Raw genomic sequence first — 123,967 nt, forward strand, 5'->3', positions numbered from 1 at the left:
GCCGTGTTCGGGGAGATAGAGACCCCGCTCCAAAGAGAGCTTTCCTCCCGCTCTATCATAGAGGCATAACCTCCCAGGCAGCTAGAGTGCCATTCCTGTCATAGAGACAGTCTTCCGGTGCTTAGCGAGGCCCCTCCAACCCAGGAAGTCCTCCCGGATCAGAGACAGATACCTCCAGGACGGCTAGAATGGCATTCCTCTCATAGAGACTTCCTTCGGGGAGCCAGAGAGTCACCTACGATGCCAGGATTCCTGCCACATCGTGGAGGCACGCCTGCAAAACATCGAGAGTGGCGGTCAGGTCACAGAGACGCTGTTCTGGTGGGTAGAGAATCCCCTCGGATCCCAGAAGTCATCAGGCATCATAGACACATACCTCCGGCACAGCCAGAGTGGCGTTACGGTCAGAGAGACTGTTTTCCCTTGGCTAGAGAGTCCCCTCTGATCCCAGAGCTCCTCCCGGATCTTTGAGACATATTTCTGGGACAGCTAGAGTGGCGTTCCGCTCACAGACATGGTACTCCCGCGGTTAGAGAGTCACCTCCATTCCCAAAGTTCTGCTGCATCACGGGGATGTACCTGGGGAATGGCTAGAGTGGCAACCCAATCGTAGAAACGGTGTTCCATCAGTGAGAGAGTCCCGTCCTATCCCAGACGTCCTCCTTGATCATGGAGACAAATCCTGGGATGGCTACAGGTGTGTCATGGACAAAGAGACTATTGTTGCGGTGACTACAGAGTCAAAAGAGGCCGCAAAGGGGTGGGAGGCCGCAAAGGGGTGGGAGGCTGGAGGGGAGGTAGAGGCCAGGAAAAAGTGGAGGCCGAAAAGGGGTGGGAGGCTGCAAAGGGGTGGGAGGCTGGAGGGGAGGTAGAGGCCAGGAAAAAGTGGAGGCCGAAAAGGGGTGGGAGGCCGCAAAGGGGTGGGAGGCCGGAGGGGAGGTAGAGGCCAGGAAAAAGTGGAGGCCGAAAAGGGGTGGGAGGCCACAAAGGGGTGGGAGGCTGGAGGGGAGGTAGAGGCCAGGAAAAAGTGGAGGCCGAAAAGGGATGGGAGGCCGGAGGGCAGCTAGAGGCCAGAAAGAAGTGGAGGTTGATCACGTGTCGTAGCCCAGAAAGATGTGCGAGGCCAGAGGGGAAGGAGAGGCTAGAGAAACGTGGAGGCTGAAAATCAGTGAGAGACTGGAGGGCAACTAAGGACAGAAATAAGCGGAGCCTGAAAAGGGATGGAAGGCTGGAGTGTCTCCCGCATCATAGAGAAGCTGCATCCGGGACGGCTCGGGTGGCATTCCGCTCGTGGAAATGGTGTTCTGGCACCTACAGAGTCCCTTCCGCTCCCGCAAGTCCTCTGGGATAAGAGAGACATACCTCGCACAGGGCTAGAGTGGCATTCCAGTCATAGAGATGGTGTTGCAGCGCCTGGAGACTCCACTCTGCTCTCAGACGGCCTCCCGATCACGGAGATATACCTCCGGCATGGATAGACTGGCATTCTCATCAGAGAGATGCTGTTGCGGCAGATGGAGACTCCACTGCGATCCCGGAAATCCTCCCAGATCAGAGAAACATACGTCTGGGATGGCCAGACAGGCCTTCCTATTGTTGAAAACAGTGTTCCCACAGCCAGAGAGTCCCCTCCCATCCCAGAAGTCCAAGCAGATCATACACACAGACCTCCCAGACAGCCAGCGTGGCATTCCAGCGGTAGAGATGGTGTTAAAGCACCTAGAGACTCCGTTCCAAACACGCAGGTCCTCCCGCATCACAAAGACATCCATCCAGGAGGGCTAGAGTGCCATTCCGGCATACAGGGAGGGTATTGCCATGGCTAGAGAGTCGTCTCTGATCCCAGAAATCCTCCTGCGTCACGGAGACATACCTGCTGAATGGCTTGAGTGGCATTCTGGTCATAGAGCGGGTTGTCCGGCAACTAGCTGGTCACGTCCCATCCCAGAAATCCACCTCGATCATGGAGACATACATCCAGGACGGCTAGAGTGGCGTTCTGGACCATAAAGGCAGCTTTCGCACCGCTAGAGAGTCACATGTGATCCCAGACGTCCTCCCGGATCCTGGAGGCATACCTCTGGCAGGGCTAGAGGGGCATTCCCGTCATAGAGGCCGTTTTCCCACGGTTAGTTAGTCGCCCGCTATCCCCGAAGTCCTCCCGCATCATGGAGATATACATCCAGGATGGCCACAGTGGCATTCCGGCCATCGAGACGGTGTTCCAGCAGCTATAGAGTCCCCTCCAGTCCTGGAAGGCCTCCCATGTCCTGGAGACATACCTCCAGGACGGCTAGGCGGGCGTTCCAGTCATACAGGCCGTGTTCGGGGAGATAGAGACCCCGCTCCAAAGAGAGCTTTCCTCCCGCTCTATCATGGAGGCATAACCTCCCAGGCAGCTAGAGTGCCATTCCTGTCATAGAGACAGTCTTCCGGTGCTTAGCGAGGCCCCTCCAACCCAGGAAGTCCTCCCGGATCAGAGACAGATACCTCCAGGACGGCTAGAATGGCATTCCTCTCATAGAGACTTCCTTCGGGGAGCCAGAGAGTCACCTACGATGCCAGGATTCCTGCCACATCGTGGAGGCACGCCTGCAAAACATCGAGAGTGGCGGTCAGGTCACAGAGACGCTGTTCTGGTGGGTAGAGAATCCCCTCGGATCCCAGAAGTCATCAGGCATCATAGACACATACCTCCGGCACAGCCAGAGTGGCGTTACGGTCAGAGAGACTGTTTTCCCTTGGCTAGAGAGTCCCCTCTGATCCCAGAGCTCCTCCCGGATCTTTGAGACATATTTCTGGGACAGCTAGAGTGGCGTTCCGCTCACAGACATGGTACTCCCGCGGTTAGAGAGTCACCTCCATTCCCAAAGTTCTGCCGCATCACGGGGATGTACCTGGGGAATGGCTAGAGTGGCAACCCAATCGTAGAAACGGTGTTCCATCAGTGAGAGAGTCCCGTCCTATCCCAGACGTCCTCCTTGATCATGGAGACAAATCCTGGGATGGCTACAGGTCTGTCCTGGACAAAGAGACTATTGTTGCGGTGACTACAGAGTCAAAAGAGGCCGCAAAGGGGTGGGAGGCCGCAAAGGGGTGGGAGGCTGGAGGGGAGGTAGAGGCCAGGAAAAAGTGGAGGCCGAAAAGGGGTGGGAGGCTGCAAAGGGGTGGGAGGCTGGAGGGGAGGTAGAGGCCAGGAAAAAGTGGAGGCCGAAAAGGGGTGGGAGGCCGCAAAGGGGTGGGAGGCCGGAGGGGAGGTAGAGGCCAGGAAAAAGTGGAGGCCGAAAAGGGGTGGGAGGCCACAAAGGGGTGGGAGGCTGGAGGGGAGGTAGAGGCCAGGAAAAAGTGGAGGCCGAAAAGGGGTGGGAGGCCGGAGGGCAGCTAGAGGCCAGAAAGAAGTGGAGGTTGATCACGTGTCGTAGGCCAGAAAGATGTGCGAGGCCAGAGGGGAAGGAGAGGCTAGAGAAACGTGGAGGCTGAAAATCAGTGAGAGACTGGAGGGCAACTAAGGACAGAAATAAGCGGAGCCTGAAAAGGGATGGAAGGCTGGAGTGTCTCCCGCATCATAGAGAAGCTGCATCCGGGACGGCTCGGGTGGCATTCCGCTCGTGGAAATGGTGTTCTGGCACCTACAGAGTCCCTTCCGCTCCCGCAAGTCCTCTGGGATAAGAGAGACATACCTCGCACAGGGCTAGAGTGGCATTCCAGTCATAGAGATGGTGTTGCAGCGCCTGGAGACTCCACTCTGCTCTCAGACGGCCTCCCGATCACGGAGATATACCTCCGGCATGGATAGACTGGCATTCTCATCAGAGAGATGCTGTTGCGGCAGATGGAGACTCCACTGCGATCCCGGAAATCCTCCCAGATCAGAGAAACATACGTCTGGGATGGCCAGACAGGCCTTCCTATTGTTGAAAACAGTGTTCCCACAGCCAGAGAGTCCCCTCCCATCCCAGAAGTCCAAGCAGATCATACACACAGACCTCCCAGACAGCCAGCGTGGCATTCCAGCGGTAGAGATGGTGTCAAAGCACCTAGAGACTCCGTTCCAAACACGCAGGTCCTCCCGCATCACAAAGACATCCATCCAGGAGGGCTAGAGTGCCATTCCGGCATACAGGGAGGGTATTGCCATGGCTAGAGAGTCGTCTCTGATCCCAGAAATCCTCCTGCGTCACGGAGACATACCTGCTGAATGGCTTGAGTGGCATTCTGGTCATAGAGCGGGTTGTCCGGCAACTAGCTGGTCACGTCCCATCCCAGAAATCCACCTCGATCATGGAGACATACATCCAGGACGGCTAGAGTGGCGTTCTGGACCATAAAGGCAGCTTTCGCACCGCTAGAGAGTCACATGTGACCCAGACGTCCTCCCGGATCCTGGAGGCATACCTCTGGCAGGGCTAGAGGGGCATTCCTGTCATAGAGGCCGTTTTCCCACGGTTAGTTAGTCGCCCGCTATCCCCGAAGTCCTCCCGCATCATGGAGATATACATCCAGGATGGCCACAGTGGCATTCCGGCCATCGAGACGGTGTTCCAGCAGCTATAGAGTCCCCTCCAGTCCTGGAAGGCCTCCCATGTCCTGGAGACATACCTCCAGGACGGCTAGGCGGGCGTTCCGGTCATACAGGCCGTGTTCGGGGAGATAGAGACCCCGCTCCAAAGAGAGCTTTCCTCCCGCTCTATCATGGAGGCATAACCTCCCAGGCAGCTAGAGTGCCATTCCTGTCATAGAGACAGTCTTCCGGTGCTTAGCGAGGCCCCTCCAACCCAGGAAGTCCTCCCGGATCAGAGACAGATACCTCCAGGACGGCTAGAATGGCATTCCTCTCATAGAGACTTCCTTCGGGGAGCCAGAGAGTCACCTACGATGCCAGGATTCCTGCCACATCGTGGAGGCACGCCTGCAAAACATCGAGAGTGGCGGTCAGGTCACAGAGACGCTGTTCTGGTGGGTAGAGAATCCCCTCGGATCCCAGAAGTCATCAGGCATCATAGACACATACCTCCGGCACAGCCAGAGTGGCGTTACGGTCAGAGAGACTGTTTTCCCTTGGCTAGAGAGTCCCCTCTGATCCCAGAGCTCCTCCCGGATCTTTGAGACATATTTCTGGGACAGCTAGAGTGGCGTTCCGCTCACAGACATGGTACTCCCGCGGTTAGAGAGGCACCTCCATTCCCAAAGTTCTGCCGCATCACGGGGATGTACCTGGGGAATGGCTAGAGTGGCAACCCAATCGTAGAAACGGTGTTCCATCAGTGAGAGAGTCCCGTCCTATCCCAGACGTCCTCCTTGATCATGGAGACAAATCCTGGGATGGCTACAGGTGTGTCATGGACAAAGAGACTGTTGTTGCGGTGACTACAGAGTCAAAAGAGGCCGCAAAGGGGTGGGAGGCCGGAGGGGAGGTAGAGGCCAGGAAAAAGTGGAGGCCGAAAAGGGGTGGGAGGCCACAAAGGGGTGGGAGGCTGGAGGGGAGGTAGAGGCCAGGAAAAAGTGGAGGCCGAAAAGGGGTGGGAGGCCGGAGGGCAGCTAGAGGCCAGAAAGAAGTGGAGGTTGATGGCGTGTCGTAGGCCAGAAAGATGTGCGAGGCCAGAGGGGAAGGAGAGGCTAGAGAAACGTGGAGGCTGAAAATCAGTGAGAGACTGGAGGGCAACTAAGGACAGAAATAAGCGGAGCCTGAAAAGGGATGGAAGGCTGGAGTGTCTCCCGCATCATAGAGAAGCTGCATCCGGGACGGCTCGGGTGGCATTCCGCTCGTGGAAATGGTGTTCTGGCACCTACAGAGTCCCTTCCGCTCCCGCAAGTCCTCTGGGATAAGAGAGACATACCTCGCACAGGGCTAGAGTGGCATTCCAGTCATAGAGATGGTGTTGCAGCGCCTGGAGACTCCACTCTGCTCTCAGACGGCCTCCCGATCACGGAGATATACCTCCGGCATGGATAGACTGGCATTCTCATCAGAGAGATGCTGTTGCGGCAGATGGAGACTCCACTGCGATCCCGGAAATCCTCCCAGATCAGAGAAACATACGTCTGGGATGGCCAGACAGGCCTTCCTATTGTTGAAAACAGTGTTCCCACAGCCAGAGAGTCCCCTCCCATCCCAGAAGTCCAAGCAGATCATACACACAGACCTCCCAGACAGCCAGCGTGGCATTCCAGCGGTAGAGATGGTGTTAAAGCACCTAGAGACTCCGTTCCAAACACGCAGGTCCTCCCGCATCACAAAGACATCCATCCAGGAGGGCTAGAGTGCCATTCCGGCATACAGGGAGGGTATTGCCATGGCTAGAGAGTCGTCTCTGATCCCAGAAATCCTCCTGCGTCACGGAGACATACCTGCTGAATGGCTTGAGTGGCATTGTGGTCATAGAGCGGGTTGTCCGGCAACTAGCTGGTCACGTCCCATCCCAGAAATCCACCTCGATCATGGAGACATACATCCAGGACGGCTAGAGTGGCGTTCTGGACCATAAAGGCAGCTTTCGCACCGCTAGAGAGTCACATGTGATCCCAGACGTCCTCCCGGATCCTGGAGGCATACCTCTGGCAGGGCTAGAGGGGCATTCCCGTCATAGAGGCCGTTTTCCCACGGTTAGTTAGTCGCCCGCTATCCCCGAAGTCCTCCCGCATCATGGAGATATACATCCAGGATGGCCACAGTGGCATTCCGGCCATCGAGACGGTGTTCCAGCAGCTATAGAGTCCCCTCCAGTCCTGGAAGGCCTCCCATGTCCTGGAGACATACCTCCAGGACGGCTAGGCGGGCGTTCCAGTCATACAGGCCGTGTTCGGGGAGATAGAGACCCCGCTCCAAAGAGAGCTTTCCTCCCGCTCTATCATGGAGGCATAACCTCCCAGGCAGCTAGAGTGCCATTCCTGTCATAGAGACAGTCTTCCGGTGCTTAGCGAGGCCCCTCCAACCCAGGAAGTCCTCCCGGATCAGAGACAGATACCTCCAGGACGGCTAGAATGGCATTCCTCTCATAGAGACTTCCTTCGGGGAGCCAGAGAGTCACCTACGATGCCAGGATTCCTGCCACATCGTGGAGGCACGCCTGCAAAACATCGAGAGTGGCGGTCAGGTCACAGAGACGCTGTTCTGGTGGGTAGAGAATCCCCTCGGATCCCAGAAGTCATCAGGCATCATAGACACATACCTCCGGCACAGCCAGAGTGGCGTTACGGTCAGAGAGACTGTTTTCCCTTGGCTAGAGAGTCCCCTCTGATCCCAGAGCTCCTCCCGGATCTTTGAGACATATTTCTGGGACAGCTAGAGTGGCGTTCCGCTCACAGACATGGTACTCCCGCGGTTAGAGAGGCACCTCCATTCCCAAAGTTCTGCCGCATCACGGGGATGTACCTGGGGAATGGCTAGAGTGGCAACCCAATCGTAGAAACGGTGTTCCATCAGTGAGAGAGTCCCGTCCTATCCCAGACGTCCTCCTTGATCATGGAGACAAATCCTGGGATGGCTACAGGTGTGTCATGGACAAAGAGACTATTGTTGCGGTGACTACAGAGTCAAAAGAGGCCGCAAAGGGGTGGGAGGCCGCAAAGGGGTGGGAGGCTGGAGGGGAGGTAGAGGCCAGGAAAAAGTGGAGGCCGAAAAGGGGTGGGAGGCTGCAAAGGGGTGGGAGGCTGGAGGGGAGGTAGAGGCCAGGAAAAAGTGGAGGCCGAAAAGGGGTGGGAGGCCGCAAAGGGGTGGGAGGCCGGAGGGGAGGTAGAGGCCAGGAAAAAGTGGAGGCCGAAAAGGGGTGGGAGGCCACAAAGGGGTGGGAGGCTGGAGGGGAGGTAGAGGCCAGGAAAAAGTGGAGGCCGAAAAGGGGTGGGAGGCCGGAGGGCAGCTAGAGGCCAGAAAGAAGTGGAGGTTGATCACGTGTCGTAGCCCAGAAAGATGTGCGAGGCCAGAGGGGAAGGAGAGGCTAGAGAAACGTGGAGGCTGAAAATCAGTGAGAGACTGGAGGGCAACTAAGGACAGAAATAAGCGGAGCCTGAAAAGGGATGGAAGGCTGGAGTGTCTCCCGCATCATAGAGAAGCTGCATCCGGGACGGCTCGGGTGGCATTCCGCTCGTGGAAATGGTGTTCTGGCACCTACAGAGTCCCTTCCGCTCCCGCAAGTCCTCTGGGATAAGAGAGACATACCTCGCACAGGGCTAGAGTGGCATTCCAGTCATAGAGATGCTGTTGCAGCGCCTGGAGACTCCGCTCTGCTCTCAGATGGCCTCCCGATCACGGAGATATACCTCCGGCAGGGATAGACTGGCATTCTCATCAGAGAGATGCTGTTGCGGCAGATGGAGACTCCACTGCGATCCCGGAAATCCTCCCAGATCAGAGAAACATACGTCTGGGATGGCCAGACAGGCCTTCCTATTGTTGAAAACAGTGTTCCCACAGCCAGAGAGTCCCCTCCCATCCCAGAAGTCCAAGCAGATCATACACACAGACCTCCCAGACAGCCAGCGTGGCATTCCAGCGGTAGAGATGGTGTCAAAGCACCTAGAGACTCCGTTCCAAACACGCAGGTCCTCCCGCATCACAAAGACATCCATCCAGGAGGGCTAGAGTGCCATTCCGGCATACAGGGAGGGTATTGCCATGGCTAGAGAGTCGTCTCTGATCCCAGAAATCCTCCTGCGTCACGGAGACATACCTGCTGAATGGCTTGAGTGGCATTCTGGTCATAGAGCGGGTTGTCCGGCAACTAGCTGGTCACGTCCCATCCCAGAAATCCACCTCGATCATGGAGACATACATCCAGGACGGCTAGAGTGGCGTTCTGGACCATAAAGGCAGCTTTCGCACCGCTAGAGAGTCACATGTGATCCCAGACGTCCTCCCGGATCCTGGAGGCATACCTCTGGCAGGGCTAGAGGGGCATTCCCGTCATAGAGGCCGTTTTCCCACGGTTAGTTAGTCGCCCGCTATCCCCGAAGTCCTCCCGCATCATGGAGATATACATCCAGGATGGCCACAGTGGCATTCCGGCCATCGAGACGGTGTTCCAGCAGCTATAGAGTCCCCTCCAGTCCTGGAAGGCCTCCCATGTCCTGGAGACATACCTCCAGGACGGCTAGGCGGGCGTTCCAGTCATACAGGCCGTGTTCGGGGAGATAGAGACCCCGCTCCAAAGAGAGCTTTCCTCCCGCTCTATCATGGAGGCATAACCTCCCAGGCAGCTAGAGTGCCATTCCTGTCATAGAGACAGTCTTCCGGTGCTTAGCGAGGCCCCTCCAACCCAGGAAGTCCTCCCGGATCAGAGACAGATACCTCCAGGACGGCTAGAATGGCATTCCTCTCATAGAGACTTCCTTCGGGGAGCCAGAGAGTCACCTACGATGCCAGGATTCCTGCCACATCGTGGAGGCACGCCTGCAAAACATCGAGAGTGGCGGTCAGGTCACAGAGACGCTGTTCTGGTGGGTAGAGAATCCCCTCGGATCCCAGAAGTCATCAGGCATCATAGACACATACCTCCGGCACAGCCAGAGTGGCGTTACGGTCAGAGAGACTGTTTTCCCTTGGCTAGAGAGTCCCCTCTGATCCCAGAGCTCCTCCCGGATCTTTGAGACATATTTCTGGGACAGCTAGAGTGGCGTTCCGCTCACAGACATGGTACTCCCGCGGTTAGAGAGGCACCTCCATTCCCAAAGTTCTGCCGCATCACGGGGATGTACCTGGGGAATGGCTAGAGTGGCAACCCAATTGTAGAAACGGTGTTCCATCAGTGAGAGAGTCCCGTCCTATCCCAGACGTCCTCCTTGATCATGGAGACAAATCCTGGGATGGCTACAGGTGTGTCATGGACAAAGAGACTGTTGTTGCGGTGACTACAGAGTCAAAAGAGGCCGCAAAGGGGTGGGAGGCCGCAAAGGGGTGGGAGGCTGGAGGGGACGTAGAGGCCAGGAAAAAGTGGAGGTCGAAAAGGGGTGGGAGGCTGGAGGGGAGGTAGAGGCCAGGAAAAAGTGGAGGCCGAAAAGGGGTGGGAGGCCGCAAAGGGGTGGGAGGCCGGAGGGGAGGTAGAGGCCAGGAAAAAGTGGAGGCCGAAAAGGGGTGAGAGGCCACAAAGGGGTGGGAGGCTGGAGGGGAGGTAGAGGCCAGGAAAAAGTGGAGGCCGAAAAGGGATGGGAGGCCGGAGGGCAGCTAGAGGCCAGAAAGAAGTGGAGGTTGATGGCGTGTCGTAGGCCAGAAAGATGTGCGAGGCCAGAGGGGAAGGAGAGGCTAGAGAAACGTGGAGGCTGAAAATCAGTGAGAGACTGGAGGGCAACTAAGGACAGAAGTAAGCGGAGCCTGAAAAGGGATGGAAGGCTGGAGTGTCTCCCGCATCATAGAGAAGCTGCATCCGGGACGGCTCGGGTGGCATTCCGCTCGTGGAAATGGTGTTCTGGCACCTACAGAGTCCCTTCCGCTCCCGCAAGTCCTCTGGGATAAGAGAGACATACCTCGCACAGGGCTAGAGTGGCATTCCAGTCATAGAGATGCTGTTGCAGCGCCTGGAGACTCCGCTCTGCTCTCAGATGGCCTCCCGATCACGGAGATATACCTCCGGCAGGGATAGACTGGCATTCTCATCAGAGAGATGCTGTTGCGGCAGATGGAGACTCCACTGCGATCCCGGAAATCCTCCCAGATCAGAGAAACATACGTCTGGGATGGCCAGACAGGCCTTCCTATTGTTGAAAACAGTGTTCCCACAGCCAGAGAGTCCCCTCCCATCCCAGAAGTCCAAGCAGATCATACACACAGGCCTCCCAGACAGCCAGCGTGGCATTCCAGCGGTAGAGATGGTGTTAAAGCACCTAGAGACTCCGTTCCAAACACGCAGGTCCTCCCGCATCACAAAGACATCCATCCAGGAGGGCTAGAGTGCCATTCCGGCATACAGGGAGGGTATTGCCATGGCTAGAGAGTCGTCTCCGATCCCAGAAATCCTCCTGCGTCACGGAGACATACCTGCTGAATGGCTTGAGTGGCATTGTGGTCATAGAGCGGGTTGTCCGGCAACTAGCTGGTCACGTCCCATCCCAGAAATCCACCTCGATCATGGAGACATACATCCAGGACGGCTAGAGTGGCGTTCTGGACCATAGAGGCAGCTTTCGCACCGCTAGAGAGTCACATTTCATCCCAGACGTCCTCCCGGATCCTGGAGGCATACCTCTGGCAGGGCTAGAGGGGCATTCCCGTCATAGAGGCGGTTTTCCCACGGTTACTTAGTCGCCCGCTATCCCCGAAGTCCTCCCGCATCATGGAGATATACATCCAGGATGGCCACAGTGGCATTCCAGCCATCGAGACGGTGTTCCAGCAGCTATAGAGTCCCCTCCAGTCCTGGAAGGCCTCCCATGTCCTGGAGACATACCTCCAGGACGGCTAGGCGGGCGTCCCGGTCATACAGGCCGTGTTCGGGGAGATAGAGACCCCGCTCCAAAGAGAGCTTTCCTCCCGCTCTATCATGGAGGCATAACCTCCCAGGCAGCTAGAGTGCCATTCCTGTCATAGAGACAGTCTTCCGGTGCTTAGCGAGGCCCCTCCAACCCAGGAAGTCCTCCCGGATCAGAGACAGATACCTCCAGGACGGCTAGAATGGCATTCCTCTCATAGAGACTTCCTTCGGGGAGCCAGAGAGTCACCTACGATGCCAGGATTCCTGCCACATCGTGGAGGCACGCCTGCAAAACATCGAGAGTGGCGGTCAGGTCACAGAGACACTGTTCTGGTGGGTAGAGAATCCCCTCGGATCCCAGAAGTCATCAGGCATCATAGACACATACCTCCGGCACAGCCAGAGTGGCGTTACGGTCAGAGAGACTGTTTTCCCTTGGCTAGAGAGTCCCCTCTGATGCCAGAGCTCCTCCCGGATCTTTGAGACATATTTCTGGGACAGCTAGAGTGGCGTTCCGCTCATGGACATCGTACTCCCGCGGTTAGAGAGTCACCTCCATTCCCAAAGTTCTCCCGCATCACGGGGATGTACCTGGGGAATGGCTGGAGTGCCATCCCAATCGTAGAAACAGTATTCCATCAGTGAGGGAGTCCCATCCTATCCCAGACGTCCTCCTTGATCATGGAGACATACCCCTGGGATGGCGAGAGGTGTGTCCTGGACAAAGAGACTCTTCTTGCGGTGACGACAGAGTCAAAAGAGGCCGGAAAAAAGTGGGAGGCAGCAAAGGGGTGGGAGGCTGGAGGGGAGGTAGAGGCCAGGAAAATTGGAGGGTGAAAAGTGGTGGGAGGCCGCAAAGGGGTGGGACGCTGGAGGGGAGGTAGAGGCCAGGAAAAAGTGGAGGCCGCAAAGGGGTGGGAGGCCGCAAAGGGGTGGGAGGCTGGAGGGGGGGTAGAGGCCAGGAAAAAGTGGAGGCCGCAAAGGGGTGGGAGGCCGCAAAGGGGTGGGAGGCCGGGGGGGAGGTAGAGGCCAGGAAAAAGTGGAGGCCGCAAAGGGGTGGGAGGCCGCAAAGGGGTGGGAGGCTGGAGGGGAGGTAGAGGCCAGGAAAAAGTGGAGGCCGCAAAGGGGTGGGAGGCCGCAAAGGGGTAGGAGGCCGGAGGGGAGGTAGAGGCCAGGAAAAAGTGGAGGCCGCAAAGGGGTGGGCGGCCGCAAAGGTGTGGGAGGCCGGAGGGCAGCTAGAGGCCAGAAATAAGTGGAGGTTGATCACGTGTCGTAGGCCAGAAAGATGTGTGAGGCCAGAGGGTAAGGAGAGGCTAGAGAAACGTGGAGGCTGAAAATTAGTGAGAGACTTGAGGGCAACTAAGGACAGAAGTAAGCGGAGCCTGAAAAGGGATGGAAGGCTGGAGTGTCTCCCGCATCATAGAGAAGCTGCATCCGGGACGGCTAGGGTGGCATTCCGCTCGTGCAAATGGTGTTCTGGCACCTACAGAGTCCCTTCCGCTCCCGCAGGTGCTCTGAGATTAGAGAGGCATACCTCCCACAGGGCTAGAGTGGCGTTCCAGTCACAGAGATGGTGTTGCAGCGCCTGGAGACTCCCCTCTGGTCTCAGACGGCCTCCCGATCACGGAGATATACCTCCGGCACGGATAGACTGGCATTCTGATCAGAGAGATGCTGTTCCGGCAGATGGAGACTCCACTGCGATCCCGGAAATCCTCCCAGATCAGAGAAACATACGTCTGGGATGGCCAGACAGGCCTTCCTATCATTGTAAACAGTGTTCCCACAGCCAGAGAGTCCCCTCCCATCCCAGAAGTCCAAGCAGATCATACACACAGACCTCCCAGACAGCCAGCGTGGCATTCCAGCGGTAGAGATGGTGTCAAAGCACCGAGACACTCCGTTGCAAACAGGGAAGTCCTCCCGCATCACAAAGACATCCATCCAGGAGGGCTAGAGTGCCCTTCCGGCATACAGGGAGGGTATTGCCATGGCTAGAGAGTCGTCTCCGATCCCAGAAATCCTCCTGCATCATGGAGACATACCTGCTGAATGGCTTGAGTGGCATTCTGGTCATAGAGCGGGTTGTCCGGCAACAAGACCGTCACGTCCCATCCCAGAAATCCACCTCGATCATGGAGACATATGTCCAGGACAGCTAGAGTGGCATTCTGGACCATAGAGGCAGCTTTCGCACCGCTAGAGAGTCACATTTCATCCCAGACGTCCTCCCGGATCCTGGAGGCATACCTCTGGCAGGGCTAGAGGGGCATTCCCGTCACAGAGGCGGTTTTCCCACGGTTACTTAGTCGCCCGCTATCCCCGAAGTCCTCCCGCATCATGGAGATACACATCCAGGATGGCCACAGTGGCATTCCGGCCATCGAGACGGTGTTCCAGCAGCTATAGAGTCCCCTCCAGTCCTGGAAGACCTCCCATGTCCTGGAGACATACCTCCAGGACGGCTAGGCGGGCTTTCCGGTCATACAGCCCGTGTTCAGGGAGATAAAGACCCCGCCTCAAAGAGAGCTTTCCTTCCGCATCATAGAGGCATAACCTCCCAGGCAGCTAGAGTGCCATTCCTGTCACAGAGACATTCTTCGGTGGTTAGCGAGGAAGTCCTCCCGGATTGTAGATAGCTAGGGTCTGGCGGTCAGAAGATATCGCGCTGCACGGAAAGTTAGGGCCCCTCTCCTGAAAGCCAATAGCGTTTAGTTTATGATGCAAGCAGACGGAAGTGAGGTTATAAACCTAAGCTATATAACGCCGTTTCACACACCAATAAACGCCATTTGCCGTCCACCACATTGGTATCAGCGAGCTGATGGCCCGAGCGGCCTGGGGTTGGTCGCCATGCCGTTCCTGAACCAGGTCGCCACGCCTGTGAAGGCAACAAGTGGTGCTGAAACCCGGGAATCGTCGCCTGGACGGGTGAACGGCGGCCGGAGCGGCAGGACCAGCCTGGCGGGGAGGACGCTCCCAGACCAACAAGGAGGATGGAAGCCCTTGTGAAGGTCGTATCACAATTACATAAGCAGTGGGTTATTGATTGTAAACCCAAAGATTTTACTCTCGCAGTTGCGAGACTTTTGCAAATTGGGGCCATTGCCCAGCCGGTGGATATTCTCCACCCTGAAGTGTGGGATAAATGCACTAAAGCGTTAGCCGAAGAGACGATGTCCTCGGGTCGTGGGAAAAACCTTAAGTCGTGGGGGAAAGTCGTACAGGCCCTGCAGAAGGCCATACAAGAACAGGACACCTGGAGGGCGGCAAAGAACTGTTTGTTGGTCACCCCGAAATTTGGAGTCGGGGCAGCCACGCAGACTTTGCACCCCCCAGACGATGATGATTCTACTGAGCCTAAAGATCTGCAAGAGGGCGACACGTCCCCTCAATTCCCGAACCCCAATCCGCTTACGGACGGACAGAAATGAGCTAAATTCTTCTGGGGTAAGCTAGCCGAGGAGGCCAGGGGCGCTGCCGAGAAATCAGAGTCTGAGGAAGTCTGGGCTACACCACCGCCCTATACGCCCCAAGATGGCGCCGAGCAAGAAGGCAAAGGGCGGGGCGAGGATGCCCTTAGCGGGAACAGGGAGGAAGCGTTAGCGTTAACAAGCGCACACAAACGTGAAGGGGAGGAGAACGTGAAAAAGAAAGGTGATGAGAGTGACCGGGAAGGGAGGAGAACGAGAAAAAGAGAGGTGATGAGGGTGACCGGGAAGGTGAGGAGAGCGCGAGCGAAGGGCGGAAAGCCAATCAGAGCGGCCATCCGAAAAAATGCGTTGATAAGACAAACACCCCGCCGAGCAGAGGGCGGGACGAATCGAGAGGATGAGAACGGCCCGCCCGCAAGGGAAGCGGGCGGGGCCGGAGCCAAGAGGGCGGGAACGGCCCGCCCACAAGGGAAGCAGGCGGGGCGAGCCAAGAGGGCGAGAACGGCCCGCCCACAAGGGAAGCGGGCGGGGCCGGAGCCCAACAAAAAGGTACTGCAAACCAAAAAAAAAAAAAAAAAAAAAAAGAGCTGGGAGAATGGGAACAAGGGTGGAGGTTAGTCCTTACAGGGCGAGGGTATGCCGCAGTTAAAAAAGATGGAAAAGTTAAGTGGTGTCCGCTTAAGTCTATTAAACTGGACCTTCAGAATAAAGCTAATGAAAACTGTGAGTTTTTGTCCACAGGACCGGATTATCGGTCGTCCTTGTAACCCGTACACCCCAGTGGCGAGAGAGGACGACAAGCCGACAAGGATCCTGTCGGCACCTGGGAGCTCCACACTGGTGGAGTCCAAACAGCAGCGACCTAACCCCCAAAGGGGGAGGCTACGATGTCTTTGTGTGATCTTGATTTTAGGGCTCGTCACTATAGGGCAAGCAGTATCAGAACACCATCCCCATCGGACATTTAAATGGTCCCTCCTTCGATTCGATGATCAGCAAGTTATCGCAACCCGCTGCTTTAAGAATGTTCTTGTTCAAAATTTCCTTTAACTATCCCCAGTTATACCCCATTGCTCCCAGCTACCCCCCAGTCACCTCTTGATGTGCCTTGTGTTTTCTATTCAAGTTCGTAATATGTATAGATTTTTTAAGATTATTATAAGGCATAGAGTAAGAGTAGGATGCATTTAGTATGTTTCCTATCCATGATTACGATATATATATTCTTTAAGATTGCTATATTTTAACCAATTTAATTAAATTTATAAATTAAATAGTAATTTAATTACTGTTAATATTAATTAATATAATTAATAATTAATTTCTTATTATAAATTAATAAATTAATTTAAATACGCATAGGGAGGGGGGAAATGTAGATAGCTATGGTCTGGCGGTCGGAAGATATCGCGCTGTACGGAAAGTTAGGGCCCCTCTCCTGAAAGCCAATAGCGTTTAGTTTATGATGCAAGCAGACGGAAGTGAGGTTATAAACCTAAGCTATATAACGCCGTGTCACACACCAATAAATGCCATTTGCCGTCCACCACATTGGTATCAGCGAGCTGATGGCCCGAGCGGCCTGGGGTTGGTCGCCATGCCGTTCCTGAACCAGGTCGCCACACCAGCGAAGGCAACACCGGATCAGAGACAGATACCTCCAGGACGGCTAGAACGGCATTCCTCTCACAGAGACTTCCTTCGGGGAGCTAGAGAGTCACCTACGATGCCAGGATTCCTGCCACATTGTGGAGGCACGCCTGCAAAACATCGAGAGTGGCGGTCAGGTCACAGAGACGCTGTTCTGGTGGGTAGAGAATCCCCTCGGATCCCAGAAGTCATCAGGCATCATAGACACATACCTCCGGCACAGCCAGAGTGGCGTTACGGTCAGAGAGACTGTTTTCCCTTGGCTAGAGAGTCCCCTCTGATCCCAGAGCTCCTCCCGGATCTTTGAGACATATTTCTGGGACAGCTAGAGTGGCGTTCCGCTCATAGACATGGTACTCCCGCAGTTAGAGAGTCACCTCCATTCCCAAAGTTCTGCCGGATCACGGGGTTGTACCTGGGGAATGGCTAGAGTGGCAACCCAATCGTAGAAACGGTGTTCCATCAGTGAGAGAGTCCCGTCCTATCCCAGACGTCCTCCTTGATCATGGAGACATACCCCTGGGATGGCTACAGGTCTGTCCTGGACAAAGAGACTGTTGTTGCGGTGACTACAGAGTCAAAAGAGGCCGAAAAGGGGTGGGAGGCTGGAGGGGAGGTAGAGGCCAGGAAAAAGTGGAGGCCGCAAAGGGGTGGGAGGCCGCAAAGGGGTGGGAGGCTGGAGGGGAGGTAGAGGCCAGGAAAAAGTGGAGGCCGCAAAGGGGTGGGAGGCCGCAAAGGGGTGGGAGGCTGGAGGGGAGGTAGAGGCCAGGAAAATGTGGAGGACAAAAAGTGGTGGGAGGCCGCAAAGGGGTGGGAGGCTGGAGGGGAGGTAGAGGCCAGGAAAATGTGGAGGCCAAAAAACAGTGGGACACCACAAAGGTGTGGGAGGCTGGAGAGGAGGTAGAACCCAGAGGAAATTGGAGGCTGCAAAGGGGTGGGAGCCTGGAGGGCAGGTAGAGGCCAGAAGAGATTCGAGGTCTAAAAGGACGTGGAAGGACGCAAAGTTGTGGGAGGCTGTATGGGAGTTAGAGGCCAGAAAAAAATGGATACCGAAAAGGTGGGAGTCTGGACGTGAGGTAGAGGCCGGAAGAAATTGGAGGCTGAGAAGGGATGGGAGGCCGCAAGTGTGTGGGAGCCTGGAGGGGAGGTAGAGGCCAGAAAAATGTGGAGGACAAAAAGGATGGGAGGCCGCAAATTTGTGGGAGGCTGGAGGGCGGGTAGAGGCCAGAAAAAAGTGGAGACCAAAAAGGGGTGGGAGGCTTGAGAGGACGTATAGACCAGAAAAAATTGGAGGACTAAAAAGGCATGGAAGGCCGCAAATGTTTCGGAGGCTGGAGGGGAGGTAGAGGCTAGAAAATATTGGAAGCCGAAAAAGGCAGGAGACAGCAAAGGAGTGGGAGGCTGGAGGGGATGTAGAGGCCAAAAAGACATGGGAGACTGGAATGTCTCCCGCACCATAGAGAAACTACATCTGGGATGACTAGAGTGGCATTCCAGTTGTGCAACTGCTGTTCTGGAATCTTCCGAGTCCACTCCACTCCTGCGAGTCCTTCGGGATTAGAGAGCCATACGTCCCACATGACTACAGTGGCAACCCAATCATAAAGATGGTGTTTCGGCACCTGGAGAGACCCCTCTGATCCTACCCAGCCTCCAGATCATGGAGCTATACCTCCGGGACGGCTAGACTGCCATTCTGATCATAGAGATGCTGCTCCGGCAGATAGAGATGCCACTCTGATCCCGGATCACATTTCATCCCAGACGTCCTCCCGGATCCTGGAGGCATACCTCTGGGAGGGCTAGAGGGGCATTCCCGTCATAGAGACGGTTTTCCCACGGTTACTTAGTCACCTGCTATCTCCCGCATCATGGCGATATACATCCAGGATGGCCACAGTGGCATTCCGGCCATCGAGACGATGTTCCAGCAGCTATAGAGTCCCCTCCAGTCCCGGAAGTCCTCCCAGACCATAGAGACATACATCCAGGATGGCCAGACAGGCCTCCCCATCATTGTAACAGTGTTCCCACAGCTAAAGAGTTGCTTCTGATCCCAGAAGTCCAAGAAGATCATACAGATATACCTCCCAGACAGCCAGAGTGGCATTCCAGTTGCATAGAATATGTCCCAGTACCTAGAAACTCCACTCCAAACCCAGAAGTTCTCCCAGATCATGGAGACATACATCCAGGAGGGCTAGAGTGGCATTCCGGGCACAGGGATGGTATTCCCATGGCCAGAGAGTCGCCTCCGATCCCAGAAATCCTCCTGCATCATGGAGACATACCTGCTGAATGGCTTGAGTGGCATTCTGGTCATAGAGCTGGAGGTCCCGCAACTAGACCATCACGTCCGATCCCAGAAAGCCTCCTGGACCACGGAGACATACCTCCCGGATGGCTAGGCTAGTATTCTGGACCTTAGAGACAATTTTTCCCATGGTTAGAGAGTTGAAAACGATCCCAGAAGTCCTCCTGGATCCTGGAGGCATACCACCATTGCAGCTAGAGTGGCATTCCTGTCACAGAGACGGTTTTCCCGCAGTTAGTTACTTGCCTCCGATACCAGAAGTCCTCTCGCATCATGGAGATATACATCCAAGACGGCCAGAGTGGCATTCCAGCCACGGGGATGAAAAAAAAGCTGTAGAGTTCCCTCCAGTCCTGGAAGTCCTCCCACGTCATGGAGACATACCTCCTGGATGGCTAGATGTGCGTTGCGGTCACACAGGCCCTGTTTGGGCAGATAGAGACTCCCCTCCAAAGACAGCTTTCCTCCTGGATCATAGAAACATAACTCTCAGGCAGCTAGAGTGGCATGCCTGTCATAGAGGTAGTGTTCCAGGGGCTAGAGCAGCCCCTCCAATCCAGGAAGTCCTCCCAAATGATAGAGAAATACCTCCAGGATGGCTAGAATGGCATTCCAGTAGCAGAGACTTTGTTCTGGGAGCTAGAGAGTCACCTATGATCCCAGAATTCCTGCCACATCATGGATACACACCTGCAAAACCTCTCGAGTGGCGTTCAGGTCACAGAGACAGTGTTCTGGCACCTACAGAATCAGAAGGCGCCTCTCTGATCACGGAAGTCATCAGGGATCATAGACACATACCTCCAGGACAGCTAGAGTGGCATTCTGGTCAGAGAGACTGTTTTCCTTGGCTAGAGATTACCCTCTGATCCCAGAGCTCCTCACAGATCTTTGAGACATACTTCTGTGACAGCTAGAGTGCCATTCCTGTCCTAGACACAGTATTCCCGCAGTTAGAGAGTCACCTCCAATCTCGAAGTTCTCCCGGACCATGGAGACATACCTGGGGAATGGCTAGAGTGGCGTCCCAAGCATAGAAATGGTGTTCCAGCTGTTAGAGAGTCCCCTCCTATCCCAGATGTACTCCTCGGTCACAGAGGAATACCACTGGGACGGCTAGAGGGGGGTCCTGGACAAAGAGACGTTATTCCAATGACTACAGAGTTGACAGAGGCCAAAAAGCAGTGGGAGGCAGCAAAGGTGTGGGAGGCTGGAGGGGAGGTAGAGGCCAGAAAAAAGTGGAGGCCGAAAAGGGGTGGGAGGCCGCAAAGGGGTGGGAGGCTGGAGGGGAGGTAGAGGCCAGAAAAAAGTGGAGGCCTAAAAATGGGTGGGAGGCTGCAAAGGTGTGGGAGGCTGGCGAGGAGGCAGAGGCCAGAAAAAAGTGGAGGCTGAAAACAGCAGTTACAGAATCCCCTCCTATCCCATATGTCCTCCTTAATCATGGAGACATACCTCCAGGACAGCTAGGCTGTACTTCCTGTCATAGAGATAGTGTTCCCACAGCTAGAGAGCTGTCTCCAATTCTAGGAGTTCACCAAGATCATGGAGACCTACCTGCTAAATGGCTTGAGTGGCATTCCAGTCATAGAGGTGGTTTTCCCGCAACTAGAGGCTTACCTCCAATCCCAGAAATCATCCTGGTGTATGCAGACATACCTCTGGGACAGCTAGAGTAGCGTTCTGGACCATAGAGACAGTTTTCCCATGGTTGGAGAGTTGCCTTTGATCCCAGAAGTCCTCCCAGATCATGGAGACATAGCTCTGGGACCGCAGGGTGGCATTCCGGTCACAGAAACGGTTTTCCCATGGTAGATATTCACCTCCGAGCCCTGAAGTCTTTGTGCATCATGGATATATACATCCAGGACAGCTAGAGTGGCATTCTGGTCATAGAGACAGTGTTCCAGTGGTTAGAGAGTCCACGCCAATCCAGGAAGTCCTCTCTGATCACAGAGAAGTACCAAAAAGGAGTGGTAGGCTGTAATGCATGTAGAGGCCATATAAAAAGTGGAGACCCAAAAGGCGTGGGAAGCTGAAAAGTTGTGCAAGACCAGAGGACCATTAGAGAACAGAAAAAAGTGGATGCCAAAAAGGCATCAGAGACTGAACAAGGCATGTAGGCTGGAGGGTGAATAGAGGCCAGAAAAAAAGGGTAGGAGGCCAAAAACAATTGGGAGGATGGAGAGTGAGTAGAGGGCAGAATAGAGTGGAGGCTGAACAGGCATGGGAGGCCGAAGGGTGTGTAGACATTAGAGAAAAGTGGAGGCTGAAGAGGCATGTGAGGCCAAAGAGGCTTGCGAGGCCGAAGGGTGAGTAGAGGCTAGAAAATAGTAGAGGACAAAGAGAGTTGAGTAGAGGACAGAAGAAATTGGAGGATGAAAAAGGGCTGCGACACTGGAGAGTGAGCAGAGGCTAGAATAAAAGTGGATGCTGAAAAAGGGTGGGAAGCTGTAGGGTGTATAGAGTCTAGAACAAAGTGGAGGCCAAAGAGGGATGGGAGGCCAAAGAGGGCGAGTAGAGCCCAGAAGAAAGTGGAGGCCAAAGAGGGGTGAGTAGAGGCTAGAAGAAACTGTAGGCCAAAAAAAGGGGTGCAACACTGGAAAGTGAGTAGAGTCTAGAACAAAGTGGAGGCTAAAGAGGGGTGGGAGCCCAAAGAGGGTGAATAGGGGCCAGAAGAAAGTGGAGGCTGAAAAGGAGTGGGAGACTGGAGTGCCTCTCGGATCATAGAGAAGTACCTCCAGGTCAGCTAGACTGGCATTCTGGTCATAGAGACAATGCTCTGGCATTTAGAGAGTCCTGTCTGCGGGAGAAGGATGGACTTCACAACTCAACTTTTACAACCAGTAATTATATTCACAGGTTCTTCAGACCATAATTTAAAGGCTTCAATTACTGCCTGTAGTTCTACCTTTTGAACGGATCCTGGCACGACAAGTACCCATTCTTTCCATTCTGCGTGCTCTCGCCATAGTATTGCTGCCTTGCCTGTCTTCCCACCACCATCCGTAAATACTGTAGCACCTTGAACTGGATATTGACTACACTTTTATTTTTCTTCTACTTCATGGTTTTTAAAAAAGGTAAACATTTTGTGTGATGGATAATTAATCTGAATGTCACCTTCAAATCCTGCTAATGCAGTTTGGAAGGGAACAGAGTGCTGCAAAGCCCAAGTTAAATATTCTTGTTGTAATGGTATTAAAATCATTTTCGGGTCCTTTGCCGATATATCAATAATTCTGTTGCGCCCTTTCATAATCAAATTTGCAAAACACTCTACTTTCGTGGTGATGGTTTTTCTGTGCTGCTGAGGCAAAAAGACCCACTCTAAAATTCTCAATGGGTCTGCTTTTGATTCTAGCTTTGTTATCCACTGTATTATAAGCGCATAGGGATGTCGCTCGTGATTGATTACTGCCAAAGTGATCCCTATCGAGGGGTCTATCCTAGAACTAAATGCTTGAGTTACCTTTTCAGAAATGTTTGCTACTGCTTCCTGGGCTTCCTTGGTCAATTGTCGAGGAGAGTTTAACCTGCTATCCCCTCTCAAGAGCTGAACCAAAGGCTCCATATCTTGGTTTGTGATCCCACAAATAGGTCGAATCCAGTTAACGTCTCCTACCAATTTTTGTACATCATTTAATGTTTTAATCTGAATTCTTAATTCAACCTTTTGGGGAGGTCACCGACGTTTCAGTGATCATCCACTCCAAGTACCTCCAAGGCGCTTCAGCTTGTATCTTTTCCGGCGCCACTTGCAGCCCACTTTGCCTCAAAAGCTCAACGAGCTCCCCGATCATTTCTTCCGGATTTAATTGATCACCGGCCAACAATATGTCATCCATATAATGATAGATGAAATATTGAGGCCACCTTTTTCTGATTGGCTGTAAAGCCCAATTTACATAAATTTGACACATCGTGGGCGAATTTTTCATGCCTTGTGGCAATACTGTCCAATGATATCTTTGCACGGGTTGCGCCTTGTTTGTACTTGGGACTGAGAATGCAAAATGTTTGGCATCGTCTTTATGCAGAGGGATTGTAAAAAAGCAATCTTTGAGATCTATAATCAAAAGCTTCCAATACTTCGGTATAATACAGGGAGATGGTAGCCCTGGTTGCAAGGCTCCCATGTCCACTATAACCTTATTGACTTCTCGCAAGTCATGTAATAATCTCCATTTTCCACTTTTCTTTGGAATCACAAAAACAGGTGTGTTCCAAGGACTAGTGGTTGGCACAATATGGCCTTTTTCTAGCTGTTCTTTTACCAAAGCTTCCAGGTGGGTGACCTTTTCTGCAGTCAGCGGCCATTGATTTACCCACACTGGATCATCAGTTTTCCATTCCAGTTTGAGCACAGGTCACGTTTCAATGGCCACTACCGAAAACCCTGCCGATTGCTAGAGAGTGATACATTCATTTGATTCAGTACATCCCGCCCAAGCAAACTTAATGGTAATGCGGCTACATAGGGTCATACTGAACACACTAGCCCATCTGGATTTTCACAGGTTAGGGTTGTTACACTCTGTTGTGTTGCAGAAAACCCACCGACCCTTACAAGTCCATAAGCTGGAGACTGAGCCAGCCAGCCTGGCGGCCACTCTCGCTGACTGATTATGGTCACATCAGCTCCTGTATCCACTAACATATCCATGGTCCATTGTCACGGTCGCACGGTGGGGTCAGGATGCCTAAACTTCATTTTCAAAGTCGGTTTTCTTCTGCTGATATCTAATGCTAGAAAGATTTGTGGTCTTCCTGTTGAGCCAAACCCTCCATTCCCCCTCACTGATTGCGCTGCCTGAGGTACAGAAGCAGTAAAAGGCACCAATTGTGCAATACATGTGCCTGCAGGAACCGCAACAGGAGGAGATGGAGTCCACAACATTACTTTGATGGTTCCCGTATAATAAGCGTCAATGACTCCAGGGAGAACAAAAAGTCCCTGCGTTGTTGCTGAAGATCGTCCTAATAACAAAGCACTCAATCCATATCCTAATGGTCCATTCGCATTAGTTGGGACATCATAAACTGATGTGTCCCATAAAGTAACTTCTACTGTTGTTACCACGTCCACTCCGGCGCTCCCTCTGGTTTGGGCGCTAAGGCTTGCCAAGCAGCTGGTGGTGCTTCCCCATTTGTGTCATCGCGCGGGGTGCCTTCGCGCTCGGTCGCCTGTTTCCCAATTTCATACCATCCCGATGATACTTTGAACAGCATTCTGAGGCTTGATGACCAAATTTTTGACATCGACTACATGGTGCTCCTGCTGGGCCTATTCCTTGCTGAAAGGGTCCTTGTTGGAAGGATTTATGACCTGTCTCAATCCGGCTAGGTCCTTTCCTTGTGGCCTTGCACTGAGCTCTAAAATAGCCTGGTTTTCCACAATGAAAACATTTTTTCTCCCCTTTTTCCCCTTTTCCTTTTCCCTCTCCTTAATTGCTGCTGCAAAGGCACTTGCGAGTGTTTCTGCCTGATGTGTGGCAGAGCCTACTCTGTTGCAGGCCTCTACCATTTGTACTAACGTTGCTTCTTTTGGCAAAGTTAACAAAATTCTTTTACAATCTACATTAGCATTTTCTACCACTAAATTCAACAACACTGCTAGTTTTGTGTCTTCATTGGTATACACTTTATTCAAAGCGTCTCTCAGACAATTAACAAAAGACATATATGGTTCATCTCTCCCTTGTCTAATTTGAGTGCAAGATGGTTGCCTCTTTCCCTCCTCAGGGACTGTTTGCAACGCATTCAACGCTAGTCGCCCAACTAATTGCAAGGCTTCTAAAGGCAGCCGAGCTTGCAATCTAACATCCACAAATGGTCCCTGGCCTGTCATTTGTTCCATAGTAATGTTCTGAAGCGGATCACCGTCTTGACGTTCCAGGTTTTTCAAGGCTTCTTGCCTACAGAGTTTATACCATCTGCCTGCCCACAATAACCTTTGGGTTGGTGTCAACAACATATCTATCATCTGCCGACAATCCCATGGTGTAAGAACCATTCCCATGAATATGTTATCTAATAGAGCTTGCGTGAAAGGTGATTGCAAGCCATAATTTTGTACTGCACTTCCTTAATCAAGTCCCAATTAAATGGGTCCCAGCGATTGGGCCCGTGAGGCTGTACACTAACGGGGGATGCCATTGGTAACTCTGTTTCCTCGTCTTTCATCACTCCTAAAAATACGTCTTTCCACCGCTCTCTAGGGTCGCCTTTCATTCTAGGCTCTTGCCTCCCTATAGTCTCTACAACAGGCTCTTCTCCTTCATCGCTGCTATCAGGCAACGGGGGCCGTAAAGGTGGCAGGGGCTCGGCTGAGGCCTTCAAAACTACAGCTTTTGATCGGTTAAGTCTGGGTGGTTTCGGGGTGGTGAAGCCCGCCCCATCAATCTTTCACATGAGCACACAGGGGAATATTGAGTACATTGTTCTGGGCAACTTTGTCCCGTCTTGCCCTCACATATATCATTGTAGACCTGTTTCTCTGACTTATCTGATGCAGCCAGTTCACCCTCAGGAGGTGCAGTCGGAGTCGCTGAAGGTCCTGGACCCTCTGACTCGGTTAAGAAGGGATTGGTTGAAGGCGGTTTAACAGCCTCCTCCATACCAGCTGCAGCTTTTCTCTCTGCCTTCAAGGTTTTTAATGTGATTAATATCAATTCCCATGCCGTCACTAACTCTGCGGCGGTTTTATCTCCATTCTCAATATGCTCCCATAACATTTTTCCTATCTCCTCCCACGTCTCTGCCTTAAATGCCACAGACGGATTGGCGGGGTACCCTTTCTTTCAGCACCAAATTAGGAGTCTTCTAAGTGTATATTCATCATATTTCAGTCCTCTCTTAGAGAGCATATGCAGCAGGAGTCTGACTAGCGCCCCTTCTTCATGCGATGTGTTCTTCCCCATGCCGCCCCGGTTGCTCACCTCACCTCGCTGGGTGCTTCTCCGTTGCAACGTATTCCTTTTTCTTTTTCCTTGCGTCAGTCCCGCTGACTGCAATTCTTCCAACCGGGCTTCTCCCGCGGCGTCCTCTGCGCTCGACCGGTGTTCAACGATGAGATCCCAGAGATTGTATCACGTCACGGTCACCAGTTGCGGGAGAAGGATGGACTTCACAACTCTATGAGAGTTATATTCCGAAGCCGTTTATTGTCTTCTCTGACTCCAATATATATCATAATTTTCGCTTAGTCACTGCGCACACACTCATGATTGGTTACAACTTGTTACACACACTATTGCAATTGGCTATATACAAAATATCACGCGCTGTCTACGCGCCTCTCACAGTCAGGATTCGCTGCTTGCAGGTGTTCCTGTTTTCCTCACTTCTTCTTAGTTGTTTACCACAGCTCCTTCTCCTCAAGGCCAAGCCATGCAGATATCCAGCTGTTTACCAGCTTCTCAGTGCCACAGCTCCTTCTCCTTAAGGTCGAGCCATGCAGGGTGATCCCAACACCTGTCCAATCCCAGAAGTCTTCCCAGATTATGGAGACATACCATGGGAGGGCTAGAATGGTGTTCCGGTCATAGAGAGGGTGTTCCCACAGCTAGAAAGTCTTCTCTAATCCCAGAAGTCTTCTCGGATCCTGAAGAACTACTTCTGGGACAGCTAGAGTGGTGTTCCAATCATAGAGATGATGTGCCAGCACTTAGAGAGTCCCCTCCAATCCCAAAAGTTCTCCCGGATCATGGAGACATAACTGACGAATGGCTAGAGTGGTGTTCCAGTCATAAAGATGGTGTTGCAGCCGTTAGAGACTCCCCTCCAGTCCTAGAAGTCCTCCTTGATCTTGGAGACTTACCTCCGGGACAGTTATTGTGGTGTTCTGGTCATACAGACAGTGTTCTGATGGCTAGAGCCGAAAGAGACTGAAAAGTGGTCGGAGGCTGAAAACGTGTGGGAGGCTGGATGTGGAGTGAAGGCTAAAAAGGAGTGGGAGGGTAAAAAGGTGTGAGAAGCTGGAACAGAAGTAGAAGCCAAAAAAAGTGGGTGCCAAAAAGGACTGGGACACCGCAGGGCAAGTGGAGGCAAGAAAAAAATTTGAGACCCAAAATGGGAGGGAGAGGCCAGAAAAAAGGGGAGGCTGAAGGGGAGCTAGAGGGCAGAAAAAAAGAGAGGCCAAAATGGGCTGGAGGCCACAAAAGGTGTGGGAGGCCAAAAATGTATGGAAGGCCAGAGGGCAAGGAGAGGCTAGAAAAAAGTGGAGGCTGAAAAACAGTGAAGGCTGGAGGGCAATTTAGGCTGGAAAAAAGTAGAGACCAAAGAGTTGTGGGAGGAAACACTAAAAGACAACTTTAAAAGTGACAGGGTATATGGAAGAAAGTGAGGCACTAAAATTTAGCCAAAGGGAACTGAATAAAAGGAATTCTTGAAAGAGAAACTGAAGAGCGATGAGCTACAAGATATATAAAGATGAAATTAAAAAAAAAAAAAAATCAATAAAGGGAGCCAGATAGAGGGAAATGTAGAAGGAATTTTAAAAAGCAACTGAGTACAAGAAACTTAGACAAGAATTAAAATATAGGGACAGGGAGATGGACAGAGGACAACATAGAAAGAAAATTAAAATACTGATGGGGTATTGGACTATTAAATTACTGGAATTAAATATTAAAACACTGGAATATTAAAAAAACAAGGACACAGAGACGGATAGAAGGAACCATAATAAGAAAATTTTAAAAGCAATGGGGTACAAGAAACACAGGAAATAATTAAAAAATAGGGACAAGGAGATGGATGAAAGGAAACACCGGAGAACATTTTTTAAGCAACAGGGTACAAGACAGAGCAAAGAATTAAAAAACAGAGACAGGGTGCCACAGAGAGGGAAACATAGAAAAAAAATTAATAGGTGAAATGGTACAGGGCAGAGTCGGCAGAAGAGCAACAAGTTGCGGGGAGCCAGGCAGGTAGGTGGGCCAGAGAGGGACAGGCAGGGAGGCAGGCAGAGGTCTGGGGCAGGGCAGCAGAGGCGGATCGGAAGGCACATGAGAGAACGCATAACTCACCACAGGTCCTGGTGCTGGCAGGAGACCTTCACCACCCCGATGTTTCTCCCTCTGCCTCTGCTCCTTCCTCCTCTGCAGTGCCGCATGCCCGACCCTCACCTGCTCAGCAGTGCACAGTGAACGCCTCAACGCTCCTCATCCGCAAGGCTTCCTCGATCCATAGCAACTCACGCACATAGCCAACGGAGGCACTCAGCTCCCAGCATCACATGCTGGTGGTCTGCTCTGTCAAGGACATCTCAGAGAGATCCCTCCTTGATGCAGGGACTGCCTGTTAGTTGCTGGAGGCACCTACCTACAGTACACCCCTGGATTCCCTCCTCAGCCAGTTCCCCTTCACGGACTTCTGCAGGCAGCCATGCCCAGGCAGCCCCTTTACAGCCAGAGCCCCAGCAGCAGCAGGGCCAGCCCCCTCTCAGCCTCACCAGCCACACCTGGAGCCCGTCAGGAACAGGGTCCATGGCCAAAGCCCCACAGCACAGGGCCCCTTTCCCTGAACCTGTCCAGAGCCACGAGCTCTGCCCCCAGCCGGGGGGGCACAGAGGAGGCGGGAAAAGGTTATTCATTAATGCACCTCAGGAATCCAGGCAGCGAGTCGGCTGCGAGGCTCAGTGCCCAAAGGCAGCAGGGCAGAGGGAGACAAAGGGAAGAGACAACAGGAGGAAGGACAGAGGGACACAGAGAAGAGGTGTGGGACAGGGAGCCAGAAAACAGGATGCTGCAAACAAGAGAGGGACAGGGAGCAGGACAAGAGTGTAGAGAGAGGAGTGTGGAGAGATTGAGAAAAAAAAGAAAAAAGGACAGAGAGATGGTAGAATAAATAAGAGAGGGAGCAAGAGAGAAAGGCAGAAGGGACCAGCAAGACAACAAGATAGAGACAAGACAAGGGCTGGGGAGAGTGATAGGGCAAAAGAAACATAGGCAAGAAATGAAAAATAGGAACAAGGAGTGGGATAGAGGCAGACATAGGAAGAAAAATGTCAAAAAGCAACAGGGTGCAAGAAACATAGGCAATAACTAACAAATAGGGACAGGGAGATAGAGAGATGTAAGGGGGAAAAAAAAGTGATGCGGTACAGCACAGAGAGAAAGGAATTAAGACTTAGAGACAGGGAGATGGATTGAGGGAGACGTAGAAAATTTTAAAAGCAACAGGATACAAGAATCATAGACAACAATTAAAAAACAGGTACCTGGAGCTGCATAGAGGGAGACGTAGGGAGGAAATGCAACAGGGTACAAGAAACACAGACAAGAAATTAAAATTAGGTCAGGGAGACAGAAAGAGGGAAAGGCAGGAAGAAAAAGTAGAAAGTGACTGGGTTCAAGAAACATATGCAAGAATTTAAAAAATAGGGATGGACAGGTAGAAAGTTTCCAAAGCAGTGGGGTACCAGTAACAGGCATGAACTAAAAAGTAGGGAAGGGACAGGGAGCCTGAAAGAAGCGGGGATGACCTTGGCTGGCTGCCAGGTGCCCCCCAAGCTTCTCTATCGCTCCCCCTCCTCAACAAGAAAGGGGAGAAAATACAACAAAAAAGCTTGTGGGTTTAGATAAGGATAAAGAGATCGCTCATCAGTTACTGTCACAGGCAAAACAGACTCGACTTGGGGAAAGTAATTTAATTCATTGTCAATCAAAATTAGAGTGGTGTAATGAGAAATAAGAACAAATCTAAAAAAAACCCCAAACAACAAACCTCCCCCCACCCCTCTCTTTTTCACTGGGCTCATCTTCATTCCTGACTTCTCTACCTCCTCCACCTGAGCAGCACAGGGGGACAGGGAGCAGGGGCTGCAGTCAGTTCATCGCATGTTGTCTCTGCCACTCCTTCCTCCTCATGCTCTGCTTCTGCTCCAGCATGGGGTCCCTCCCATGGGGCCACAGGTCCTGCCAGAAAACTGTTCTGGAGTGTGCTCCTCTCCATGGGGCCACAGGTACTGCCAGCAGCCTGCTCCAGCACAGTTCTCCACGGGGTCACAGCCTCCTTCAGGCACATCCACCTACTCCAGCGTGGGGTCCTCCATTGTGGGCATCTGCTCCACTGTGGACCTCCATGGGATGCAAAGGGACAACCTACATCAGCGTGGTCTTCACCATGGGCTGCAGGGCAATCTCTGCTCCGATGCCTGAAGCACCTCCTCCTCCTTCATCTTCACTGACCTCAGTGTCCGCAGGGCCATTTCACAGTCACATTTTCTCTATCACAGTTTCTGCATGGCGTTTTTTAGCCCTTCTTAAAAACAGCATCCCAGAGGCACCACGAGCATTGCTGATGGGTTCAGCTTGACCAGCAGCAGATACGCCTTGGAGCAGGAACTGGCTGTGCCCAACATGGGGGCAACTCCTGGTGTCTTCTCACACAACCCACCCCTGCAGCCCCTGCCTCCACCCCCAGCTAACAAAACCCTTCCATGTAAACCCAATACAAAAGCAATCGGCTGCAGGGCAAGTAGGGGTAATGAAAAATAGGGAAAGAGCCCCAGGGAGAGACAGAGGGGAAAAAAACAATAGTGATGGGCTACAGGGCACAGAGGAGGAAGGGCGAGGGAACCAGACCGGAAAAGATGGAGAAAAACAACCAACAGTGATGGGCCACAGGGTGGAGGAACTTAGAAAAGGGGAGAGCGAGGTGGACAGACTGAGAAATACCAAAAAGCCTTGATGAGCTAAAGGGGAGAGGGAGAGGAATTAAAGGATAGGGACAGGGAGCCAGACAGAGAACAATGAAGAGGAAAAGGGGCTATGGGACAGAGAGGGAAGACATTACAACACAGGGACGGGGACCTGGAACGAGAGAATCTAAGAAAGAAAAAGTATCTCTAGAATACAGGGCAGAGAAAGAGGAATTAAAAAATAGGGACATGGAGCCAGACGGGGAGGGGGAGGGGGATGAAAAGATGAAAATAATGTTGGTAACATTATTGATGTTTTCAGTTGCTAAGCAGTTAAGGACAGCCCAGCTTCTCATGCTGGCCGGCCAGCGAGGAGGCAGGGAGTGCGTGGGAAGCTGGGAGGGGACACAGCCAGGACAGCTGACCCAAACTGGCCAAAGGGATATTGCATACCATATGACATCATGCTCGGTATATAAACTGGGGAGAAGAAGGAGGAAGTGGGACACGTTCGGAGTTATGGCATCTTGTCTTCCTGTCGTGGTTTAGCCCCAGCCAGCAAGTGACCGTCACACGCGATGGAGCCCCGCTTCCCTGGAGATGGCTGAACACCTGCCTGATGATGGGAAGCGGTGAATGAATTCCTCGTTTTGCTTTGCTTGCATGTGCGGCTTTTGCTTTATCTATTAAACTGTCTTTATCTCAACCCATGAGGTTACTCACTTTCACCCTTCTGATTCTCTCCCCCATCCCGCCAGGGGGGAGCGAGCGAGCGGCTGCATGGGGCTTAGTTGCTGGCTGGGGTTAAACCATGACAAGGATTAAAAGAAAAAAAAAAAAAAAAAAAAAAGAGGGACAGGGAACAAGACAGAAGCATAGAGAGAAAATGAAAACTGAGAGGTAGAATGACAGAGAAAGAGGGGGACTTGGAAAACAAGAGAGGGGGAGATGCAGAGCAGCAGAAAATATGACAGCGATAAGAGAAAGGGCAGGAGGGAGAGGCAGGGAGGGACTGGGATGCAGTAAAGGGGCAAGATGGCCCCAAGGGTCCAAGACTCACCGCAGCTCCCACTCTCGGAGCCGCTGGGAGGATTTGACAGTTTGGGCTCATCTTCGTCTGTCTCTCCCCCTCCCTTCCTCTTCTGTAGCTCTGGGTACTTGACTGTCATCCACCCAAAAGGATAGATTGGCATCTTACAGCTCTCACAGCATGAGGCTTCCCAGATGCACACGCATCAGGCTGCGTACGCCACACAGCCGTACTGTGCTTTTTGTTAGCATACAGACCCTGCCGTACATGTTGGCGATCAGACGTGCCAAGGACTGCACTAAGAGGGATCCTTCCTCACCCGGAGAGGCAGGCTGCAGCTACAGGCAGCTGCTGGATGGGTCCTCTTTATTTTGTTCTTTGGCTGCATTACCTTTCTCTGGCCTCTCCAGCTTCAGCCGCAGCAGCTCCAGACCACAGCCAGTATGTGTCCAGATGGCCCTTTCCGACTACACCACTAGGAGACCGAGGCCAAAGGCGACCCACACAAACCTGAGCCAGACGCACTCAACATCCCCGGAGAGGAGCCGACAACCAAGTCCTCACTGCTGCCTCTGGGAAAGGGAAAGAACAAGCAACTGTTATCCACAGTGATGACTGCAGCTCTCCTCAGGCAGGAACCCCTCCTTCTGCAGGAGCTACTGGAGACGCCGCTCTTTCCCCAAGCTGATGCTAACGGCACCTGCATTTATGGTGCAATAAAGCATATTCAAGGGCCAGCTTGCTGCCATGAGGACGCGGTTTGTGTCCCAATGGCTATGGGACAGGCTTCAAGGGAGGTGCCGGAGCTGGGGGCAGCTGCATGGGCCGAGCAGGGCTGGAGGGGTTTTGGTGAGTTGGGGAGGCAGACGGTGCCTTTTCCAGGGGGGTGGGAAGGCCTCCATGTGCCCAGAGGGTGGGGGCAGCTGCTTCCTGCCCCTCTTCGTGCTCCCTCTCCACGAGCTCTCAGCAAATCCCTCGGAGCTGCCCTGATGGGGCCCAACTCCAACTGATGGCCAGCCCGTCAGTGGGAAACGTCCTGGCAGCTCGAGGACACTCTCGGGCAGGTGTGCCCCAGCATCATCATCCCTGGGGCTGCAGCCCTTTTACACAGAGGGGCCGCCAGCCTCACTGCTCCCTGCCCCGGGGGGCTCCTCCAGCCCCAGCCCACAGCTGCTCCTCCAGCCCCAGCCCACAACTGTGGCCACAGCCCCTCACACCCACTACATAACCAGCTCCCCTGGATGCTGTGACAGCCACTCACCAAGCACACAGGACTGCAAACGCAGCCACAAGCACAAAGGAGACGGCAAGCGTTTATTCATTAATGTGTCTAAGTCCCGGGAGCGAGTCTGCTCTGAGGCTCAGTGCCCGTACGCTCACCCTTCCCCTGGGATGACTTGGCAGTCGTTACCGGAGCAGCAGATACAGAGAACAAAAATACAGCGATGGGGCGCAGGACAGAGGAACAGAAAGAGAAAACTAAGATGAAGAAGGACTGAGGGACAAAGAAAGAAAGGTAGAAAGAAAAGGACAGCGAGATGGAGAAATCAACGTCAAAGGGATGAGAAGCCCTGCAGGGACACGGCAGAACAAAAACAGAGTCAGGGAGCAGGACAGAGGGAAAGAGAGACACATTTAGTAAGAGGAATAAGGAATATGTGAGGGAGGAAGAGCAAAGGATGCGGAACAAGGCAGAGGGACTGAGGGGAAAAAAAAGAGAGACAAGCAGATCAGGTCAAAGAGACAGAGAAAGAAAAACTGGTGATGGCCTGCAGGATGAGAAAAAAAGGCCAGGCAGCAGGATAGAGGGGGATAATGGGACAGCGAGGCCAGCAGGGAGATATAGCGAGAAACGATAGGACAGGCAGCGTATGGAGATACAGAGACAAAAAGTTAGGGGAGAGGATAGAGGACAGAGAGGATATGAGGAAAGGGACAGGAACCGCAGCAGAGACGGAGAAAGAAAAAAATGCAGTGATGGGTAGCAGGCCAGAGGGATGAGGAAAGACAAGACAAAGGACAGACGGATATAGAAGACGGGTGAGGCACAGGCAGCCAGAAAGTGGGACACTGCAAAAGAGAACAGGGAGCAGGATGCTGAGACAGAGAGCAAACGAAACCAAAAGAGATAATGACAGAGAAGCAGAGCACGAGAAAAAACAGCGACAGAAAGGTGAAGCAATAAATAATAGGGAAGGGGAGCAGCACAGAGGATCACAGAGAATAAGAGCGGAACAAGAAGGGGGACAGGGACAGTGACATACAGAATGAAAAAAACCCCAGCTACAGTGAGCAAGACAAATGGATACAGAGAGAGAAAGAAAAAGAAGGAAGGAGAGAGAGAGGAAGGCAGGGACATGGAGCGGCACGTATAGGTTCAGAGAGGAAAAGAACACCAGGGAGCAGGCCAGAGAATAGTGGAGGAAAAAAAGAGATTGATGCAGACCAGGACAAAGAGATGGAAAAGGGAAAAACAGCAATGGGCTGCAGGACAGAGACACAGACGATGAAAAAAAGGAGGGAGAAGGAGCAGGGAAAAAGCACAGAAAGAAAAAGAAGTGGGAACAGTAGAAGGAGAGAAAGGGTGAGAGGAAGAGGGAGCAGGACAGAAGAATAGAGATGAGAGGAGCAATATAGGAAGAAAAAAAAGTCACAGCAGCATGAGAAAGAGAGGGAGCCATGAGAGAGACAGGGAGGGCCCGGGATGCACAAGAGGTGAGCCAGGGCCCTGAGGGCCTGGGACTCACTGCAGACATTGCTCTCGGTGCTGGCAGGAGAATTTGACAGGTCAGACGCTCGTTTCTCCTTCTCTCCTCTTTTCCTCCTCTGTAGCTCCTGTTGCTTGGCTGTCCTCCATCTAAGAGGATACATGGGCATCTCACAGCTGCTACAAAATGAGACTTCCTAGACACACCATTGCGGCTGTACCATCCTTTGGGTTACGCATACAGACCTTGCGGTGCACACTGGCTGTCTGGCCTGCTGCACACTACAAAGAGGGATCCCTCCTCACCCAGAGAGGCAGTATCTCTCTTCCCTGTAGTGGGAGGCAGCTGCCGGCTGGATAGCCTTCAGTTTCTTCTTCTTCTTCGTCACTGTTCTCTGGCCTCTCCGGCTTTGGCCACGGCAGCTCCTGTCCACAGCCGGTAAGCGCTCTGCCTGTCCCTTTTGGCAGCCATGCCATGAGGAGAGCGAGGCAGGGAAGAGACAACCCATGCAAGCCTGAGGCAGCTGCAGTCAATGTTATCCCCAGGGGGAGGAACGGACACCCGCATCCTCACCATGACACCTGGGAGAGGGAAAGAATACCATAGTTTGCCCCTGGCCGAATTATCTCCTTCTGCAGGGGCTTCTGGAGACGCCACTCTGTCCCTGTGCTGCTGCTAACGGCTCCAGCTTTAAGGGAGAATCCAGTGCACCTGAGGCCCAGCTTGCCGCCTCTCCGACAGGGCTCGGGGGCAGCCTAGGGCTACAGGGCGGCCTTCAGGGGAGGGGCTGGCACTGGGGGCAGCTGCACGGGCCGAACAGGGACAAGAGAGGCTCGGGGGTGGCTCTGGCAGGCCCCCAGCGTCTGTGCCTGGGGGATGTCTGCCTCCTTCCCCCCTTCCCTTCTATCGGCTCTGGGGTCAGTAACTCCCTGGGGCTCCCCTGACCTGCTCACCTCCAGCAGGCCGGCAGCCGGTCACAGCGGGTGATTTGAAGCTTCCCGTCCAGCCACCCCCGGGCTGCCTGCGGGCAGGAGACAGCCCTGCGCCCACCAAAGGGGCTCGCTCGCCTCACTGGGGGCCCTGGCCCCCACCCGCCACCGGGAACAGTGCCCAGTAAGTCGCCATGCTGCTTCAGCCCTGAGGCAGCAGCAGCGACCTGGCAGCAGCAGCGCTGCACTGCCGCATTTTGCACGCCGAGAACCCACCGACACTGCGCACATGGCGCGACAACGGCGCTTCCTTACCGGGAAGCGGCAAGGAGCGCGCAGGCATGGCAGAACGGCATCGCTGTTACCGGCGGACGGCAGCGTGGGTCACGTAGGCACCACCGCGCATGCGCGGCTGCCGAGCTGCAGGACCGAACATCTGTCGCTAAGCGGCAGCAGAGAGCGCGGCGAAGAGCACAAGTGTGCATGTGCAGCTTCGCAGCTGTAGTACCTACTCTTGGTCGCCGGGCGGCAGCACCGAGGGCGGCGAGGAGCGTCACCACGCATGCGCGGCTGCCGAGCTGTAGTGCCGATATTGGTCGCCGGGCTGCAGCAGGGAGCGCAGCACGGCGCGGCCCTGCGCATGCGCGCCTCCCGGGCTGCAGTACAGATTTTTGGTCGCCGGGAGGCAGCAGCGAGCGGTCAGAGCCCCTCGCTGCGCATGCGCAGCTCTCTGGCTGCAGTGCCGAACTTTGGTCGCTGGGAGGCAGCAGCGAGGGCGAAAAGACGCATCCGCGGCTCTCGGCTGTAGTACCGCATCTCGACCGCCAGGCGGCAGCATCAGTCTTTCCTGAGCATTAGCGGGCTGAGCCGTGACTAGAATCTCAACCCCGTTCATACTACCCCAACGCGGCAGCTACCGATAGCCTGAAGGCGAGAAAGATTGAAAGATGCGCGGGCTGCTATGTTTAGCGGGAAAAAAACCATGCGCATCAGATCTGCAGCTGATCAATACTTGGGCTCCGTTGTGCTGTTGGCACTTTTCCTCACCTCTGTGCTGTCTCCTAACCCTGCATACTCACAAGGTCTCCAGTGCAGGGCTTGTCACTTATCTAAGAGACATCACACAATGTTGCTTATCCCCATGCCCTCTGGCATACAAAGTAATTAGACACGAAACAGGGAAAGCAAAGAGGCATGTTGGTATATTAGATGATCGCAGAGCCCTGGAGGTTCCATCTTTGCTCTGTACAGGAGCATGCTCCACAGTCCCTGCCGCTTCTGCCAGCCAGCATCGCAGTTGTGCTTCACTGCCTCCAACATGCAATACTTAGTAGGCCAGACAGGCTGTTCTGCCACTGTGTTAGGCAAGCAGCTCCACTCCTTTGGCTGCCTAATCAGCCTCCTTAAAACAGCCACTGGAACACTAAGTTTCTTTAGAGGGGTCTGAATTATTAGTATCTCTGGACCTGCAAGCCATTTTCAGCTAGCAACACAGCTGAAATACAGTGCCAGTAGAAATCTGTCATCTTGCTTGCTGTCAAAAGGCTTTCATAACTTGAACCGCCACTGCTTTGCCATCAAGACTGCAAGGCAAGAAATACACCTCTACTTGAACAAGCAAGATGCCTGCCCAACAGCTGTGCATAGCAATATGCGGCTGCCTGTGACAGGCGCCTTTTTCTGCTACAACCAGAGCACAGTTCCCTTGCAGACCATACCTCAGCTTTCCTCGCAGCAGGTCCCCAGAGAACAGCACCTTAGTCCACCTGGAGTGTGCAGTAGCCAGTCGCTGCCCCAGCCCCTTGCAAGCAGCTCCCCATAGCAGAACCGCTGCTGCCCAAAAAGAGAAAGGACGGACTTGGTAAAGCTCTCCAGGCTGCCAGTGTCCTGCGTGGAGTTGCACAGGGCAAAACTAACAACCCAAGAAGGGAGGCACAGGGTGTAGCAATTTCTGCAACAACCAGATTTTCCAGCCTAGCTCGACAGAGGAAGAGGCAAGAGAAAGGGGCCTGCTGGGTCCCTTGAGAGGTGGAATCGCTGTACATACTGCTGTGGCCATTTTGCTCTTAGTCTTTGGGAGAGTTACTTTCCAGAGGTTGGGATACAGGTATGCTAGCATGGCATGAGTAAAAGGCAAACTTATGGAGCAAAAGGATAAAGCAGCAACATAGAACAAGGACAGCCTATGAAGCTGGTAGGAGTAACACGGAGAGCCTAAAGCATTAGCCAGGCAGGGCCGGCAACTAACCTCCTGTTGTGGTTTAACACCCAGCCAACAACTCAGCACCACACAACTGCTCACTCATTACCCGCCACCCCCCAGTGGGATTCAGAAAGACAATCAGAAGGGTAAAAGTGAGAAAAACTCGTGGGTTGAGACAAAACACAGTTCAACCACCCCCAACAAACACCACCCCCACAACAACTTGTAAGGAAGGGGGGGGGGGGGGGGGGGGGGGAGGAAACAAGACAGACAAGTGATACAAATGAAAACAATTGCTCACCACTAACTGACAAATACCCAGCCAGTCCCCGAGCAGTGGCACTCCCCTCAACCTCCCCTCATCGTGTCATGTTCCCCCCCTGCCCCAGTTTTATTACTGAACATGACAGCACATGCTCTGGAATATCCCTTTAGTCAGTTGAGGTCAGCTATACCAACTTTCTCTGCTCCCCCAACCCACTCACTGGCAGGGCTGGGTGAGAAGCAGAACAGCCCTTGACACTGTATAAGCACTGCTCAACAATAACTAACACATCCCTGTGTGATCAACAGTTTTCAGCACAAATCCAAATACAGGAGGCAGACTGGGGTGGGAGTGGGGTGCAGGGAAAGGTGGGGAGTGTCAGAGTTTGGGTGGGGGGCAATGGACAGGTGAGAGGGTGCAGCCAGCACCCAGAGGGTCTGCAGGCAGAGGGATTATGGAGGGGGCGCTGTAGAATAAGGGCGGGGGGGGTGGGGGTGGGAAAGAACATGTGGATAGAAATGTGCATAAGGGAACATGCATGGGGATGACGTACATCAGGGAGCCCACCAGGAATAATCCACAGCAGGTAACTCAGAGATAATGTACAACAGATAATCCACTCTAGATAACTGACCCATGCTAGATAACCTATGCCAGATAACCCCTAGTGTTTCACCCAAATTTTTCCCCAAATTTGGGGTGGGGTGTCTTGCTTTTCTATGACATAAAAATTGTGGGTTTTCGTTTTTCCAAAACTCAACTTTGTTTTTTTTTCCAGCTCTTTTCCACAGCCTAAAAACTGTTGCTTTTTGCTTTTAGTTTTGTCCATGAAAATGTTTTTTTTATTGCTTTCCAGCTGCATAAATCCAGGTGGATTTGCCTTTCTCCCGAGCCCCAGATTGGGCTTCCTCGCCCACCCCACTCCACCTTGCAGACTCAGAAATCAAGGGCTCTGCTAGAAAAAAAACCAGCATGAAAGGGGAGAAGTCAAGGGCTGATTTGTGCTCATCCTACTAGGATGGGGCTAGAGCATTCTGGGAGGGTTGGAGGTCACAGGGAGGTCCCCAGGGCAGGGTGCATGCAGTGATGTGGAGAGGTCCGCACCTCCACCCCAGTTGTGTCATGTCATCCGTTATGTTTCATCGCACTATGGCCATCCCCGCACGCACGAGAAAGGCCAGGACTGACTCACAGGGGAGGTGGGAGAACTCTGGAGCCACGGTGGTTTCCCATGCTGCCGCAGCACTGTGCCTAGGGCCCAGCTGCGTGTTCGTGGCTGCTGCCTGCAGTCAGGAGTTCTCACAACACCCATGGGGACAAATTACTTGAGTTACAAAGGCAAATTTCAACAGGAAAGAAAGAAGACACACTTCATACTTGTCGCTACTCCCATGGTAGATCCAGTAGTGTAATGGAGTAAGCAAAGCTAAGCCACCAATAAATTATAAAATACATATAATTAAGCACTGAGATTCAATCTTTAAATAGAGCTTTTCCTTTTAAAAAACCCTCCACAGTTCCACACTGTTGCTCAGCTAAAATTAGTAGATTCCCATTTTTAAGATTATTTTCAAAGAATCAATTTGTTTGGGGTTTTTTTGGTTTGGGTTTTGTTTTTTTTCCAATTTTTGCCAAAAACCTGTTTTTTCAATAGGTGTAGGCAACATGGGAATTACTGTAAATCACATAGTAAGGATGCTTTCCCCACAGGTAACTACACTGGCCTGCAACACCTCATTACTTTGTCCCCAAATCCCAGTTGGGTTATAGTTGAAATCTACTTGGCAGAAAAAAAAGTATTAAAAGTATTCATTTTTTTAGAAAAAAGCGTAGGGGATGATTAAACCCTGTGGCTCAAGAGGTTGCAGAGTACAGATGCATTTTCCTAACAATCATTTATAACGTTCCACTATTAACAATTCTACAAATGTTGATTTGTTCATGCCCAAATCAAAGGATTTCATTTTTAAGTCCTTCTACAATACAGCAAATTCAGAGGCAGGAAAAAAAACGAACCAAAGCAAAAACACAACCCAATCAAATACAAAAAACCCCAAGACAAGACCTTTATCCCATTTCAGACCTCTTTGTCAGATTCCAGTGGAAATCTCCCGCTCTATTTCAGATGACCGTAAGGATCTTTCTTGGGTTTGGCAAGTAATTTTTGTTACTGGGTTGGACAATGCATACATCAACATTAAAATATGTTTAAATAAAGTCAGACACTAAGAAACAGAAATAAGTATTTGCTTCCAAGAGGACTGCAGAAAAGTCTTCCTCAAGGATGTAGCCATTTCAAATACTGTAAGTGTCTTTCACGAGAAAAAAAGATCTAAGCTAAAATAACTAATTCAGCGTAGATCAGAGATAAAGCAGTTCAATTAAGCTCAGTAATCTGAACAAACAACGCAAGTGACCTATCAGTGACTTGAAATTTGCTCTTAAAAGATACACCCTTTTTTTAAAAAATAAAAACGTTAACAAAAAAAACTGTGGGGAGAGCTGAAGCAACTGACGAATTTAAAGGTCAGATTTTTTTTTTTTTAAAGAGTCTCTGCATTTTTATTGGATATAGCAGAACAGCCAGCACTACCACAAATAGTAAAAGAAATGGGAACTTCGAGTATAGCGAGAAAAAATTAACTTTTTAAAAGCTAACCTATTTAAGATAGTCGTCTTCCTTTGACAAGTCTGCAAGTAGAGCCTAACATTTATTGCATCAGATACAGATATATAAAACATTGCTCTAAACCGGGGTAGGGGGTGTATTTTTACATTAAAAACGCTTTGCAAGCAACATTAAAAGTTAACATGTCTCAAGAAATTTTTTAAGTTTCCATCCCCTTCCCCAAAAGGCTTCTTTTCATCTGTAAGCAGTAGTAAATACATTCCATGGTCCCTCTATTTAAGGGGACATCTGTAAATTATTACAGTGTGATAAACAGAAACAAATCAAGAAAAATGAGACACTAAAGCTGTTCTATGTGGCTATAGCACATAATCACAAATAGTTTAGCAACCATTTATGATGTTTACTGATTCCCAAGCTCGCAAACAAATGGGTAACTTGGATCTTGACCATTTTTTATTTTGGTCATTTTTGTTAGAGAATAATTGGAGTCTGAAAACAATCTGCAACCCTTTTTTGCTTTCAGGAAGAGGCAAACCAACCACTGTACAGTGCTGGCTTTCTCTTTGCACAGGCAACAAGAATTTAAGCCTCATGAAGCACATAATTAGGCAAATAAAGCATCAAGATGCCCTAAGTATACTCTAGTATTAGTTTAATCCCCAGCGCCATGTGAAAATACATTCTAAATTAACTGCTTTTCAGGGGACCTTCAAAGTTGAAGATAAAGATCATAAATAAACAAGAAACCAACTCCCTGCAGACTCAATCAGGGTTGTCAATTCACAAGAGGTTCTTAGTCCTCCTTCATGATACATTTGATATATTTTAGCACAGCATGGGCATATACTGATACATAGCTACATCATTTAAAGCTGTATGTGCAGGTTTCTATTCATTTCCCCTTTCACAGACTTGCTGGCAGAGATCAGTTACTTTCCATAAAATTTCTTATTCAGGAGAAAGATCAGAAGGTTGACGTTCACTTTTGCTCTGTCGAACAACTTCATGACCGCGACACCTTCATACTGCAGCTGCAAAAGATCCTACCAAAGAGAATACCTTTGTGAACTCAGAATCCTCAAGAGCATATATAGAATGTACAAGATCCTGCGGTACAGTAGATTTCTGAGTAATATTTATCATGAAGTACATGGCATAAGATAGAAAAATAACAGACTCAAAGATCTGCTCATACTGCATGACAAAGTTGCTCTAAGGCATTTAAAATCTTAGGTTTTAATCTGTGTTTACTAAAAAAAAAAAAAATTACAAAAGAGGACAGGAACAGAAGACCATCCTAAGAAAGTTAAACTTCAGATCTAGCTATCTCCAGGCTTTTCATTTGCACAGTAGCCATAAAGTTGTTGTAACATTTAGAAAGGGTCTCCCATGTGCCTTATTATGTACCCATGAAACATTACAACATTCCACAGCATCACTTTCTGAAATTCTTAATTGCCACAGGTATCAGTGAGGTGGTTTAGAGCACTGAAATCCAGGGCAAAGAAAGAAATGGCATCTCTGTTAGAACTAGGTACATGATGCCAAGTCAGTCTCTGCGGCGCTTATGTAGGAAGTATTTCTAGTTACACTTTGCTCTTGCCAGCAACGCACCTGACAGAGCAATAAGACTCCCTGCACTGATTTAATCTCAGCAATGAATTTCTTCCAGCAAGCCCAGTCTTGAACAATACATACTGGAGAAGGCATTCAGGTAGTGCTACTGCAGGGAAACGTGTGCATTCCAAAACCCGTATCTGCCTCCTGCAGCTGCCAGCCTAGGTGAGGCTAGAGTAAACAATCATAAAGCTATTTCTGCTGCTTTCAGTAAAAATTTTTGGCAATGGCAATGCAAGTGTTTTTAACTAATGCCACTGTTAAAGCTATACTTGGATGACCAATGGCAGCTCCCTCATTGCTGCCCTCTCAGAACACCTGCTTTTTCTGCAAAGCAGTGCTACAACCGCATAGTGGAATAGCAACACATGTGCCTGAGGAGCGAGTGACCTTGGGTAGCCAGCCCCATGAACCAAGAAGTTCTCGACCAGCTCCAATGGATTAGGACCAGAATGAACTGGGGGAGTCCTCAGTGCATACGAATGGCATGCGCAAGGCAGCGGTCCGTCCCAGCAGCCAGAGGTTGCATGGACTTACTGCAATGCAAGGTGCTCCTGCACACAGTCTGTTTCAAGACCCCTGAGGCACCCACAATTAACAAGCCTAACAACACTCAAGTTGGGTCAGGAGTGGGCAGAGACAGAAGCGGAAGAAGGGGACAGAGACACCAGGCATAACACTACTGCTGTGGGAGGAAGAACAGGGAACTGTTTGGGAAAAGGTCAGTCAGTATGCCTGTTCCTTCCAGTAATCTGGCCCAAGTAACGGTTGAGCACTCCCAAGAACCATATGGCTAAAGAAACCAGTAAGTGTAGGGTGGCAGAAAGAATACCGATACATGATGATCGGCTGAAGCTGCCACGCCCAAGCCCAGCTGACCACTACCACAGACTCCCAATCTCTCCACTGTAGCAGGAACTTGTTGAAAATGCATGCGTTCGTTTTGTGTGTGTGTACATGTAAGTGTAACTAAGAACACAGACTGACATCAGGCTTTCATTAGTAAAGAAACAAAAGTAGTCTGAACCCCTCATTTGCATTGCATCTGTTTTGGCTGCAACAAATGGGTTGTTTTTGAGAGCATTCTCCAGACTGTTCAGGCAGAAAACATGTCATTATTATTTTGACGCAGTCTGGCAAGTGCAACTTACGCCAGGACAGTTCTTACCTGATAATGTAACATAAATGTTTCCATCTGTACCCCCATGAATTTTGCTTTTACCTCGAAATCTCCTACTTCTTCTGTTGGACCGATTTCAAATATCACGTTTTTAAACCTATGAAATTTGAAAAATAAGAAAACCACAGTTCATTACTGGACATGTAATTCCTACTGAAACAGGGAGAGAATATGTAAGATGAAATCTGAAGATAAATTTCTAAGAATTCTATTTTTAACACCTTATTTTATATCCCCATTTGGAATGAGACCATAAAAGCCGTCCAGACTCAATACAACAATGAATGGAAGCCTAGCAGATTTTATGTCTAGTAGATCACACGTTCACACAAGCATAGTAGGAAACGGAGTAATTTAGCCCGTGCAATCTAAACAGTCTACTTTAGTGCTGCACATCCACACCTCATTTAGTGCACAAAATACAAAATATGATTCAGGGTTGAAAAAAAATTCTAGTAACAGACAGCTTCTTTATATTCCACAGAAGATACATCAAGTTCTCAAGGCTAGCAAACTGCAGCTGGACAAACTGAAGACAGCATTAAGTTGATTTTTCAACAGTGAGAACTATTAACCACAACAGCAATTCAACAGAGGAGGTATGCTTCCATGACTGTGGGAGTGACAGGGAAAGGGCGAGAAGGAAGAGAATGTCATGTTTTTTAAAACCTGTTACACTTCTCAATCAAAGACCTGCTTTGCTTCAACCAGGAAGAAAAAAAAAAAGAAAAAAAAGAAGAGAGAGAGAAAAGCAATCACTGTGCAAGGTTTCTTGGCCCTGGGGATTCCAGCCTAGATCACCAAAACAATTTCTTCAGCTTTAATAGCTAAGTCTACCAACACCACTAAATTTCAAGAACGAAAGTGCAAGACAATCTGTCACAATCTCAAACAGATCTCAGAGCTTCTATTCCTCAATTGCCAGCACCTAGACCTGGTTCAAAGAAAGAGACAAGAACTCAACATACCTGTTTTCCTCCAAGAAGGTTACTTAGCTCTAAAGAGCTTTAAAAAGATACTCACTGGTTACCTTGGAGGTCCTCAATCTCTAAAAGCACTCCCTTCTCATGAAGTCGAGCTGCTGTATATTTTAGAGAAATCTTTTTACTGTTTTTGCCTTTCATCTCACGAGGTTTCTTAGAGACTCTGGGGAAAAAAAACAAAAACAAAAACAAAAAACCACCAACCAAACAAGATCAGTCAAACAAGTAACAAGATTTCGGACAGCAAGCATTTAATCCTATTTGGATGAGGGGATAGAACCAGTATAGCTAATAATAGAATCACAGAATCATTGGGTTGGAAGGGACATTTAAGCATCATCTAGTCCAACCCCTTTGCAATGAGCAGAGACATCTTCAACTACATCAGGTTGCTCAGAGCCCCGTCCAACCTGACTCTGAGTGTTTCCAGGGATGGGGCATTTACCACCTCCCTGGACAACCTGTGCCAGTGTTTCACCACCCTCACTGTGAAAAATTTCTTCCTTACATCCAGTCTAAATCTGCCCTCTTTTAGTTCAAAACCATTACCCCTTGTCCTAATCACTACAGGCCCTGATAAAGTCTGTCCCCATCTTTCTTATAGGCCCCCTTGGAAGTACTGGAAGGCTGCAGTAAAAGGTCTCCCTAGAGCCTTCTCTTCTCCAGGCCAAACCACCCCAACTCTCAGCCTGTCCTCCGAGGAGAGGTGTTCCAGCCCTCTGATCGTTTTTGTGGCCCTCCTCTGGACCTGCTCCAACAGGTCCATGCCTTTCCTGTACTCAGGGCTCCACAGCTGGACACAGTGCTCCAGGTGGGGTCTCACCAGAGCGGAGTAGAGGGGCAGAATCCCCTCCCTCGATCTGCTGGTCACGCTGCTTTTGATGCAGCCCAGGATACGGTGGGCCTTCTGGGCTGCGACCGCACATTGCCGGCCCATGTCCAGCTTTTCATCCACCAGTACCCCTAAATCCTTCTTGGCAGGGGCTGCTCTCCATCTCTTCATCCCCAAGCCTGTGCTGATACCGGGGCTTGCCTCAACCCAGGTGCAGGACCCGGCACTTGGCCTTGTTGAACCTCATGAGGTTCACAGATGCCCATTCATCAAGCTTGTCCAGGTCCCTCTGGATGGCATCCCGTCCCTCAGGCATGTCAACCGCACCACTCAGCTTGGTGTCGTCTGCAACCTTGCTGAGGGTGCACTTGATCCCACTGTCTATGTCGCTGATGAAGATATTAAAGAGTACTGGTCCCAGTACAGACCCGCGAGGGACACCACTGGTCATTGATCTCCATCTGGACATTGAGCTGTTGACCACTACTCTCTGGGTGCAACCATCCAACCAATTCCTCATCTACTGAACAGTACACCCATCAAAACGCAGCTGACAGATGATGTATTTCTACTAGTGAGCTTATGTACAAAGCACTTGTAGCTCAGATCAGATCTTTGATTTTCCACTATTTACCAATAACTCTTACGCTGCAGGAGAAGAAAAAAACAAAACAAAACGAAACCTAAAACGTATCAACATGGTACTTCATAGAAAGCAGTACCATATGCCATTAGACAAAAGGGGATCTACTGACAACTGCCACGGAGAAAGTACAGATTACTCAGCAACTTTTTGGCCTCAGTTTTCATTGGCAGTTGCTCTTCCTGCATCTCACTGGGGAGGAACAGACTTTCTTTTGTCCAGGAAAATCTGAATTGCCTTGCACTACAACAATTGACTCCATTCAGGATAAAGAGAGAACAGTTGGTCATCAGTAATTTCCTGGTAGGTAACTATGTTATTTTTCATTCTCTGCTCCTAGAAAGGATAACAGGACAGACTGACTGAGCAGCACATGCATTATCTGGGCAACAACGTGCTTCATTCCCACAGGACTCTCTATACTCCTCTCTCCCAGAGGGACCAAAATTCTTTCAAGTATGTCTTTTTCACCCCATTTCGGGCACTGTCCTTTCCCTGTATTTTCCTCACCATTGCTGAGACCCTCTCCCTAGAACTATCACTACAGTAAAGAGCTTGGATGAGGAGCTTTGAGCAGATGGCATTATGATTCTTCTTAGGAACAACCTACACATGTTTTCTGTGAGAAGGACTTCTAGGGCCACAGCATGGCTCAGAGATACTTACTTGCCCTTGCTGGCCAGGTTATCCAAGCAGGTTTTGATGTAGCTTTTGTAATAATCCACTTGTTCCCCATAAAAAGTAGCTTTGGAGTTCAAGGCACTGTACGTCTGCTGCAGCTTCACCAGCTCCGCCTTTCTTCTCTGGCGGTATCTACGCTGATTTCGGATATCCTATGCCGCAGAGAAAGACAGGCACAGACTTAACAGTCATTCGAGCTCTCCAGTTCCTCAGGTCCATAGCCCAGAGTATTTGAAACACACCATTTGATTTTGCTTAGTCTTGCTTCATGCTACAAGCTGGATCCCTCAGTTGCGCTTGCCTCAGTTTAAGTATCACCACTTCTTCTGTGTTGACTATTATTGGAACTAACCAACTCTACACAGCAGTTCATTTGAACCTTTTGTTGCTTTCTCAAACTTCAATGCCGTCCTAGTTGCAATGACTAGACTGGGCACCGAACGTACATGATCTAAAGTAAGGCAGCAATTTTTGTCACCACTGGGTAGGAAAGGTATCTTACAAATCAAGCATCATAACCATAGCAGTGCAGAGACTTCCTTATCTTTCTTAGTCAGCCATCTTTAAGCATACATTACCTTAACATCTGAACAAAAAAGATCACATATTCAAGTCTACTTCTATTTTCAGTTTTGATACATATTGACAGTACAATTAATTCTAACTGGATCACTAAAGGCGACTACTTATTCACTTTACATACATAACATTTCCCAAATAGTGGGGTTTTTTTGTTAATGTGTGATCTAAAATACATTGTCATTGTAGCAATGTACAACAGTATGAGATCACTTTTGCAAGTTTTTGTAATAATCAGCTCCCCCCTTTATCGTTTATGTATTCTTGCATGGGTACATTGAAATAAAAATAATGGTTAGCATATCTTTAAGTTACAGGCAAAACTTCCTCATGTGAATAAGTTTGTAGAGGTGCTACTTAAATTAGTGAAAAGGAGCAGAAATAGAGATCACATCAGGACTTCCTCTCCAAGCTATAACACTTTTCCTTGAAGTGCCTGAGATTCTGGCAACAGAGTCATTTGAGAAAACACGAATGCCATATAAAGGACTTCCCAAATGTCAAGAAGTGGAAATGCTGCAGCAAAAGGTAGGCTTCGTGTCTGTAAATTAGCTACTACAAAACTTGTTCCTCCTGAAAACAGTTTCACAATGCTGCAAACTGTGGGAAAACTCTGCTATGATTACTAGGAAACCACTGATTGGCATACCTTTGCAATGTCATTGATTAGTTCCTGGTATTTGTTTCTTGCATTCACTGTCCCCAGTTCTGTCAACTTCTTCAGGCCTGTCTTGATTTTATCTTTTTTTTCTTGAAGATTCAAGTTGCCATCTTCCTTTACAGACACAGATTTTTTCATCTTATCGGGAGTTTTAGCATCACGAATGGCCCGTTTCTGCATAGCTCTTTGATGCTCCGCTTCCTGGAAAAAGAAAACAAAAAATTGCAAGTTCATAAGCAGATCAATTTTCAGGTGACAAAGAACCAGAAAGAAATTGTCTGACCTCCGGCATAACATAGGACAAAGAGTTTTGCTTGGTCATTCCCGTACTGACTCCAATGAATCCATGTTTGAGGAACACATTCCATGTATAGGAACCAGCAGAAGTCTACCTGCTGTTTAAAAACTGTCTTCTAGATAAACAGTTTCTAGGAACTACCAGAGGAGTAAGATTCACATATACAGTTTATTTCCATTATATTCCCTCCTTATTATTGTTACACACTGCTCCAACATCAGCGGAAACAGCTTCACTGCAACACATAAATGCGGATTCCCAAGTATACCCACACATATATCCAGATAGATGACAATCTCCTACCCTAAAAAGAATGCAAGTAAACAACTTCGTACTTGCTCTGAGGTAGCTGGAGTTTCCAAGATTTCAGTCAGTGTCTCCCCTGGTTGGAAGCGGATTACATCAACAATTAAACGTTTTGTGCTGCAAAGAAATCAAGGAGAATAGGAGGAAAAAAAACAGATTTCAAACTGTAAGACCTTCAATACTCTTCTATTCTGCAGTAATACCGATGTTACTGATTTACCTACAGTCAGCTTATCACTGGATGTGCACTTAGGTAGTCATAGGCTAGACTACACCAGAACCCTAAGAAGCACTCGTGCATCACATACACACCTTCCTCACCATCCACAACTCAGGTGACTACCAGCACGTCTGGTCAATCTTTACTTTTTAAATCAGTGTCACCTTCTTCTGGTGGGTAGGGACATACTGATGTATAAATTAATTGGGCTCCTCAAAATAAAGTTATTTTTGGAGACAAGATTTTCTTCTGGAAGATCACTGGTCTGTCTAGGCCAATTGTCAGCTGTCCCAAAGAATTCTCAGTTAAACTACCTAGCATCTGAGCAGGAATGAATCAGAGCAGGTAAATATGCATCTGAATGTTAGGTAGCTGCTCTATACATCTCAGCAACAGGGACTTGCTCAAAACTGGCCAAGAGTCAATATTAGTACTAAACCCTCTAGAATAAAGAGTCAGGCAGTAATGAAAGTCAGGCAGCCTCTTAAGGGCACAGGAGCAGGTGGTCCCCATGTGCCATAAGACAAGCTGGCGGGAGAGACGACCAGCCTGGCTGAACAGGGAGATACTGCTGGGACTCAGGGAAAAGAGGAGAGTTTATCACCTTTGGAAGAAGGGGAAGGAAACTCAAGTAGAGTACAAGGATCTCGTTAGGTCACGCAGAGAGAAAATTAGAAAGGCAATGAACATGAGCCGGCAGTGTGCCCAGGGGGCCAAGGCGGCCAACAGCATCCTGGCCTGCATCAGAAATAGTGTGGCCAGCAGGAGTAGGGAAGTGACTGTGCCCCTGTACTCGGAACTGGTGAGGCCGCACCTCGAATCCTGTGTTCAGTGTTGGGCCCCTCACTACAAGAAGGACGCTGAGGTGCTCGAACGTGTCCAGAGAAGGGCAACGAAGGTGGTGAGAGGTCTGGAGCACAAGTCTAATGAGGAGCGGCTGAGGGAACTGGGGTTGTTCTGTCTGGAGAAGAGAAGGCTGAGGGGAGACCTTATCGCTCTCTACAACTACCTGAAAGGGGGGTGTGGAGAGGTAAGTGTTGGTCTCTTCCAGGTAACCAGCGATAGGATGAGAGGAAATGGCCTCAAGTTGCACCAGGGAAGGTTTAGATTAGATATTAGGAACTATTTCTTTACGGAGAGAGTGGTCAAGCAGTGGAACAGGCTGCCCAGGGAGGTGGTGGAGTCAGCACCACTGGAGGTGTTCAAAAAACGTGTGGACGTGGCACTTCAGGATATGGTTTAGTGGGCATGGTGGTGTTGGGTTAACAGTTGGACTTGATGATCTTAAAGGTCTTTTCCCACCTTAATGATTCTGTGATTCTGAAATCCCTGACAGTCCACTGCTCTCTTTCCATTAGTCTAGTAACACCTCTACTTCTAAAAAAGGCCATTAGTCTTCACCTAATAAGAGTAAGAGTCACACTTAGGGGACAGTGAATGCAGAGAGAAGGGGACCACATCATAAACCCCAAAAGGAGAGCAGCAACAGCAAAAATATCCTAAGCAGGTATTTCCCACAGACAGGTGAAAGCAACAGGGAAAGTATCATAAGTTACCATCATCTCCTGCTTTGCTAACAGGATACGAACATAATCTGCTCAAAGGTTGTGTAAAGAAGCTAATTCTGCAGGAACTAGCAAACTTAGAGCGTTATTCACTTACACTAGACATTTAGTTACCCTTAAATTTTTCATGGGTCACACATATTCTGTTGAAAACATTTACACAGGATATTATATAGGCAACACAAATATTGATTCATCTGAATTTTACATTAACAGAATTCAGACTTAAAACTCAATTGCGATGAACACTATGGATTATTTAAAATGATCTTCACAAATTATTCACCTGCAGGCAAATCCAACTGCTGCTGTCACACTCACTCACATCTCAAAAGTTTTCTTTTCTGGTATTTTTTCCCTCCAGAACCACCCAAGATAGACTTCTAAAGAATGACAAATTCAACAGTGACAAAGAACTAGCAGGAACAAATTCAACAGCCACAGCATTAAAAGGACATGGCTACAAGCTCAGTGTATTTGGAGTAACAGTCCCACGATTGTTTAAATTATACTTCGATTCTCTCATTTTCACATACAGAATAATTGTGAAAATTCAGGTTCCTCATTGTCTTGAGAAACATACGAGGTAGTTACCCCTCACTTACTTCAACAAAATTGTCCTTGCATCCATCTCTGCGTTCTCATCACCGGGAACGTCAAATTTATTAGTGAGTGTGAGAGAAACCTCAGTCTTTGCTAGCATTTCTCTGTTGGGGTCGTTAACATTGCCAGATCCTTCCCCTGCCAAGCAGAAAGAGTTTATAGATTAGATCATATTCTTTATGCTCTTGACTGCTAGAGCTTTGTAATTTTTCTCTATGTAACAAACCACAGAAAAATGACACTGTTTCCTATACTGTCAAAAGGACACTTCAAAAGCCAAAAACAGCTTTTAAAAACATCATCTTGAATATGTTACAGACTTTTTCTTCACAGAACTGGCAGAATGCACTGGCCAAAAAGGCAACACAAAATCACTAGTTTGTATGCCTTAAAGATGTATGTATATTCCACATGGTATCTCAGCATCTCGCCCTCTAAGCTGACCTGCCAAAAATACTTCATAAATAAAAATATGACCATGCCTCTGTGCCTGTGGCCTCATTAGAATGAATTTTCCAAGCTAAGAGTGAAACCCTTGTTGGCAACTGAGCTCGTAATCTATTAAACAAAGTAAGCTATGCTAACAAAAGGAAATTTTCTTGCTCTAATTGTGTTCAAACTTTCATCAGAACAGTTGTAAGGATGCTTCCTCTGCTGCCCCCGTTTTTTAATTCTGACATATTAACCACATCGATACAATGCACACAGGATAAATAAAGTGGGGAAGGAGGGTAAGTTCTAGTTAAACTCAAGGTCTAGGTTCGCTCAGATAACACTTCTTAGGTTCTGTTCTTTGCCAGTGCTCAGAAGAAAGTGTGCTAGCAATCATTCCTTTAAAATGTTCCAACCTTTCTCATCAAGTGAGTTCAAGCTAGGCATTTTGCAGTCAACTGCAACAAGTTCGCGGCCCCCCAAGATATCATGCTTAAAATAGCTGCAACATAGAAACCAAGGAAGGGAGAGGGGCTTGTGCAACTTTCCAGTGTTTGTTTATATCCTGCAACAGTGGATCGTGGCTCACGTTTTCAGAAAACTTTCACAGATCAGTAAAGGCAGTTCCTTCCTTCCCCAGCCAGAAGAAAGAGGATGAAATTCTTAATGTATAGAAAAAAAACTCTAAAAGAGGGAAAAAAGTTATTTGTCCGTATGCCAAAGATGCCCGTAGGGACACACGTCATTTAATACACTTATTACCACACTCTGAAAGGAATGCATACAGATCTCCAGAACAGAGGACAGATCTTTGCAAACGAGCTGGGACAAGGACACACACACACATATATAGATATGGCTCCAGCGTAATGGAACGACGAAAACATGTCAAAATATCTGTCTTCTAGAAACTTCTGGAGTGGGTTGAGGTGAGAGAGTTGGGGAGAAAAGAAAGAACCCCTGTTTTTTTCAAGGTAACAAATTCTGCAGAGAGAATACACGGGAACAAATCTGCTGCTCCTGCTTAGAGCATGTCCTGCCAAACAACCTGTGATGATTTCTTACATAGTTTCTTTACTGCACTTCAAATCATTTAAGGCAATATCATGTATTTCTTCAATACAATAAACTAGATCACCTATTAAGGACTCAATTGTAGGAACCTCTCCGAGATCGTCCAGCAGCTCATGAATTGGATCATTGTGCTCAGGAGCAATTGCATCTTGATGGTCTAAGAGCAACTAGATGAACAGAAAGAACACTTATGTTGTTAATCATACATCCTTTTCTAGACAGTAAAATTACACTACTTTGAGCTGGTATCTTTTAGGAAAAGATCTTGTTTCACTGAACTCCAAAGCAGCAATATCAACAAAGCTGTGCCATTATCACATACTCAAATACTTCTAAAAGACACTTAGAGAAGAGACAAGCAAATTACTTAATTCCATAAACTGGCAAGCTCTTGCGCGCTATAATCAAAAGACAACTTTCTGCCTTGTATTTGGTAACTTTGCATTTCAGCCAGAAGCAGCATTTTCTTTGTAAGCACTGCTTACAAGGAGCAACTGTGATTGATGTATACTTACAGTGTGCGTATTGATGATTTCACCAATAGAAATATAAATAACTGGTTTAGTGAGAGTCACCAAGTCAGAATATTCATCAATATTAAACTTATCTTGCAATTCAGGAACCTCACAGGCAGCCTGAAAAAAACGTCTTCAGAAAAAAGGAAAAAAGAAGAATCAGTATGACTCTCAGAGTCATGTGATATATCAAGAGCATTAACTTCCCATGACAACCCCAAGCGTAGCTGCTCTTCTTTAAACTATGGTACATTACGGCATACTACAGTTTGTCAGCTCTAGTTTAACACATCAGAGGTAACCTAGTAAATTAAATTATTGATATGGCCCATATTGACATTGGCTCATTTTCAGCATTAACAAGACTGATCTATGGCTCCGGTGACCTTGTTCACACACCATCCTGCCTCCACTGCAGTAACACCCCTTGCTCCCAGCAATCTCTCATTTTCTTTCTTCCAAAACGCAAGAGGTGTAAGATGAAGATTCTTGAACAAAAGCTTACTTCAACTATATGAACACCTAAATGCCAACTCGCTTTACTCCTGAGCACCACTGGCTTTTCATGTGGAGCCAGAGTTCATATGGGACAGAAGAATCTATATCCATTGTAGTTGTCCACATCTAAAGTATCACAATAAACATGTGCAAAAGCAACCTTTATTCTGGAAATTCGTAAGTCAAAATACTTGACTTCACAACCTCATTAACATACAACGTATCATTCCTAAGTTCCAGGTACGCATTTTATCTGCCATTGTCACTGATGCTTATGGCAGTCTGGAGTGCAATCTCTTATTTTCAACAGACTGTATATTTGACAGAGATAAAATTTATCATATTTAAAATTTATTATTATCTCTTTTTACTTGCAATGTTACTCTCCACCAGACTTCTCGACTTAATTAGCTACGGTCTTCTACCTGAATTTCTGGTATGACTGCGATAGGTATTCATTAATGATGCTTAGGTGTGCATTGTCTCCCATGAACATCTTATTGGATGCAGCATGCTGCAACATCTTTGCTATGGAACCGAGGTTTCTGCGTTGATCCGTGGTCAGCTGACCTCCAGCTGAAAGATCAATGATGTCAAACGCATCTGGTGCAACAATGGCTGGATTCATGTAGCGATAATAGAGTATGTTGCCAACAATCTGGGAAAAGTTGAGTAGAGAAGAAATGCATCAAGAAAAACGGTAGAGGACCGAACTGAATTTTATGGAAACTACTCTGACCGTGCTTTGACAAGTGATTTTCTTAAGCAAGAGGCCCCTTCCAAAATAAAGGTTCTGCTGTGCTGCTGTATACCAACACATCCTATCCCAAAGAATCCCACAATGTAAAAAAAAAAAAATATTTAAAAAATTTTAAAAAATCAAATAATCATTTAAGATGCAATAGGATGGTCAACACAAAGCGAGAAGACTGAGCACTACTAGTCACAGGACAATACAGCAGCAGATATTCCTACACGTAAAGATTTAAAACTTTAACTTATAAAAATGTACAGACAGGAGATATTACAAGCTAACAACAGACTACTCATATGAGCATGAGACAATCTGTCAGGAGAATTAAACATAATTGAGTTAGTGTAACAGAATGATCATGGTATAGAGGAACCCAGTAATGCAGTCTCAATATGGAACAAGAGATAATTATTAGTGAAGCATGCAGAATTGGCCGCTATCTCCGACAAAGCAAAAATGGTGAGGAAGCATGGCACACCAAGTAGCTAAAGCAAGGAAACTGCTGTCCACTCCTTCTCCAAAGCCCTTTTCTCTTTCAGAATAATTCTTCAATAAGCCAGCAACATTTTCAGGCACAGACCCCCAGTTAAAAGTTAGCAAGAATAACTGAGAAACCATTTTAAACCAGAGGTAATAAAATCAGAAGTACAGAAGACGAATGGCATTTGACACTTAAAAAGAATCCAATTTACCTAGTCAAATGTGAGCAGCAATAAACTTCGAGGAATCAAAAATAAAGATGTTGCATTATCCATATGCTCACAAATATACTCGTAACCTGTATTTGATATTTTGCCAAAAGTAATTCCAGCAATGAAAAGGAATTAACCCAACATGTGATAGTTCTCACACTGCACGCTCTAGTATTTTCTGGTGGTTCACAGAAATTTGCACTGAATGTTGGCTTTGCCTGCTTGCCACGCAACTTAAATGCACAGAAGACATCGGGGTCTGAACAAACAGCTGAAAACAGAGAGAAAAAACCTAGCCATTGCTGAGCAGCCCCAGAAATGATTAACCTCTTTCAGTGAGGTCATGTTTTTGACAACTGTTTCATGCAATCCCCTGCTGTACTCTCACAGATTATGTCATGGGATGACAACGGTCAAAGCTGTTTACTACCAATAATTAAAAAAACCACATCTGTGAAAGAAACTGTATTAATAACTTCCAAACTTGCTGGAGAACAAGAACAGTATATTATATGGGTAGCTTTGTTTGCTAAAAAAATCTACTAGTAGTCGTTGCATGCAACTATAGTTTAGACTTTCATGTGGACAGTTACATTGTTTCCACAAGGATTAACGAAAAACAGTGTTTTCCACCTAAATTTACAGATGGAAGAAATCAATTCACCTGCATAGAAAGAATCGATGTCTCAGAATGGGAAAGCACAGAACTAGAAGAGAGAAGAAAACAGCATTCAGATTGGTAATTATTTTGTAATGAAGCAGAGGCAGAGAAGTTTAAAGAGACATTGTCAAGTATTCCAAGATCCAAACTTTGCTTTATTAACAAGCAAATTATTCATGGACATAAAGGCCTTCACAATTACCAAAAGCCATAAAAACAAAGAAATTTCAATGAAAGCCCAAAAGCTATACTCATCTAAAAATGCCTACTATTCGGATCCGTTTAGTTCTCCAAACTTACTGAAATGCAAAATAAAAAGCTGACTATAGACATCATGGAAAGTGACTCTCTATATGTTGCTGTCAAAATATCCTAGAGTGTTACAGATAGAGGAATTAGGAATATCAGAATTTTGCATACAGACTTTTTAACTTGACACTGTCTCTTTAAGAAAGGAGCAGCTGCCTGTGATCATACCAGCAAAACCAAAGCTGACTTTCTAGGAAGAAGAGTACCTCACGTCAAGCAACCTAAAGGACCAAACGTCCAAGACATTAAAAGCAAAGCAGAAGCAACAGAATACCTCCTTCTGAACAATGTATTACATCACGGGTGACGTATATGAAGCTAACAATCAAAAGCCCAATGTGAAACATTTTCTATCTGTAGAAGTAAATAAATAAGCTTTATATATGTTTACAGGTACTCCTTGCCACACATACACCCAACAAAGGAGAAGAATAAGAAGTCCTTGCCACAGCCAATTTGGCTAACAATTATTCACAAAGGTGTTCAGAACCTCACCTTCAGAAGCTCATCCTCGCCAGCATCAGGAAATTTCTCATGTAGGGAGTCTTTCAGTACCTTGGCAATGAAACGCATTCCATAACTTCAAGAGAAAGAAAAGGGCAAATAAGACTGCTGCAGGCATGAACCCACCAAAAACTTCTCAGGGATAACACTGTGGTACACCAGACTCACGGGATTTTGTCCACTGAACTAACAATGGCAGACAGGAACTTGTCTGTCACTGTCCTCATGTTTCGGATTGAGGCATCCAGGCGCGTCCTCACCTCTTCATGATTTAGGGCTTGTTCAGGTGTAACATCGTACGGCAGTTTGCTATTTGAAAAAGTCAAACATGTGAAGGTGAATAGTCCTCTGGCTAGCATATTTCAAGAATTTAGCTCAACACGAAAACAAGCTTATATTCACTTGGCTGCCAAGAGCTATGCATTGTCTTCAATTCAACTTTTAGGCACTGGAAGAGCTGAAGACTTCTTGCTTTCATTTCCTCTACTCTCCCTTACAATGATCGCTATGAGAAAAGGCCCAGCTAACTCAAAACTGTATCTTTTTTACAGCATGAACGCTAGGCAAAAAAGTGCCACCTGTGACACATAGTGGTACTTCAGGCTGCAAATAAACTGGTGAAAAAACAAGCTACGCATTTGAACATTAAGATGATAGAAGTTTGGGCACAGGCCAGAACCTAGAACAGTATCCATAAAAATCAAAATAACATGCTATTGGCGGGAAGCAGCGCCAAATGAGTAGTTACGTTTTCTCCATGAGCTGAAATTACTGCACAGTATTCCAGTGAAAACAGACAGATGAAGCAGATAATTCGTAAAAGCGTCTCCTAAATCTCAGGTAAGGAAAAGGACCTGAATGCCCATCTTCGCCTGCATTTTTAACACGCCCAGAATTTTGAACAAGGCGTATGGCAAGATACATGACTGCAGATTACTTTGAATGGGGAAACTCACTAATCTGCCTGTTGCTTTTGTTTTCTTTTTATCTTTTTTTAAAAGTATGTTAAAAAAATAAACACACACCAAACACCACAATAGAAACATCAAGTTCTAGCAAATCACATGCACTGGAAGAAAAAGAAACCAGAATGACACAAAACCATCTAGCACAATCCAATTGTCATCAGTGGCTAATATTAATTAGAAAGATTTTAGGACTGAAAGAACTGCTATGTCATGCTTCTCCTCCAGCAAAAGAGGTTTTGTTGGCTTGCAAGTAGTACCTAAGTTTGCGCAGGCTACATACGACATGAACAGAACCAATTCCCAAATACTTTTTTTCTTACTGTGATTTCTTATAGGTTAGAGGGCATCTTATAGTTAATTATCAAGTCAACATAGGCAAACACCAAAGAGCCTTTCTTCTTCCATCTCCTAATGAGATTTCCTTTCAATACCCTCAGCACCACTGCCAGAACATGACCTGTAGAACTCTCAGATAAAAGCAGTCTTGAGGAGATGGAAAAACCGGTAGCAGCTGGACAGATGCATGCAGTGAAGCCAAGGATGGTTTAGAATGATTAACCTAACAGTGCCAAGCAGCTGAGCAACGTTTAGAAAAAAAACACAGTAGCAACAGTTCCCATACCTGGCCTCACCAGTTTGAGACTCCATCTGGTTAACCCAAGACTTGTAAATATCCACCGGATCAGTTTTGATATTGAGTGATTTGTCATCAATGATTTCCTTCACAACCGGTGCCAGGATCTGCCTCAGGGCATTCTGACCCCGGGCACCACGGTTGAAACTTACCACCATTTTAATAACAGTAGGATTCCCAGTCACAATTTCATGTATTTGGTCAACTTTTGACCTGAAGAAGAAAGAATGTACATGAAATATGAAGTATGCACAATTCTGTCAGCTTTATCTACATTTCTCAGCATAAAACAAACTGTTAAAGAGCATCACCCTCACAAAACAGATGATGGATATATACAATTAGAGTTGTGGTGAATAGAGTTCACCAGTTCCTCAACAAATCCAGTTGGCGGCCGGTCACAAGCGCTGTTCCCCAGGGGTCAGTTTTGGGGCTGGTCTTGTTTAGTATCTTTATCGATGATCTGGATGAGGGGATCGAGTGCTCCCTCAGTAAGTTTGCAGATGACGCCAAGTTGGGCGGGAGTGTTGGTCTGCTCGAGGGCAGGAAGGCTCTGCAGAGGGATCTGGACAGGCTGGATCACTGGGCTGGGGTCAACTGTATGAGGTTTAACAAGGCCAAGGGCTGAGTCCTGCACTTCAGTCACAACAACCCCATGCAACGCTACAGGCTTGGGGAGGAGTGGCTGGAGAGCTGCCCAGCAGAAAAAGGCCTGGGGGTGCTTGTTGACAGCCGGCTGAACATGAGCCAGCAGTGTGCCCAGGGGGTCAAGGCAGCCAACAGCATCCTGGCCTGCATCAGAAATAGTGTGGCCAGCAGGAGTAGGGAAGCGATTGTGCCCCTGTACTCAGCACTGGTGAGGCCGCACCTCGAATCCTGTGTTCAGTGTTGGGCCCCTCACTACAAGAAGGACGCTGAGGTGCTCGAACATGTCCAGAGAAGGGCAACGAAGCTGGTAAGGGGTCTGGAGCACAAGTCTTATGAGGGGCAGCTGAGGGAACTGGAGTTGTTTAGTCTGGAGAAGAGGCTGAGGGGAGCCCTCATCGCTCTCTACAACTGCCTGAAAGGGGGTGGTGGTGAGGTGGGTGTTGGTCTCTTCTCCCAAGTAACTAGCAACAGAACTAGAGGAAACGGCCTCAAGTTGTGCTAGGAGAGGTTTAGATCGGCTATTAGGAACAATTTCTTTTTGGAGAGAGTGGTCAAGCAGTGGAACAGGCTGCCCAGGATGGTGGTGGAGTCGCCATCACTGGAGGTGTTCAAAAAAGCTGGGGACGTGGCACTTCAGGACATGGTTTAGTGGGCATGGTGGTGTTGGGTTAATGGTTGGACTTGATGATCTTAAAGGTCCTTTCCAACCTTAATGATTCTGTGAAAAATATTGATACAGCAATAAACTACAACAGCGTATAAGAACAATACTGGAACACTTCTCAAGACAGATGAGGCAAGAAACTCATGACCTCTGGGAATTCCAACTGCCAGCAGTCACCTCAATGACAATTAATGCAAATCCAACTGTACATTCTACTTGAGAGCACAATCCAAAAATACAAAGGAAACAGAGCATGTTTTACACAGAGAAGAGAAAGAACAGTAGGTTTCTTCTGGTACTTAAAATAAGGAAACAAGCAATCAACAACAAAAGCCACTCCTAGTATACTGCTATGTGAAATACAGCAGCGGAGAATGAAGCGTCTACCTTTCCCTGCAGTACTATTCCAAGCATGAATTTAAGGCAAAAAAGTCCGGTTTAGATGGTGTTATTTGTTTCAGGGCATATACCATCTTTATGCTTAAAAAGCATTCCAAAGAATGCCTAAGAAGTAGTTCCTTGAAATCTTTATTGCACATTCTGCTTCACAGCAAGTTGTGCAGCTCTGCACTGGAAAGAACTAAGGTCATGTAACACAGAGCTCCTAAGGCCCAACTGATCAAACAAAACATGCCTGAGGACAGCCAGAGTCCCTAAGACTGACAGTAAATAGAAATGCCAAACAATAAAGCCTCTCTCCTTCAGCCTCCTCATCAGCTTTTGGAAATACAGAGCACTTAGCGCTAGGTCTCTCTCCCCCTGGCTTGTAAAGCCTGGGTTTGCAGTTTCGTGGAGGTGTTTATTACCAGACACTGGAGAATTGAGATTAGACTGAATTTTAGGATGACTTTGCATTACATTAAAAGCAGCTGCTGTGTTGAGCACCAAAATCTTGACTGAAGTAAAAAGCCTTCATTCTCAATGGACAAACTCTATTCTTCTGTTATAGACTACATTAAGAACACACATGAAATTGGAAGAGGACAAAGGGACAGTTTAGCATTATCTGCATATTAGCATGAGACATAACGTGAAAACCGCCTCAATTTGAGAAATTGCCAAAATTGATTCAACATCAAGAATGTGCCGTATGCTACCACGTACTTGATCTCTTCCTGCAATGCTGTTTGGAAAAGCCGCAACAACAGGTATTCCTCTCTTTGATTGGATGCATAGTTATACAGCGTGAAGATGACAGAATCCATGAACTTTGTGGATTTGTTCTGAGGCATCTGAAAAATCAGCTTGGCCAAGTAGGTTGGGTTAGTCTACAACAACAAGAAAAATCACATAGTGTGCATGTCCACACAAGCTAGTGTCACCAAGAACTATGGTGGCCCTAAAGCTACAGTGCATAAGCAAAGACTGTGTCAAGACATACAAGCTTCTATGACAAGATGTTACCAAGCAGCATTAGAAGCTGCTTACCTGAAGTAAGTAGAAGAGATGCTGATAGGCTTCCAGTTTTTCTCTCTTCTCTTTGCTCAAAGCTTTCAAACCTCCCCTTTGTTTGTTCAGCATCATCATGTCAGACAGCTGCTCCTTATTCTTCTTGGTAAGTTTTTTGCTATGAGAAACAACATCCTGGAAAGAAAGAATAGGGACAGATTCCACTCTAAGTATTTTACAACAGGCAATACTGGAAAACAGTTGCATCTGAGAGACCACTTCTCTTGTACATGGACAGGCAAGGTATGCCCGGGGCTATTGAAGTGAAGCATTATTTGCTATGGCAACAATTTCTCTGACTGGAAGTCCATGTTTTGTTTTGTCCCTCACTGCTGAAATTGTCTAAAATCAGAGAAGGGTTGGTCACTCTTGGCAGCAATTACTATCAGAGCTGGTAGCATCCTTAAGATGCTTGAAAATGTTCTCCTTTTTAAATTGGGCTTAAAACCTAAATATCCTGTTTCATACTCAGCTAGCTCACTACCTCTACATACTCCAACAGTAACAGCCCCTCCCACTGCAGGTACCAGCCCAAAAGCTGCAGCTTTCTTCCGAGATTAATTTCACTACAACAGCTGAGATTTTACACTGGGAGGAGGCTAGTGTCATGGCATCCAGGACCAAATAAAAAGCTGACCAGAACTTCAGCTTGAAGAAAAGGCAACGCCGTACCAGCAAGAGCTTTTTTTTGTGAAATTGATTACATCAGCCATGTGATACAGGGGCCTCCTTTAACCAACAAATACCAAGTGGCACTGAGCCTGCCTCCAAAATCATCTCCCTCACTGCAAGCTTGCGTCATGTCACTTGTTCAACCGCAAAGGAGCAACAAAAGAGAGTTCTCAAAGCCTTCAAACACACAATCTGTTGCATTCATTAGGTCAAGATAGCCGGGTGTTTGTCTTTTTTAGCTTCAGGTCTTGTTTCTTCTCCTCCTAGTTTTCTTTCTAGGGATACATATTACATTAGTGGAATGGAGTAAGAACATACCTGGAGTAAAGTCTGCAGGTCTGGGACAACATTTTCTTCTGGGCCTGGGCACCTGACATCCAAAGCCAGGAGCTCTCCATGCTACCACTGGGCCCAGGTCAATCTGTAGTTGGTCTCCCATCATTTCTTACCTGCAGTGTAATTTTGTTCTTCACTAGCAGTCCAATTTTGATGTCCATGAGATTGAGGTCATTTTCCAGTTGCTGATTGGATCGGATCAAGGTTACAACTTCCTCACGCAGTTTCATTAGCTCAAGCTCCTCCTGAAAATCTTGGTCACTCTGATCGAGCAAGTGGACGAATTTCCGAACCACAGCCATAGGTGGGTTTTCAGCGTTAACTTAAAACAGACAAGAAAAAACAGGGGACAGGAAACAGAAGTAAATATATGCCTTATCTATGTTTAAACAGCACATCAAGGAACAGCCATAATAAAATTAGCATCACCATATCTAAACAGCTTCTGACATTTTTAATTTCTTGAGCAAATCATGAGAGAAGCAAACAGTAAAGAACAAAGTCAGTATCAGCCCAGGGCAGTCCACACCGCCAAAGTTAACTGCAAAGCTACGGTTCCATTTTTCAGTAGCTAAAGCAACAACTGGAATCAAGTTTTTCTTCAGCCTCAAGAACTACCTACTCTCCACACTGCCCTACGAACGTCATCCCAATCGCTCTTCAAAAGTGTCCTGATGTTATAGATCACACTAGCAACATCTCTTGCAAATAAGAGATAAGAGGCACATCAGTTTTATCCTCTTGGCAACACTTACTGAGGGTTTTGTAGTCTTCTCGCGCTTTGTTTGCTCGGATAAAGGCTTGAATTTTTATAACATCATTTATCTAGAATACAAAAAAAAAAAAGCACTTGACTTCATTCTGGAAAGAGTACAAAAGTGAGGTACTGAATTCATTTAACAAGATAGCCTCTTACATGGTTTCTGAAATACTGCAGACGATCTCTGTAACGTCTTCTGGCTTGATACATCCTGGTCATTGACTGAATCTATAGAAGGGTAACCAAAATGCTCAGATAAAAGCCTTTCCTGCAAAGTTCACTACCCAAAAGCTTTACTAAAAAAGTCAGTAGGGAGCCTTCACTACCTTCACTACTTGGTCCTTTTGTGCTCGCAGGTAATCCAAACGGATTTGATATGCCTTCCTCTGCTTGTAGCCACGCCACTGTGACTGAAAACAGAAAACAAGCATACTGACTTTCGTTTTCTAATTAAAGAGCAGTAATTACAAATCCGAGCTTCTTTCTGCTCCTCAGCTTCCAACTTGCCTTTTGGCTAAGTAAAAAGTGAGGGAGACATGCTTATCTTATCAAGGGATATACAGTGTGAAGCATTAACTATTTCACCAACTGTAATTACGAGAGACTTGAAATTACCCCATGAAGAGGCTGAGCCTTCTGAACCACCGTCAGAGACCAAGGAGATGGCTAAACAGTCAAGCTGACAAACTCTTCTACATGACAATCATGTGTTAGATGCTGCTGCTGGCAACAACAGTGATGGAACATTATAAGCCTTCAGAGCACACTCTATGCTACCGATACTTGGAACAGAAGTTAGGCAAGGGGTTGGACTACACTTAAAGGGAGAGAGTGTTATTTTAATGAGCTGGGAGTGCTTTTGGTGTGGTTTTGTTGGGGTTTTGGGGGGGTTTCTTTGTTTTTTTTAAATATACACACACAGCACATGCTACTTAGGCAGAAAAAAACCACACACATACTGCTCAAATAATAAAGCGGTAATAGGGTGCAAAGCATCCATTTCATTTGCACACATTTCAGTTACAACACCAGAGAAAGATTTTTTCATTGTTCTCCTGTAAATGTGCCCAATCTCATGCTGAATTATCCCACCATCTCTTTCAGGTCCTCAATGCTCTAAATACCTGGACAAATCTGACAAGAATCATCATCTCACTCAGAAATACTGAAAACCTTGTTGTTTCTCTTTAATTCATGAGGAATCACAGTCGTAATTCATCACATTATAATACCACCATAAAGACATACGACACACTTCATAATGCCCTATTCCCAAAACACTGAATCGGATAAAAAAAATGATAGGTAAAGCTTCCTCAAGTAAGTTCTTCTCTCTGCAATTCTGACTGAGAAGACTTTATTGATTATATATGACATAGAAAAGCAAATAATACACCAGAACTATTTGGGAGAAGGAAATGCCTTTAGATAATTTGCAAAACAAGGTGAAGACAATTGTGTGCTGTAATTGCTTGAATTGAACAAGAACTGTCAATAAGCTTGCGTACAGAAAACAGTTGCAGAGTACAAGTTTCAAATGTAATTGCAGGATACCATTACCTGAATGCAAGTGATTGCTGGGACTTGCTTCTTCAAAAAATTCATTCTTGAGTTGAATTCCTGGCGAACAAGATATCCTCGACAGCAAGCCTGAAGTTTCGTAATCAAGTTCTCATTTGCCAGCCACAACTGCTCTCGGTTGTATGCCGCAGTGACTCCAGATATGGTGCTCTGGATTAATGTTGTGGTAGGAAGAAGAGCCAGAAAAGGAGAATGGATATACAAGAAACAGGATGTTACATCAGCTTTCTGTATTGTGCTTGTAAGAAACTCCTAAGTTGCCTTTCAATAAACAGCAATACCATGGTCCTGTACCCTTTTACCAACAGACCAAATTTTTCTGAAATGGGACAAGGAGTTTTGATACATACAATCTGATGATATCCAGTGAAATAAATTAGTTACTAAGCTTGTCAACGTGACCATGGCATTGAGGCATTCTTAGAGATGCATTAAGGATGGGAATAGTAGGACTGTCAACTTTTCAGAAAAAGAGCAGGTGTTATCTACCCTACCTGTATCTCCTCGCGTGACAGCTGTGTGTCATTTTGCATAAATTCTGCTGGTTCATCCCATCCTCCCTGTTTGGTCCGCAGGTTATGATAATAATGATAGCCTCCTCTCACCCAGTGTTTCACCCATTCACTGCCATTGCCCCCTAAGAGCAGAAACTGCAGTGTAAGTCTCAAAAACAGACAAGTGTTTTACCTTTCCCGCATAAAAATGTTACAACCAGGAAATCCACATATACAGATGCTCCTTCCTCCAAGCAAGAGAAGGAATGTTTCTGAGTCCCTAATGACCTCATATGAGAACTACCTAAACAACACATTCTCCCAGTGCAGAACATTCTACTATTCACTTTTTTTTTTTAAAAAAAAAAAAAAAAAAAACAAACTTAGTTCACAAAGCATCCACAATTGTCACCTGTAACACAAGTCGTCTCCCCAGGGGCTTTTTTACCTCTGGTTCTGATTCCACATGCAATAATCTTGAATTTATTTCAATAATAGTTAGCTACTTGAGGTTCACCTGCTGCCATTTTTCTTCTCTTGACTTCTGACAGCTCTCGCTGGTACGTCTCAGCACATTCTGGAGTGACTCCGTATAGCCCAACATCCAGTGAACGCAAGACAACCAGGGTCTGGCCAACATCACCATGGTCTACTGCATCATTAATGGCCAAAATTCCTAAGGAGACTTTGATAACACAAGGAAGCAGGTTATCTCGGCATTCAGGGGCTCAGTGACTGATGAGCAAACAGAATGACAGAATAGAGCAAGGAAACAGGAACACACACAGTTGAGGGGGGTGTATATACACAAATATTTAAGCATCTATAAATACAAAATATAAAGAAAAACAATCAGACAACTTTCAGTATAGAAGCCTCTTCAGTACGGAGTGTCCAAACATACACAATACTGTACCTGACAGCACATAATTTGTGTGCCCCAAGTCCCAGTATGGTGATCATTTACCACCAATATTTCTCAACACCACACAATGATCTAGCTCTACTCTGACATCCGTTTTAATTAAGGCAGTTTTTTCTGGCAGAGCCAGTCACAACTCAAAAAGGGCCTTTTCAACAACTAATACCATCCCTCCCTAGTGAAAAAAAGTGTGTAGTAGTTTGTAAACGAGTCAAAAACCTGACTGGGGAAGGACAGGGGGCAGAGGAAGAATAACCCCTGTCTTCCAGGGCTACTCCAAAACTGCAACTCAAATATAGACATATTCACAAGAGCACAGGAATCACACTGACACAGCAGACATGAAATAGAGCAGTTTTCAGCACTAGGTAAGACTGCAAAAACATCTGTTCATACATGGAAAGGTAAGGGTATCTGAAGATCTTATTGAGGCTTAAGGGCACATACTTTAATCCTGCTTTTGACCAAATGTTCCTTGGCATGACATTCAAGCTGCTGTCTTGCCAAAGTGCTCTGTGGGTGCAAAAACAGTGAAAAAATTGCACTGCTATTGCTGGGAACAAACAGCAAGATGAACAGGTAAAGTTCTACCCTACTCTCTCCACCCTTTTGTTTCTGGTTGGTTGGTTTTCCTTTTTGTTTGTTTGTTTGTTGCCGGGGGGGTGTTCGGTTTTTGGGGGTTTTTTAGGCTGTTGACAAGGGAATTCACTGACCAAATAATGTTATTAAAAGCAACTGAACTAGGCTAGGTCATGGAGTTCGACTCAATTGTGTCTTTCATCAGAAAGCTTTTTGTGAACCTGTTGATTTTTCTATCTTCTAAAACATCTACGAACAAATAACACAAACGGACAAGGCACAAATATAAAAGCAAGCTCATTTCTGTACCAACAGAGCAAGGACAAGAGGAATCAACTGTGCCAGAAACTCTACATATCTGATACACAGATTTATTAAGAACTCATGTCAGTGGGCAATCTAGTCCAATCCCGTTCTCAAAGCTGGACTAACTTCAGGGCCATGTCTGACCAAGTTTGTAAAAAATCTCAAAGGACAGAGATTCCACAGTGTCTTTGGACAACCTGTTTCAGAAGGCACCAGAGAGATTCCAGACTCAGATTAAACTTTTCATTTTCCAGTACCGTTGCCTATTCAAAGCAAAAAATCAGAAGAGTCTGTGCATCTTTTGATAACTTTAAGTATCATCCCAAAATCAAATGAGAAGTTCTGGAAGTGGAAAGCAAAACACTTTATCAGCACACTAGAGGTGAAGAAATGGAATCAATAAAAAAATAAGGCAACTATAAACATAGAAAACAATCAGTTTAATACCGTACAAATCAAACAAAACAAGCAGATGGGTACAAATGTTGAATGTAACCGAAAATTAAGAGATTCAGAGTAAATGCAAATAGAGCAATATCATATTTTTAAAACGTATGAAAACAAGCTCTCTGAAGCATGCAGTCACCCAGCAAACAAACAGCATATACAGAGAACAGGACATCAGAATATATCAGAAGACTTTAAAAACCCTCCTGTTTTGTTAAAGAGAAAGCTTCTGCCAGGAACAAACAACCAACAGCAACAAAAAAACCCACGAAAACACAAAACAAAACAAAAAAAAAAAACCAAGTTAAGCAAAGAGTACTAATTACTTCATTGTTTCTGGAGACAGAAAAGACATCATTATAAAGACTGGGATGTATTGATGGGTGGGCCAGTCCACCTGTAAACTGCACTAGGGAGCAAATGTGGATATTACTAATGTGTATTATTGTATTTGCAAAAGATGTGAGGTAGTCTAGAAATACTTAATAGAACCAAGACAAGACCACAGTACACCACACAAACAAAAAGGTAACGCGCACCAGAAAACACCACTTAAATTGTGCACGTGAACATTCTCATACCTAGTGAACCACCCTCAGACACACACAATTAGTTGCAAAAGATAAACAATTTGATAGAGATTTGCCCAATGAAGTAATATGGTCACATGCAAAACTGGAAAAATGGCACATCCCCCCAAAAGATAAGAAGTTTAATATTTGAAGAATCTGACATTCACTCTTCAAAGAAAAATTACTACACCAGAAGCACATAAGTGCATTTGATTTCCTTTGTCACATTTACATGACATTTCTAGCTCCCAACCTTTCCTGAAGTAACCAGTATTTGGCTGATAATGGGGATTAATTGCAATATAGTGTGACAATACTTACATCTCTCAGACTCCTCTGTGTCCTTGTTAGCCCTATGAATCCCATCCTGAATTTCATCTAGCCAAAGTACAGCTGTTTCATCCTGTGTCTCCTTGAAGAGTATAGGATGAGAAAGAAAATATACACAGCGTGAGGAGAAAAAATATCACTATTTTTGCAATGTAAAATAACCCGTACCCAACAACAGCCAATATAGTAGGTTTCTGTATCAGAGGGAATAAGCAGCATTTCAGTCTTTCTAATTGACTCCAACACAAGGACATCATGTGCATTTGTGACTAGCAGAGACTACTACAGCTACTACTGGACTCAATACTTCCTCCCCGTCAAAAACTCTTTTCAGGAAACAGAACGAAGAAGAAATTTTGTCAATGGGAATCACTCTGGTAAGCAAAGAGAATTCAAGGCCAATGACTATGTACCAGTTAGTCCTAAGGCTGTACTTGCTAAGAAGAACACAAGTTAGTCCTTCAGCAGAACATGGCTAGAAAGAGTTCTTAGAACAAAAAACCTGCTGATGAACATCTGTGTGCAGGAGCTAAAAACTCTCGGGTAACTAATGCCACATCAGGCTGTTCTTGTTCCCGTCCACAGAAGTTCACAAGGCTGTACAAACTAGCAAACCAAAAAGTGTTGTATGTTATTTTGGCTGGGTGTACATGCACAACAGTCAAACCCACGTTTTAAATCTTCGTTTTAACAGACGGCTCGTCAAGGAGCAGTGATCAGCGAGTATCCTGTATTTTGGCTGAAAATTGAAGAAATCCAATCAACTAATGTTCCGCGCAGAAATTTGAGAAGAGGAAAGAGACAGGTGTTTAGCAAGTCCTAAAATATACATAAAGAACAATGATCCAGCAGTTGCCAAGCATAGCTACTCCCCACCCACCGTTGCTTCCTGTAGGTAACTACAGAAAGAAATGCTAAGGTGCAACTGCCACCCCTCTGACAACTCTTGTACAAACAGAAAACAGGAAACATTGACTTCTGGTATGGAATAATAATCGCACTACACAGAAGAGCCACTATTTACAGTGTTCAAGAGCTTTAAGGCCAAACTAAAAATGAACATTTCCTATATGCCCTCCACATTTTTCCCCCACTGTTCTGGCGGGTGTGAAACCGACATGCTTAATGATATTTCATTCGAGACACTAACATGTCTTTCACAGGCAGACTTCACCTGAAAGTGCAGGCAGTCCCAAGAGAGTACCAGCAACAGTGAAATTCCCGTCCAGTGAGTGAATGGGGGAGAATAGTCCAAGAAACAACTTCCTCTACTGGAATCTCTACCAGCAGAAGTCAACCCAAAGACTACCAAAACCACCCTGTGCTTTTCTACCAATTTACTGTTGCAGGCCTTCTGGAAGGTACACACAGTGTAACATACTACAGGGTCTGCTGTTTTTCCCTCTCTCCACTCATCACATGAGAAACATGCATCATACAGCGCTCCCCATTCACATAAGCAACTGAACAATGTTTTGTGGTTGAACGACAATCCCTCTCAGCCCAAGTACAGACATCACTAGTTAATAAGAAACAGTTGACTTCAGATGGTGACTATTTTCCCCACAATGTTGCTTTACAACATTATCTTTCACCTATTGAAATTACTGCCACGCTGCTGGAACAAGCCCTAAGCTGAACATATGCCTAAATAAGGTAATTTCACGCCAACTGAGAAGTTACCAGCACAGTCTGGCACAAGCTTAAGTGCACACTAAAAAGAGTTCATTATTTCATTCTGACTCAGTGGGAGGAAATGCTTCAGCACAAAACGGGTTCCTGAAGAACATTAACCCTTTCACAGCCCTTGGGGAAGCTGCTTAATGATTTTCATCAGAAATGTGTACAGTTTTCAGCTTACTGCCATCACGCCAATTTACCTTCAGTTAGGGGGAAAAAAAAAAAAAAAAAATCAAGTGTTCAACACAATCTAGATCTTAGTCTCCAGGCAAAATTCTGCACTGGTATTAAGAGTAATGAGCTCCACAGCAGGGGAGGAAAAAAAAAAAAAACAACCAAAAACCACGCTCAAGCCACTGAAAGCAAAGATATCTGCTACTTCTTTGTAAATAGATGAGGAAAAAAAATCAGCATCCCCTTCACACTACTCAAAAATCAGTTGCATACACACTCGTGCACTCTCATCCTCTTTCCTAAACTTGTAAGATGAGACTTGCTCTTCCTCTCCCCATCTTCATCTTCACATTTAGTCAGTTAGCAAAAGCAGCAACTACGTATAAGTAGGTAGAAGTCCTTGGCTAATAAGACAGACAATTACTGCTCAAAAAATCATTAGCAATAAAAGTGCCACCAGACAAACAGCAGACATAAGTATACATTTTGCTAGTAGCATATATTTTGCTTCATTTCTTTTCTAATTTATCACTTGATAGATTTTTCCACTTTCAGAAACTTTCTTTTTGCCATATATAACTATGCCTATGACTACATTTAACAAAGAATACCAAAAAGAAATACTCAAGCTTGCAGGAAACTTGCATTCAGAAGCTCAGAACTCCTAGAATGAACATGGTCTCCTTGCAAAAACAGATGAGGCATATTATTTCTCAGCAAATAAGATACATATTTCATTCTGGACCCTGGACTCGCTGTAGCAAGCCGTCACGTGCAGTTAATATCCTTATACCCATCTCTAGTTCACAAGGATTCATACGGTCCGGCTGCAAATCTCTTTCTCTAATATAGAAAGATCCAAACTGACTGGGTAAGATCAGTTGATGGTGTGCAGAATGCGCAGCTCTCCACCACTTCCAGTTTTGATTCCTGGCTTTTAGGACCAGTAATAAGCCCATTACACAGATGTAAAGTTTGTTTGAGAGGTGCATTTAATTGCCACTCACCTGTGCTTTTTCTCTCTTGGCTCGAAGTAGTGTATCCTGGTAATGCTGTGCCACCTTTGGGGCTACACCCTCCAATTTTGCTGCAGGAATCTGTAAGGCTTGAATAGTCTTTTTGGTGTCCCCTTCATCCAGAGCTTCATTGATAAGACCAATTGCCAAAATCCCTAGGGAGGAAGGCATAGGTGGAAAAATACATAGTTCCATTTTAGGTCAACAATAAATCATAAGCATTGTTTCAGAAAAGTGCGGTTAGTCCTTCCTAAACCAGGTATCAGCTGAGAACTACAACATTTTTAACAGAAATCATTATTTACTAGTAAAGAAAGCAAGACTATTTCTCCACCTTAAAGAAGTCATAATGCCTGGGCACTGCAATTTAAAAATAAATTTTAAAAAAACCTGGTCATCTCAGGGAGACCACATGCAGGGACAGAATTGAGTCCTCAGGCATCTAGCTCATAGCCACTTAGAAGAGAATTATCAAACCCCAGATGGCCAGAGTTCATAGGCTGCAGTTTTCCAAGGTTCTGGCTTGTCTAGAAAGAAATCTTCACATGAAGCTACAGATTCGCACGGAATACCATTTAAAAATACAGTAACTTCGTGTTTTAGAAAACTCATATTAAACATATGTAGTATTAGCTGTATTACCAGAGATGTGGATGCTATTCAAGTACACTAAATTTACCATTCACCTAAAAAAACCCAAACAAAAATAAATATAATAGAAACATAGAATAGTTTGGGTTGGAAAGGACCTTTAAAACTCAACCTGCAATGAGCAAGGACATCTTCACCTAGATCAGGTTGCTCAGAGCCCCGTCCAACCTGACCTTGAATGTTTCCAGGGATGGGGCATGTACCACCTCTCTGGGCAACACCTGTGCCAGTGTTTCACCATCCTCAATGTGAAAAATGCCTCCCTCATATCTAGTCTAAATCTACCCTCTGTCAAACTCAGGCAAATCTGAGAGGAGAGGTTTTTTTAAAATAACCTAGTTCCTACAAGTTCTGTGGAAACAGGCAACTCGGGAGAAGACAAAGATCCGATTCCTGCCTGCTCTCTGAGTCTTACAGTTAGTTAAACACAAACAGATTCTACATTATACATGCCTCACCTACGGTAACCATCTCCCGCAAATCACAAAATAACTTAGGTTGAGGTGGACCCTAGAGGTTATCTGATTCAATTCCCTGCTTAAAGAAGGATCAGTTCAAATCATGGTTTCATCAGTGCAGAACAAAGAGATCTTTTAGACAAAAGAAATTAAAGGAGCTCAGTGTGGGGATTTCCAACTTTGGTTAATGTATCCGAAGTTTGTGGCTTTTTCTTCTATGCAGGAAAGAGAATCGCAAAACAAAAGTTTATGTGAAAAACTGAACATCTTAGGGAAGAGGTGGTATTTGGATGGAGTAGAGACTAGAGAAAAATATATGTGGGTTGAGGACACTGCAAGAACCAGGATCACTAACACAGTGGCATGGTTTCTGTCAAAAAGCAGATATGAGAACTGCTTGACTCAGGAAAGGGCACAGAATGTAAGTAGTAATTCTCTCTGATTAGTTTGCTAATATGGGCATGACGACTACTCCATTGAATAGCAATATGTTACAGCGCCTCACAAGAGAACATTTTTTAATTTGAAACTATTTACAGGAGCGGTGGGAATAAAAAAAAAAAAATGCTCATATGCCTGGAGGACCTTTCAGACTAATTGAACTTACTGATAGACAGGACATAAAAAGTATCCTTGCATAAGGGCACATATGAAGCAGACCAAAGAATTAAGAAATTCCGCATTAGAACATCATCACAGGATTTTCTGCACCTTTTTTTTACAGGATAAGGATTGTGAGAAACAGGATGTTGGGACTACGTGAACTTCTAGACTTCTGTTATGACCTCTTACATAGAAAAGATACTATGAAACTAGCACCTTGGTGTGTGCACGCACTGGTGCGGGTCTGTGTTTGTGTGGTTTCAACAAATCTGCTCACATGACCCAAACAGGAAACCCCATGTCTATTTGGAGATCCAGGAAATAAGTTAATCAAGATAGCAGGCTTTTACAGTAAAATTTAACCCTCTCTAGAGTATAAAGTCTTTTCAAGGTGAAACACAACTCACCAACCATGCAACAAGAAGTAGCAGAAGATACCTGTTTGTCTCAAGTGTACGATATAAACTTTATCATCACCTCTACGTTTGTGACAAATCTCTCCGCTCTTACGATGCAAGGCTTTGAACTAAGTATTACAAAGATGGCCTGAAAGTAAATGTCATGCTACTTGCGTATGCAGGAGGTTTTTGGTACTGGTCATAACCAAAAATTATGGTCCCTTAATGAAACTGAAAAAAATTAATAGAAAAATAAACCACCTGATACAGAACCTCACAAGGATCTACCTAAGAACAAGTTTGCTTAATTGTGCTATTTTCAAGGACTCCTCTATCTCCACTCTGGATTTTAAGTCAACTAATACTGTCTTACAACTCCAATTTTCTGTTTTCCTTAAATTTTCATCATTATGCTCAATCCCAGTCTTTTATCGCTGCTAAAAGACACTTATTAACATAAACACTACTAAAAAATAGAAATGAAAAAAATGCAGAACTAGAAGTAGCATAGAAGTCAGGGCAAAACCCATTCACCTTTCTCATCTTGCATCAGGAATTTCTTCCTTCATAAGTATTTAAGTTTTGGTACTCGCACTTGCTGCATACACTTACAACGTCTATGTGTTTTTGCATATTTTCCAGTCGGGAATTTCGCCCCTCCTCTCCCCCCCCCCCCCTCCCCCCCACTTTACCAATATTTCCTATTACAAGGCAACAGGTGTGCCGGCATATTCTTTTTCTACTGGTCAGACAGTCAGTTATCAGTCATTTCAGATTTTATAGATAACGGTTTTAACAACTAGTGATCATACAGTGTCAAAACAGAAAATAAAAGCTTCTAATTTCCTGACGGAATGAACTGTAAACAAAGCAATTAACATCTTAAAGATCAGCACTTTCCATTTCAACTCTAATTTGAGATTTGGGTCTCAGTATCTGGAACTTGGAATTTGAATGGCATCAAACTGATAATTAAATGTTCTTTGAAAAAAAGAAAAATCTGTATCAGGTGTTTTAAGCAAAAACATTTGAAACAGAGAGCATTTCAGAATAAACTTTTTGGGGCATCTCTGTTGATTTATCACTGAATCAAAGCAACCATAAAAGCCTACTTTGATGCAATATTTGCACTACCGATCTTCAAAGCACGTGTAATTTGTAAGTAGTGCTAATACAGCCAGGAGTTAAAGGACTGAGAATAAGACCTGGAAATAAACTCATCTCTCTCTTGTTCATTCAAGCTCCTCATCCACTGCAGAAATGCATCTGACAGATCATTACATCTGAGAATCATCAACACAAAGAGAGCTAGCTTATCTTGCATTTGCAGGTGAGATTACCCACAGATGAAGTGTGGAGGGGAATCCTGGACTGAATCTGTGGAACTTCCAGAAAAACACTGGGAAAGTAAAAAGGCCAAAGCACATTCAAAAGAAGCACTAAAAGAGAGAAGAGGAAAACTTGAACAGGGGAGATTGCAGCCAGAGAACACAAAAAGAAGCTTCTACTTAATGCAGCAAATTAGGAAGGAGGATGGAGTATTCCGAGACTGGGCTACAATTAACTCCAAGATTTTGGCAACACTAGTTTTCATTAAATTTGAGGTATTGAAGCAAAATTAGGGAAGATTCTACAGTAATCCTCACAGCAGACAATGCATTTCATTAACCAAAAAGTGTTGAAATTTGCATTGGAAGTATTAATAAACTGTTTGGAAACACTGATTATAATACCACAAACACTCCCAACTGACTGATCTCTTCATCAACAGTCCTGCTATCAAGCCTTTTATATTACAGACCACCAAGTCTTGCTCACAAGATCTTCCTAGATATCTAATGTATGACACAACTACAAGTCAATCAATAACTTCTGTGTATTGACATGCACCTAATTTTAGCACTCCTTATGAGCTAGGATCAGTCTAGCATGAGTCGAGCAGAAAAACTTACTTTCATGTTCTTCATGCACAACTATGTTTACACGATCAACACATGACTGGATATCATTCCACGTGATAAATTCAGTTCCTTCTGCACGTGTTTGAGCTTTCAGCTTCATCAAATCATCAATATATCTGTCAAAGAACAAACACCAAAACCAACAAACATCACATCGCAACAAGCTGGCCAGAAAACACACAACACAGCACAAGAATTGTACATGAAGTGGAAGAGGTAACATGAGGATTGAAACGAGAACAAATATGAAAAGGGGGAAGAAAAGAAAGAGGAAAGGCTGTGTGCAGGATGGGCAGCCCAAGTGTGAAATAATCAACAAAAAACACTGAATGAAGGACCAGGGCAAAGAACACAGTGGGTGAGCTGGCACAGCATTAGTGACAACCTAATGGTACCGCAACATGGCTTTAACACGAAATCCATGAGAAAGCATTGAGAGACAGCACAGAAATCAGACCACTAAGAAACAGTAATCACAACAAGAAGACTTAAGAGCCAACAGAGGTTAAATCAATACTGTAATAAATAATGCAGAAAGAATGTAAAGTGTAAGAAGTGAAAAAAATTTTCAGTCACAGCATATAAGCAACATCAAGGAGAGACATGATTCCTTGAAATATCCACCTCTGAGAGTTCTCATCCTCAATGTTTGTAAGCCCTGTGACAGGACTGCTGAGTTGCTTCCACACTGTATTCACATCCCCTGAATCCAACGCCCTATTAATCAGGGCCACAGAAGAGAGCATCTCTACAGCAACAGATAATTCTGGATGGGTGAGGTTACCCTGCATACAAAGAGGACAACAAATTAATTCCACTCACTCTTTACAAACGCTTGGTGCACATAGAAAACAGAATAGAGTAGTTGTCAGAATAGACAAAATATAACACAGCAAAGGGACAATCTTTATGACAAAGAAGTAGAAAGATTAGTATCATAAAGCTAGAACTCCAAGTAAGAGATTAAAGTAGAATCTTACAGGGCCAATTAGTTCAAGATTTAGTGATTAAATTTCACATCAGAACAGACTGAACACCAAAGCACTTCCGTGAAGACTCAAGGTAGGTTTCTTCCAGAGAATACATTTAACAAAACAGACAAGGTAGACCCCGTGATCCACACAGACTTCCAGAAATAAGAGAGCTTACTTCAGGGCTCTGTTGCTGCAAGGTGGCCAGCTCCCTTTGGTAAAGATCTGCAGCAAATACATAAACCTCTGGTAACTGGGCCTCCGGATTCATCATTTCTGCTACAGTCTTCTCAGCATCACCCATTCGAATTGCGGAATTAATTTTGGCTACTGCTGCCAGCCCTAGAAGTTCAAAGAGGCAGCATAAAGAATGACGAAGTTGAGTCCCCGGTAATAAGGGCACTTTTATTCTACTCAATAGTCAAGATACCTAACAAGAAAAAGAATAGTTCCCTTAGCTGTGGGAAATGAGCAAAGCTTTCTGATTCATACTTCCCCAGTTAGTCTGCCATTACTGCAGACAACTAAAATATGCAATTCTTTAAAATAAAGCTCATGTTTAAAAACAGTTCACCTTTTTGCCTGGTTATCAAATGATTGTTTCACTATTTCAGCCTTCTGATAGCAAGAAACCTCATAATTGCAAATTTTTGGATAGATGAGTAGCGACAACTTTTTCTTCCTGTCCATGTCTATCCTGCGTCTATCCTGCTCAAGGCAGTAACAAGCACTCTATAGTGGGTACACATTGGCCAACTTTAAAATAGTGCAAGTAGGTAAACAAGTGACCAGCCCCATGCCGAAGGTAGCTTCCTGGTTATTAAGCATTCACTATTCTCTTCTTCTATTCTAAACCCTCTCTCCCCAGATCTCTAGTAGTCTCCTTTCTACCTAATACAAATTGAACTAATTTCCTGCACAGCCAGAACTGAACCTTCTTCTCCAGAAAGAGAGCTCTGCATGGTGTCAGAAGCATCAATCAAAAAAAAAAAAAAAAAAGAAAAAGAAAAATGGGCCATCGTGATCTTTTTTGATCAGGTAGCATTTTATTTGCTACCTGATATTTAGAAACAGTTAAAGGTTCTGTAGCTCAAACCAAGGAAGATTTATGTCAATGGTCAGCAGCTTTCACACCTCATTGAGCAATTCAGATTTCCTTCACAGATCCATAGCACAAAAACCTCATACAAGCACTCTAGAAAGAGAGGTTATTTAAGGTGGATGCAAAAGTTCCCTGCTTCTTAACATTTCAAATTATATGCTGTTCTCTCCAGCAGTATTGTAAGAGCTAGATAAAAGACACTACAAATAATCAGGGAAACTGTCTCTTTAGTGTTCTTCACAGCCATGAAGCACTTAAAGGAACATTCATAACCGTCTGAGAGACCTCACATATCCCCGCATAGAACCAAATACTGTGCTGTCTCATCCTTTTGATCACATCTACAGTTGCCTTGCTGCAATAATTTCTGCTGATCCTTACTTTGCTGATACTGTTGTGCTGCCCTGTTAGCAGCATCCACTCCCAGCTGCAACTCTTCCTTCTGCAGAGGACCTGTAAGGCCAGCCTGAGAAGAAAAAGAAACCAGGAAGGTGAAATGATATCAACTTATTCACTTCAAATGGTTCAATTAAAAAAAAAAAAACCCACAGTTTTTCCTTAAAACACTCTGCAGAAGCTATGTAGCATTAAAGAATGCCACATACACGAGGAAGACAGAAATTACTCACCAGATTCTCAGTTCACATGCTGAAAGACCACATGTGTACAACCTGATCCCTCTTACAGTATTAGAAGTGCAGTTCCATGAACACAGCAATTAAAGGCAAGACACAGCTTCCAAAATTATAAAACATTTAAGACAAAGGGGACAATTTTGTGGGAAAAGACTCCCTGCACGAGCTGCATGCTGGAGTGAAATTAGTACTTGTTGTACTTGCCATGAAGCAACACGTTAATTAATGTTCCATTTTACCTCTGAGCAACGAAAGAGCAGAACATCCAAACTGGGCAACGTGCAGTCTTGGCTTATATATACATGTTTCTTGGATTATATGGTACCACTTGAATACCAACAGAAAATGAGACTGAGTGACTGGGGAGCAGGAGGGCTTGAATAACTTGGGTAGTAGCCATACAGGTCACGGCCCTTCATATAGTTCACACAGTAAAGATGATAATTCTCCAAAAGCACCAACAGACCACATTTATGTAACAAGACCTTTCAATTACATTCTGGAATAACATGCGATCTGACTTTGCAGTTTAGAAAACAGCTGACCTTGGTTTTTGTGGCTGCTAAAAAAATTGGTAAAAATCTTCCCATTCCTGTTTCATCCCTTAGGACATCTTTGGGCAACTATGGAGAGTTTCTACCACACCAAAGCTTCATAAGACTTTTTTAAAAGCCCCCCTTTTCCAATTTTATCTTAATTGTAGGTACCAAGAAACATAGTTTGTGAAGATCTTTCTTCAGAGGAAAGTGACAAATCTTCAAATACCAACAGCTGCGGGGCTAAGTCTGTGCTATAGAAGTCCTCATACCCCCACAGAAAGCTATAACAGCAATACACACCCCCTTCAGCTCCATCATTCATGCAGAATCCCAGGCAAGGAACATTCATAAAGTATAGCAGTATACTGACTGGTAGAAAGAGTATCCCAAAACAGCACATTCACCGTAAAGAATTATTCTCTAAGGAACATCATTTAGCTATTGACCGAACAACTCCTGCATCACACAGAAAAAAACAAACCACAAAATAAAACTGTAAAAGTAAACAATCAAGAGTGGCTCTGAATTATTGCTGCATGCCTTTCAGATTGAGGGATCCTTCTGAAGACAAAAAAGGGGCACTGCACCAGAAAAAGCTGTAACAGTCTACAAAAGAAAGGTATTATAAACCTATATATATATATATACACACACACATATATATCTCTCTCTCAACATATTCTGATGCAGATAGATTTATAAAATCACAGAATAATTAAGGTTGGAAAAGACTTTTAAGATCATCAAGTCCAACCGTTAACCCAACACCACCACGTCCACTAAACCATGTCCCCACGTCTACACATTTTTAGAACACCTCCAGTGATGGTGACTCCACCACCTCCCTGGGCAGCCTGTTCCAATGCTTGACCACTCTCTCCATAAAGAAACTGTTCCTAGTATCTAGTCTAAACCTCCCCTGGTGCAACTTGAGGCCGTTTCCTCTCATTCTGTCACTAGTTACTTGGGAGAAGAGACCAACACTCACCTCACCACCACCCCCTTTCAGGTAGTTGTAGAGAGCGATAAGGTCTCCCCTCAGCCTCCTCTTCACCAGACGGAACAACCCCGGTTCCCTCACCTCCTAAGGCTTGTGCTCCAGACCCCTCACCAGCTTTGCTGCCCTTCTCTGGACACGTTCGAGCATCTCAGCGTCCTTCTTGTAGTGAGGGGCCCAACACTGAACACAGGATTCGAGGTGCGGCCTCACCAGTGCTGAGTACAGGGGCACAATCACTTCCCTACTCCTGCTGGCCACACTATTTCTGATGCAGGCCAGGATGCTGTTGGCCACCTTGGCCACCTGGGCACACTGCTGGCTCATGCACAGCTGGCTGTCAACCAGCACCCCCAGGCCCTTTTCTGCTGGGCAGCTCTCCAGCCACTCCTCCCCAAGGAGGGGGATGTTGTGACTGAAGTGCAGGACCCAGCCCTTGGCCTTGTTAAACCTCATACAGCTGACCCCAGCCCATCGATCCAGCCTGTCCAGATCCCTCTGCAGAGCCTTCCTGCCCTCCAGCAGACCAACACTCCCGCCCAACCTGGCATCATCTGCCAACTTACTGAGGGAGCACTCGACCCCCTCATCCAGATCATCAATAAAGCCATTAAACAAGACTGGCCCCGGTACTGAGCCCTAAGGAACACCACTTGTGACCGGCTACCAACTGGATTTAAGGCCATTCACCACAACTCTCTGGGCTCGGCCATCCAGCCAGTTTTTTTTACCCAGCAAAGAGTACTCCCATCTAAGCCACGAGCAGCCAGTCTCTCCAGGAAAATGCTATGGGAGACAGTGTCAAAGGCTGTACTGAAGTCCAGGTAGACAACATCCACAGCCTTTCCCTCATCCACTAGGCGGGTCACCTGGTCATAGAAGGAGATCAGGTTGGTCAAGCAGGACCTGCCTTTCATGAACCCGTGCTGGCTGGGCCTGATCCCTTGGTTGTCCTGCACTTACCCCGTGAGCACCCTCAAGATGAACCTCTCCATAATCTTCCATGGTACTGAGGTCAGACTGACAGGCCTGTAGCTCCCCACATGCTCCTTCTGGCCCTTCTTGTAGATGGGCATCACATTGGCAAGCCTCCAGTCTTCTGGGACCTCCGCTGTTAACCAGGACTGCTGATAAATGATGCAGAGTGGCTTGGCAAGCTCTTCTGCCAGTTCCCTCGGTACTCTTGGGTGGATCCCATCAGGTCCCATAGACTTGTGAGTGTCCAGGTGGTATAGCAGGTTGTTCGTTAACTGATTCCTCCTGGATTAAGGAGGGTTTATTCTGCTCTCCCTCCCTGTCTTCCAGCTCAGAGGGCTGAATACCATGAGGATAAGTGGTCTGAAAAGCAGGTCCTAATGGACTGCCTCTGCATAGGGCTCAGAGTGGGAGAACACCAGGTCACATGACACAGGTACAGTCAGACAGCCATGCAGCTCCCATTGCAACTGCATTCAGTCCTGGTCCGTATTAAATTATACAGCAGCTGAGGAGCTGAATGAGCTATGCTAAAAGTCTGATAACAAAAGGATAGGGACCCTGTTTGAAACCTGCCTCCTAGTCAGGTACTACAGTTGAGTCCCGGAGACTTTATAGGTGGAGAGATTCTTCAGCCCCAGCAGGGCGTAAGTTCTAAGCAAGACTGCTTAAAATTACAGATTCACGGAAGAGTTGATGGTAGAAGGAATCTCTGGAAATCGTCTAGTCCAAACCCCTGCTCTAGAGCAGGTTGCCCAGGACCTCTGCAGAAAAGGACCTGAGGGTCCTGGTGGACACCAAGTTGAACATGAGGAGGCAAAGTGCCCTGGCAGCAGAGAGGGCTAATGGTAGCATAGGCTGCATTAGAAGAAGTGTTGCCAGCAGGTTGAGTGAGGTAATCCTTCCCTTCTATTCAGCACTGGTGAGGCCACACCTGCAGCACTGTGTCCAGTTCTGGGCTCCCCAGCACAACAGAGACATGGATATACTGGAGAGAGTTGAAGGAAGGGTCGCTAAGGTTATTCATCGACTAGACCATTTCTCCTATGCAGAAAGGCTGAGAGAGATGGGACCTTTCAGCCTAGAGAAAAGAAGGCCCCAGGAGCATTTCAGCAATGTCTGCAGCTATCTGAAGGAAGGGTGCAAAGAAAATGAAGCTAGGTTCTTTTCAGCGGTGCCCCGTGACAGGACAAGAGGCAAATGGCACAAACTGAACCACAGGAGGGTCCCTCTGAACATCAGGAAACACTTTATTTAGTGGGGGTGACGGAGGAGCAGCACAAGCTGCCCAGAGAAGTTGTGGAGTCAAAAGCAACCTGAACATGATCCTAGGCAACCAGCTCTAGGAGGCCTTGCTTTGAGTAAGTGGGTTGGACAAGATGAGCTAACTTGAGAGATCCCTTCTTGTCTCAACCATTCTGTGATTCTAACTGTGTTCACTTCAGCTCTGAGTATATCCACGGATAGAGACTCCACAAGCTCTCTGGTCAACTTGCTCCACTGTTCGATCACCCTCAGTAAAAACAGGTTTTTTTCTTAAACTTACACAGAATTTCCTAAATTTCAACTTGCACCAACTGTTGTGCACCACTAAGAAGCATCTATCTCTGTCTTCTTTACTCCCTCCCGTCAGTTATTTGAGAGCCGCCTTTTCCCCAAGGCTCACTAATCCCAGCTTTTTCAGCCTCTCCTAATGTCAGATGCTCTGAGTCCTTAATCAGTTTCTCAGCCCTCACCAGAATTGCTGCAGTATGTCCATGTATCTTGTCCTGCAGAGCCTCAGAACTGGGTGCAGTATTCCAGCTGTGGTCTTCACCAGCATTGAGTAAAGGGGGAGGGATCACCTCCTTCACCCTGCTGACAACACTCTTCCTAATGCATCCCAGGACACTGCCAGCTTCCTCTGCCACAAGGGTATATTCCTGACTCTTGGTCAAGTCATTGACCACCAGGACTCCATATCCTTCTTTGCAAAGCTGCTTTCCGGCCAATCTATCCCCAGTCTGTACTTGTGATTGAGGTTATTCCTCCCCCAGATATACACCTTAGCATTTGTCTCTGTTGAACTTCATGAGATTTGTAATGGCCCATTTCTCCAGCCTGTTGAGGTCTCCCTGAATAGCAGCACAACCATCTGGTGTATTGACTGCTCCTCTCTGTTTTGTGTCATCTGCAAACTTACAACAGGTACACTCTGTCCCATTTTACAGGTCATTTGTGAGGATGTTAAATAGCATTGATCCTAGTACCAATCCTTGGTGTACACACCACTAGTGACTGGCCTCCAGCTGGACATCATGCTGCTGATCACAACCCTTCGAGCCTGGCAGTTCAGCTAGTTTTCAGTCTGCCTCGCTGTCCACTTACTTAGCCTATGCCTCAGCAGTTTGTCTGAGGATATTATGGGATACACTGTCAAAAGCCTTGCTTTCCTCTCATCCACCAAGCCAGTCATCTCATTGTAGAAGGCCGTTATGATCCACCAAGCATGATCTCCCATTCAGAAATCAACACTGACCACTCCTAACCACTTTCCTAGCCTTCACGTATTTCATAATTGTTTCCAGGATTATTTGCTCCATCATCCTCCCAGAGACTGAGGTGAGACTGACAGACCTACAAATCCCTAGATTCTCCTTCTTGCTCTTCTTCAAGATAGGACTGACATTCACACTCTAGTCCTCCAGAAACCTCCCCCAATCTCTCTCAACTTTTAGAGATTGCCCAGAGTGGCCTCACAATCACTCAGGCCAGCTCCCTCAGCATTTACGAATGCAGCCCACCAGCACCCTTGTCCCAGTGATTTAAATGGTCCCTAACTTGATCTTCCTCTACTGAGGGGTGAGTCTTCCTTGTTCTATATTTCCCCACTGGTCTCGGACACCTGAGGTTCCCAAGGGAAAAAATCTTACCAGTAAAGTAGGAGGCAAGGAAGGTATTCAGTACCACAGCCTTTGTGTTCCCTGTCATCTGCTCCCCTGCCCAATTCAGCAGTAGTCCCAAAGTTTCCCTAGTCTTCCCTCTGCTGCAGATATATCTATGTAGAAGTCGTTCTTGTTGCCTTTCATGTTCCCTGTCTGATTCAGGTCCACTTGGGCTTAGGCTTTCTTAACCCCACCCTACATGCTCAGACAGCATCTCTATACTCCTGAGTCACCTGACCCTGCTTCCATTCACCTCTTGTATGCTTTCTTTTTCTGTTTGAGCTTTGTGGGAAGTTCTTTGGTTCATCCATGAAGGCCTCCCTGCCACTTTAGCCTGACTTTCTGCTCATCAGGATAGGCCGCTCTCAAGCTTGGAGGAAGTGATCCTTGAAAAGTCAGTGAGTTCTCCTGGACATCTCTTTCAGGACTGTAGCCTGCGGAATTCTTCCAAACAGATCTGTGAACAGGTCTTCAGGCTCTCCTGATGGCTACAGCTATGATCCCACTTTTTACCTAGTTCCCTCCTCCCAGGATCCTCAACTCTATCATCACACCTTCTCATAGTCACTGCACCCAAGGCTGCCTCTGACCTTCCCATGTCCAAACACTTCTTGTCTGTATTAGGTCCAGCAACGGACCTTCCCTCCTCAACTCCTCAGTTATGTATGCCAAGAAATTATCACCGGCACACTCCAGAATGCCCTGGATTGTTTGTGCCCTACTGTGTTGCCCTTACAGCAGATCAGGCAGTTTGAGTCCCCCAGGAGGACTGAGGCCTGTGAACACAGAGCATCTTCCACTTGTCTGAAGGCAGCCTGATCTACTTCTGCCTGATCAGGCAGTCTGCAGCAGATACCCACCACTGTCGTACACATTGGTCTGCCTGCTAATCCTAACCCATAAGCTCTCAACTGGCTCATCATACATCTCAAGGCAGAGCACCACACATTCCAGCTGCCCTCTCACAAAAAGGGCTACCTCCTCTCATCGCCACCCTGGCCTGTCCTTCCTAACAGGCCTGTATCCAATCCACAGCAGCACTCCAGTTCTGGTACCTATCCCACCACATCTGTGATCCCAGTGATATCACAGCTCTGCCATTCCACACAGACCTCTAATTCCTCCTGTTCATTGCCCACCCTGCATGCATTAGTGTACAACAACTTCAGAGAGGCAGCCGGTCATGTTGACTTTCCAGAAAAAGGGTAAGAGATTCCCGTATAACACTGCTCTCATCACTTCTGTACATATGCTAGAGGTAGATCCCCTTCAGCCCTGTCTTGTTAATTTCAGGGTGTCTCTCATCCACATTGCTCTACACCCTTTGCTTGCCAACCCAGCCGACCACTTCTTCATTTGGAGACATGATCATCCTGCCCTGTTGATTCGTATGAAAAATTAGGTCAGATACCTCTAGCAAATTGGGAACAAACATGCTATAGGGTTTGATCACCACCTCTCCTTCTCTAGCATACTGCATAAGAAAGGTCAGCCCAGAAGCTTGACGTTTGCCAACTTAGCAGAAATCTAAAAGGGCAGTTTTGTGAGCAAAGAAGTGTGAACGGCATTCTGAGGCTTGCTTCAGGTTTGTCAGCACTGAGAATATAATCTGATTTGTTCTCACGTCTTTAACTGCTGTCATTAAATATGCTGAACTCATCTAAGCAATGGCTTACAACAGTGAATTTCGTATGATTACTTGGTGCCTGACACAGAGTGTTTGTTTCGCACCTGCCAGCTCCGGCAATTTAAGACTTACGCTATCAATGAGGTCTGCTCCAGTACCTGATGAGTTAACAGTGGTAAAATTTAAAAGCCTTATGATAATGTGTAGCTACCCTCTCCAAAAATAAATTCAAACCTGACATTTATTCAGGATCTTAATTTAAACTGCCAGGCCTTACTACAGATCAGTCTCTCTCATGTTTGTCATCTACTACTTCTACTCCAAACTGTGGTTCAAAGGCCCTAAGAACAAATAGGCTTCTTCAGTCTCTTACTGTAATTATGTGGTCTGAACTGTTCCAGGTCTTTCTACACTCCCTACAGTGCAAAAGCCACCTCATCTCCTCCTCCTCGACAGGTCTTCCATCAGGTGCTGTTGGATCACGTCACCGAATTTTCTACCCATGACATACAAGCACCTATGCATCCACCACAGTGCCCAAGATCTAGTTTGTTCTAACTGTGTAGCTGACTTTTCTGTGTTTTTCCTGGATCTAAATGCATGCAGCATCTTACCTGTCTACCATGCGGCAGCTTTTTAAGAGATCATTAAAGAGATGCAATAGTAATAACTATCTTTCCATCAGTGTATTTTTCCCCCTATTAACATACATGGCACTGATAATTGAGACAATGCTAGTTTTAAAAACTATTCTGTGCATTTTATAAGCAGCATACATAAGCAGCCTGTACATAAAATCCACTGAAGAGGTGGCTTGAAATGAGAAACTAAGGTTAACCTTAGTTATAGAATCATAAAATTATTTAGGTTGGGAAAGACCCTCAAGATCACTGAGTCCAACTGTAAACCTAACACTGCCAAGTCTGCCACTAAACCACGTGCCTAAGGACCATGTCTACAAATGGTGTATGGGTGGGATTCTCCATAGTGAAAGTAGTATACGCTTATCTGATAGGTATTTATAAAACACAAATATCTGTATTATTTAGGCACTGACAATAGTAGAATGAGAGGGAAGACACACCTATATTGTAATGGCTCTGCCACACACGAGTTAGTATTTTAAGGTTTGGTGAAAGTGTTTTAATTATATGTGCATACATACAAGCATTATACTGGCCTTTCATATGCAGAGGTGAAAACTAAATGATAAATATGCTTACTGTAAGCTTCTGTCTCTTAGCGTTAACTTTTTCAAACAAACACTAAACTGTAATGCAGGTATATAGCAAATGATTAGTATACAGTGGTATAGTGAAAGGGGAGACGGAGGCAATCCTCATGAATCAGGGTAATCTAGATTTTTCCATACCTCCTGTTTCTGTTGTCTATCACTCAAAAATTGCTTGAAATACCAGTCACAATTTTCTCGTAGCAATCCTCGGAGTCCCAGGGCTGGTGTTGCCAAAGCTTCATACAGTGCTAATGTGTCTCCTTGTTCCAAAGCTAGGTCAATCTTTGATATCGCTGCATGTGCTAGCAACAGTAAAGCAGAGTTTTTAGAGAAACATTAAATGAGGAAGTCCCATGGTTTATAAAATCTACTGCTCAGAAAGAAACACTCTTAGACCTGATGGATAGCAAGTTACATATGTAATCCGAACAGAAGACTTCCAAAGTCAATTGCAAAGTAGTACTTGAAAAAAGGAGCTGATGGTTGGAAATAGCATGTGTTACTCAAGATGAAGAATTGGGGGGCCAGCGACATGGACAATCCATTTCCTAAAGGAAGGGCAACAGAAGTCAAAATGAATTCAGCTTACAACTATGTACTGAGTAAGAAACCAACCAACCAAAAAACCCACAAAAAACACACCACCAAAAAAACCCACAAAAACAGCAGAGCTGCCTTCCACTTTTGTTAGCATTACAGAAAGCAAAGAGGAGCACAGGTATCGTTTTTAAGTACTCTTTTTAAGACTATTACTTTAGCATGATACCTACTGTTCACTTTATTGATGTTTCCCTGAATCTCAGCTTGAGTCAGAAGTTCTTCATACACATCCCTCTCTCTCTCTGAATTTTCTGAGGCAATCTGAAGATGAAATAAAAACAAATCAGTGTTTCTACAGTTTCCTTTGCCCTCGCAGATTTTCTAATTGAAAAGGTCAGGGAGGATAACTGTATATCGATATAGAGTTGTGATAGGTCATAGACAGACTACTCTACACATGCAAAAAGAAGACCTAGAAGTAAATACGTATAAAGTAAATATACTCACACTCCAATACAGACAGCCTAGAAACACCTTATTTCAATGTAATGGCTCTATATGAACACACAGTAGAGCTCCAGAACATAGACAGCAGTACACATCGCTAGGCATTTGATATACAGCGTTCTAAAACAACATGGACCCTTTCCGAGAGCATCAGTCAGTTTTGCTCATCATTTCATGGTTAGGAAAACATATCTATATTGTATGAAAACAGAGGGATAGCATTCCCAACATATAAAGGCTGACATGAATTCTGTATCTATGCAGCTCATATTTTAGACAGCTAAACAGAGTAACACAGCTAACTGCTGCCTGTCTTCTACAACAGGAAGACAGGGTACTAAAGAACATGTTAGAATACCATCAGGAGTAAATCCACCCAACACTATATGTACAGGTCTAACACATTTCTGTGAATTCCCCACAGTTTACACTGTGTCCTGATTTCAGCTGAGATAGAGTTAATTTTCTTCATAGAAGCTAGTATGAGGCTATGTTTTGCATGTAGGATTAAAATAACATTGATAACATACTGACATTTTCAGTTGTTGCTAGCAGTCAAGGACAGTCCAGCTTCTCGTGCTGGCCTGCCAGTGAGAAGGCTGGGGGTGCACAGGAAGCTGGGAGGGAACACAGCCAGGACAGCTGACCCAAACTGGCCAAAGAGGTATTCCATTCCATACGATGTCATGCTCAGTATATAAAGCTGAGGCAAAGAAGAAGGAAGGGGCCAGGGGGGTGACAGTCTGAGTTATGGAGTTTGCCTTCCCAAGTAACCATTATGTGTGATGGAGCCCTGCTTTCCTGGGGGTGGCCAAACACCTGCCTGCTGATGGGAAGTAATGAATTAATTCCTTGTTTCGCTCTGCTTGTGTGCATGGCTTTTGCTTTACCTATTAAACCGTCTTTATCTCAACCCATGAGTTTTTCCACTTTTACTCTTCCGATTCCCTCCCTCGTCCCACCGTGGGGGAGTGAGCGAGCGGCTGGGCGGTGCCTAGTTGCCGGCTGGGGTTAAACCACAACACACTGCAATACAAAATTGCAATGCATGCACATAGGTGGTTTGAAAGAATTGGTTTACCCTATTTTTAGCGTTCTCCATCTTGTCTTGCTTTGCTCTGTAGAGCGTGTCTTGGTAAGTGGATTCCAGTTGATCATCAAGATTTATTAGCATGGCATTGGGATTCTTCATTGCCATAAGAGTGTCAGCTGGAACCTGATGGTCAATTGCTTCATTAATGGCAATGACAGCAGCATGTACTGAAAAACAAGTCACAGTCTGCCAGTTAGTCCCAAACTCAACAGCTCTGTTAAAAATTGAGAACTGGAAAGAGCAGAAGAATTACCATCTGGAAATTAACTGGAAAGCAGAAGAATTATCAAAGTACTCTCAGTCCACCATGGCTTTGTGTTCTTGACAAAAAAATGACAGCCTACTTCCTAGTACAATACTCTACCTAGTCAAATCACGATGTTCCAGAAAGAAAAGAAAGATAAATAGAAGTACACAAGGGAAGAAAACTCTCTTCACAGTCTTCCAAAAGGCCTATCAAAAAGGACTGTACTGTCTTACAGCAGGGGGCATTAAAACCAACACTTAAAAAAATAACCTCATCTGCTGATTTGAATAATCACATAAAACAAAACTCCGTTTTTCCTTACACGCTGCTTCATCCACAGAAAGTTCATTTGCAAGAATTCCTCCAATCTTGCTGAAGGCCGGCATCTGAATACCATACTTCTCCAGTTCAAGCCTCATATTACTGATTTCCTCCTCTGAAACATACATAAAAACAGTATTATGCAGGCTTAAACACATTAGGAATCAGCACTGCAGCTACAAAAAAATTCAGGATAACTACAATAAGTTACAATTACTGTTCAATTAATAATTTAAATATAGCTCAGTAAGAAAAACAAAATAGATAAAAACTGATAGACATTTTGCACACTTTCCTAAAATCTACATTTCTCCCAGAAACTCACATGGGAATATTCTGTAGTCTTTCTCACTAGAAAACAACAGACGACTCATGAGGAGCTGGAAACAGACTCAATCATTCTGAGGTGCCTCAACTATGGCTGCCAACAGATCAGGAAAATGCACAGGCAGTAGTTTAGCATTCTTTATCCCCCCAGAGAGACTATGCTGAGAAAACCAAATGGAGGATATCAAGACATACCATTGCTAAATACCATACAACTCAAAAAGAGAGTTGACAGTTTAGCATTTTATAGGTACAATCAAAAACTGTTTTGCAGCAAAATAATGCTTACACAACTTTTAAATCAGATGCACTCCCTCATGCAGGAACCTCACTAATGCAAAACACAGAATTTGACACTTTTGCAAAAATCAAGGAACTGAAACTTTGAGGAGGCATGTGGACATGAGACTTTGCTGGAATCTCCTGCAGCAAATCAGCTGGCAGAACTGATAGCAACTCTACTTTAAACTGTCAAGGGAGGTTAGAACTATTTACCAAGCTCCAAAAGGAAACCTCTCCCAAGGGGTGTGGAAGCAAGGTTTAAGCATCTTGCAACAGTAGCAAAAAAGTTAAGGGGCTGTTATTCGCAAAAGTAATGATTTAGCAAACTGACGTCTATTTACCAGCCTGCCTCAGAAGCACCCAAATCAAATTTTCTTCTTAAATTACTAGGACTCCTCACAGCCATTAATTTTTAATTTAATTTGCATTTAGGATATCAACAGTAAGAATCCTTTAATTGACCTATACAATGTCTAGTAGAGTATGACATGAGCAGCACGCATATCAGCACTTTTTTTTTTTTTTACCTGTGAAGTCCACCTTCCCATATAAATCCTGAATCTGGGGGGCAAGACCCAGTTTGAACAGGTACAGGCTAGAAAAGCAAATAAGCAAATAATTAGAACTAGTAATTTTTCCTTGTGGTTCTGACAATGACACAAATAATTTTCAGAGATATAGATTCACAAGCCACTCGGGTAAGCCAACATAACAGCTCATAACTACCAAAAGGGTGAGCTGACTCCTCTCTTTCCCCTCAGCTACACATAACTGGTCCACCACTCCGAAGTCTTCACAGAATTACAGAATGGCTGAGGTTAGAAGGGTGCTATCAAGTTTGTCTTGTTCAAGCTCCCTCCTCAAACAAGGTCATAGAGGACAGGTTCCCCAGGATCACATCCAGGCAGCTTTTGAGTATCTCCAAGGGTGGAGACCCCACAACTTCTCTGGACAACTTGTGCCACTCCTCAGTCACCCTCACAGTAAATAAAGTGTTCCCTGATGTCCAGAAGAACCCTCCTGTGGTTCAGTTTGTGCCAGTTGCCTCTTGTCCTGTCATGTGGCACCACTGAAAAGGGCGTGGCTTCATCTGGAGGTGTGGCCTCAGTGATGCTGAGTAGAGACAGAAGCATTGACTAAGCTGATTTGGCTTACTAAAGTGGTGTTAATGTATTCACTTGGAGCCTGACAAGAAATGGAAGTGCTACAAAGGAGGGATAAATCCATACATCTGGTGTCCTGTATCCTGCTGGGTGTCTGTTACAGACCACCCAACCAGGATGAAGAGGCAGATGAAGCATTTTACAAGAGACTGGCAGAAGTCTCACAATTGCTAGCCCTTTTTCTTGTGGGGGACTTCAACTTACTGTATGTCTGCTGGAAATATAACACAGCAGAGAGGACACAGTCTAGGAGGTTCCTGGCATGGGTGGAAGGTAACTTCCTGACACAGCTGATTAAGTGAGCCTACCAGGGGAGGTGCCTTGCTGGACCTGCTGTTTACAAACAGACAAAGACAGGTGGGAGATGTGGTTGTCAGATGCTGTCTTGGGCTTAGCAACCATGAAATGATACAATTCTCAATTCTTGGTGAAGTAAGGAGCGGGGTCAGCAAAACCACCACCATGGACACCCAGAGGGCAGATTTTGGCCTGTTCAGAACACTGACTGAGAGAGGCCCTTGGGTGATAGTCTTGAAGGGCAAAGGGGTCCAGGAAGGCTGACAGTCTTCAAGAAGGAGATCTTAAAAGCACAGGAGCAAGCAGTCCTCATGTGCTATAAGATGAGCTGGTGAGGAAGATGACCAGCCTGGCTCAAAAGGCAGCTTTTGGTGGGACTCAGGGAAAAAAGGAGAGTTTATCACCTTTAGAAGAAGCAGCAGGCAACTCAAGAAGAGTAGAAGGATCTCATCAGGTCATGCAGAGGGAAAATTAGAAAGGCAAAAGCCCAGCTAGACCTCAATCTGGCCACAGTCATAAAGGATAACAAAACATGTTTTTACAAATATGTTAACAAGAAAAAGAGCGCCAACCAACATCTCCATCCTTTATTGGATGTGGAGGGAAACATTGTCACCAAGGATGAGGAAAAGGCTGAGGTACTTAATGCCTTCTTCGCTCCAGTCTTTAAATAGTCAGACCAGGTATCCCCAGGGTATTCAGTTCCCTGAGCTGGAAGACAGGGAGGGAGAGCAGAATAAACCCTCCTTAATCCAGGAAGAATTCCTTCTACCATCAACTCTTCCGTGAATCTGTAATTTTAAGCAGTCTTGCTTAGAACTTACGCCCTGCTGGGGCTGAAGAATCTCTCCACCTATAAAGTCTCCGGGACTCAACTGTAGTACCTGACTAGGAGGCAGGTTTCAAACAGGGTCCCTATCCTTTTGTTATCAGACTTTAGCATAGCTCATTCAGCTCCTCAGCTGCTGTATAATTTAATACGGACCAGGACTGAATGCAGTTGCAATGGGAGCTGCATGGCTGTCTGACTGTACCTGTGTCATGTGACCTGGTGTTCTCCCACTCTGAGCCCTATGCAGAGGCAGTCCATTAGGACCTGCTTTTCAGACCACTTATCCTCATGGTATTCAGCCCTCTGAGCTGGAAGACAGGGAGGGAGAGCAGAATAAACCCTCCTTAATCCAGGAGGAATCAGTTAACGAACAACCTGCTATACCACCTGGACACTCACAAGTCTATGGGACCTGATGGGATCCACCCAAGAGTACCGAGGGAACTGGCAGAAGAGCTTGCCAAGCCACTCTGCATCATTTATCAGCAGTCCTGGTTAACAGCGGAGGTCCCAGAAGACTGGAGGCTTGCCAATGTGATGCCCATCTACAAGAAGGGCCAGAAGGAGCATGTGGGGAGCTACAGGCCTGTCAGTCTGACCTCAGTACCATGGAAGATTATGGAGAGGTTCATCTTGAGGGTGCTCACGGGGTAAGTGCAGGACAACCAAGGGATCAGGCCCAGCCAGCACGGGTTCATGAAAGGCAGGTCCTGCTTGACCAACCTGATCTCCTTCTATGACCAGGTGACCCGCCTAGTGGATGAGGGAAAGGCTGTGGATGTTGTCTACCTGGACTTCAGTACAGCCTTTGACACTGTCTCCCATAGCATTTTCCTGGAGAGACTGGCTGCTCGTGGCTTAGATGGGAGTACTCTTTGCTGGGTAAAAAAAACTGGCTGGATGGCCGAGCCCAGAGAGTTGTGGTGAATGGCCTTAAATCCAGTTGGTAGCCGGTCACAAGTGGTGTTCCTTAGGGCTCAGTACCGGGGCCAGTCTTGTTTAATGGCTTTATTGATGATCTGGATGAGGGGGTCGAGTGCTCCCTCAGTAAGTTGGCAGATGATGCCAAGTTGGGCGGGAGTGTTGGTCTGCTGGAGGGCAGGAAGGCTCTGCAGAGGGATCTGGACAGGCTGGATCGATGGGCTGGGGTCAGCTGTATGAGGTTTAACAAGGCCAAGGGCTGGGTCCTGCACTTCAGTCACAACATCCCCCTCCTTGGGGAGGAGTGGCTGGAGAGCTGCCCAGCAGAAAAGGGCCTGGGGGTGCTGGTTGACAGCCAGCTGTGCATGAGCCAGCAGTGTGCCCAGGTGGCCAAGGTGGCCAACAGCATCCTGGCCTGCATCAGAAATAGTGTGGCCAGCAGGAGTAGGGAAGTGATTGTGCCCCTGTACTCAGCACTGGTGAGGCCGCACCTCGAATCCTGTGTTCAGTGTTGGGCCCCTCACTACAAGAAGGACGCTGAGATGCTCGAACGTGTCCAGAGAAGGGCAGCAAAGCTGGTGAGGGGTCTGGAGCACAAGCCTTAGGAGGAGCGGCTGAGGGAACCGGGGTTGTTCAGTCTGGTGAAGAGGAAGCTGAGGGGAGACCTTATCGCTCTCTACAACTACCTGAAAGGGGGTGGTGGTGAGGTGAGTGTTGGTCTCTTCGCCCAAGTAACTAGTGACAGAATGAGAGGAAACGGCCTCAAGTTGCACCAGGGGAGGTTTAGACTAGATACTAGGAACAATTTCTTTATGGAGAGAGTGGTCAAGCATTGGAACAGGCTGCCCAGGGAGGTGGTGGAGTCACCATCACTGGAGGTGTTCTAAAAATGTGTAGACGTGGGGACATGGTTTAGTGGACGTGGTGGTGTTGGGTTAACGGTTGGACTTGATGATCTTAAAAGTCTTTTCCAACCTTAATTATTCTGTGATTCTGCGACCTAAGGACAAATGGGACGGTGGAAAGAGAAGCAACTCCTCTCCTTTTTGCCTGTCCTTGCCAGCTCACCACAGATCATGGAAATGTACCCTGTATTAAAATACTGATTATATAGGAACTTTATAAATAAACTATTAATAAAGTAAATATCCATTCCTCCAGTACACTCGTTTTTCACTTGATTGGAAAATGGGGAATAAGCAATTCCACCTTTTTACATGACCTAAACATGTCAAATCTACATCTCCAATCTTTGTAAGTCTAAGTAGATATTCCCCCCAGTCCCAAGACAAAACACAAACACCAGTCAGGAACATTTCAGACCTATGGACTGCCAACAAAACTGCATTCTAGATCTTTATTTCTTAACTGGAATATTCTTAACTGCCGAAATACTTTAGCACTAGGCCTGAAAAAAGAACAAGTTTTTTAAAAACACCCTTTTCTGTATTTATATTTACATGTCAGAATTACTCTCCTTTCCCTGATAAGTAAAATTACTTAAATGATAAAATCTTGAGGCAGCTGCCTTTGCAGAGAAATTGGCTACAGAACACTGAGGTCAAAAAGGTTAACAATTGAAAAAAATTAACTAGTATGAAAAAGATATTATTAGATGAAAGACTAACTTCCACAGCCTTAACTACTGGGACTGTTTGCATCTACTGATTTTGTGCCTTGAATTATTTTTCTTTTCCTAATATAAGATCTAGGAAGAATACAGCAACAGCAAACAATCTTCTTGGGGAGCTTCGTAATTCCACAATTCAGACTACTGGGGGGAGGTGGGGCAGACAGCCAGGATGTAACAAAGAACATGTAACGAGAATATATGTCAGCCAAATCCTGGCATAAAGCAGCTATAGGAGCTATCACAAAGCCGCCAGTGAAGGAGGAACTTTGACATAACCTAAACAAAAGAGAGCATTGGTCTTGATAGTGGTAGTGTACACCGCTACAGGTCTACTCCTCATTGCTCTATAAACTCCAAATAGCTTGTTCTAGATAAGTCTAGAGTTATCTAGAGACAACTCATTTTAGATCTAAAGTTAGGATCCAGCTCAGTTCTACAAATAATAATTTCATCTTCAGCAATCTGAAATAGCAGATAACATTCAGGTAAATGCAATCCACCTCTATGGATTTCACACTGGCAACAGATCAGAGAGCAGAACAAGTTGTTCTTGTGAACTGAAACCAAACAAGCAACAGATGAAGACTCAAATGTATCCCACATTCCAGCATTCAGTCACTTAGTAAATTCTACAAAAGGAATACATTTTAAATAAAAATCTCACCATGTTCCAAAGGCCACGTCTGCATTCAAACCAGCCAGCCGGGGGGAAAACAAAAAAAACCAAACAAAAAACCAAAAACAACAACAACAAAAAAACACAAAAAAAACCCCAAAAAAACCAAAAAAACCCAAACAAAAAAACACCATACCACACACACACACCACAAAAACAAAAACGCCCAAAAATCAAGAACACAATGTGCCATCCTGCCAAATTGACAAGCAAAGCATCAACAAATGAATCCTCCCAGTTTTCTCAAGAACTGTGATTACCCTACTCTGTCTATGTGAGATTTTAAAATTTAAGATACGTTTCAACAACAGCTCCTGTTTGATCACTTAGTGCGGTCATCAAGATACACATACTGCAGTACAATGCTTGTAACTACCCTAGCTTTAATTCAGTCATCTGACTGATACCTAGATAAACTAGTATTTTACTTTCTCACAAACACCTTTTAGGGCTTCAGGCTTTCCTTTAAGCCTCAAAATGTTTAGCTCTGCCTCAGACAGTAGAGAGGAAGGACGAGAACTGAGATGGGGAGGTAGTAATCACAACGTACTTGACTGGTTCTTTTTCCTTCAGCATCTGATTTGGTCACTGCTTAAGGCAAAATACCAGCTTTAAGGATCTTTGCTCTGACCTGGTAAGATTGTTCTGCTAGAAAACTCAACTTCATCCAGCTTTCAGTTCAGCGCTCTCCTCTCTCACCTTTCAGCTTTGCAAAAAGATTTCATAAGCAAGTAGATTTCTGCCTAGCATGCCTTACCTGAGTGCATGAATACAATAAATACAGCGTGGCATGTTCTTGCGATCATAGATATCTGTAGTTTCTGGGTAGAATATCTAAAGATAAAACAAAGTTAGCAGTCTGAATTATACTCACTCAATAGAGCCACACTGCATTAACTGTGATAAGCCCAATTCTTCTGCAGTACACTAATGAAATAGCCCATAAAACAAAACTCTTCAAGTTTCTCCGCCCTGGCCCAAGATTGTTCTACTTGAAGCGCCAATCCTTCCTTTTGTTTCTACCACCCAAACCAGGGTTCCCCTTTTCCTGCCCACATTCTGCACACATGTATAAGTATACCCTTTCTTTTGTATGCTCACCAACATACTGGGTCATGAGGCATTAGCAAGCAGTTTGGTGAAAGGCAAGAGGCTAAGAAAAAATACTTACAACAGAAGAGAGAACAAGAGGATTCTGTTTGGGCTAAACGGGATTGAGAAGCAAGAGAAGAGACAGTGACAAAGGGAAACTGAGACCAGCACTGAGGTGCTCTGCATATTACATTTTCAGTTAGCTGGACCCAAAAGCTTTCAGATAGTCTCAAATGCAAAGCACTTCAGTTTAACACTGCTAACCCTCAGCCCGTTGCACCAGTTCGGAGGAACTAAAGGAGGTCCCTCTAAGAGGGTGACATGGCTCATAGCCCAGCTGAAGTGCTTCTACACCAATGCACACAGCATGAGCAACAAACAGGAGGAGCTGGAAGCCACCATGCTGCTTGAAAGCTATGACCTGGTCACTGTTACTGAAACTTGGTGGGATGAATCCCATGACTGGAGTATGGCTATCAATGGCTACAGACCGTTCAGAAGGGACAGGTGAGGAAGGAAGGGTGGAGGCATTGCCCTCTGTGTCAAGAAACAGACAGAATGCAAAGAGCTGTCTCTGAGGAATAGCCACAAGCAGGTTGAAAGCTTATGGGTAAGAATTGGGGAATGAGGTAACAAAAGGAATCTTGTGGTTGGTGTCTACTACAGGCTGCCTAATCAAGGGGAATCTATTGACAAAGCCTTCCCAATCCAGCTACAGGAGGCATCGCGCTCGCAGGCTCTTGTCCTGCTGGGGGACTTCAACCACTCTGACAGCTGCTGGCAAAGTAGCACAGAGAGCTGTAGACAATCTGGGAGTCTCCTGGGATGCCTGCAGGATAACTTCCTATGCCAGGTAACAGACAGCCCTACCAGAGGGGATGTCATACTGGACCTGTTGGTCACCAACACATGTAAGCTAATTGGTGATGTCAAGACTGAAGGCAGCCTGGGCTGCAGCGATCATGCACTGGTGGGGTTTGCAGTCCTGAGGAATATGAGGCAGGCAAAGAGTAAAGTCAGGACCGTGAATTTTAGGAAAGCAAACTTCCAGCTCTTCAGGGAGTTAGTCAATAGGATGCCCTGGGAAACTGCCCTCGGGGACAACGGAGCAGAACAGAGCTGGCAGACCTTTAAGGACCCTTTCCATAGAGTGCAAGAACTCTCAATCCCCAGGTGCAACATATGTGGAAAGGAAGACAAGAGGCCAGCATGGCTGAGTCAAGACCTGCTGAGCAAACTAAAGGGCAAAAAGGAAATGCACAGGCAGTGGAAGCAGCGACAGGTATCCTGCCTGGTTGTGTAAGGAAGAGGTCAGGAGGGCCAAGGCACAGCTGGAGCTCAAGTTGGCAAGGGATGCAATGAATAAGAAGGGCTTCTATAGGTATGTCAGCCAGAAAACGAAGGTCAAAGAAAGCATATCCCCCCGATAAGCAAGACTGGCAAACTGGTAGCAACAGATGAGGAGACGGCTGAGGTACTCAATGACTTATTTGCCTCAGTCTTCACTGGCAGTATCTCTTCCCACACCTCTCAAGGGGATGGCCTACAAGATGGGGACTGGAGGAGCAAAGTCCCTCCCACTGCAAGAAAAGATCAGGTTTGTGACCACCTGAAGAACCTGAACATGCAGAAGTCTATGGGACCTGACAAGATGCATCCACAGTCCTGAGGGAACTGGCTGATGTAGTTGCCAAGCCACTCTCCATGATATTTGAAAAGTCATGGCAGTCAGGTGAAGTCCCTGGAGACTGGAAAAAGGGACACATTGCACCTATTTTTAAAAGGGTTAGAAAGGGGGACCCTGGAAACTACTGACCCATCAGCCTCACCTCTGTGCCTGGGAAGATCATGGAGCAGGTCCTCCTAGAAGCTATGCTAAGGCACATGGAGGGCAAGGAGGGGATTCAAGACAGCCAGCATGGCTTCTCCAAGAGCAAGTCCTGCCTGACCAACCTGGTGGCCTTCTATGACAGAGTAACTACACCAGTGGACAAGGGAAGAGCTACCAATGTCATCTATCTGGACTTCTAAGGCCTTCGACACAGTCCCCAACACAACCCTTCTCTAAATTGGAGAGATAGGTATTTCATGAGTGGACTGTGAAAAGGATGAGGAATTGGTTGGATGGTCACATACTGGTGACCATTTGTAATGGTCAGCAGCTCAATGTCCAGATGGAGATTGGTGATGAATGGTGTCCCCCAGGGGTCCGTATTGGGACCAGTACTCTTTAAATAGGCAGTAGGATCAAGTGCATCCTCAGCAAGGTTGCAGACGACACCAAGCTAAGCGGTACAGTTGACACGCCTGAGGGACAGGATGCCATCCAGAGGGACCTGGACAAGCTTGATGAATGGGCATCTGTGAACCTCATGAGGTTCAACAAGGCCAAGTGCCGGGTCCTGCACCTGGGTCGAGGCAAGCCCCGGTATCAGCACAGGCTTGGGGATGAAGGGATGGAGAGCAGCCCCTGCCAAGAAGGACTTGGGGGTACTGGTGGATGAAAAGCTGGGCACGAGACAGCAGTGGGCACTCGCAGCCCAGAAGGCCAACCATATCCTGGGCTGCATCCAAAGCAGCGTGGCCAGCAGGTTGAGGGAGGGGATTCTGCCCCTCTACTCTGCTCTGGTGAGACCCGCCCTGCAATACTGCGTCCAGCTCTGGAGCTCTCAGTACAGGAAAGACAGTCCTGTTGGAGCAGGTCCAGGAGGGCCACAAAAATGATCAGAGGGCTGGAACGCCTCTCCTTGGAGGACAGGCTGAGAGTTGGGGTTGTTCAGCCTGGAGAAGAGAAGGCTCTGGGGGAGACCTTACTGCAGCCTTCCAGTACTTCAAGGGGGCCTATAAGAAAGGTGGCGACAGACTCTTTATCAGGGCCTGTAGTGATAGGACAAGGGGTAATAGTTTTGAACTACAAGACGGTAGATGTAGACTGGATATAAGGAAGAAGTTTTTCACAATGAGAGTGGTGAAACACTGGCAGAGGTTGTCCAGAGAGGTGGTAGATGCCTCATCCCTGGAAACATTCCAGGTCAGGTTGGATGGGGCTCTGAGCAACCTGCTCTAGTTGAAGATATCCCTGCTCACCGCAGAGGCATTGGACTAGATGATGTTTAAAGGCCCCTTCCAATCCAAAGATTCTATGATTCTAACACAAGCGGCCAATACTGGAAGTATCAATTCATTCAGATGTGCTGACAAGGTACTTTACTTTCTACTTATGGGAAGGTTCCTTGCTGTTTCCTATGAGCACAAAACAGCATTGCTCTTTCTGTAAAGGCAAGAGCAATTGACCCCAGCCCAGTTTAACATCATCTCACAAATTTATTTCCCCCCAAAATCCACTTACATCTGAAAACCTTGCCGCATACATGGCACAACGTCTCTCTGTCTAGCTCCCTCCTCAGTTACTTTCCTCTAATGACATTAAAAACATATTTCACTTATTTCGTAATCCCAGACCATCATAAATCTCTAAAATCTTCTTAAATCCCAGCAAGGCTCAACTAGTAAATCTCAACAAGTTATTTGAAAAAACTGTACCAAAAATGATGTGTTCAATTCACAAGCATGTATGCAAACAAAACATGTATCAGATTAAGTTATGTAATGCTGGTTTTGGTGAGACTAAGCGTAACATGGCTTACAAAAAAAAAAAAAGGTTAAAAAAATTTACCTACTATCCATGTATGCAACTTGACTATCAGCACAACACTACCACAGTTCCATATGTTTTCAGGCAACAGTGTTTATTAGCTCAGAGGAGTTTATCTGGCCATTCCCCTAGTGAAGCCAATGATTTATATTTGCTTAAACTACACTAGGAACATTTCAAATCAATGGGAAAATTTCATAGGTAAATCTGAAGAAATGGATAACATGGTATTGTCCGTGAGGCAAATAATTTATATTTGCTTAAGATACACCAGGAACATTTCAACTCGATGTGAAAATTTCATAGGGAAATCTGAAGAAATGGATAACACAGTATTCTGTTGTGCTGCTTCTTTTAGCACAGATTTCTAAAAGAACTTCCACAATCAAACCATAGCTCAGATATCGCTCAAAAGAATGTATGGCAAGGACAATGTAATGCAGATATTACGCAAGATTAGTGATATTAAGGATATGATACAGAAGGAGGAATTATTTTGCTCTTAATCATTCTCACACACATAGCAGAGTGAAATCTCTCAGCAAGTTTTAGGAGAGAATTTCTATAGGGACACAAATTAAGAACTAACTAGATGAAGTCTGTTGATTTTTGTACAACAGCAAATGCTTCCACGAAACGTAAAGTTTTTCTGAGAGTATTTATTTATCTGCCCATACAACAGAAATTACCTTCGGAAGACCAATCTCAGCCATGGCATTCAGCCACTGGATTACATTATCTGTGTGCCGGAAGTGGAGACCAGTTGCCTGAAATAAAAATAGGCAGGAACAAGGAGGAAGGCAGTAAGAAACAAAATATCACAGCTGCCAAGAACAGCAGAGAAGTTCATTAAGACGGATAGTGAAAACAGTACTTTTACAGAAAAGAAGTCTTCTATAGAAGATTATATTGATCGTTTATGACAAGTTCTTTCACATGAGTGCAAGCTCAGATATAAAGCTAAGAGTTCCCCTCATTTAACCAATGTACTAGAGTGAAGGTGGAGTTTCTCATGTAATACTATTATAACCTATTTTCTGCTTATTTCCTCACAGTGCATCCACGTGCACATTTCTCTATTTCAGATATCTACCTAAAGCAGTATCTATGGCCAACAGCTCTCACCTTATATCTAGTCTGTTCCCTATCATAGATTTTCTTCACAGAAACCACTTTAGGGGAGAAGAAGTTTCCAAGTTTGGCCAGGTAGACTCCATTTCTCAATCCTTCTTCCAGCTCTGTTGTGGGAGGCAGTTCCTCATTCAGGCAGGCCTCCATCCATCTGGAATTGCAAAAAGAACAAAGTTGGTCACCCGAGTATATTTCCAATCTGTGAACACAACCCTATGCTGAACAAGTTTTATGCTGTTACTGCTGTCATACTCTAGCATACTACTTAGCATTAGGGGTTGAATGTAGTTACAGCTCTACCACACAATTTGTGTCATTAAAATTCTAGTCAGTAACACTTCAGACAAAATATTAAGGAGAAGTACAGAGTCCAGTAGCCAGAGTTTCATAAATAATTAAGACACCATCTCACCATCATGTTTCTCCTTCAGCCCATGATTCAGCTGGTACTGGTGTAGACATAGTGGCCAACCTGTCCTTTTAACTAATTAACATCTTCCTCTTGAGTACAGTCTTTCTCAAAAGTGTTTCTTTACTCTCATTAAGTACCCGCTAGTTCACAGAATCACTAGGTTGGAAAGGACCTTCAAGATCATCAAGTCCAACCATTAATCCAGCGCCACCATGTCCCCTAAACCATGTCCTGAAGTGCCACATCCACACGTTTTTTGAACACTTCCAGAGATGGCGACTCCACCACCTCCCTGGGCAGCCTGTTCCAATGCCTGACCACTCTCTCAGTGAAGAAATTTTTCCTAATACCCAGTCTAAACCTCCCCTGGCACAACTTGAGGCCGTTTCCTCTTGTCCTATCGCTAGTTACTTGGGAGAAGAGGCCAACACCCTCGTCGTCACAACCCCCTTTCAGGTAGTTGTAGAGAGCGATAAGGTCTCCCCTCAGCCTCCTCCAGACTGAACAACCCCGGTTCCCTCAGCCGCTCCTCATAAGACTTGTGCTCCAGACCCCTCACCAGCTTCGTTGCCCTTCTCTGGACACGCTCCAGCCCCTCAACGTCCTTCTTGGCGTGAGGGGCCCGAAACTGAACACAGGATTCAAGCTGCAGCCTCACCAGTGCCGAGTACAGGGGCACGATCACTTCCCTACTCCTGCTGGCCACACTATTCCTGATACAGGCCAGGATGCTGTTGGCCTTCTTGGCCACCTGGGCACACTGCCGGCTCATGTTCAGCCGGCTGTCAACCAGCACCCCCAGGTCCCTTTCCGCCGGGCTGCTCTCTAGCCACTCCTCCCCAAGCCTGTAGCGTTGCATGGGGTTGTTGTGGCCAAAGCGCAGGACCCTGCACTTGGCCTTATTAAACCTCATACAGTTGACCTCTGCCCATCAATCCAGCCTGTCCAGATCCCTCTGCAGAGCCCTCCTACCCTCCAGCAGATCAACACTCCCACCCAGCTTGGTGTCATCTGCAAACTTACTGAGGGAGCACTCGATTCCCTCGTCCAGATCATCTATAAAGATATTGAATAAGACCGGCCCCAGAACCGAGCCCTGGGGAACACCGCTTGTGACTGGCCGCCAGCCAGATTTAACGCCGTTCACCACAACTCTCTGGGCTCGGCCATCCAGCCAGTTCCTCACCCAGCAAAGAATAAACTCGTCTAAGTCACGAGTCGCCAGTTTCTCCAGGAGAATGCTGTGGGAGACGCTGTCAAAGGCTTTACTGAAGTCCAGGTAGACAACATCCACAGCCTTTCCCTCATCCACTAGGCAGGTCACCTGGTCACAGAAGGAGATCAGGTTGGTCAAGCAGGACCTGCCTTTCATGAACCCATGCTGGCTGGGCCTGATCCCTTGGTTGTCCTGCAGATGCCCTGTGAGCACTCTCAAGACCAACCGCTCCATAATCTTCCCCGGTACGGAGGTCAGGCTGACAGGCCTGTAGTTCCCAGGATCCTCCTTCCGGCCTTTCTTGTAGATGGGCATCACACTGGCAAGCCTCCAGTCTTCTAGGACCTCCGCTGTTAACCAGGACTGCTGATAAATGATGCAGAGTGGCTTGGCCAAGCTCCTCCGCCAGCTCTCTCAGTACTCTCGCATGGATCCCATCAGGCCCCATAGACTTGTGGGTGTCCAGGTGGTTTAGCATGTCCTTGACTGCTTCCTCCTGGATTATAAGGAGTATATTGTGCTCTCCATCCCCATCTTCCAGCTCAGGGGGCTGAATACCCTGTGGATACCTGGACTGGCTATTAAAGACTGAGGCGAAGAAGGCATTAAGTACCTCAGCCTTGTCCTCGTCCTTGGAGACAATGTTCCCCGCCATATCCAGTAGGGGATGGAGATTCTCCTTGCCTCTCTTTTTGTTGTTAATATATTTGTAAAAACATTTTTTATTATCCTTTACAACTGTAGCCAGACTGAGCTCTAGCTGGGCTTTTGCCTTTCTAATTTTGTCCCTGCTTGACCTAACGAGATCCTTGTACTCTTCATGAGTTGCCTGCCCCTTCTTCCAGAGGCGATAAACTCTCCTCTTTTCCCTGAGTCCCAGCAAAATCTCCCTGTTCAGCCAGGCCAGTTGCCTTCCCCGCCAGCTCTTCTTACGGCACATGGGGACTGCCTGCTCCTGCGCCTTTAAGATTTCCTTCTTGAAGGCTGTCCAGCCTTCCTGGACCCCTTTGTCCTTCAGGACTGTCTCCCAAGGGACTCTCTCAACCAGTGACCTGAACAGGCCAAAGTCTGCCCTCCAGAAGTCCACGGTAGCAGTTTTACTGATCCCTCTCCTTACTTCACTCACAACTGAGAATTCTATCATGTCGTGGTCGCTAAGCCCAAGACGGCCTCTGACCACATCTCTCACCAGTCCTTCTCTGTTTGTAAACAGCAAGTCCAGCAAGGCACCTCCCCTGGTGGGCTCACTCACGAGCTGTGTCAGGAAGTTATCCTCCACACGCTCCAGAAACCTCCCAGATTGTTTCCTCTCTGCCGTGTTATACTTCCAACAGATGTCTGGTAGGTTGAAGTCCCCCACAAGAACAAGGGCCAGCGAATGTGAGACTTCTGCCAGTTAGTTATTTCGTTACTTTGTACTATTTATTCAAGCTCTGCTCAAGATCTCTTACTGAGGCCCTACAATGTTGTCATCAAGTCTACCTTCCTGACCTATATATTTTCTCCCACCCTACTATACATTTCAAAAAGAAAAGGGGGAGGGGGGTGGGGACAGACAAAAAGGGTATTCCCCTCCTCATAACAACTGATTTCCCCTCGTTTCCTTCCATCTCATTTAATGGTGTCATGGATCCTCATGACAAAAACAAAGATTACAACAACAAATAATTTGAAAAGTCACTGTTCTCAAACCGGAGGTGCACATTGATGTGTCTTCCGTACAGCACCACCAGAGGCTGTATACTGCAAGCTCAGTTATGCAGTTTCTTCCAAAGATGACACGCTCCCTGGCTGTTCTGTTCTCTGAAAGAGACCTGCACAGCCATGGGACACTTTTGAAAGCATTTTCCTTAGATCATGCATCACTTGCGGCTAAACCTTAAAGCTCTTGCAGGTCAGGTGAGCCTTGGATCAATAAAGATCACTGAAAAGTGGCTTTCAAGACAATCGTGGCCCAGAATAGCAGTAGCCCATACTACAAAACACAGCTGGCAGTATAACATAAGCAATGTTCATAATCTGGCTCGTGGGGATGAGTCCACATTACTAGAACTGATCTTGAAGATAGGCAAGTAGAGGATCCTGCTTGAACCCTATAAACAGAATTTTAATATTCAAAATACTGTTTCAGATGCATATATAACTAAAATATTTAGGTCCACGTTAATCCAAGAAAACACTGTTGTGTTATCACTGGATGCCAGTGATAACAGATTAAATTAGTAACTGTAGTAAGTTAACACAATTTCACACCAATCAGTTCTGTAAAACACACCTGGGAAAACTATGTGGCTCTGTTGAGCAACTAAAACTGCAGACATTTCACATCTGTGAGGTGTGAGGCTTCATGCCTCAGAATATTATGATTAAAATCAAGCACTGTACATACATGCAAAAGATAACCCACAAACACTAAGAACTAACAGACATCTCCAAGCAGTGCTTTCACAGGGATTCATTGAATGGTGTTGTTTCTAACACATTTTGGCATAGATGCATGCTATGGCCCCCTCTTTCAGTTTTCTGAGAGGTACACACAAAAATTGAGGCTGACAAAATTAGAGAATTAGAGGATAATACCAATATTAGCATAACTGTAACCTATAATTAGCACACCAGTGGTGACAGCTTGATTAAGAACAAGACTGTTCTAATAACCTAGGCTTTAGACATGGTTAAATATTAGGTCATTGATCTAACTTATCTACAGACTGGGGATTGTATCCTAAATGACAACCATGACACTGAAAAATGTGCAATGAGTACAGCAGACAATGAATTCAAAGTTTAAAGCTGTAAGACCTAACGTTATTGTGGAGTGTATACAAAGGGGAACAGTAAAGGCAGGCACACTACTATTCTTTTGGATACAACACTGATGAGACTAACCTTGTCACTGTGGTCTGCATTTTTTTCAAACTAGAGAGCAGGAATAGTTGATTAGCTAGGATAATACTTCAGTGAGAAGCCTGAACAACGCAGTGCATTCAGTTTGTTGAAATAAAATCTGAGAAGCAGCTCAGTGCTCTGACAGTCCTTTGGTAGCAGACTGAAATCAGATGACTGGAACTGTAGCCACTGACATCAGTCCGCTCTACCTTTTCTGATAAACAGCACCAAATCCAAGGAAGGAGCATCACGAATCAGCTTCTGAACCACCAGTTTTCAGCCCAGCACGCAAGGCTCAATGGAAAGAGCTAAAAAATATTTAACCTGTAATATGTGAGAAGATGACTGAATAAGTGGCCATTCTTTCTGACCTTAACAAGAAAATAATACATGATGATTTCTTTACAGTCATTTAGAAAAGTAGCATTATAAACTTAAAATTTAATTTGCATTTTGGGGATATTTTTGCACAGTTTACTCTCGATCTCAAATACAGAACACTGTAGCAGTACACAACAGAGATGAGATGCATTCAAATTCACCACAGCCAGTTTTTCATCTTCCCTGAGAGGGCGGCAAACTGCATTTCTAATTACAGAAGACAGATAGTTGTTTGTTCATCTTCACTATCTCACAGGCTGCAATATCTTAACAGTCAAAGGAAAGATAACTTTTGACTAGTGCAGATACGCAGTCTTAGACAATATTCTTAATTGTCCTGCCTGTATTCAGTTTCAACTATCTCTAAGGTTTACTTTTTTTAACCTACCACAGAGCTAGTATGTTACCATACCACAGCTCCTCCATTTTCATATCTGTTAGCATAAAGAGAATGCTTGCTAAAACATACATTTCAGGTAAATATACATCTTCACTACTCAAACTCAAGGGGAATGCCAGCCAAGTTCTCATGTCTGAGTCTTACTTATCCATCTCTCTCTACTTCAAATGTTAGTATACAGCGCAGTCTCACAGTACATAAAGTGGTCATCTGCCTTTTAAGATAAACAATCCAGTGTTCTTAAAACAACAAAAAAAGCGTAACACTAGTGCTTTGTTCTTTGCTCTAATTCCATATTTGCTTAAAGGTACAATTCAAAACACATCTACTTAGCTCAGCTGCCATTAATCTTCACATGGCCTTTTCTATTAACACAAGTCAAAACCAGCTGTAGCAATTCCAACACCTAGACCCAAGAAGTGCAAATCTTAAAGGGGGCTCATAAGAAAGATAGGGACAGACTTTTTAGCAGGGCCAGTAGCAATAGGACAAGGGATAATGGTTTTAAACTACAAGAGGGTAGATTTAGACTGGATATAAGGAAGAAATTTTTCACAATGAGGGCAGGGAAACACTGGCTCAGGTTGCCCAGAGAGGTGGTAGATGCCCCATCCCTGGAAACATTCCAGGTCAGGTTGGACAGGGCTCTGAGCAACCTGATCTAGTTGAAGATGTCCCTGCTCATGGCAGGGGGGGTTGGACTAGACAACCTTTAGAGGTCCCTTCCAACCCAAAGATTCTATGATTCTAAGAGCATCTAAAAACTGACTGTAGAGCAAATAAAGCATAAAGTCTCAAATTTTTAATTCATCCCTCTCGCACTTCTGTTTGAGGGGTTGTTTTTTTTTTAAGTTCTAATCCCTGATGCTGTTTTCCTATTTGTGGACTCTGCAACAGTTACGCTTGCAGCTCATTGTTGAAAGAGTACTTGGGATTCAACAGAGGTTTTACAAACAGCTTGCTTTCACCACTGTTTTTTTGGTTATTCAGATTGTTTTCATTCCTCTCTGGATAACACAGAAAAATTTGAGGTTATTTCAAAAGAAAAAAAAACTCACTAACATTCCATAGCTGCTCATCTTAAAGTACCTACAATCAAACACTATTACAGTCCCCAAATTGTGGTTCTACTGATTCTTCCATCTGAATGCAAACAACTTCTCAATTTTAAGACCCATCCCCTTTGCCCAGGAAAGCCTGTTCCTCGCACTTGGCTTCTCTACAGCTCCAAGCAGCAGATATGACACCTTTGAAAGGCTAAGAGAAGCAAGAAAAAGGTGCCAGTTTTTCCGTAAGGTTGCCACAGTAACTAATTACAGAAACAAGCCAGCACCCAGATGCCTCCAACAGACACAACGGTGGCGATTTCAGGAGAGCCTGGAAGGAGAGGGAAGAGCAAAGGGAAGCTACATGTTTCTTAGAAACGAGTGTTCACAAAAATCAACGGCAAGAAACAGTTCTATGTTCCTGCTAGCAGCCCTCCCACAACAGGGAGTGGTTTTCTGCAGGAAACAGGCAACACACCAGATTGTTCCAGCTTCTGCTGGCTTCTCATTCCCCAGTTCCAACCTTAGTGATTCTGTGATATTCTGGAGAAGCACCTAAAGCGCTATTTGGAAAGGTATATAAAAATGACATTTCCAAGCCTCACATCTCATGCACTCTTTGTGGGTTCTACTCGCTCTCCTAAAAAGCTGCGAGAAGTCAGAGGGCTGATTATGTGCCCTTTGATAGCACCCGACTAACTGGAAATGATAATTAGTTTCACTGCCTGGTTTATTCACGGCATCACAGAACAGCCCAAGTTGTAAGGGACCTCGAAAGATCATCTGGTTGAACCTCCTGTGGGAAAGGGAGCCTAGAGGAGATTATCTAGCACCCCATCCAGTCGTGTCTTGAAAACCTCAAGTCATAGGGACTTTACCACGTCCATGGGGAGGTTGTTACAGTGGTTGATCTCACTGAAAAAAAAATTTCTTTCCTGCATCAAGATGAAACCTCTCATGGTGCAATTTGCACCCATTGCCCCTCCTCCTCTCCATGTGGTTCCTCGTGAAGAGAGAGCCTCTATCCTCTTTGCCGCTGCCCTTTAAGTACTGGAAAACTGTGATGAGGTCCCCCCGAGACTTCTCTTCTCCAAGGTGAAAAGACCTAACTCCCTCAATGTTTCCTCATAATGGAGGTTCTCCAGCAGTTTGATTGTCTTCGTGGCCCTCCTTTGGACCCTCTATTCTCATATGAGAAAGCCACCAGTTAGCCACAAAACACCAGATGATGTGTAGGCATGTTCTCTTCCACCTTGTCTTTGAGCTCCTTGCCATCTAACTCAGGAAAACAATAGGAAGACTGGTTATACAAAGCCTGTAAGGTATAGAAAACAAATACAACCCGAAGGACATGTTAAGGGAGTAAGGAACCAAGCGAAAGCACAAGTTACAGAAAGCAAACCAGTTCAACAAGTTTTGACAGGAGTTCAGTATTCAATGTGAAAAGCTTACAAATTTTACGCAGTAAGGGGATAGCAGTGCAGAAGGCATCAGGGACACATACAAGTCATAGATGGCGAGGGCTGCATGTCAGAAGAGTTCCAAATAAGGTATAAACCAAAATACGCCATATTAGAGAAGCTTCTACAAAGCAAAGGATGTTCCGTCACTCTAGTCCAAGTAAAAACAGTATTAATAACCTCAGAAAGTCTCATTTAGTACTTCAGGTACAGTGCACTTAAACAGTAAGTAACAATTTTGAAGTGGAAAAAGTATATATAAGAAGTTGCTAATTTGAGTCTAGTTTAGCCTGAAAAGCATTAGCTTTCCTGCAAGCTTCTCAGTCTCCTGTAGTAAGAGGCTTCGTACCACACTTTCCTTTTTAATGTGACATAAATACCACGTTTTGTGACTTAGACTGTCATATTTCATCAGGTTAATTTTACAGCTAGGAATGCAAACACTCTCCTAAAGGGAGTAAAAATTAAGCTGGTTGCCACAGCTTCTTGAACAGAATGTTCTCAAAGAAGCCTCTATGGCAAATGAAGAATTGAGGATCACACACAGTTAAACTGGGAGAGCACTTTAAATCCCAAATGAGACACCACTACACTGTGGAACACAGCCTGAGCTAAAGAAAAGGGGGGCTTGCAACCCAAAGCAGGATGGGGGTCTGGAAAAGCAACAAGGAGTAGTGTCCCTTCAACAGGAGGAAAGGGTTTCTGGGAACACCTGGCCGACCTCTGTGCATGAGCTACAAAATGAAACTCATTCTTCTACAAACTATTTTCTCGGGTTTTGCTGCTTTCCTCTCAAAAAACTTAGTTCTTTAAGATCTAGAAAAAATGCAGATAGCAACTGAGTGATAGAAAAAACATAAGTTTAAAAATTCTGGACCATTATCCAAAAGATACTGTAAAGCAAGTCAAATGCTATCATTCAAATCATGCTCTTCCCCTATCCCACATGGCTGCATTTCCTGTCCTGCTTCAAGCCAACCCTTCACAGAATCTGAGGCTGGAAGAGATCTCTTAAGATCTAGTCCAACTCTCCCCCATCTCCATAAGCAACCCTTTCCCCCCTTTCTTCCGAGTGGGGCAAGAGCTTTCTGTAATATCACTTGCATGCCTTAGGAGTCTTTGGTTGTAATGATCTGAGAGGACACAGAGCTGCTCAAATGCTGGAAGTGTCCAAATGCTAGGAATAGTGTTCGTAATACCGTCCCAAGAACCTTATTATGGCAACAAAAAAAACTCACCCACTTTGTTCAACCTAGGAAGACCTAAAATTAAAATCGAGGGGACATGCAACCGAATCATTTAATGCCTTACCAAAGGACATAGAGGCAGTGAGTTCTGTTTTAAGCATCTCCATTAAGATAAATAGGCCATAATTAGAACATAAGCTGTCTCAATGTACTCGTACCTGTTTCAACAGGTTCCTAAGTGGGTGTTAATGTAACTACAAAACTAGGGCAATTTACATACAATAACGCTCTCACTTCATGCAGAATTGCTTAACCATTTGCTAGGCCAGAGGACAAAGTGATGTTTTCAGAAAGCATTACACAGTACCTTTTATATTTAAAAGCTCACATACTCATATTAAAATTAACACCTGTCATCCTTAAAAGGCAGAAATAAATGTGGAATTTCCAGATGAACAAGAGGAAAGCATTTCTCAAGTCTCAGGAGGCCAAGGGGGAAACAAGGACCTGGCTCATGGGCAGCAACCTCTACTCCCTTTAGGCATTAAAACACGCCATCAATAAGCTTTCCACAGAAACCTTTAATCCTTTTTTGCTACTTCAGCAGTTTCCACCACGCTCCCTCCCTCTCACCAGCACAGAAAAGACAATTTTTAACGCAGAATTAATTCAATCAAGTTTCATCACATGACTGCGTAGGTAATGTTGGACTCTCCTATTTCACTGAAGCTAGCTCAAATTAAAGTAGTAATTGCACCTTTCTAATCAGTCAGTCCTACCACTATGAAATGCAGCTACTATCACCAGCTGCAATTTAGAGCCAGGCCTTCCTTGAGAAGACACAACAGTAAAGATCTAATATCAGGTATTGTCAGGCATCCAGTCTCTCAAGTAATGCTGTCTTCAAACTTTTACAGGAAACGTTGCTCCACGGGCAAGGATTGGAAAAAATTAACATCAGTCATCTCAATTACCAACTTGTTTACTCTCCCCCAATACAGCATTATCATACAGAATCACAGAATCATTAAGATTGGAAAAGACCTTTAAGATCATCAAGACCAACCACCAATCCAACACCACCAAGCCCACTAAACCATATCCTGAAGTCCACATGTTTTTTGAACACTTCCAGTGATGACGACTCCACCACCATCCTGGGCAGCCTATTCCAATGTTTGACCACTCTCTCCATGAAGAAATTGTTCCTAATAGCCAATCTAAACCTCTCCTGGTGCAACTTGAGGCCGTTTCCTCTCATTCTGGAAATTCCTCTAGTTACTTGGAAGAAGAGACCAACACCCACCTCACCACAACCCCCTTTCAGGTAGTTGTAGAGAGCGATAAGGTCTCCCCTCAGCCTCCTCTTCTCCAGACTAAACAACCCCAGTTCCCTCAGCCGCTCCTCATAAGACTCATGCTCCAGACCCCTCACCAGCTTTGCTGCCCTTCTCTGGACACGTTCGAGCACCTCAATGTCCTTCTTGTAGTGAGGGGCCCAACACTGAATAGGCCTCACCAGTGCCGAGTACAGGGGCACAATCACTTCCCTACTCCTGCTGGCCACACTATTTCTGATGCAGGCCAGGATGCTGTTGGCCACCTGGGCACACTGCTGGCTCATGTTCAGCCGGCTGTCAACCAGCACCCCCAAGTAAGGTATTCCTTGGGATAAGACGGTACAAGATCAAAATGACCTGAGTTAATGGACATCAAATACTGCCACCTGAGAGACATCCAGTATTCTAATCCGCCATACTGTGGTGCTGGCCTGAGGTGAGAAGTATTACACATACATCCCAAATTACAGATGCTAGAAGCCAGAATCATTGCCAGGTGGTACTCTTCTTAATTTGTCTTAAGTACATGAAGAAAGCTATGCATCATTACACTTCTTCAGACCTCTATTTTATGCTGTCTGTGCCTGCATCAATAATAAATCCACCTGATAATGAAACAACTTCTCCAACTGCTTGATCACCATTTGGGGGGTGGCGGGGGGAGAACCCTACATTTTTCAACAACCTTGAACAGAAGATGCATTTCTAGTATCAGTTCCAAGAAACTGTAAAAATAAACTCCAATCTCCACAGTCTATTGCTGTAGAGCCAACAGACTGCCTCTCCCCTGGGCACCTGGCATGGCAGAACCTACAAAAACCTCTACTGAGGGCTCATCTTTTTTAAAGTCTTTTAGTGAAAACAATTTTTAAAACAAGCGGAAGACCTGATGCCTCCAGATATAGGTTCTGGTATCTCCCTGAAGATTTGTCTTTGATTCAGTTGTCTAGAACTTTAGGTTCTTACCTTTGGGGGCGCTAGCACAGCTGAAGTCCAGCCTCTTAAAATGTCTGACCCTAACAGTATGCATGTGCCTCTATCCTCAAGCACCTCACATCATTGTTGAAATTCCAGAAATGGTACCAAGAAAATCCATCTTTCTTTGTAAACCTGGAAAATGGAGCTCTCCCACGGGGGCTGCTATTCTTCACACGATTTTTGTGGGGGTACAGTTCATATCAGCTACCTAATTAAATCTCTGTTCTACCTGCCTTATTCTGAGGCTGTCAGCTTCTGTGAAATAAGAATACATCTAAAATCTGCTCTGTCACAGGCATCTAGCACTTTGTGCACACCTTTTCTGGCAAGCAGCATTGACGTTCCCCACAGTATGGCTATTTGTTATTATTTTTGTGGTAGCAGAAGTATGCTAGATGCTAATGAAGTACTTATATTTAGGAAGTGCACTGTTATCAAGCATTATGACAAGTTACACAAAGGTGTCCTATTTTTCCTACAGTATCGCAGGCCAATTTTAACCAGAACGGGAGTTTAGACACAGCAGAAACTTAACATTGATCACATGGCATATATTTTGCTCTTACACTTGCAAGAATGTCAAAAAAGTCTAGCTGACCCCGAGACGATGGAAAAAATGAAAAACCAGAAAAGAAAGAAAAAGTCACTCTCTTTCTCTCAGACCGATTATAGAGATTCTTGAGGAAGAAGAACTAGCAACTCATCTCTCCAGAAATTGTTGCAATACCCAATTAAATAAAAATAGTATAGCAGACAATAAAAAAAAAAAGTGGACAAAACCCGTAAGGAACATTGCTAATTTAGTGACAGGACTACCATGCCATATGTTCCAGCACAAAAAGAAAACAGAACACAGCACAAAAAAAACAGAAGGCATTAACAGTCAAAAAAAAAAAGTTATCTTTATCAACCAATGAGGAAAGCTCACTTCTTGGTCATCACTAAGTAGCAGTAATTTCAAAGTAAAATCATTTATTCGCGGAGGCCAGAAATAATTTTTCTGAACCTTCAGCTAGCCTAGAATTTTGAGACAATGGCTATCTTTTTTTTTTTTTTTTTTTTTTTTAACACAGGCCTAGCCAGAGAAATGTTTCAACTCTTGAGACCAGACTGTGGCCCAGCACACTGTCTGGGTCTGCACCTGGTGGTCACTTCCACCGTATTTGCCTCAGGAGCAATGCTTCGGTACTTCTAGCCATTAAGAACTCTAAGAAGATAAAGTACATAACACTAACGCATCATGCTAAAGCATAACCAGTGCCACTCATATCCGAGTCTGGTAACAATGTTAAGTGTTGGCTCAAACTCAGTTGTCCACGAGATCACATCACAGTCTGCTTATTGCACACCTCACCATTTTATTAGCAGAAAAGCTACAAACAGAACCTCAATGCAAACTTCTGAGCCCCTAGTTTGGGAGCACTGGCCACACTTCTTGATCACGGGACTCTTCTCTTTGTAAGCATGTCAGTACCACAGCACCCCTTGCTTGCTTCTAGTGGTCCCCTACCAATTACATTTCAGAACAGTGTTATCTCTTTCTTCAAGGAGGCTGAATTTGCTTTATTTCCTCCTGAAGGAGGTCAAGAGGTGAACTGGAGGAACATAGAGCTTGATTCTCTTTCCAAGCGCATCTAATATTACCTTCCAGTGTTTGTAACACTGTCTGTATACTATATCAGTGTATTTTAATCAGCAAAATAAGCCTGCCTAAACCTGTGCTCTACACACACAGACTGCCTTACACATCTCCTTCTCGTAGCCATGAAATAGGCAGGCTATTTGCCCAAAATAAAGTTCTTCAAACACATCTTCAAGATGTCATCTCCATATGCATACTCCCACTGTGGAAACAAATTCTTGAAACGAGATGATCTTTTCATGCTTTCAAAGTAATCCTATGGGTATTCATCCCTTGCCTGTTGCTATCCATATAGAGACAAAGAGTGCATCTTACACTCCTAATTTCCTCAAATTTCACAATACCCAAAATTAAATTGAAAAGATGCAATTGGAATGGATGTACTGAAAATGCCATGAAGAACTTAAGAATTATTTCCAGTTGTTTCCATTTCTGAGTGTTCACCCCCTAACATTTAAAATGTAGGCAACTCCAAGCAACACTGTTCAGCCTACAAGGGATCTGGAGAGGTACCTGGATACTATCAGAAGAGTGACTGAAGAGCTACTCAACCATTAACTACGGTTGGCACTTGGAAGCTGTGCAAAAGCTACATGTAGAGCTTAGTGAAACTGCTGACAAAGCTTCAAAGATCTTTCTCAAAAACACCAAAGTAATTTGTGCTCTCAGAAGGCATTCACAACACAATGAATACTGGCACCCTTTATAGAAGGTTCTTAAGAGCCCAACACTGAGTGCAACAAACACCTGTGTGTCAACATGAACAGTATAGGTGCCCTCTGCTATGAAAACAAAGACAAGAGATCACATTGGAGTCCTTCAACCTATTGAAGATAAAGCATTCACAGCGTCCAAGACTATGAACTTATAAATCCTGAACGCATATAGTTCACAAAAGAACATTATTTCATGCTAAAAAACACAGCTCGGGAAAAAAGATTTTAAGTGGTGAGAGCCTTACAACTCATCCCACTGTTGAAACGACATCCTGTTGACCTCCAAGAGAGGCTCCTACTCCAAATGTACCCCACACTCAGTCAGCTAAGGAGCTGCCGACATATTTCCCAAGGAAATAACCATCTTGATTTTAAGCAGAGGCAAAAGTCTAGGAAGGGCATGGAATTGTGATACACAAACACCAGCATCCTTTCTCCTAATGCTGCACGTGATCCCTAATGCTAGGATTCTACAGGAGCTCTTACAAGAGCAGGCCTTCAAGTGATGGTTAGAGCTAATCCCAGAACATCAAGGCTGGGATCACTGGGCATATTGTTACCTCACAGGGAACTAACACAGTTCTTTACAAAGAATAATCATCTACAGAAGACTGGGACGCCCATCCCTCAAACTATTACAGTACACCATGTCTTAAAATAAAACCCTGCAATTCCAGGCTCTACACAGGCCCTACAGCACTGCATTTTCTCCCACTTCCTTTATCAGAATCAGAAATCTATTTGCTTACTGCTTTCAAAGAAAAAGGTTCCTGCAAGAGTTTATTGCTCACATCTCCAGACTAGCTAGTAAAAATTACCAAAGTTTAACTTCATCCAAACAGTACAGCTACCACCATGTATTAAGTAAGCTTCACTGTTGACTCCCTGCTCTTCCCTTACATTGAAATACAGCAGCCAGGCAGCAAAAACTAGCAAGGCAGTCAGGTGGCACGCCCAAGCACTTACTGTAACTGTACATTTTCCTGCCAATGTAGAATTGGGATGGGGAAAGGAGATCACAGAATCACGGGATGGTAGGGGTTGGAAGGGACCTCTGAAGATCATCTGGTCCAAGCCCCCTGCCAAGGCAGGGTCACCTAGGGCAGGCTGCACAGGAACGCATCCAGTCGGGTTTTGAAGGTCTCCAGAGAAGGAGACTCCACAACCTCTCTGGGCAGCCTGTTCCAGTGCTCCATCACCCTCATAGTGAAGAAGTTTTTCCTCATGTTGAGGTGGAACTTCCTGTGCTGCAGTTTGTGCCCATTGATCCTCATCCTATCACTGGGCACTACTGAAAAGAGACTGGCTCTATCCTCCTGACAGCCACCCTGCAGATATTTATACGCATTGAGAAGGTCTCCTCTCAGCCTTCTCTTCTCCAGACAAACAGCCCCAGGTCTCTCAGGCTGTCCTCATACAAGAGGTGTTCCAGTCCCTTAATCATCCTCGTAGCCCTTCATTGCACTCTCTAGAAGTTCCCTGTCTCTCTTGAACTGGGGAGCACAGAACTGGGCACAATACTCCAGATGAGGACTTACCAGAGCAGAGTAGAGGGGGAGGATAACCTCTCTCAACCTGCTGGTCACACTCATCTTAGTGCACCCCAGGATACCATTGGCCCTCTCAGCCACCAGGGCACATTGCTGTCCCATGGATAACACTGTCTACCAGGACTCCAAGGTCCTTCTCCATGGAGCTGCTTTCCAGCAGGTCAACTCCTAACCTGTACTGATGCATGGGGTTGTTCCTCCCCAGGTGCAGAACTCTACACTTGTCCTTGTCAAATTTCATGAGGTTCCCCCCTGCCCAACTCTCCAGTCTGTCCAGATCCCGCTAAACAGCAACACAGCCTCCTGGTGTACCAGCCACTCCTCCCAGTTTTGTATCATCAGCAAACTTGCTGAGGGTACATTCCAACCCTTCATCTAGGTCACTGATGAAGATGTTGAACAAGACTGGACCCAGTACTGATCCCTGGGAAACACTACTAGCTACAGGCCTCCAACTGGACTCTGCGCTGCTGACCACAACCCTCTGAGCTCTGTTTCTTAGCCAGTTCTCGATTCATCTCACAGTCCACTCATCCAACCCATACTTCCTGAGCTTCACCATGAGAATGTTATGGGAGACAGTGCCAAAAGCCTTACTGAAGCCAAGGTAAGCCACATTCCCTGCCCTCCCTTCATCTACCCAGCTAGTCACTCCTTCATAGAAGGCTATCAGGTTGGTCAAGCATGATCTCCCCTTGGTGAATCCATGCTAACTACTCCTGATAACTTTCTTTTCATCCATGTGCCTAGAGATGGCCTCCAGAAGGAGCTGTTCCATCTCCTTCCCCTGCAGCCTGTGGTGAAGACCATGGTGAGGCAGGGTGTCCCCTTGCAGTTCATGTAAGTTAATGGGGGAGCAGATATCCACCTGCAGCCCATGGAGGACCCCACGCCAGAGCAGGTGGATGTGCCTGAAGGAAGCTGTGACCCTGTGGAGAGCCCATGCTGGAGCAGGTTCCTGGCAGAACCTGCAGCCCCATGGAGAAGCCCATGCTGGAGCAATTTTTCTGGCAGGACCTGTGGCTCTGCAAGGGACCCATGCTGGAGCAGTCCATTCCTGAAGGACTGCATCCTGTGGAAAGAACCCATAGTGGAGCAGTTTTTCACAAACTGCAGCCTGTGGGAAGGACCCACATTTGAGAAGTTTGTGAATAACTGTCTCCTGTGGAAGGCAGTCCACACTGGAGCAGAAAGAAGAGCATGAGGAGGAAGGAGTGGCAGAGACAATGCATAATGAAGTAACTGCAACCCCCATTCCCTGTCCCCCTGAGCGACTCAGGGGGAAGAGACAGAGAATTTGGGAGTGAAGTTGAGCCCAGAGAAGAAGGGAAGGATGAGAGGAAGGCGATTTAAGATTTGTTCTTATTTCTCATTACCCTACTCTGATTTGATTGGAAATAAATTATTTTTCCCAAGTCTGTTTGTCCCACGATAGTCATTGGTGAGTGCTCTCTCCCTGTCCTTATCTCAACCCATGACTCTTTCAGGCTATTGTCTCTTCCCCTGTCCGGCTGAGGAAGTGGAGTAGAGTACAGCTTGGTGGGCACCTAGCAGCCAGCCAAAGTCAACCCACCACAACAGGAAAAGAATCCTCTGAAACCCCTCCCATTCACTAGACATAAGGTAGTCCTCCAGAGCAGCCAGACAAGGAAATTACTATGTACTGTAGTACACAGAAACACCAATTATGCGCAAGCCATTCATTGTGCTTCAGCACATTATTGTCCAAGCCACGCCTTGCCCCAGACAGCTCACAATATGCCACAGAATGTGCAACACAACAAAAAAAGAAACAAAAGCGAGAACTGGACAAAAAAGCATAATCCGGAAAGGAAAAAAACCCTACCTTGGCACTTTCAAATCCAGTGAAGGATAGTAGACACTGCTGCAGAAGGCATTAAACAGAGGAAAAGGCAGAAGCTTTACACCAGCTGGGGGTAAAAGAAATCATCTTCAGGAGGGATCTTATTTGAGGAAGATACACAGCAGGAATTGATCAAAGCTACCGTCCTTGGCCAAGTGGAAGTAGTGATCAGCAAATGAAAAAATTATTACTTATAACAAAGCTAAATAACATGCGTTAAAAACAAAAACAAGCTTCAATTCGATGTACTGGAAAAAGGAGACTAGACAGGGGAAACCAAAGAGACAGCCACGTGACCAGAATAATAAACTAGCAGGCAGCAAGAACAGGCATAACTGTCTAGGCACAGGTGATAAATTTAAAACTGCACAGAGGAAAAAGTGGCAGTACCAGGGCATAGCTACAAAGATAAATATCTTTGCAGCAACAGACTCCATCTGCTCCCCTTGCATTCTAGAGGCCCACGTGTCTCAGCAAGCAGATTCAGCCCAACTGCCTGACAGAATGTCCCCACCCCCTATCCCAAGAACAGATTATTTTTGCTGGGTCAGCAAAACTGGCTATTAGAGAATATTTACTCACATTTAACCAGTACCAATATACATAAGAGTATCTGCAAAAGCATGAGTCTCAACTAGACAAAGACAATAAGAAACAACAGCTAAAAGCTGAAGCACGAAAAACTCTTTATTGGAAAACACACATGAATTTTAATCCCTTGGAACGATCCACCTAGGTACTGGCTGACCTCTCACTACCTGGAGCCTCAAAAAAAAAAAATCAATATGGGATACCTTTATGGTCTAACTCCCTCAAATGTCATAATGCTGATGCAAAAGTCACAAAGGCAAAAGTCACACAGCAAAAGTTGCCTAGTCTGGGTACAAAAAAAAAGCTGTCACAGCATGTATTGCTGATGTACAGGCTTTTTTAATACTTTAAAGGAGTGCCTGGAGAAAGGCTGAAAAAAGTTTCATTCTCCTCCTTTCAGTAGGTTGGAGGACAGGGGAAAGGTAAAATAACAGTTTTGTCCACAAGAAAATCAATGGAAAATTTGCACCTGATCTAAAAAAAGCCAAAATGAAAAATAGACTGCAGCAAAGCCCCAAAAATGTTCATATGCTTCAGGTTTTGGCAGTTAATTAGCTAGTTTCACCCTTCCTGGATACCTACATTTTGAAAAACCAAGCCCTGTAATGTAACATGTGTTGAAAAGGACTTTTATTCTAGTGGAGAGTAGTTTGTTTCAAAGGATTTCTGACATGCAGTAAATGATATCATCTTTCTCAAGCAATAGCGGTTGTGGTAACATCTTATTCATGCGACTGCTGTAACAGGAAAATTTGGCAAGAATTTGGTAGATGGTAGAAAAACTGCAAGGAGACCAGGGCAAAACCCTCTGCCAAACTGTGTTTCAGTGATCACAGTATAACCACCAATCAGAAGCTAGAAACAAGCCAGTGAACACTGCAGACCAGCTATTCAATTCATACCACAAAAATGACAAATTACATCATGCATAGATTTTCAGAATACCAAGCATTCCACTCAGAACAACAAAACCTCAAGAAAGAAAAAAAATCTCCCTTTCCCTAACTCCCTACCAAGGTTGCCCACCCTCAGGGTCAATATTTGTGTACCATATCATTCGCTTTCCCTCATCTTGTCTAATATCCTGCATGGACACACAGAATTTCAAGCATTACCATCCTTTGCCTGACAACTCATCCTACAGAAACAAGGCTCACAAAAGTGGACTGAGGGATACCAGCACATTCCAGACAGCAGGTGTCCAAGCTGAAGGAAGGCACCAACAATACTTATTTAGAATTCCACTCTTCAAAGAACATACTCAACTCCACAGGGAGGTGGAGGGAAGGCAAGTTGGCTTCCGCGGTGGTGTAACAATCGACATCCTGGGATATGAGATCATCATCAAGAGATACAGTGTTCAAGATCAGCCCCTTAATGTCTTCCAAAGCAGGTAAATCTGAAGTCACACCTGTAAACACACAGGGCTTTGCTCAAATCAGTATGACATATTAAGTCAGGTACCTTTCTAACTATTAAAGTTACACTACAAAACGATCAGAATTGCAATTTGAAATATTCTGTTGAGCAAGATGTTTCCTAAAGCACATTTTGACTGTCCATTGGTTTATCATTCTCTTCTCTAGTTCTCCATCAAAAGCAGCATTCTTAATTTCAATTTCAACTCAAATAGTTTTGAGATATCTAACGAGCTGAAATAGAAATTTCAATCTTTGTCATCTGCCCCAGAAAACAAAAAGCTCTTACATTGAACTTGGGTCTAAAGCCAGTGTCTATTGAACCTGTAAGGTGGCAAACGGTGGAAACGCAGTTACACCCTTGTACCAACAATGTAGAAAAATCCAGCAGACCTTACAGAAGGGACAAGCTGACTGTATTTGACATGAAAACTGAAAACAAAACAGGTTTCACTCAGTCTCATAAGCACCAGCAAGCATTTGGTGCCCCACAAGTCTATCCAGCAATCAGGCAACCAGAAGGATGTCCAAGCTGTCCGCCCAACAGTGGGCCGTTACACCTGGCCCAGTAAAAAGCATTAGGAGGTCCAGGGTCTGTAGCCCTGACATGGAAGGTGATGGATGCCAGTTGTCAAGTTCTCCTCTCATCTCCTGGGCTCTTCCTCAGTTGGCAACCACATGCAGATTTTACAGGTTACAGACAGGCCTTTTCATACTCTTTTATAGCTGACAGTGATTACTATCTCTGTCCTGTGCCACCTCCATGACTCATCAGGATTTGTTCATTGTGCTCTGCCTCCAAAGGGTGTCTCCTGAAACTGAATGTAAACATGCTGGGGTCTTGATGACTAGCTTCTAATCTGGGCATTTTTAAAACACAGGTCATTCCAACAGCCCTCCCCCTGTTGCACGTGGTGCCTCCACATATAGATGCTTCCATTTACATGCATTTAGCCCTTCTATTGCTATTCCTTGGTGTGCCAAGGAACACATGCATGGCTGCAGCAGCATCACAGCAGAAGAAAAAGCGAACAGAGCAAAAAGGGCAGCAATTTTTTGTTTTCCCCCAACAGTGTCCACATAAACCATCTGGAAGAATGTACGAAGCTACAGCTTTTGCACCACTCAGTATTGCCAACACCACAGGTATGGCATTTTTTTGACAAATCATACTATTTATTTTATTGAAACAAGAGAGATCTCGTACTCCAGCAGATCATTGCCTCTGCGTATAAATCCCAAACACTTTTAGTTCAGTTACAAGCAGAGACTTGGCACATGTTCTCACAGAGGATCACAGGAGAAAACTTGCATACAGCCTCAGCTCTTCATCCAGTTCACCTGAGCAAGGGCATTAGACAGCCATGCAAAAATCCCAAACAAAAAACTTCTCTGAAATAACTCATTCTACCAACTCTGAATAAATCTAGGAATCACCTGAAAAGACAAAAGACCACCTCTCAGAGAGGTGACAACAACAAAGTAAAATAAATTTATCACATCAGAGGAGTATGCTCTTCTAGAGATGTAGATATAAATTTAAACACATTTCAGTACAGTTTGTGCAGGAAAAGGCACAGCCTCTCAAATGAAGAGCTAGGAAAAAAAGTGCTGCCCACAGCTAAAAGGTTCCAGAACATTCTCATCATCCACTGAGACATTTTCAATTCAAAGATACCAAAAACCAAAGGATTAGCGAGTAACATAGGCCAGATTTTTCGCAATGATTGATGTACCTTCCCTGACAACATGCAGCTGAACCAAAGACCATATTAATATTCTGGCATTGAAATCCCTTTTTTACACCCCCCCCCACCCCGTAAAAGTAAATATGAGGTTCCTCTTTGTTCCATTGCAAACACCGCCAACAACTGGTAAAAATTACCTTAGCTGCTTTTGCTGATGGGGATCGTATCACATTTGCCACATTTGCCAAAAGGATTGGTCCTGAAGAGCTTTCAGATGACTACTAAGAACACAGTCATGAGGAACTTAATATCACATATGCAAAAATCTTCTTCAAGGCACATTTAACCATTCCATTGCCAAAGCTAATTGCCTTGATCACTTCCATTAGAAACTAAATAGGCTTAAATGCTTGGAAGGTATAGCATCGCTAAAGCTATCATACCTCAAAATTAAGTTGATTTCTTGCAAACAAGGGTTATAAGAAGCATTCCACAGTACAATAGTCAAGAACTGTTACGTGACTACTACTTGCTTTGGTTATTTTGGGCTGCTCTCTTCTTGCATTACATACAATATTCCTTAAGAAACCACCATCCAAACAGCAAAACCCTCGTCTCTGAATTGAGTTCTGTGCAAACAGCTGTTTCTGTCTTTCTGGCCTGCCTTTCATTACTATTTCCAGTGAGTCACAAAAAAAGTATTCAGAGCAAGGCAAAGATGGTGGTACTCCACCACTGTCCTCCCCCCACCTCTCTCCACCCACTTCTCAGAAAAATACAGTTCTGAATGTGTGTTCCAAGACACTTCCAGTCCAGACAGCCACTCCCTGCCAGCTGCATGAGATCATCAACAAAACAGTACAGGAACTGTAGAGAAATACCTCCTCAAGTCCAAACAGGAGCTGGTAAGAAGCCCCAGATGAAGTGGTGAGAGCTAAACAGCAGCTACTTCAACTTACAACTATTGATAATAAAATATTTACTATGAACATACATGGATTACAGTCTAACATGGGACTTGCATCATATCTGACAGAAGCAGACAACAAAAAAAAAACCAAAAACACACACACCAAAAAAAACAACCCAAAGAAATGTACCCGACCCAATTTACAAGTGGGAATAAAATGGAAATACAAGGAAATAAAGAAAAAGTCTTGATTAACCTAGAATAAAAAGAGGAATCCTGTTTATGCCACATAAGAGTAAGTTCTGCTACGTCAATTAGCGACTTTCTGATCCACTCACCTGATCTAGAGGGGCCACTTTTGGTGGGAATTGTGCAAGTCATTTTCAGCCAAATGCCAGTTCCTGCAATTTTGTAATTTGGAATATACATTAAGATAACAGGATTCCTCACATACAAATATCTCTACAAATACATCCATTTATGAATAAGCTTATTCCTCTCTTGACCCTGCAACTGTAAAAATCCAATCATACTTCCACATTACAAATTGTTTAAAAAAAAAAAAAAAAGAAAAAAGGCCTCATTCTAAAGTTAGAAAATGAAAACAAAATATCTCCAAAAAGTAGTTATACATTTGAAATAAAACATGGGCAAACCAGACAGACATCATTCAGAAGTCTCAGATTGCCTCCCATCTAAGTCTGAAGACCTCATCAATAAGAGGAACACTTTCTTAGGTTCTACATTACAGGCTACTGACTAAATTACTGCAGCTGTTTTTCTAAACGTGACTAATTCCATCTTTAGATCTTTTCCAGCATGCAATATTGACCAGCAATTATTAAAGAGGGAACCATTATGATCTGATGGATTAAATATAGATGCAGGCTCACCTGCATAAGGCAAAACAGTATTCTCATATCATAACTACACAATATGTTTCATATCTAGTATGTGAACACTTTAAGATCCACTGCATTATCTTCCCTTCTTCTGTTATTTGCAAAGTTGCAATAACTTCCTATGCTTCTGAGGCAATAGAATGTTTCCTTTAAACATTAGATTTCTTCTAGGAAACATAACTTAACTGGGTCACCTGGCAAATAGTTTATGTGTATTTGTTGCTTAAAGACACTGACAAGCCATCCCAATCAAAAAAAAATTGCTCCAACTTTAAAGAGAAAGAGCATGCATGACAGAGAGGGGAAAAGTAATTCTTACAGAAAAGTAACCAATGGGAAAGACCCTTCAGACTTTACCACAAAGGCACAAAATACTAAATTTCTCTTTGTGGTATCATCAGTTCACACTAAACTATCTTCCAATCTGTCAGAAAGAAGGAGATTACCACACGATCACAAACAGTACACTTCAATCCTGAACAGATTAAATCAGCAATAAAGAACAAGCAGCACCCTTTTTTTTGCTCAATAGAGAACATCTTCTGCAAGAAACCCCCCAAAAAAAAGAGAAAAAAAACCAACCCAAATCATCAGATTCCATCCTGATGCATACAAGAAGAAACACACTGCTTAGGCACAATGGAAGTTATACAGTTATTAGAAGCCACATAATCTGGACACTAGAATGCTTACACCATGCTAGGTCATAACCCAGAATGAAAATATTTCCTACTATCCCAGGGGAAAAGCATGGTACCATCACCCAGCAAGCCAGATAAGGAAACAAGAGAGCCAACAACACGCTAGTTTCCAACTTGGAAAACCTAAAATATTCCACATTGAAAGACAAAGCTTGAAGCAGCCTTTGCCAAATTGGTAAGTGAAAAATCCTGAAAATGCTACAATACACCAACAAGCAACCCATGTAGAAAGAAAGGCTGTTGTACAACACAAAGAGTATTACACTAGTGCACCAGCCTGACTTCTAGATAAGGACCACAAAAAGAAGTTGTCTCGGGTTGCTTCTATTCCAGGTAAGTATACACCCTTACACTTCTGTGAGCACAAGCTGCCATGTCACAACAGAACAGAGTACTTCCCACAGTTTCATCTGCACTGCCACAGCTTTTCTGTATAGACTACTGTGATTTGGAGACAACAAAAAAAAAAAAAACAAAACACACACCAACCTACAAACAACCAAACACCAAACTTGAAGTATTAAACAACACTTATTCATAAAGCTATTTTTATTCAAGAAACAGGTATCTGGTCCAAGCACAGGACAGGGCTCCTTCTATTCACAATCCTCATTTTAGCTCCAATTTTCCTTTCAATGACTTTCACAATCTTGAGCAACTTAGTTGCACACATGCCTCCCTTTCTCCAACTAGCAAGAATAACGCCTGTTTGACAAAACTGTTGCACATCAGTAGCTAAAGCCAAAAACTGCTAAACAACAATAGAACAACAGTGACAGCTCAAGAAAAAACAAAACAGGCGGGAATACCATTAAATAAGTACAAGTTATTGATATT

The 123,967-nt window shown here is 45.8% G+C and overlaps 1 protein-coding gene across 1 annotated transcript; it reads right to left on the bottom strand.

The window, feature by feature from the left end:
* Nucleotides 1–40,796: 40,796 nt before the first annotated feature.
* IQGAP1 (IQ motif containing GTPase activating protein 1) lies at nucleotides 40,797–99,986 on the bottom strand (the record flags this gene model as incomplete). Its single annotated transcript, XM_082005021.1, has 36 exons — nucleotides 40,797–41,251; nucleotides 42,994–43,102; nucleotides 44,029–44,151; nucleotides 46,130–46,296; nucleotides 47,373–47,585; nucleotides 48,018–48,105; nucleotides 50,379–50,514; nucleotides 51,947–52,049; nucleotides 52,398–52,530; nucleotides 53,321–53,553; nucleotides 55,807–55,891; nucleotides 55,984–56,124; nucleotides 57,406–57,630; nucleotides 59,834–59,997; nucleotides 60,158–60,313; nucleotides 61,300–61,508; nucleotides 61,942–62,011; nucleotides 62,103–62,174; nucleotides 62,273–62,356; nucleotides 63,507–63,677; nucleotides 64,022–64,164; nucleotides 64,539–64,706; nucleotides 67,169–67,259; nucleotides 70,039–70,202; nucleotides 74,110–74,234; nucleotides 74,743–74,903; nucleotides 75,268–75,431; nucleotides 76,573–76,657; nucleotides 85,261–85,424; nucleotides 85,893–85,977; nucleotides 87,251–87,429; nucleotides 87,832–87,945; nucleotides 88,967–89,034; nucleotides 94,719–94,795; nucleotides 99,398–99,475; nucleotides 99,834–99,986. 36 exons carry the CDS (start codon nucleotides 99,984–99,986, stop codon nucleotides 41,138–41,140), a joined length of 4,815 nt encoding a protein of 1,604 aa, XP_081861147.1. The 3' UTR covers nucleotides 40,797–41,137.
* Between the last annotated feature and the right edge of the window lie 23,981 nt (nucleotides 99,987–123,967).

The sequence above is a fragment of the Phaethon aethereus genome (genome assembly GCF_964289735.1).
Source record: "Phaethon aethereus genome assembly, chromosome: 12".
Taxonomy (NCBI): Eukaryota; Metazoa; Chordata; class Aves; order Phaethontiformes; family Phaethontidae; genus Phaethon; species Phaethon aethereus.